The sequence below is a fragment of the Lepisma saccharinum genome, chromosome 12, assembly GCF_977018435.1.
Source record: "Lepisma saccharinum chromosome 12, izLepSacc3.1, whole genome shotgun sequence".
Classification (NCBI taxonomy): Eukaryota; Metazoa; Arthropoda; class Insecta; order Zygentoma; family Lepismatidae; genus Lepisma; species Lepisma saccharinum.
In genome coordinates, this window is record NC_139240.1 from 55,235,589 (window position 1) to 55,359,768 (window position 124,180).

The 124,180-nt window shown below is 38.0% G+C and overlaps 2 protein-coding genes and 1 pseudogene across 4 annotated transcripts; all 3 read right to left on the minus strand.

The window, feature by feature from the left end:
• Positions 1-18,165: 18,165 nt before the first annotated feature.
• On the minus strand, positions 18,166-36,494 carry LOC145996344 (ras-related protein Rab-18-like; annotated as a pseudogene).
• Positions 36,495-40,573: 4,079 nt separating this feature from the next.
• On the minus strand, positions 40,574-41,848 carry LOC145996345 (uncharacterized). Its single transcript, XM_083132776.1, has one exon. It carries the CDS (start codon positions 41,846-41,848, stop codon positions 40,574-40,576), a length of 1,275 nt encoding a protein of 424 aa, XP_082988902.1.
• Positions 41,849-49,535: 7,687 nt separating this feature from the next.
• Positions 49,536-95,100, minus strand: LOC145996115 (ras-related protein Rab-18-B-like). 3 transcript variants are annotated; one of them, XM_083132391.1, is made up of 5 exons: positions 94,957-95,098; positions 88,143-88,266; positions 84,852-85,034; positions 77,204-77,332; positions 49,536-51,458 (listed from the first exon to the last, which is right to left on the minus strand). In XM_083132391.1, the coding sequence occupies exons 1-5, from the start codon at positions 95,022-95,024 to the stop codon at positions 51,438-51,440; spliced, it is 525 nt and encodes a 174-aa protein (XP_082988517.1). In that variant the 5' UTR covers positions 95,025-95,098; the 3' UTR covers positions 49,536-51,437. The 3 variants fall into 3 exon arrangements, with proteins under 3 accessions (XP_082988517.1, XP_082988515.1, XP_082988516.1); XM_083132389.1 differs by lacking the exon at positions 49,536-51,458 and adding an exon at positions 52,876-53,886 and having other exon boundaries at positions 94,957-95,093; XM_083132390.1 differs by lacking the exon at positions 49,536-51,458 and adding an exon at positions 74,884-74,962 and having other exon boundaries at positions 94,957-95,100.
• Between the last annotated feature and the right edge of the window lie 29,080 nt (positions 95,101-124,180).

A 124,180-nucleotide genomic window follows, 5' to 3' on the forward strand; every position in this document is an offset into this window, starting at 1 on the left:
CCAACCTTCTTTTTTGTTATTCAATAAATATTCGATCCTTGATCTATTTGACATTCATTTCCCATTTCATTTCTTTGCGATATTAACTACACCTAAGCTAAATAAAGAATATGTGTTGTTATATCCCTGTTTACACCATCTTTTTGCCTATTCAAGTAATAATAATAATACATTATTAATTAATTTACATATTTAATTAATGTCATTAATCTAATGTGAATACTTTAATTTCATCATTTATATTATTATTATTTCTGATACTTGGTTCGGACTCCCCCCCCCCAAATATATTTCTTGATACGTGCCTGCTTTTGACTAATCTTGATTGTTTGATTGATTTGTTGTTTTAAGTCCATTTTATGCACAGGAAGTCTAATCGGGACTGGACCTACAGTTGAAAGTGGGATCCGAACCACTGTGCCATTTGCCTCCACCGGGTATCGGACAGACTAATCTTGAGTAATAGAGGTCCCGAGTTCAGCGGTTATGTACAGAATGGTATTTGAAATGGAAGGGGAAGTCCTCCATCTGCTTGATAATATTTGGTTATTGTGGGGAGACTATATATGTACAATTTATAATATATCGATGCTTCAAGAGTAGTTGCCGGAAATTTTGCAAATCCATTTTGGACACTTATCAATATCTCCAACTGTTAGAGCACAGCCAATTATGATTGTGAACTGATAGCAAAAAGTTTGTTTGTTAAACTTGTTTTAAGACCAATTTATGCACAGAAAGGCAAATCGGGACTGGACGTATAGTTTAAAGTGGGATCCGAGCCACTCAGTGGGGTAGCGCAGATCTTTGGCCCCCCTGCAAGTAAAATATTGAGGGGCCCCCTTAGTGTCAAAAAAAAAAATGATGCCAGAGTGGGACGGAGGTACAATAGTTAGCTAGTTATCTGCCCTCCCGCCTTCGTTGTACAAGAAATTACGAGACAAAATTTCGTAATTTCTTGTACAACGAAGGGGGGAGGGCAGATAAGTAGCTAACTATTGTACCTCCGTCCCACTCTGACATCATATTTTTTTCTTTTTTTGACACTAAGGGGGCCCCTCAATATTTTACTTGCAGGGGGGCCAAAGATCTGCGCTACCCCACTGAGTGGCTCGGATCCCACTTTATTCTCCTCCAGTGCAAAGAAACAGGGGAGGCAAGACAAAAATATATCAGGGAAATAAATGAAGATAACATTGAGAATATAATGACAAGCGTTATTAGGAGGGAGAGACCGAGAGGGGGGAGGCGCAAATAAAGAATCTGGGAACTTTCCTACACTACGCCTGGGTAAAGAGAGCAAAGAAGCTCAGTGGGGATAGCGAACATGTGTGAAAGGGGGGAGGGTTACTAAATAAGTAAATAAATTTGAGAAAATTTAGGAATCACTCAGGTGCAAGTATAGGGAAAGATTTGAAATGAAATAGTGTTTGTGAACTCCCAAGCAGTGTGAAGGTGGAAGCAGACTAAAAGGAGGAAAGGTGTAGGGAAAGTACACAGTATGTATAGCTGTAAAGGCTCATACTGGAAATAAATTCTAAAAGAAATTAACTTTTACCTCAAATATTATGCCTTCCCATTTTTTTGTTATCGACTTATATCACTGTAGTACCTTCTTGAAACTACATCAGGATGGTCTGAATCTCTGAAAAATAACTGGAAGAAGAATCTGGAAATATTTTCTCTACTTCAACGCAGGGACACAGCCAGGAATCACTTTTGGAGAAGGGGGAAGCTTCCCGCTGCCAAACATTTTGTTCCTGATGCTTTGTATTTTTGCTTGAAATATTTCTTTTAATGAAGTTACATATATTACACAAATATTAAAAAATACTGTTTTGGTGGAATTGTAAAAATGTAGTAAACACTCCTCTTTTGGACTTTGAGGTGGACGTGCCTTCAGCCCCTAAGCCACCCCCTGGTTCCTCCAGGCCAAGATTCAACGTAAGAGTCGCTCATATTAGCCTTCTAATACTGAGTGAGTAATATACTCAAGCAACAAACTTATCCTTCAGTAAAGGGGGTTGAACCGGATATCTAGATTGTCGGTAGTAACCTATCACAAGGTAAATTTTAATCTGCTACGAAGAAATAACTGCAGACTCTAGTCTTGAGTGATAGATAATAAAGCTGCGAAGGAACTCTATTCACTGAAAATTTGTCACTCCATGAAATGCAGCTTGGAAGGACTGAACCCTCCCCCCCCCCCAACAAAATAAAAGAAGGTTGCCACAGGTTAGTAGACCTCAACATCATTATTCATAATTTTAATGCTGCCATTCTTTTTTCGATAGACCAGTGATCATACTTTCTTAAATACTTTTTCATGAAACAAGAACCTTTTTATTAATAGACCATCAGTGCTCGAATTTGCATAATTATTCTCCTTCACCTACTGCATTATCTTCAAGTTGTTCCACACAAGGATCCTTCCTTCTATACCCAACGCGAACAAGGAAATTTGCAGCGAGGAATTTTCCCTTCGAACACTGCAGATCAAAAAATCGTAACACATTGGAAAATAAGAACTAGTTCGACAGAAATGTCCACAAAATGCCAAATTGTAAGAAAAATTAACTTACAAAATTACACAAAATAATGGTCACATTTAACTCATACGTTGTATACCCTGTGTGGCAGAGGATGGGATAATGGTCTTTACAGCAAAGGGATAATTTACTATGGGTCCCACCTTTAACTGAGGTTTTCGTCCCCTTTGAAGTAAAACGTAACAAGTGTAGACAATATGGGAAATTCATTTCAGCTCTTATTTCAATATGAAAAGAATTGGGACACCCCTTGAAAATATTAGGTGGGAAGTTACATTTTAAATATCACGTGTAAAACTAAAAGGTTACGAATTAACAATTTTGATGTTTATTGTAAAATAAGGATAGACTGGTTGAGCAACTGAATATTTCTACTGGATTCATAACTGTAGACAATTGACACGCTACACTACGTTTACGACAAACTGCGTAGATACAAAGGTATGAGATGAGGGATATTTTCCTATCGATGGACATCTGCGAGCAAGTAAGTTAATTCTGCATTTCGGAGGGGGACCCATATGACAAGTGACTGGGGCCCCTCTGGCTGAGATAATACATCACTGCTTGTTATCGCAGACGTCGTATATGATGTTACTGGGAACCAGATTTCTGTTTCGTAAATCGATTTTTTTATAAGCGACACTATATGTGGAATTTCTGGGATTATATACAAAATTCAAGAGCGCATTGTGGGGCTTCTACACCTCGCCCCCCCCCCCACCTTGCGGGGGTGGCTGATGCCACTGGAGCCACTACGCCTCCACCGAGTATTGAATCCGGGGTCCCTCGATTACAAGGCGACGACATCACCACTACGCCATCAGAGAGGCCCTGATAACACAAAGTGTGTAGCTTCTTGCACGAGAACAGTAACAACAGAATCTTGATTCCAAAGCGGATAATTTATATTTTAGGTATTTTACTACATAACCTATGTTAGTTGGCCATTTTACTGTAACGAAATGAATGTACCGACAGAAACAAAAAGAAACATGCAGCTTCACAGTGCATAGGCTGGTGATCTCAAAGGACGATGTGTAAGCTTTCTTTCAACTAAGGAAAGGAAAACAGTTATTCTTCAGGGTTTCGGCACATCTGTCAATGGCCAGTGGGAACGACCATTCCATTCTTCCCCTCTCCCTGCCAGATCGTAAAAGCAGCGAGGTCGGGTTGCTGAAACTGGGTAACGATGGTAAGAATATGGGAGTTTGTGACTGGGAAAAAAAGAATTTCTTGAAAGTGACGTCAGCGCCTCCCTCGTGTTCCCGTGGTACTGTTGTTAGAACGGAACTAACGACACCCTCGAAATTTGGATTTCTTTCAACATCCAGCCGAGGCTTAAATGCTCGTCTTTCATCTTGCCAGTGATGTTCCCACGAGTTCAATTCACGGCTTGGGCATGAATAATCTTTGTGAACAACCACAGGAGGCAAGGAGATATTGCACGCCCAACCCTGGATGGAAGTCAATTTGGAGGGTGGGGCAAACATTGAAGTAAAAAGAAAGAAAGACCAAAAGAATCTAAGAGTAGCAGGACCAGCGGCGGCTCGTGACTTTTCAAAGATGCGTGCTACAACTGATGCTTTTTTTCATGTACTTATAATGACCTCCCTCCCCCCCACACACACATACATGCTGGCTCTGTGCCGCGTACGTTAAGTGGTCGACTTTCGATCTCGCCATCAAAGTTCCGGGTTGGAATCTCGGCCCGGGTATGGGTATTCTTCGTGAATGCCCCTTCATTAATTTCATCATATCATCTCTCATCCTAATCGTCGCGATTAAACAAAATAGATAGAAAAGCGTCGCAAAAGAGTACACACATACGAAGTGCAGAATTGACAGTGAAAAATGTTTTGTTTTACTCATCAACAAAGAAAATAAAATAAGAAAGCTTCCATGCACTTACTCACCTATCGCCTGAAGGTTAATTCCATTCTTCTGTTCTTCCTTGAGCAAAATTTTTCTATCATCTCAGCGTTGAAGTCACTCATATTTGTCACCAGCCTCTTCTCAATTGATAGCATAGCAAGGGCAGTCAAGCGGTCCTGGGCCATTGTATTTCTTAGAAAAGTCTTGATTCTTTTCAGGGAAGAGAAGCATCGTTCAGGTTCAGCAGTTGTCATCGGCGTTGTGGCTACAATTCTTAGTAAAATGGTAATTTGGGAAAATGTATTTTCCAAATTATTCTTTAGAATCACGTTCAAAAGAGGGATGGCTCCTTCTACAGAACGGAAGTCATCTTGTTCGTACAGTACGGAGAGTTCAGTATGCAACTTCCTTTTGTTAAGGACTGGATACCTTCGGACTGCTATGTCCAATTCGCATTCTGGAAAGTCATTCGTGTATTCCGGGAATCTTGAAGAGTTAAGCAATTGCGCAGAATCCAAATGATTTGAGAATTCAAATCTGTGTGAAGCTTCGGTGGTGATGCGATCGCACACTTCTTTTGCATCTGATGTCAGATCTGATTCACGACGCCGTCGCTTATTTGCTTGGGTGGTTTCCGATTCTCTAGGTAAGGAGTCTACATTATCTCGTACCTTTTGGATGGCGCTCTTGAAAGCAGCAGTGGCATTTTTTACTTTTACTGTGTCGGTCTGCCTTGCTTGCAATTGATTGTACAGTATATCGACATGCGGCATAATTCTGTGAAAGAACGAAAGCCAGAATACAAATTCGCGATCCTCCAGACTGTGACGCAGGCCTTGCGCTTCTTGAATGGTTGTGCATGATGCTGAATTTTCAAGTCATGCAAACAGTTTGCAAGTTCTTCTTGATATTCGTACACAACATTTACCGTACGCGACTTAAAATTCCACCGTGTTCTTGAGCCAGAAGGAATACGACGTGCAACCTCTGTTTCCAATGACAAGAGTCGCTGGGGTGAGCGTGAAAAGAATGTTGGAAATGCTGACAAGCTGCAAAAAAAAACACCCTAGCTGATTGATTTTGGGAAGCAGCTCGCTCCATTATTAAATTCAATTGGTGCGCATAACAGTGAATGTAATGAGCAAGTGGAAAGTGTTCTTTGATGCGAGATTGAACTCCATTTTTCTCTCCTCTCATCACCGAAGCTCCATCAAATGTTTGGGCAATTATTTTATCCGGTTGCTCACCAAATAAACTATTCATTTCTTTCATGATGCAACGGGAAATTGCCTCTGCGTCCTGTCCGTCCGGATTAAGGAAGCTCCAGAATCTTTCGTGTACAACTCCCTTAAGTTCGTACCTGTATACGAGAACCAACTGCAACTGATCGGATATGTCTGTGGTTTCATTACACATCAATGCCACAAATTTTGCTTCCGACATTTCTTTTACAATTTTCTCCTGGCACACCTCAAGCATACAGTCTAATAATTCATTTTGGATGGTTTTCGAGGTGCCTTTAAATACAGTGCTGTTGTCGAGATGTTCTTTAACAGCATTGTCTAAACTGCTGACAAAATCAACGAGCCCCAAAAATACCCCAGGGTTTGCGGAGGAATCTGTTTTATCGTGGCCACACAGGGCCAACTCAAAAGCTCCACAGAACTTGATGCAGTCTATGATTTTTGACAAGACGTAGCGATTTTTTTCAACTCGTTCATTATGCTTTTGAAGCGATTCTAGATAAGCGCTGCTTAACTGCGTTGCTATGTTGACAGTTCCGAGAGAGACAAAATTTAACTCATTATTCATGTGCTTTTTGCTTTCACTGTGCTTTCTCATATATTCACTTAAATGTCCTAGATCTTTTACCCCTCCTTTAGACCACAAATCATTACTTCCAAAAAGTATGCAAGGAAAACAGAATAATGCTTTTCGAATTTGACACCCACAAAGCCATGGTTCACTATCGTACAGTTTTCTATTAAATCGCCTTTTATACGTAGCGTTCTTACCTCCCTTTGCATTTTGCGATAGATCCAAATCTGGCAACGGCCGTCCTAGCGCTTTTATTTCCAACTTTTCTTCAAGTGTTCTTCAAGAGAAAGGTCGCTGCAACAAAGAATCCACCGAATTCATGGTACACTAACACACACACACTCACTTTCACTTCTAACAACAACAAAAAGCTAATCCTTCACAACAATGACCAGCACTTCACGCGCCACGCGATTTTAACACAATGAACCGCATGGAAAATTTTTGGGTCTGGAAGCCGGTGAAAAAAACGGTACTCTGCAAGTATGTTTCTGGACGATTGAAGTGCTACATAAGCATAAGGAAATATATTTCTAGCATTTAAAAACAGGTAATTTAGATAAAATATAAAATTAAAATTTCCTAAACATAAATTACATAGCAGAATCCACTTTCGGAAGCAAAAAAGGCACGGACTATAGTTTCAGAGTTGCAATCTTTACAACAGGCGCGTATATTCTAGGCTACCTAGGCTATCGCCGAAGCCCATATTAAAATACAGGAAATAATAGACTAGCAAATTTAACCGATGCTTCACTCTCACGTAACGGCCACGGTGGAAAGCGCTAGTGTAAGGTCGTCTTTATTTATCGCCAGGCTTCTTCGTCTGAGGGAAAAGTCTTTGAACCAGCAGGCGGTCCTTTCAACCCATGACGTATTTGTGCTGGCAGGGACGACCTTGGTGGTCCCTGGTGCTGGCTTCCAACCCCAAGCGCTGGAGAGTGAAGACTTCGCTGCATCCTGGCGATGTTGTAGTGTTGCCAACAATGGAAATACGAAATTCGCTAAATCGCTGGGGAAAAAAATATAGGCGGGGGTGCCAATGCAAATTATTCAAGCTAGGGGGATGCCTCATGAAAATTACATCACCTCCCCCCCTCTCCATCCCTTCGAGCATTGCCCGTCTCTCTTACAGTTCCATGAATTTCGTCACATACAAGCATTATAAATCCGCCAAATTTAGTGATTTTCCCCTGAAGGTGGCACTCTGCTTCTCCATGAAATTCGACTGTGGTCGCAGCCGGTCGCTGATGACGTCAGCCATGTTGCCATCCTGTTTACTTCTGTTTCAAGCATACCCCCTCCCACATCCCCCCGCTGTCAAAATGTCAAAACCTTCGCCCTCACGGTGGGGGTTTTGGCCCGAGTCATCCTAATGAAATACGTTTGGCAACATAAACAATCCATGTTGTCTTAGCAACCATTCACGCACGTGTTTTCAACCACGCGGGTCGGTGGTGGTTTCCGCAAAAGGAAGGGATATATGGTCAAACTTGTGTCAGAGATCCGAGTTCTTTGTGTCGCCCGCGTATCGTGTTCATGGATGGGAATCCTTTTGTTGTGCTGTGTTTTTGTTCCGTGAGCGTGTGAAAATGGATTTAATCACCGAACTTGTCTCCAAGACGCGATTCTCACGGCTTCCTTACGAGGATAGGATGCAAATAATAGAGACAGGTAGGCCTCTTCCACCTCTTCCGGACCTTACAGTCGTGCAGAAAGACAAAAATAAGGTATATATTAGGCGTTTTCACGAGACCAGCTACCAAAAATATCTTTGGTTGACTGGGTCGAGTGCACTTAATAAGTCGTATTGCTGGGCATGTTTGCTTTTTTTCTACCGACAAAAGTCCTTAGAATACAACAGGATTTAGTAATTTAAACTATTTGGTAACTGCTTGCGATAAACACCAAATATCACTTAGTCATATACGTGCGTTCAGTAACTTACAGACATTCGGTTCTCAAAGAATTGATCATTCCTTGAATTTGCAAGAGAAGATTGCTGACAGTTTGCATAAAGAAAAAGTGAAGGAAAACAGAATTATTATAAGAAGATTAATTAATGCAATAGCATTTCTGGGGAAGCAAGAATGTGCATTTAGGGGCCACAATTAGCAACACAGGGACAAGCGCGGCTTAGCAATTTAGCTATAATGTCTATTGAGAAAGGGGTTCTAATGAACATCAGAAATTCATGTGAGGACACATTCTTCGATAAAGTGACAAAAAAAAATTCAAGGAAAAGGAGAGAAGAATGGAGTTTACCTTCAAGTAAGGTAAGAAGTTAATTATTATTTCATACTCGCATGAAAGTCCTACATATTGCATGTTATAGACCGCTCCTCTTTATAAATAAGCATGAAATACTTTAGTTTATGTCCATTGCCTACTATTGTTGTTTTTAATGGCAAGATATCGATGTAAACAAAAAAAATTGAAAATGAATGTGGAAGAGCCCCCCCCCCTCTTTTTTGCCGGACACATTTTCATTTAAAATTCAAACACTACTATATTTGGAGATAGCCCTGATCTTGGTCTCAGCATACGCCACTGCTTTACAACTTACCACCGAAATAGATAAAAGGCTAAGGGGTAGTGTCAATTCGCGTTCCAACTTTTTGCAGGTGCTGCTAATGTATATGACATGTTACAAACATTGCATAAGTCTACACTTACAACGAGAGAACGTTTGAAAGTGACATTAATAAACGTTGTTCTGACAGAGGCAATAGGTTGTCGTAGACTTTCTTCTTATCCTGAGATGGCACACTTACCGTGTTGACTCTGCCTGTAGCACGCTAGCAGACGATTTTACTCGAGACGAGGCCCTATCCCCCGTACGAATCGAGGAGTGGGGGTGTACAGTATTCATGCGCGGAGGGATGAAAAAGGGGCGAAAACGTGCTGTTGAGATTCTAGCACGGTGAGGTATTCCTTATAGCTCCAACAGCGCGAGGGAAATACGTGACGCCGCTGTTAAATATTGAGGCGTTTCATGAGAAGTTTCAATTCACTTTAGGGCTTCATTAAACTTCTTGCATCTGTGAGATTTACTTTTTTCTTCTTTTCATTTTAACAAATTTAGCAACGTGCTATAGCACGGTAGCACGTATTAAGCAGCCGCCGCTGAGCAGGACAAATGGATACTGTTGGAATTAGTGTTCACGAATATCTTGCATTTTTTCTTCTAGACAGCCAAGGCACCTATAAGGGGGGCACAGAGAAGTAATTGCCCCCCTCAATTTCAAATTTTATACAAATAAAAATATTACTTACGTGAAATTTACAAATTTCGTATTTCCACATTGCACAATTTAATAGTCAAATTAATTTCGAATATCCTCTGTCTTCATTCACTAAGGGTATGGTGTCTGGAGTGGAAATACAAAATTTCTAAATTTCACGTAAGTAATTTTAAACCGCGTTTACTGCATCCACCATGAAATAAAAATATGTTTAAAAAAAATTCTTGCCATAGCTAGGGGAGGGTGGGAGTCAGCCCTATGAAAAAATTGAGAAAGAGAATGCCATTGCATACCATGAAATTATTTAACACTAGAACCGCGGCTGGGTAATTTTTGACCCAACTGCTATTTCTTTAAAGTCAGTAACAAACACAAGTAATTTCACTTTTCTGGGGTCGACCCCCCCCCCCCCCCGAAAAAATATCCAAATTTACCTAGAACCCTGGTTGGGTCACTTAAGACCCACTACTCAAATTTTGTGATTATCAATTGAAATATGGAAATAGCGGCATATAAAAATAATCTCTTATGTATATTACATGTTTTATTTGAAACACATAGTACTTTCATATGAAATATGGACAACATAGAGTATTGTGTAGTTTTACAGGGTGACGTCACATAATGAACACACATAATAGTTTTTGGCTGTGCACTTTTTCTAAATGATTTTCTTACAAGAGTGACACGTCACAAACGATTTGTTTCCTGTGCAGTTTTTCTTTACTTGACACCCTGTTTTCTTTTCTTGTCTCTCTGGAATCTCATCTGGGATAGTGTTCCGGAAGTTTGTCATCCTCGTTGCTGCATATTTCTCAGCAAGCTCCTCACCTAATTCAATTTCTTTGCATTCAATACATTGTACACAACCCATGCATTTATTCCTGCCAAATCCGACAAGTTATAGAACGTGTGAACTGGCCAGCGTCTGGATGGTGCTTTCACGGAGTATTTGCGGGCCATCTGATCCACCACATCAACTCCATATTTGGAGTTATTATAAAATATTACTGTGTCCGGTTTTCTTTCTTTACCAGTGTCAATTTGAACGTAAGGATGCATAGTGCTGGGAATGAGAACATTCTTGTTGAGAATGAGATGTATCATTCTTCTTCAGCACCACTGTACTGTATATATTATATTTTACATTCTTTACACAAACTGGTATTTCCCTACGAGCTCTGTTCATGGTACCAATAAGACTTGTGGCATTTGCTTTCAGAGTTTCAGAGAGAGACAAGGAGGTGAAGAAGTTGTTTCAGGTTACAGTTCTTCCCTTCTTCAAATAAGGTTCCATCAACCTCTTTACAACAATATCACCAAGGTGCTCATTATTTGGCCTAGTATCATCTTTTCCTAGGTACTGGAAAGTGTTTACTATATACTTCAATTCTTTGTCTACGGCTATCCAATATTTTTGCCCATACTTATCTGGTTTGGATGCCAAGAACTGCGTAAATCTGCAGCGGCATTTAAAAGGAAAGAGCTGCTCATCAATGGTTACGAGGGTCACTATTTATATTTTGAGCCTAACAATGAAAAAACAGGAATTTGGCATTGAAAACTGCTTTATTGTTTTTCGAAGTATTCTCCTTTATGGTCAATACACTTTTGCATTCGTTTCTTACCATTTGTCAAAGCAGTTTTTCCAATCTTCTTGAGACACCTCCATAATATGGTTTTTGAACGCATCAACGGCGTCTTCCGCCGATGAAAATCGTTGTCCACGCAATTTATTCTTGACATTCGGGAACAAGAAGAAGTCATTGGGTTCCAAATCAGGACTGTACGGTGGATGACCCATCAATTCGATTTTTTGACTGTTCATAAAGTCTGTTGTTAGACGAGATGTGTGACAGCTGGCATTGTCTTGATGAAGAATGATCCGACGGCGTTTGTTTGTTTTCAGTATTTGACCGAAGACCTCTGGCAAACAAATTGTTGTGTACCATTCAGAGTTGACCATTCTACGTTCCTCTAAAGGCACAGTTGCCACATGACCAGTTTTCCCGAAAAAACAGGCGACCATTTGTTTCGATGTGCTTCGAGCGCGAACAACTTTTGTTGGATTGGGTTCATCTTGAAACACCCATACAGTCGACTGCTGTTTACGTTCCGGCTCATATGCATATATCCATGATTCGTCACCTGTTACAATCTTATATACGTCTTTTGAAGCACCACGATTGTATTTATTGAGCATTTGTTTGCACCAATTGACGCGAGCGTCTTTTTGAGTTTTTGTCAAATTGTGTGGGATCCAACGAGAACATACCTTTCTCACAGCTAAATGATCATGTAATATTTTATATATGCTGGTGAAACTAATGCCTATGGTTGCCTCAATCTCACAGTATGTCACATGACGATCTTGCAGTATTAGGTTTTGCACAGCATCAATGTTTTCTTGAACAACAACTGATTTTGGACGACCTTCGCGAATCTCGTCGGTGAGCGAATGGCGGCCACGATTAAATTCGTTATACCAGCGTTTCACAGTGGCAAAGGATGGGGCTTCATCGCCAAATGAGGAAGTAAGTTGATCGATGCACTCTTGTCTTGATAATCCACGTCGAAAATCGTAAAAAATCATCGCACGAAAATGTTCACGAGTTAATTCCATTTTATTGTTGTCGCGCAATCTCCAAGGCAACATAAACAACACAAATGAAGCTATTGACAAAACATTTGAAGTACGTTATGGTCAATAATGCCAAACGATTCCGTGCAAACGTCAAATCGCGCCTAACTTCAATCAGTGTTGCTAAGGCTCAAAATATAAATAGTGACGCTCGTATATACGCTACAGGTATATAGCTACATTGTGCATTTGCAATGAACTCATACCAGATTTCTGAAACCAACGCAAATTTGTCTTCTTTCAGTCTTTCCAACCTTGTGGATCTAATATCAAATCTCAAGAAATGCATTATTTCCTTGAATCTGACAAGACAAAATGCGAGCAGCATTCCGATAGCGTGATTATTCAGATATGACTAAGAGCTGTTGCAGAATTCGGCTCACCCACCTGCACTGCAGCCAAGAAGATGTTGCCAGATTGTGCACAAAATATATTTGATATATATGGAGAAACAACAGTAAACGAATCCAATTCTGCACCAAGAAAATACGTTAACACACTATATTCAATGGCGGGTCAAATGTGACCCATCTGCAGTTCTAGGGGGTAGCTGAATTGCTGCGGTTCTAGTGTTAAACCCTATTAAATCAATATTGTTTTGACTTAGAAAAAATTTGGATTTAAAAGTTTTCTTGCTCGCAATATGATTCTTTTCTATAATGCCCTGTAAATTAAAAGGAAGAGGTAAAACCAAATATGTATTCGAGACTGTTGCTTGCAACATGCCACCACTCATAACTCCAGGGTATGGAGATCCGAATTGGCAACACACCACTCCTTGTTCCGGCTGGTCAGTTGGAAGCACCAGTTCTCACCCAGGGATAGGGATTAAGACGATCCACCCTTCCTCCAGGAAGGAAACCACCGAATTGCGACACGTGACAGTAAATAAAATTTTACTTTATAATTAAAATGTCCAAAATCTTGAATCACGAATCGCGCGCATACATACTGATTCGCACAAGTTAAAATTATATTTTGTTGGGTCATGCATGCTCGTAGGCAGTGATAAGCAACTTATTTAACACGAGAGTCCGTGCACTGCCTTCACAGTTAATAGCAAGACCTCAACTGCCTACCTCAAGCGTGAGGCGCAGCATAACAGATTGCTCTATCTTACAATAATACAAACCCATAACAATATAACACAAGAAAAACTGATAATTTATATGACACATCAATGTTAATTAGCGATAGTAAGCTAAAGTTCAGGTTGGCAACAATTAAAAATGCCAACGTGGAAGTTTTTACATCGCCAAAAACATGTAGCGTGGTTTCCCCACTCCGAACATAAACAGCCAATAGGAAAACGATATTTTATTGAAAACGAGGGAGAAATACTTTGCTATAATACAATATTAAACTATATAGAAATAACTAAACTGATTTTATCAAATAATTCATATTTGCCCTTGCACATAAAGATGATTAAATAAAGATTTAGTTTATAACGAAGACAAATTACTTCAATCTTATACATTGTTGAAAAAAATCGATATTAAGAAGAAATGTATTCAACTTGTGCTTAAACAACAAAATTTGGGTGAAAGCCATTTTGGATTTGAAAAACATTGAAAACGTTGCATATATTATTTGGGTTAATTATTAGCCTATAAATTATGAATAAATGTTGCAAAAATATGCGAATAATATCATAACATAAGATAAAACGTAAATATATACATGAATTATGAAAACAATTAATTATAAATAATTTAATCAAAGTTCTTAACTTGAAAGTATACAAATAAGATAAATGCCAATGTACGACTGAAATCTGCCTAACATGGCAGTTTTCAAATCCAAAATGGCTAGGATTATTTCTATCTTTCACGCAAATGTTGTTGTTGTTTAAGCCCAAGTTAAATACATTTCTTCTTAATATCGATTTTTGTTCAACAATGTACAAGATTGCAGTAATTTGTCTTCCTTATAAACTAAATCTTTATTTAATCATTTTTATGTGCAAGGGCTAATATGAATTATTAAATAAAGATTTAGTTTATAACAAAGACAAATTACTTCAATCTTGTACATTGTTGAACAAAAATCGACATTAAGAAAAAATGTATTTAACACTAGAAGCACCTAGCTGGTCATATTGACCTTTTTTTAAATTGCAGTTTTTGCTTTGTACAGAAACCTTTTTGTTTGTGCTTTGAAATTTTGTGACTTCTCCTAAAATTTGCAGTACATTATTACTGGTATGCGTTATTTACAATAAAAATAATACTAATGGAAATATTTGTGTTTCTACCTAGAAGTGCCGTTGCCGGTCATTTTGACCGCTAATGTATTTCAATGGAAAACCACTTCTCGATTGGAACGTTGCACTTACAGTTTCCACCCCTATTCTTCCTTCCTCTTTTGGACTCGCCCATATATGTTGGCGTATTGTCGAAGCTGATAAGAAGGAGAAAGTGGAGACTCAGTTTCGTTTGAACACTGCAGTTTGGAAGCATGTTTTCTAGACAATGTGTCCTCAGTCCAGAGGAATATTTGAAAGTATTACAGGAGATTAGTGAAAATGAATCTGAAGTCGAGGACCCAGATCTTACTGATGATGATATGGACTACATTCCTACAACGGATGGTGATGATGTAACTGATTCTGTGGATTCCGAAGACGATGAAGTATTGGATGAATCTTCTAATAATGAAGCAGGTAGTTGTGCAATTACATCCTCTGTGTGTGTGTGTGTGTCTGTGTGAGTGTGCAAGCATACATGGATATAAGTGAATGTACTGTTCATGTTCGCGTGTATGATATTGTGTGCATATGTGTCTGTGCGAGTGTGTATGCACACAATGATTCGAACCCCTGGGACATCCCGAATGCCTGTACAATGGTCCGCTAGAGAGAGAGATTCTTGATTTATAGGTATTCAATTTTGATAAGTAACATGATGTCTTCTGATACTAATATTGTTGCAACAAACAAATAATAATAATACTTTCAATTGTAATACTAATATCGCTGCAACTCCGTTCTTTTTCAGGACCATCTCTTAGAAGAGGGAAACTGAAAAAATCGACAAACAAGACATCTGTGGGAGCTAGAGGTCGAGGAAGGAGCCCTAGAACAGGCCGAGGAGGACGACATTTCATTGGAAGCCACGAGGTAGGTTCAGTGTATGTTGGCAAAGATGGTAGAAATTCTTGGACTGTTGAATCTAGTGGAGCACATGCTGGAGGGCGACGTAGCGCTCAAAATGTATTGAGAGAGACAGCAGGTCCCACTCCATACGCAAAAATGCCATGTTGGTTCAAATGTTGCCAGTGCATGGTGACTTCTTGTAGACGATTCCATGCTTCGACACATACAGAAGTGTACGGAAGAAGAAGCAGATCGAAACCAGCAACCCAACTGGCGTTTGTCATTACAAGAACTTGACGCTTTCCTGGCTATTTTATATGCTAGAGGAGCGTATGGGTGCAGTTCTATAGACTACGATTTTTTATGGAAAACTACTTGGGGGCCACCTTTCTTTCAACAAACAATGTCAAGAAACAGATTCAGGGAAATAATGAAATATCTTAGATTCGATTCAAAATCATCCAGATCTGAACGATTACAAACTGATAAATTTGCACTGTGCTCTGAAATTTGGGACAAATTTATAGCTCATTGTAGGAGTTTCTACACTCCAGGGGAAAATCTGACAGTTGACGAACAATTGTTTCCTTCGAAAGCGAGGTGTAGATTTACACAGTACATGCCAAACAAACCAGACAAATTTGGTATAAAATTTTGGATGCTAGTGGACGTACATTCCAAATACATGTGCAATGTCTTTCCATACCTTGGGAAAGATGAATCAAGGAATGATAATGTTACTGTACCTGAAAATGTATTGAGAATTACTTCACCTTATCTAAATGCGGGTAGAAATGCAACTACTGACAATTATTTCACATCGCTAAAACTCGCTGAGAAGCTAAACGAGAAGAAGACAAGCCTAATTGGCACTATGAAGAAAAATAGAAAGGAGATTCCTAATGAAATTGTGAACATTAGAACACAAGTGTATGAAACATGTTTGCTAAAAAAGGGGGACATTACATTGTGTGCATACCAAGCCAAACCAAACAAAAATGTTCTACTCCTAAGCTCCGTGCATTCAGATGTAGAAGTAGATTTGCAGAGCCAGAAGAAACTCCCAGAAACAATCAAGTATTACAACAAAACTAAACGCGGTGTTGATGTTGTTGATCAAATGGCATGCAAATATTCAGTCCGTGCTTCATCACGTAGATGGCCAGTACATGTGTTTTACAATATCTTAGATCTGGCAGCAATAAATGCATGGGCAGTCACGGGGAGGAACGTTACGAGACATAACTTTTTGATAGAATTAGCTGAGGAACTGAGAGAAGGAGATTTGAATGCAAAGCCCAATAAAATATTGTCAACATCAATATCACATGCATGGAATGTAAGTGGCTCTGTTTCCAGAAAGAGGCGCCAATGCCAGGTGGCACTGTGCAATGAAAACAAAACAAGTGACATTTATTCAATGTGCAACAAATATGTTTGTGGAAAATGTGTTTCTGGTGTAGAAAAGGTACTGAAATGCAAAAAAATGTAATATGTGAAATTTCATGACGGAAACTTATTTCCTTGAAGAAAATGAATATTTATTGTTGTAATTAGTGCATGGAAAATAAAAATCACTGGGTTTCATGATATTTTGTATTTGTATTTTAAAAAATATTTTGTTTTATTAGTAATAAGATGATTATTGGCAATATCTATTTTGAGAAATGGTCAAATTTTAAATACTGGTCATTTTGACCGGAGGTGGCGCTTCTAGGTAGTAAAAAAATCCTGGCGCTTCTAGTGTTAAGTATCATCTAAAAAAAATCTATACTTGAGGTTTCACATGTACTGCTAAAAGCAGCAGGTCAGTCACTTCAGTACTTTTTTAATTTTCTCTGAAAATAATTTGTTGTTATTCCATATGTACAGGGTGACAATTAATGAACTATATGAAATAAAACTGAAATTAGTGACAAACCACGTAGTACACAAACTGTATTGCACATGTAAACGGCACTACAGACATTCGGATTTAGGTTATGACATGTTCGATATGTCTGCCATCTCTGGCGATGATGTGGGGTAGACGAACAGCAAAATTCTGCATGACCCGCTCAAGTGTCGATGCTGTCGATGACCTCCTGAATGGCAGTTTTCAGCTCGGCAATGGTTTTGGGGTTATTTCTGTACACCTTGTCCTTAACATAGCCCCACAAAAATGAGTCACGTGTGTTCAGATCCGGGGAATATGGCGGCCAAGCGAGTCCCCTTCCAGTGGCCTCTGGGTACCCAAGAGCCAGAATGCAGTCCCCAAAATACTCCCCTAGGACGTCAAACACTCTCATGGTCGGATGGGGTCGAGCAAATGGCCGACAACACGTTGCGTGCGCATACGCATACGAATTCCCATCATGCCCTGTGGCCAGCCACGCAGTTTGGACGTCATCATGCGAACCGTTCAGAAATTATGACGGTTTTATTTCATATAGTTCATTAATTGTCACACTGTATCTACATCCATGTTCTTCACACTGTAAATTTAAAGTGAAAAAGATACCACATTTGTGCATGTACAACATGTATCTTTTCCTCTGAAAAACTGTGGTGCATGTTCTACATGGAATAATTCGACAAGAGGGGGCAAAAAAAAGCAAAGAAAAATCAGCCACATTGAAAAAAAATTGACAATGAAAAAACTACTAACAAATGTACATTAAAGTTGTGGACAACAAAAAAAACGTATAAAAGCATTACATGTAGAAAAGAATAAGCTACCTAACTTCCACCCTATCAAAGTAAAATAAACCACAATATATTGCATTCATATTTCTACTTCCATGACAAATTCTCCTAATAAAAGGCCTCAGGTTTCACTTGCTGCACGTGATGAAACAATATTCACATGTAACAAGCTATCAGATCATTTCCTGCTTAAAGGATTTCTGTTGAAGTCATTGTAATCTGGATCCTCTGCATCGATCGACTGCAAACAATTTGCTACAATACACTGCATCCGTTACAACTTCCCTGAGGAGGCAGTGGCTCTTTGGGAACAACTATACTACCACGACAATTCTGTGCTTCCTATAAGCCTGGTGCTTGGAGTAACTGAAACAGAGAGTGTTGTTTAAGTGATACTGATAATAGTTTTGTAGGTTCATTGAGACTGGGACAGTTTATGAGTGCAAGTGGAACATTTTATTACCTTCTGTTACTACCTTACACTATATCACAAGCCGTCAATACTTCTTCATTAACAGCCATCATCATCACAATTCTCCTCTTGTCATTCTTTGCCTCGTGAGATCAAAACAAATACAATATATTCTGTGGGGCTAGCAAAGTTTAAGTTCTATCAATAAGCAAATGAGCAGTGCTCGCCAGGCACTCAGATACTTGACGTGCCCCTGAGGTGCAAATATCAAGAATGTTGATGTCTTATATGCAAATAAGTGATCTAGGGGCTGATAGCTTTCTGGTGAAGTACTGGTCACTTCCTCATTCTGCAGTTAAAGACCTAACAGAGAGCCGAAGGCATTCAATTCTCGCAACACCCAAAATGATAGGTTTATATCTCAAGCTCATGGGTGTTGGGAGGGGTTGAACAGGTCTATCACCCCTTTCTGGAAATTGGCATAATTCATTTCAAGTTATAAAAACAGAAAGTTTGTAAGTTTTATTGTTAATAACAGAAATAAAGTTCAGTTAGTTATTATTCGAACACAATAATGACGTAAAATATACATTAAATCAAAAAAATTGAGAGTAAAATGCTTCACCTTCTGTCATTTAAACCAAAGAATAAATGGTTTCACAGTTTACAAAATTCCACAAATTAGACACTATACCTAAAATTTTCTCCTAACTTTTAAACCTTTCTTTAATGAGACATGTACAAGTTAGTAACAAAATAGAATAACTAATCACTTCCGTACACTAATAATAAACAGTTGTGCTGGATATTCACTCATTTGGTGAATAAGACTACAAAATTCTCTCCAAGAATATAATAACAACAATTGGAATAAAATTTGTTTTATTAGTTTATAATAGTCATTATTTTTTAATAATAAACATATGCACAATAATAATTATTTCTGTTATATTTCTACAATCCATTGCTTGACCCTCGTACAAGAATTTCTGGCAACGCCCATGCTCAAGCTCGGTTCGGTCATGGTCTGGTGGGAATAGGCGTATGACGGTGCAAGCAAGTTTCATACCATGCTGGACCCAATTGTGAAGCCTTTGACCAACACAGTGTTCAATGATCAACAATGAAGCTTCCAGCAACATCAGAAGTACCAGCTCACAAGGAGTGACACCAAACTAATGCTGGATTTCACTTCTCTAACTGATTAGTGCTCCAAGAGTCAAGCTCTTGAATTACAAGTTGTGAGTTATGCTTGAGAACATGTTCTACAAGTAGGAGGAAACCCCAATATTGACAGCCTCAAATGCTCTCTGATGAAGGTGGAGCGATTACCAAATTGACGAGTGGTCGCTGATTGATTGATTTGGTTTCTTACTTCAATTTTCTGCCACTTATCGCTAATTGCAAAGATGAGGATGAGTAATGATTAGGGAACGGATTTTAAGATGCAGCACCTTTCGAAGATATTGCTGTTTTCATACCGATCATTTGAGATATGTAGGACATGAAATCAAGTAACATGAATACACTTTGTTGCACCTTTTCATGAGATTAGCACATGTATCCCCTTTTACCTCGTCTTTGATGCTTCAGCACCTCTTTCCTTTACTTATTTCATGTTTTGTTAAAAATTGGACAGAAAAATAAATGGTTTTCACTCTCTTGAACAGCTACATAAAATCATAGTCTCATTTTGTAGAGTAGAATGAGAGCTATGAAATGGAATAATGTAATCATTGCAGCCCCAACAGTTCACAAGATAATGTAGTTTCTCCACATGTAAGGATCTGCTGAGCTCAAAGCATCAAAAACAGAAATGTTGAGCGTAATCCAGTGTAACAAGTTGTTTGAAACCCAGTAAATGCCACGTTTATTCCTAAATACTGGTAACTTTATGTAATTATTACTAATTATGTTATTTACTACAGTATTGAATAAAGAATGTTAATGTTAGATCTGAATATAGGCATTTATCAGCACCTTCTTAAAACAGTTTCAGAACATTTTTTACATTTCCCGACCATAATTTTGCACCTTAAAATCCCTTCCCTAGTAATGATATGATGAAATTGATGAAGGGGCACTCAAAAATAACACCCACGTTCAGTGCTCAGGGTATTGAACAGGGTATTAACTGTTGAATATTCAATTTCCCAACTAATATCCTTGGTCAGTTTCTGAAGGGTTTTGGAAGCAACCTGAGGAAGTTTCTTCAGGTCGCAACTAGGGATGGCCAAATCTGGAATCCGGATAGTAAAAACGGAGAATCCAGATTTCGGAGGGAATCCGGATTTTTGGAATCAAGATTTTGAATTCGATCCATCCTGGTTCACGTTTATTTAAAATGTTATAATAGCACGTAACTAAGTCTACTGAATATGTTTCCAGCTAATCCCAAACTGAGAAAGAGGAATAGTCCGCTAACTGAAAAGCAGTTCTGATCAGTGTTGTTGCAGTAGTACTGTACAACAGTTCTTTGTTTCCGCCAAACGTGCCCACATTGCTCGATGGCTCCTTATCTGTCGTAGCAGTTGCACAAGAGTGATATTTTGATAGATTGGACAAGTTTGCGCTTCAGTTTAATGCACAAGCACTTTCTGACGTTGAAAGAATATAATCATTTGCATCTGCTTCCTGAGATTACATGGTTTGGAGCTCAAACAATGAAATAGTATACAACACAAAATGTCATATATATATTTCTTTCTGCTTTCGACCAAACTTTTCTTGCTCTCATGCACGGGTGGCGTGGGGAAGAAGGTGCGAAAAGGTTTTTAAGCACCCCTTAATTTTCGTCCACATCTGCCATGTTACCTTATGTATGACTTGCTAAAAACTTTGTCGTCACACTGGAGTAACACCGCTGTCATTGTAGACAACAGACATTGATCATAATCTGAGAGAGAACCCGCATTTGCTTTCCTCTATTAGGGGGGGGGGGATATCTACAATTTTTAGTGGCTGTAGTTTTTCTTCCACCATTATTATTTCTTTTGTTAAAAATTTATTTATCTTTTTTGAGACACAGTATTTGGTCATTGGCCTGCATAAACAAGCTTTGTTCGTTTCAAATTACAAACCATGCGCTTGTAGTGGCCAAAACGAACAAAACTGAAACAAGTCACTAGTAGTCTTCAGTTTCATTGGCATACTTTCATAGAAGTCTATTAAATGTTCATTGGTATTTGATGTAATGGCTAAAGAATGCATGTTTATTTTCAACATCACATCCCCAAAATTTCATTCCACGTTCCCTCAGCACACCTACATGATTAATACTGGCGCTGCCGCAGCTTTCGTATCATACACATATAAAAATATATTCAGATTACATCTGATTGTTGCGGAACTGATCTCATGTACCAACTTTTTGTTAACCTGTACCAATTATTTTATGGTCAAAAAAGAAAACATAAAGTAGTGTAATCATTTCATAGAAGAAGGGAAATCTACTATATTACTAAGTGCAGTCGGCTTCTTTCATGCGCGACACCAGAAAATTTTGACCAAATAAGCAGGAGCCAAATACTGATAAATTAGGGTTGACAGACATAAAGATTGAGTTTCACACACAGATATTCCCTCGCCCTCTCCTGAATTCCTTTGTATTTCTTTCACCATTTCTCATTGCTATTGTAAGTCTTATTTTATCCAAAATCTGGATTCCCTCCGAAATCGGGATGTTATCCGAAATCTGGATAGTATATTTTCTGAATCCGGATTTCAAATTTTCCGGAATCCGGATTCCAGATTTTCTAGTAATCTCTAGTGGCAACCATCACAGAATTTCTGTGTCTACAGTAATGTTTTTGTTCTTTGTTTATTACTAGAGGCACATATTTTAGGTAAATAAAAAAGCAAGATTTCGGTACAAAAACTGAGTCAATTTCAGGTTCAAAAGCGGTAAATAAAATAAAATATCGGTGTTATAGCGGTGAAAAATTGGATGAAAAGTGGTATATAAAAAGACATTTTGGTTTTAAAATTGTGAATATAATCCTAAATTTGATTTAAAAACTACACTTATTCCACTGAATTAACATTTCACTTCTAATAGCACATTTATGTAGTTATCAGACTATTAAGTTTATTTCTGTGTAAAGGAGTCCATTTTTGCTTCTCCAATATTAACAGCAGAATTAATCATTTTCCAGGAATTGCATAACTCTCAGGATAATTCAGACCTCAGAAGGTGTCGCGTTGGTGAATAAACCCTAAATTTCATGTTTAAGAGTTAATTTCGCTTCTTGCAGTTCATTTCGCATTATTTCGTGACAAAATGCATCTCACACCTTTCAAAAAGATGAAAAATTAACACTACAATGTGTTTTTTCAAATTTCGTTTTTTCGTCAAAAACGAAATATGCATGCCCCTATTTATTACACTATATTGGATCTTCCTGACGATGCAGTGGCAACGGCATCACCTCGTAATCAAACGTCTTCCAGTACCAGTCCTAGAACTTCTATGGCAAAGATTGAATGTTGTGGAACTTACTGATTTGTAATTTGCTTATGCAACAGCAATGCATTTAAAGCACACTATGTATAATAATTTTGATCATGGGAAAGGGATGAGGGAGGAACTGAAATTGACATACGGAACCAACAGCTTTTTTTTCCTTTCTCTTCAAATTACAGAAACTCAAGACATACCTTTTGTACAAGTCTTTCAAAAGCCAGGTGAACACCATCCTTTGATTTTATGGCACTAGTCTCATAGAAGAGGGCTCCATGTTTTTCTGCAAATCTCATTCCTTCTTCCTTGCTAACCTCTCTCTGACCCTGAAAAAATAAGAGGCAAGTATTAACACTTTATATTTTCAATCATCATTGCTAATGTGACATTTAATATATTTTACATAAACTTTTTATTCATCCATACACAAGGTGAGCACAAAGTCATGATTAATGGATTAATGGGATGGTGATATGTTGTTATCGTAAAAGGAAATGTCATAATCAACGCAGAAACTGTATTGATCTGAACAAGATACATTAAAGATTGAAACTAGACAAGAATACCAGTAAGTGATTTCTTCATACATTTCAACAGTTTGTCCCTCTTCATGCAATCAAATGATAACAACGAGATGTTTCTCAACATTGAATCCATCATTCTCTATAACACTGTGTCACTTTGGAAACACAAGAACTAAATACATGAGACTGTCTCCATGGCAGAGTGGTTAACACAGAATGTTACAATGCTAGGAATCTCAGGTTCGAATCCTGGCCTGGGCATGGGTGTCCTTTGTGAGTGTCCCTTCTTCAATTTCATCAAATCACCATTCATCCTCATCTTCGCGATTAGCCAAAAGTGGCAGAAAAGTGAATTAAAATAAACAAAATTCAATCAATCAACAACCACCCAAACTCATGATTAATGCACGCTGCCACAATGTGGCTTTTGACTGTAGCATTCGGATGGGTCTCAATCGAAAATCCACTCCTAACCACAGTATTGAGATTGACTGACCTCTATTGGAAAACAGATGAACTATTACCACACAATGTATGCATGTGAGGAGGATAAACATTCCTTTCAACCTACGATAACTTTTTGTCAATTTCACTTGTGAACAGTGGCGGTTGGTGGTCTCGCTCCATGGGTGTGCATTTCAGCCTCGTGTTTAGAAGAGGTGTTATCATCCCTCTCAATTCGTCACACCTGCTTTTGCGTACATAATAATGCTAAATATATTGGCAATCCAAGGTATGACCTCCTTCACTGATAATCAGACTATGACAGGGTTGAATTCTTTTTATAAATATGATTTTTTCTTTCAAATAGAAATACCTTGGTGATTTTTGCATTTATCATGAGAAGAAAGATATTGTTGAGCTGTAATGAGTTTGGTTTGAAGTCCAGTTTATGCACAGTAAGGCTAGTCGGGACTGCATCTACAGTTTAAAGTGGGATCCGAAGCACAATGTGCCTCCACCAGGGGGAATACAATAATTAAGCAATCGATAACCTGACAAAAACACACAAAACAAATAAATATCTATCTACAACATCAATAGTATTGTCGATTTGCAAAATATTTAGTAAAAACGTTCCATCCTTGCTCCGCTGATAACAGTGAACGAGGATGATAATAACATTGCCACACACCAAACAAAGAAGTCGATCAGACTACCATATTCATAAAATCAGTTGTAATCTATCTAGCAGTCGTTTATTTCGACCAACCGACTGAACCAAAGCAAAATCAAGAAAATTATATGTGTGTGTGTGTTTATAATATGTACCGGGCGTCTCACGTAAAACCTGTCTGCGCACGTTCCCCTGCAGAACAGGCAGGCCAGTTTTACGTGGGACACCCGGTACAGACACACACACACACAAAACAGTACTTAGTCCATGCTGGCCAGCTTCGTACTTTGTAGTATCGTCCACTAAGAATATAAATGTTCTATGTGTAATTTTTTCAGGAGAGCCCTTTAAAGTTTGACATGATATATTTATTGAACCTTTGTCACCATTGAACTGAAAGTTTGTATCATTGCAAAGGCTGATATATTAAAGCCTCTGTAAAAAGAAGTAGTTGTTTCGTTAGGTACTTATGCTGTAATTAATAATTGAAATTTCAGATAGAACAACTGCATGCAACATTATACCACCAGATATAACACTGCATTCTGGAAACGAGATGGAGATGAGACAATTTGATTATACATTTGTCATTCAATCACAAGTAGAAAAAATAATTCATATTTTGGGAAATCAACCAACTACTTTGATTCCACTATTATCCAAAATTTTTGTCTGTTTACAACAAAAGTAAGAACCGAAGACCACTACTATTGCTAAGCAGCTCCCACCAGTGACTGAGGTTAGAATGCAAGTGGTTTACCTCATACTCGAATGGTGCTTGTAGTTGGTTGATGAAATTGTCGTAAGGTTTCATTGGCTGTTGGAGTTTGCATTCTCGTCGCTGCTTCCAAATTCTGTACATGGACCAAAAAGACTCTCACTATATCAATATTGTTGTATGAAGGCATCAGACGATAACAGAGATGAAACTACATCCTAAATAGACCACATCCAAAATATCTCGATTTGTTTACAATTTGGAGATAGAACATTTGTATTATCAATGGATGACATGTCCTTCCCTTCTGCCGTATCCGTATTATTACTCCAGTTGTTGCTTGTACTTGTACTTGTTGCTCATAAAAGTGAGGATTTTCTTTTGCCCAGAAATAAACATTTCGGTTACGAGAGCTGCAATAAATAGCACACTAATCAGAGAACAAGACATTACATTTAGCTGTTTCAGTTCGAAAACGTTCGAGCAGCAATTGGCACGCTTGCACACGTTTTTCCAAATCACCATCACTTAACTCACTAACTGTCACCGGATGGTAACATTTCAGTCTTAAGTCCTTTCGCATATGATCTCTCATTGTCAATCTTGGAACGTTTAACTCTGCAGACTGTTTCCGCATTGATTTCATGGGCGATCGCTCAATGGACTCCTCCACAGCAGCACAAGTCTCGGCTCGCTCGAGTTGGCCTCCCGCTACGTGTTGCATCAAGAACACTTCCTGTTTCAAAAGTTTTGTCTGCCCACCTCAATAGAGTTTTCCGATTTGGTGACGGTCTTCCAAAACGCACAACACATTCATAATTCCATCCATTGTTTTCCCTCTTCTTGGATGTTCGTGAATCCAAACACAAGCCACCAGATGCTCCTCAACAGTAAACACACTTATATCCACCATCGTGTCGCTCTCCAGACTTACCGCGAAAAGTTAGTTTTATCACTGATCGTACGAAGGTGTTGCAGTCGAAGTGCAAGCTTGAAGACTGAACTGCGAGACCATTTTTTAAGTACGTTCGCTTATGCGACTTGCCTGGTCCAACTGTGTAGCAGCGCAGTGGGTAGGGACTTTTTGCACACTCTGTACAATTAGAATACATCTATAAAACTACAGGCATAATATAATATAAAATACAATAGATAGTATGAGATACAAGATATAATATAAATAAAATAGAATAAATGCATGGTCAATGTTATTTTCTTGAGACAAATTAGCTAAAAATTTGTTTTCTATATTCAATGTTCATATTTACTTTTACATATTATTTTTACACTAAAAAATTTCTTCACTTATTATTGTGCTCGCCTTAAATATTGTATGTAATTTCACTCTCATAGTGTATTCTTCCTTTATTTGGATTTTCTTCATGTAGAAGTTCTTCAAATCATTGCTGTAATTCCTGTCTATAATTGTATTAATATTTTATTAGTGTAATTGGATTTCCTTCATGTAGTAGTTCTTAAAATCATTACTGTAATCCTTGTCTAAAATTGTATTAATATTTTATTACTGTATGTATTGTTATATGACGATTTCCATACCTATGGACATGGGTCAACGGAAATAAAGAATATGAATATGAACATCTGCTATGACATTACGTATACACACACAAACACATATTGAGCATTAAATAGTCACCTATACTTACATAAATAAATCAAACAGCAAACAGTTACAAAGAAAAAAGAAAAACCTGATGATAGGGCATTTTATTTAGTTACATTATTGTTGTTTTTCCTGCCACTTACGGTGTCAATGTACTCTTGCACTGTGTAAAAACAATGTTCCCTTAGGAATCTTTTTAGATGTAACTTGTATACTAGTAATGAATTTATGTTTTTGAATGCATTTGGTAGCATGTTAAATAAGTGTATACCATTATATGTTACCCTTTTTTGGTAGAATGTGGTATTGTGTAATTCCATATGTAAGTCATTCTTTCCCCTGGTGTTGTAGGTGTGGTAGTCCTTATTTGCTGTGTGTGTATTTTGACAAATTTTCATGCCTGTTAGGATTTCATATAGGTATATGAATGGAACTGGAATTATCTGTAATTCTTGAAATAATGGTTTGCATGGTGCATCTGTTGGAGCATTTGCCAGAATTCTAACAGCTCTTTTTTGTAGTCTAAATATTGTAATGCTTTTGTTCATGTTCCCCCAGAAAATGATGCCGTACCATAGCAGAGTGAATGATGCCATAGTATAGTGTTTTTGCTGCTTCTAGATTTACTACATTTCTTACTGTTCTTATTGCATAACAAAACCCACTAACCTTGTTTGCTGTAGCTTTAAAATTTCAGATAGTTGAACGCCAAGAAATTTTATGTTAGATACATATTCTACGCGTATGCCCTGATTTTGCACTGTTACAGCTGTTGATTTGAAATCTGATTGCATTTGTTTTCTTAGTGTTTACCACAAGACCATTTTTTTCTATCCACTCTGAGATGTGTGTGATTGTATTCTTTATTTTGTGTTTTAACCGTTCCTTGTTTTTTCCTGCTATAAGAACGGTTGTATCATCAGCAACGAGAATTGCATTTGCATCTTTACAGTTTTGTGGAAGGTCATTGATGTAAATTAAAAAAAGTAAGGGTCCTAAAATGGATCCTTGGGATACACCATATGTAATACGTTGTTTATTTGACCGATAATTTTCCTTGTTATTAGCCTCATCGATGTGAGTTATTTCTACTATCTGATTCCTGTCCATTAGATATGATATAAACCATTCTTTTGCTACTCCCCTGATCCCATACTGGTGAATTTTTTTTACCAAGATTTTGTGGTTGACAGATGATTTGGGAGAAGAGAGATTGGTCTGTAATTACTCATTCAATTTTTTGACCCTTTTTTGTGCAGAGGTTTTCTTATGGCAGTCTTTAGCTGTTCTGGATATTTACCGGTAAGGAGACTTAGATTAACTACATGACATATTGGGCCAGATAGGTGTGCAGCACATTTTTGTATTACAATTTCGGGTATCTCATCTATGCCGGCAGAATACTTGTTTTTCAAGTGACTTATTCAGCTAAATATTTCCTTCTTTTCTGCAGGGAGTAAGTATATACTAGAATGTACTTTAGTTACATCACTAGTTTTATAATTTGTTTTTGAATGTTTTTGTTATTTTTTCTTCTATCCCAGTAAAGTATTTATTGAAGGTTGATGCTACATCTTTTGGATTGACAATGCTTTTGCCTTCGTTGTTTTAGTGATATGTTGTCTTTGTATTTTTCTTTCCCATATTATACCTAATTTGGATTTCGCAATACACCACAATGTTTTTTGTTTGTTATTTGAGTCTAGGATCATATTGCTATTATAGTATTTTTTTGCTACCTTGACTGAGTTTTCAATCTCCTTTCTTTTTACCTTTAGATATGAATTGAATGTTTCACTTTTGAATTGGTGTCTGCGTTTATAAGTTACGATGAAATCTTTCCAGTTTTCTTTGATGTCGGGTGTTATCCAATTTGATTTTGTTTCAATGTATATTTTTTTTGTGATTTTGGGAAATGCTAAGTTAAATGAGTATGAAATGGCAGACAGCAATGTCTCGTATGCTTCATTCACATCAATTTGGTGGTATAGGCCATCCCACGATTCTCTACTTATTAAGTAGTTAAAGTAACTAAAATTAGCTTCATTAAATTCTCTTTTTGTGGTATTTGTGGGTCTATATGGTGTGTGTGTTTGGTTTATGTTTTGTGCTGCAGTAATTTTTATGCATTGTGTGTCATGGTCTGAAAAGCCAGTACTAATTGTATTGACCCTGTATACAAATAAGTTGGTGTTTAAGAAAACCGGATCAATTACTGATTAGAATTCCAACGAAACTACTGTCAAACTACGAACCAGCGAAGTGTAGCAATTCCAAACACTTTCCTGGATCCTCCCTCATTTGCTGAAAGACCAGGCCCATCCTTTCAATGTAAGATCCACTAGTAGCCTTTGTATAATCCTAAAGTATTGTTTAGCATGCTGCCATAACTTGATCTCAGTCTTTCAAAATTTTGTCTGTGAATGCCACACAAGAGACCATCTTATTTCCAATAAAGATCAACATTATCCAGTGCTTTGTGTATATGGTGACAGCATCTTAGCGAACTAAACAACGAGCCAGGTGTATTAAAATGCAGGGTGTCCAGTCAGTATGGCACTTCAATTTTCAAATTCAGTTTTAAAGATATTTTATTAATGTTTCGAGTTTGCTTATAGAAATTTTCATTACTGTTTTTTTTAAATAACAAGCACAGTATATTTAACTGATTTGTTTTGCTTCACCTTTTCGCAACTTTTGACTAATCACAAAGATGACGATGAGTGATATGTTGAAATCGATGAAGGCTCCCTCACAAAGAACACCCATGTTCAGGCTGGGATGCCTGGCGGAGCAGAGTATATATTTTTGTTGTTTGTGCGTTTTCTGTACTTTAATGGAAAATCAAATACACACACATAATGCAATTTTGTAACGACGACTGGGTGCTGACTGATGGCTATTTCCGTAAGTGTCTCTTGTAAAATTAATTACTATTCATTTAATCTTGTGTAATTAATAAATTAGGTGTTTTAGGACTCAGTTCAAATACGTAGCTTTATATTAATATGATGCATGGTTTATCTGGTCCCTAATGCAAGAAAAAAAAACGGTTGATGCCAGATTTATTTTTAATATTCACTGCACCTGCACCCAACCATTCATGAACATATTCAGAAAGGTTAATTCTGGCCTTACCTTGTCAATTTTGTTTCCTACCACCATCTTTGCAATGGTTGTTGTTGAATACGTATCCAGTTCATACAGCAAGTTTTCAAGCTTTGCTAATGTTTCCTTGCTGCTCACATCGTAAACCAAAACAGCTCCCTGCGCACCATGGTAGTTGCTGGGATCCAAAGTACCAAATTGTTCCAGCCCAGCTCTGTTCTGAGACAAACAAGAAACATAAAATATACAAGTTATGATCTATATTTATAGGAACAGCAGACCATACATTTATTTTTACATTACCCAAAGGGCAATCTGTAAATTCCAAATAATGAAATTACACCTGTTATTGTGTATTCTAAAATTAGTAGGGTACACATGAGCAGATGTAGAAAAATACAGGGTGCCCAGTTACCATGGCACCTGCATTTTTATCAGTTCTATATTTTTTTAACATTTAGCATTCACTTAAGGAAATTTTCATTTTTTAAAAAGTAATGAGTACATTTTGCATTTTCTTGTGTTTGTGTATTTTCTGCATCAAGTGTATCATTAAATCAGAAAAAACATGCCATTATAAACTTTTGCACTTTTGCTAGCTGAATTTTAAAATCTACACTGATACGATAAGTGGCCATTAGAATGTATTAAGACAAAACATGATTTGGGTAAGGGAAAAATCATACAGGCCATCTTGAAAGCTGGTATCTTGGAGGTAATTCAAGTTATTAATGCTATTACCACTTGAGCCTTCTTCATTCAGAAGGTCCAACGCTCCGGTCCAAAAATTAATTATTTTAAATCCAATCTTGTATTAATGAATTAATTGTCTTAAGAATCATCTTTCAAATTGTGTACCTTTATCTTAATTTGATTCATGGTTTTTAGCTACCAAGAAAAAGGGACTCGTGCCTGAATTATTTTTAGTTCGGTCCACACCTGCACATGAAACACGTTGCACAAATGCATAACATTACCAAAAAAATATATTGACAGAAGTATATGCCTAATTAGTCTTCCTTTTTTTAAAATTTCAAAGCTTTGTAGGAAGTCAAATTGGGCAGTCTATTTAGTACAACCCTGTCATTGAGTACAATAGTTCAATTCCTAACAAAAAATTAAAAAATATTAAAAAAGCAGGAAAAATCTTGTTCTTAAAAATCTACGAAATCACTGTCAAATTATTGCAATGCAATTGTTGCAATGAAAGCATGACCTTCATTCTTCAAAAATGTGTGTTAACTAACTGCCCTTAAAGAATAAAATTCACATGAGGTGGAAACCACTGTATTATTTGTTAAGGCTTTTGTTTAATTGAATGCCACTATTACCCATATCCATGCAGTGGTATCCTGTGTACGTGGTCTGTTAAAAAAAATACCAGACTTTTGTCATACGAGGGTCACTATTTATATTTTGAGCCTAACAATGAAAAAACAGGAATTTGGCATTGAAAACTGCTTTATTGTTTTTCGAAGTATTCTCCTTTATGGTCAATACACTTTTGCATTCGTTTGAACCATTTGTCAAAGCAGTTTTTCCAATCTTCATGAGACACCTCCATAATATGGTTTTTGAATGCATTAACGGCATCTTCCGCCGATGAAAATCGTTGTCCACGCAATTTATTCTTGACATTCGGGAACAAGAAGAAGTCATTGGGTGCCAAATCAGGACTGTACGGCGGATGACCCATCAATTCGATTTTTTGACTGTTCATAAAGTCGATTGTTAGACGAGATGTGTGACAGCTGGTATCGTCTTGATGAAGAATGATCCGACGGCGTTTGTTTTCCGTATTTGACCGAAGACCTCTGGCAAACAAATTGTTGTGTACCATTCAGAGTTGACCGTTCTACGTTCCTCTAAAGGCACAGTTGCCACATGACCAGTTTTCCCGAGAAAACAGGCGACCATTTGTTTCGATGTGCTTCGAGCGCGAACAACTTTTGTTGGATTGGGTTCATCTTGAAACACCCATACAGTCGACTGCTGTTTACGTTCCGGCTCACATGCATATATCCATGATTCGTCACCTGTTACAATCTTATATACGTCTTTTGAAGCACCACGATTGTATTTATTGAGCATTTGTTTGCACCAATTGACGCGAGCGTCTTTTTGAGTTTTTGTCAAATTGTGTGGGATCCAACAAGCTCAATGCTCACAGCTAAATGATCATGTAATATTTTATATATGCTGGTGGAACTAATGCCTATGGTTGCCTCAATCTCACAGTATGTCACATGACGATCTTGCAGTATTAGGTTTTGCACAGCATCAATGTTTTCTTGAACAACAACTGATTTTGAACGACCTTCGCGAATCTCGTCGGTGAGCGAATGGCGGCCACGATTAAATTCGTTATTCCAGCGTTTCACAGTGGCAAAGGATGGGGCTTCATCGCCAAATGTGGAAGTAAGTTGATCGATGCACTCTTGTCTTGATAATCCACGTCGAAAATCGTAAAAAATCATCACACAAAAATGTTCACAAGTTAATTCCATTTTATTGTTGTCGCGCAATCTCCAAGGCAACATAAACAACACAAATGAAGCTATTGACAAAACATTTGAAGTACGTTATGGTCAATAATGCCAGACGATTCCGTGCAAACGTCAAATCGCGCCTAACTTCAATCAGTGTTGCCAAGGCTCAAAATATAAATAGTGACCCTCGTAGCATCCAAACCATTGTTTGTAACGAGTTCTGGCAGGTGGCTTGCTCCAGAGGCAACCTTCAGATAACAGACTGTAGCTTGCCACATATGCTACACTCACCAGTAGCCCAGTTAGAACCACCGAAGCAAACACGTGCAGTAACCTCTCGTCCCGTTCGCTTCACAGAAGTGAAGATGAAGGATCAGGCGGAGCAGCGTGTTTGTGAAATTTTGCTTTAAACTGGGGAAATCTTTAAGTGAAACTTGTCTCATGCTTCAGCAAGTCTTTGGGATGGACTGTGTGAGCTGATCGCAGTGCCATGAGTGATTTCAACATTTCAAAGAGGGTAGAACATCGGTTGATGAAGATTCAAGATCAGGATGAACTTCGACGTCAACAAACGATGAAGACATGGCTGTTGTTCGGTTGTTGTTGTTCGTCATTTCACTATCACACAGGTTGCTGAGGAAGTCGACATCAGGATCGGGTCATGTCATGCAATTTTGAGGGATGCTGTGTGCAGAAAAAGGCCTAGCTGTGGGAAAACAAGAGTTGGGTGTTGCACCATGACAATGCGCCAAGTCACACATCACTCCTTGTTGTCCACTTCTTGACTGTTCATATGATAACCGTCATGCCCAACCCACCTTACTCTTCAGACTTGGCCCCTGTGGACTCTACTGTTTTCCTAGTTGAAAAAACTTGGATGTCGATTTTGCAAGCGTAGATGACATTCAGCACAACGCAACAACACAGATGAGAGCTATTCCCAAAAATGCATTCCAGGAGCCATCCGAACAGTGGCAGAAACGATGGGAAGACACCATTGCAAGCATGAGGGAGTACTTTGAAAGGGACAAGCACGTGTAATGTTGTAATTACGGTAATAAAGTTTGCATTGCAAAAGTTGGGTCTCTTTTTGAACAACCCACGTAAGTGGGGGAAGGTTATGACACTATTTTTGTCTAAAATCCCATTAAAAACTATCTAATACAGGAGAAGAGAGCAAAATAGGACTGGCTACTAAAAAAAGGGAACCCTTACCCATCTGCAGGCACAATGGGCACTTTAGTTTAAGACTTATGATTTTAGAAAAATGTAAAAAAGATTTTTTATGCAGATTACACATCTTACTTACGGAAAACAAACGAAGAACAAGTCCATATATCTAACACCATATGACTATTAAACATGGATAGAATGCAACCTAGTCAAATCATATACCCTAAAAGAGGCATGTCGGTGTTAGGTCACTTCATTAAAAACAAAAAAAAATTACTCAACATTTTTTTAAGCCAGTGACAACACAATACACAATCTATGGTACTTACCCATATTGCTAATACGACAGTATTCCCATCTACTGTAATCATCTTTGAATTGAAATCCGCTCCGAGAGTTTCAACTTGACCTGGATCAAAGTTATCTTCAGTAAACCGCATGAGGAGGCTGAAGAAGTTGAAAACAATTCATATTTACAATCGTGTATTATTATTATTATTTATACAACACAGTAATATTCTATGATCAAAAAACACACACATGCCTAACCATCATAAAAGCATATGTGTTGAATTTAATCATGAAATCACTTACACACAGAGTAATAGTACCACAAATGAAAATATTTTTCATGTCAGCAGTAATACTTCATACTAAAAGTCAGTTCCGGCGATCCTCTGGACTTCCGTGGTTTATGAAGATTGAGTTTCATATGTCAGCCTGAAAGATGTGTTCCACATGTGGGGAATTATGTATTATGCATGATAATCTTGGAAAGCTGTTTACAAATTGCCAATGCCTTTATAGTTTACGACTTGTGCAAGAACACAAAATTTATTGGAAAGAAGGTTGTATGTGCTTCCCTTATATTTAAGTGTATATTACTAAAAGGAATAAGGTGATTATGTGTGGTGGCAGGTGGTAATCCTGTTCAGGCATCAGTGACGTAATGGTTTCTCTCTTTTTTAAACAAAAATCTGCCTCAGTTTACTACTGCTGCTAATGGCCAAATATTATAAAAATAAGGACTGGTAAAATATTCAAATCACTGGGGAAAATCGTGTGCGAGGATCTGTTTTTTGTTTCCAACTTTGGTGTGCTTGGCCTTACTGAATTATTTTTACCCGTATTATGCTCATCTGCACACCCATACTACTATTTATAACTTCACTTATATAAAGATATGTGATATGTGAACATACGAGGGCTGCTGGAAAAGTGTCTGCAATCAATATGAAAAAATACATGTAAAATTCTGGGAATGGCTTTATTGTTTTTCAAAGTATTCGCCCTTAAGATTGATACACTTTTGCATACCCTCAAACCAAATTTAAAAGCATTCCTTCCACTCTGTAGCTGATACCTCAGAAACTGCTGTTTGGAATGCATCAACAGCTGCTGCAGGCGACACAAATCGCTCACCACGCATCTTATTTTTCATGTGTGAGAACAAAAAGAAGTCATTAGCTGATAAATCAGGTGAGCATGGACAATGAGTCATTAATTTGACATTTTTACTGAACAAAAATCAACAGTTTGGTGTGCTGAATGGGAACTGGCGTTGTTGTGGTGAAGAATAATGCGACGACTTGGGTTTGTTTTACGCAATTCATTGATGACCTCTGGGAAACAAATTGTTGTATACCACTCAGCATTTACAGTCCTTCGATCTTCTAAAGCTATTGTTGCCACATGTTCGGTATAACCGAAGAAACAAGTAATCATTTGCTTGGCAGCACTCCTTGAACGAACAACTTGTTTCAGCTCACTTTGAAACACCAAACAATGGATTGCTGTTTAGTTTCGGGTTCGTATGAATAGATCCAAGTTTCGTCCCCTGTAACAATATAGTACACCAAATTTCACTTGGCTCGGTTGAGTTTTTTGAGCATTTCTTTACACCAATTTACATGAGCCTGTTTTTGAGCTTCAGTCAAGTTGTGTGGGATACAACGGCTTAAAAGTTTCCGTATGTTCAGATGACCATGCAAAATTGTATGTATTACTTTCATGTTAATGTTCAAGGATGCCTGAATCTCACGGTATGTCACATGCCAATCTCTCTCAATGATTTCACGCACAGCATCAACATTACTGGCAACAACAGACGTGGATGGATGACCTTCACGAAATTCATCACTGAGAAATGTGCGATCACGTCGGAATTCGGAAAGCCAATTGTACACAGTCCTATTGGAGGGTGCTTCATCCCCAAAAGCCAAATGAAGTCGCTCGATGCAATCTTTTGGTGTTAAACTACATTTGAAATCAAAAACACTAAGTTGCTGACCAATGCAGTTTATTAAGATTTTTTTCTATATCTTAATAAACTGCCTTGGTCAGCAACTTAGTGTTTTTAATATGGAAACAAGGCTTAATTATATTACAATTTGAAATCAAAAAAAATCATTGCCCGAAAGTGTTCACGAGCAATTTCCATTTCTCACACGAAACTGCTTTTTCAAACTGCTGTGAAAAATAAACAAATAGGCTTAAACAAACAATCGAAGATAATTTAAACATAAAAAAGGTCTATTCTTCAGATTTTTATAATAGCGGAACACTAGCACCTCTGTTAGTGGTAGTTTGCAGAAACTTTTCCAGCAACCCTCGTATATGTTGACCCATGAAGAATGTAAAGCAGTGTTTCTTACTTTGGTATTACTAGAGTATCAAACAAAAATATAATTAGGTTTATGCATAAAACATTTGTAGAAAACAAAAACTTTCACTATGATAATGGTTCAATAACAACTGTGGACTAATGATTTGGGCAATAATTCTCGAGGAAGGCATAGACTCTAGCGTATTATTTTTTGTGTTTTACATTACAAAAGTAAAGGCAACCAGTGACTCAAAACTCTTTGCAGTGACTCATCCACAAGAACTGACCTTGACTTCCCAACACCACTCTCTCCTATGATTACTATTTTTAAAACAGGCAAAATGTGCTCTCCCATTTTGTAAGTTTCTGCAACACGTTGAGACAAAACACTTTGCAAAATTTACTAGTATGGCTGTTCCCATGGCCGTATTTAGAGGGGGGGTTTCTAGGGTTCAAACCCCCCCCGAAACTTCTGACATGATGGATTAATGGAAGTTCAGAAACCAAAATCTGTAACAAATTTTCAATTTTTTTTTCGAAGCATCACAAAAATACATGGAGACAATGTTGAAACGATCGAGCTAGAATTTTCATACATTTGGAATTCTGAAACTTGAGTGAAACAGGATTTATTCTCAGAATCGTAGTCCACCCGCGACCCCACCATTATCACTTCTGCTGTCATCTTTCCAGTGTTGCTCCCGTGTCACAAGGAATATAGACTGAAGATTCCCTTATGATTGTCCCAAAATTCCCTTTCCAGCTTTTAAATTCCCTGTCTGATAAAGTCGAAAATCCCCCTTGATAGGAGTTCAAACCTAGGATCTCCAGTTTTTTAAGCACATTTAGTTCGCGATTGAGGTTACAATCCATGCACCAGGCTAAGTTTTTAAAAATAATATCTGGTTCCACACTTTTAAAAATTCCTAAAATTTAATTTTAAAGTCAAACAACAAAAGCTTTATGACTAAAATTTCCATCTTTTAAAGCTTTTCTCTTGAAGGTATCTAAAGTTTAATGATGAAGTATAATAATTGTGCATTTCAGTACACACTGTATGAAACGTAAAAAAAAACAAAAAGAAACTTGTGCTGGATATTCACTCATCTGCTGGATTGATTTTGATTTGATTTGATTTAGTTTATTTTACTTCGCGTTTTGTGCCTCTTGGCTAATTTGCGAAGATGGGGATGAGTGATGAAATTGATGAATGGACATTCACAAACAACCAAGCCCGACCGGGATTCGAACCCGGGACCCTTGGCGTTGCAGCGCGATGTGCTAACCACTCGGCCACAGGGTCGGGCATCTGCTGGATTGAGTAAGCCCCCTCAAGGATATAACAATAATATAATAATTATTATTAGTATTATTATTATGGAATAAAATAGTTTTATTATTATGAAATTTTAATTATTATTGTACAATTATTGTTATTATTTCTATTTTTCAAATTTCTGGTGACGCCCATGGGAACAATTATGAATGAACCCCCCCTGAAATTTTTTCCTGCCTACGGCCATGGCTGTTCCATGTGCATTATCTTATCCCTTGAACAAAAAAAGACATTGTTCACTATCAGCACAATCTACAAGAGGATGTTTACACATGCTGATATGATATGCTGAAGAATCCCTTAAATGCTCATTTTTCTATCTTCCAGTGATGTTCCCATGAGTTAAATTCATGGCTTGGGCATGGATGATCTTTGCAAACAGCAGCACAAACACAGGAAGCAAGAGGATATTGCACACTGCAATTGGATACTGCATGGAAATCAATTCCGGGAGGGGGAATTGACGTAAAAAAAAAGCAAGACCAACAGAATCTAAGAGTAGCAGGACAAATGGATACTGTTGGAATTAGTGTTCACGAATATCTTGCATTTTTTCTTCCAGACGGCCAAGGCACCTGCAAGGGTGCACAGAAGAGAAATTCCCCCCCCCCATTTCAAATTTTATACATTTGAAAATAATTTCTTGCCATAGCTAGGGGAAGGCGGGAGTTGGACCTATGAAAAAAAATTGAAAAAGAGAATGTCATTGCACCCCATGAAATTATTTGCACCCTATTAAATCAATATTGTTTTGACTTTGCAAAAATTTGGATTTCAAAGTTTTCTTGCTCGCAATATGATTCTTTTCTCTAATGCACTGTAAATTAAAAGGGAGAGGTAAAACCAAATATGTACTAGAGACTGTTGCTGCTAAACAGTTTTGTCTTGAATGCATGAACAATTGTTTTGAGGAAATGAGAATGCACATGACAAGAGACAATTCATATCATTTGAGCTGTTGGTCTGTTATGAGGTGGATGAATTTATTGTGTAATGTATTTAAATAATATGCTATATATTAAAGAAACTTTGAATATGTACACAATTTTTCTGTTAACATGTTGCATATGTATTTTAAGTCACTCCATGTTGCATATGTGTAACACGTATGTTGTACATGAAGTTACATATGTCATATGCACAAAAACAATTACATTCGTCATTTATCTTCTGTCTTTTAAAAATACAGTTTGTGTGCTTGCTTTTCAATATTAGCTAATGTATGGTGACCATATTTTCAGAAATGAAAAGCAGAACACTATACAAAAAAGACCTAAAGTTGGTGTCAGCGTAGGAACCGAGCACTTCGAGTTCCGTCGTGCATCCTGCTTCTTGGAGGGGAGTTGTGAACACGGTGCCAATCAGAGTTGCGACGTTGCCGTCATCGCCTACCGCTTTGCCGCAGCGCGGTCACTTCTACCGTCAATACCCCGAAAGAAGAAAAAAAGGAAGACACGTGTACTTTGTTTATATTTTTTCTTTATTTATAACTTTGATTAAGACAGTAATTTTAACCGCTAACTCAGCTCGTTCAGAGTTGGCTAAGTACAGATCAGTTATACTCAGTACATCTCTGTCTCTCTCTCGCGCGCGCGCACACACACATGCAAACAACACGAAAAAAGTTACTGAAGGTTACCGGTAAATATTTATAGTGTCAATTGATGTCTTTATTAGTTTTTGAAAGATTATATTCCGCCGTCAAGTACCGAGTCAAGTTGCTAACATTCAAAGTCTCGTCTTTATTTTGTTTAAATACCAATGCTAACGTATGGTAATCTTGTGTAACTCCCAATCTGTTGTTTATAAGAGTGTAATTAACACATTTTAAAATCAAGCGCTTTTACAATTTAAAATAATAATAAATAGAATGAGTCTAAGGATTATAATGCAGAGTTTCAATACCCCTTCATGTACCGTATGGTGCATTGTAAAGGTACATGATTAAGAGATACCCCTTGGGAGGGGCAACTCGGGCACTCACCCGAGGCTCCGCGCTTTATGGGGGCCCGCGCCAAGTAAAATATTTGTTTGCTCACTGTTTATTACGAGTTTATGGGACACTGGTGCTTGCAATTTAACAAATTAACCCGATTTCTCCTAACTTCACGTGCATGGTTTTGACATACTTAAAAATATCCAAAATTACTGAAATCACATTCTAAACTAAGTACTGTATGAAAATCATGTTCAAATATTTCAGCTAAAAGTAGTTAATATACAGAATTTGTTTAATTATACGTCGAATGAAATCATGGAGTGGAAATATTTTTATACACAAGACCCTAGAAGTAAACAAAGGAGAATCATGCTGGAGAATATTATTGAATATGATTAAAAATTGTCACTTGGATAGTTAAAATAATAGTTTGCTATTGAACACATCCAGTTTTGCGCCCCAGTGGCACCTTTGAAAGGAATACAAACAATAATTTAGAAACTTTAATTAGTCCACTATAATTTTTGGGTTAAACCTCCAACAAGTTCTGTTTATTGCAGCTTAGGTAATAATACGAAATACATATAAATTTTGTATTAATTATGATAATTTTTGTATTGCGATTATGTAGGACACCTGTACTTCATACTAGGGAGAAAAAAATGTTTGATTTTCTCAGACCTGGAAAATTTTGGTTATAGGCCCTGCGTATATTGCATGCCCTGGGTCTCGCACCCACCTCGGTCCTGCCCTGATATGTATGAATACAGAACAATGAATAGTACTTTCATGCTTTCCTATTGTCTATTTCATCATTATCACCATAGCGATATAATAACATCGACAAACAAAAATCTTTGTTAAAACATATATACGTATCGACGACGATAAATAGTTAAAGCAGACTCAACCTATTGCTTCGACTCATAACTTGTGCATCACCCTCCCTCGTTTTTTGTTATTACGTCTATTGATTTGAGCCAAAACTTTGCGATATTATCGATGTGGGAGAGTTTTGTAAATTTTTATAGCTTGCATTAATTTAGTGTCCGGCAGCACGTATTATTAGCGAGCGTATCGGTTGACATAATTATTTATATATTATGAAATGTGCAGAATAAAAATAAATAGCTACATTGTACTCAACAAAATGAAGTTCTTAATCGTCGTCTGCTAATGTTGACACTCCCAAGTCGTCACTGTCACTTCCTTCACTACTTTCGTTATCTGTATCCAAATTAATGATAACTGTATCATGCACACGCTCAATCAGCCCATCGGCTTCCCACATTCTTTCCTCGGTTTGCTTTACTTTCTCCACATCTCTTCGCCACTGTTCAATGCTCACTTTTTCTATTCCTTCTTCCATTAACTGCTCTACTTCGTCCAATTTGAATTTAGCATTTTCCATGGCGACGTGGTTCTTCACGGAACTCCAAACGTATTCTATGGGATTGAGCTCGCAGTGGTATGGGGGCAAGCGAAGAACTTCGTGACCAGCAGCTTTAGCTAATAAGTCCAATTTATAATTGTTCATGTATTTAATTTTCTCGTTGTCTAAAATTTCGCACAATTCAAATTTGTTCATGTGTGCTTCCCACGAAATCCCTTTCTCAGTAAACCAATTTTGAATGTCTTTTTTGGTGCTGCTCTTTGTGGGAATTTTCTCCGCCCTGACACTATGATACGGTGCATTATCCATCACTATTACAGAATTGGGGGGGATATTAGGTAACAGCCTTTCCGTGAAATAACGTTCGAACACATGCGAATCCATTTCGGAATGATAATCGCTGTTTTTGTTCCCCCTTTTCCCCCGGAAAATCAACTTTGCCCCCGGAACAAAACCATCTTCGGATCCAGCATGGACCAATATCACCCTCTCGCCCTTCCCCGTGGGCGCTTTTGCTCCTACCGAGAGACCTTCACTCCATGCTTGGGCCGCAGACGTAACTTTGGAGTCCACCCACCTCTTGGATTTGGTATGGCCTCTGTTTGCCCAAGTTTCATCGGTGTATATGATCTTTCGGCCTTCGTTTCTGAAACGCCTAATTGCACGAAGATATCTGTGCCTCCACGCTATAATATCTTCCCTGTCAATTAGCATTGACTCTCTTTTGTGCTTAACAAATTTGAAGCCAACGTCTTTTAAGAGACGATATAGTGTACTTCTCGATATCGACGGAAGTTGGTCGTCTTTTTTTAGGACATGGAGAATTTTATTCAGCGTTGGCAGTTTATTTTCTTTGAAAAAAGCGTGCACATGTCTTCTTATTGCTCCGCGAGCAAAACTGTCGTAATTGTCCAGCCGTGTTTTACGCTTGTCTCTTGGTCTTTTCTTGTTAGGGGTGTCTAACTTGCCTTCCTTATCGAGAAATTCCTTTTTTATTTGAAACACTGTGGAAGGGCTAACACCAGTTGCATCAGCTGTCATTTTTACTGCAGTTCTTACGGAAGTAGGTGAATTGTTTGTTATTTGTGAGCGAAAATAAGAATATACATTTAAGATTATGTTTCTTTCCCCGCCCTTTAACACACGTTTCCTCGTCCCCTGTTTATAGCACTCAGGTGATGTTGGCTCCATTGCCTATATTATATTACACGAGAACGCAAATTTCAGTCCAGGCCACAGTACACAAACACAAACATAAACAATCAAACAAACACTCGCACTCAAATAATAAAAATGTGCCGGTTCCTCTTATTGCATATCACCTTCACCAAACAATTCTGCAGAAAAATTACACAAGAATTAGCTATAACAAGCCGCACTTATTAATAGCCAATATTTTTACACAAAAACGCACTCTGACTACCGATGGGCGAAGCTACTTAGACAATTGGCAACTCTGTAGAGCTCTGCGGAAAGTTCCTTCCTTCCTGCAAGTATTGCCACCTCTGGAACGGAGTTTTGTCGCCATCCTCAAAGACTCGTCAACACATAGCAATGACACATTATACGGAGGACAATAACCATCGCAAATACGAAGAAACTTGCAGTATATCCAATATATTCACTGTAAAACATCCACAGATGTTTATTCGGAGTGTGACGCTCCATGATAAACATCACTATTCTCAAGTTTCTTCGACTGCACTGTGTAAAACATTAGAATACTCCAAAAGCTGAAACTGCTCTGCAACGAAGATAATACGCGTATGCCTCGCTAAATTAAGGAAAGTAATCAGTGTACTTTTGTTAAGTTTATAAGTTTAGTACGGCGCTAGTTTTTCAATAATTCTATTATAATATAATAATATTTTCTTCCTATTTTAAATGAATAAAATTAATGATACTTTAAACAGTGTCGTGTCCCGTATTTTCTTAAAGTGTGTGTGTGTGTGTGTTGGGGGGGGGGATATACTTTGTTTAGTATTCAGCCCTAATTTTGACGACTTTTCCCGCTTCCGACGTTCCTTTTAGGAATACTGGACTAATGGGGGAGGGAGTTATAACCCCCACCAACCCTACCTTCCTTGGACACGCCACTGACTTTAAATAACAACGACTCCATGCCATAAGAACATAATTATTCTTTAGAAGCTCGAATATATATTTGCAACCCCACACGCCTTTTCAGTGGCGTATTTCAGGGACGATGTATACAAACGTAGGAGCCAAAAATGGCAACAATAACAAAAACGTTATAAAAAACTGTATTTACATATGTTCAGAATTTAATTTTTTTATGGTTGGTCTTCACGAAATCGGATAAAATGACTCTGAACCTAAGAAATCATATCGGAAAATTTATGAAGATAATTACTATTAACATGTTGAGAGTTCTATAGTGGTACGTTCCTATTTTTATTTGGTTATTTGGTGCCGGTTCCCTTGCCGGAGTGGTTAGCACATCGCGCTACGACACCAGGGACCGGGTCCAAATCTCGGCATGGGTATGGGTGTTTGTGAGTGTCCATTCATCAATTTCATCATGTCATCACTCATCCCATCTTCGCAAATTAGCCAAAAATTGCATAAAAAGCGAATTCAAAATAAAGCCAATCAATCAATCAGTGGTTATTTGGTGCGAATACTACTACTTGCTCGGAGATATGATAATCTGCACATGCTTCCCCGCCATTATTATCCTCATTTGGCGGTGTGTTGCGCTCTGTCTGATTTGGTACTGTGGTAACTGTTTGTATGTGAGTGTTTACTGTTGTAAAAGTGTCGCTCTTTAATTTGGATACAAACTACTTGAGCTGGATATACTGCTTGCAACCAACGCGGCCGTCCCAATGACACCCGACCCTCATGCTGATGACTTACGAGCGGGGGAGAAGGCCACTCCTTAAAATTTCCGAGAAACATCGAAGTGCTCTGTTCCTACCCTGACACCCAGTTTAGTTTCCATTTTTGTTGGAGCTAAGATAGTTCATATAAAGTGGTGTTCCTTTTAAAGAAGAACTCAAAGTAAGGAAAAGTGTGGGAGACATCCCCTACTTACGTCATTGTCTCCCCATGGAATGAAACAAGCCTCCCACCAAGCAATTTCCACTTCGAGCACTATTTTAAAGTAGCAGGTGAAGTTTTCCACTTTCTCAAATGAAAACGAATCCTGTGATAATTCTCATGATAATATTAATGATACCATGGTTTTAAAACAGAGTTGATTTAAATCAGCCAGCCATACATAACTTAAATACATATGAAAAAAAATATGTTAATTTTGCAACTATCAACACAATAGTAACACTTATGAACAATGAACAGCTGTAAAGAAAAGAATAGCCTCATATTAACAAATCAAATGAGTCATGTTTATTTGCATTAGATACAAACTATGAACTCTCAATACATAAGTCTTATTATACGTACTACCAAACATTTTCAAACATACTTGTCATGAGAATGAATTACTTGCAAGCAAGTACACTTACAGTTTTATTTAGAAACATCTCATGAATGAAATTTGGAACATGTGCATTTTCAATTTTGTACTTAACTTCTTAACCGTCCCTCTCTGTCTGCAAGATACAAGCACTGTTCTGTTTCGAAGATGACATCTTGCCTTCTTTACTATAGATTGTCATCACAATCCACACTGTGCTTTTTGCAACCCTCACAAGATTGACTGGTTTCATCACTGACAGTGGGGGCAATTAGGGGTGGCAGTTGTTCCCCACTTTTGCTACCACACTATGCTAAACCTTACATACCAAGGGGAAGTAACCTGGCTTTGTCAGTTTTATACCCAATCGGCGCCACTGATTACTAGAAGTGGCGGGACAGAATATTTTGTTCAAGATGGGAAATTTTATAAATCCCGATGATTGGGATGAGAAAATTTCACAATTTCCTAACAAGGGAGGTTATCTAAGTGTCCCCCTCCAATTTCCATGAAACTTGGCAGATGTATAGAGGGGCCCAAATGAAGAAGTACATGTTTTTGTGTTTCAGCTAAAAAACTGTTTTGGGGGGCAACCCCACCCCCCACTCAAATGTCAAGATGAGAAATTGAAGTGGGGATCTGACCCCAAAACCACATAAATATGGCATAGGAAGAAACAGGGAGCATAGGGTTCCTCTATACACCTGCCAAATTTCATGGAAATCGGAGGGGGACACAGGGGTCAGATCCCTACGTCAATTTGTCATCATCTTGACATTTGAGGCAGGTTTTGCCCCCTAAAACAGTTTTAAGCCGAAGCAAAAAAACACGTATGTCTTCCTTTGGGCCCCTCTATACACCTGCCAAGTTTTATGAAAATCGAAGGGGGACACACGGGGGTCAGATCCCCACTTTAATTTGTCCTCATCTTAACACTTGAGACAGGGGTGACCCCTAGAACAGTTTTTTAGCCAAAACAAAAAAACATGTATTTCTTCCTTTGAGCCCCTCTATACACCTGTCAAGTTTCATGGAAATCGGAGGGGGACACTTAGATAACCTCCCTTGTAAGTAGGGAAATTTTCGGGGATAGAAAATGTTCAAAACTTGCTTAAGATCTGGAAATCTCAAATTCTACATGTCACTTTCACCTTAAGTGATTGTTTTTGCATTTATGCAATAAAAACTAACAATTTCCGATCCATTCCAGACACTTACAATGCAGAAAACGTCTAGAATTAACAACTTTTTCGAACGACCATTTGGTATTTCCCCGACTGCTTGGAATTCTGAAAAGTCCGAAGTCATTTGCTGGTCGGGATCCCACACACCCCTACTGATTACAGCTAGGCATGCTCCAATGATCATGCCATTTTGGAAGTCTGAGAGGTAAGACATAACGGCATTTGACTGATAGCAAAATGTTCAAATGCAGCTCATATGACTGCTGCTGATAAACTGATATCTCTACACTCCTAGTCACTAGGTGGTGTGGCTGTACTGCAAGAATAAATTGCATTCAATTTTCTTATGGGTCCACCACCTATACTTAATAAGCCTACTGAAATATGAACTAAACTAACATTGGTTAACTCTTGCTTATGTCTAGGTATGAATTCCTTGTCAAAAGTACAGTAAACCTTCTCAATAACGGACAGGCCTGTGGGAAAAATAAATGTCTGTTATTAAGAAGTGTCCACTATTCAGAAAAAAGTGAAGGATGTTACACAATAGGATGAGCATATTACAGTATGTACTTTACAAACATAATGTTTTTTTCTCCCCTACATTCAAGGAACAAAATACTGTACTACATATGGTGAATTTAAATTTACTAAAGTATACCTACATACATTACAAATTTCAAAAAAGAAAATACAGTACACGTAGTGTAATCCTTTGTTAAATTACTGCATTCAAAATGCTTTCATTTTAAATAGGCTCTAACTATTTATGGCCAGACCCAGATTGTCCAAAATAATCATCTACACTGGTCAAAAAAATTAGGGGAGCAAGCAAGAAATCCCAAAACCAAAGTTGGTAAGTCAAAAGTAGCAATGTATTTCGATTAGGTGAGTGTGTCCTCAACCAGTACAATACATGTCTATTGAGTCATTAGCACAACCGAGTTCTAGGGGTGATTTCTGCAAGGTACTGCACAAAATCAGGAGAACAGCACGGTGAAAAGACAACAGAAATGGACAGATACGCAACAGATCCATACTTCTAATAAGGCGTGTGGTCGCCATGAACTGCTATGACAGCTGCACATCTGTTTTGCATGGAACCAATAAGGTTATCAACGACAGCCTGCAGGATATTCACAATTTCCATTCACCTCCATTCCTCCAGAAGGGCCATTTCCAACTGTTGCAGAGTTGTAGGCGGCGCTGGCCAAGCAGCAATGCATCTTCCGAGTGTGTCCCACACATGTTCAATGGGATTCAAGTCTGGGGAGGACGCTGGCCATACCATTCCTTCGATACCCTCATCCCGTAGCATGGCGTCAACCAGACGTGCTTGGTGAGGTCGGGCATTATTGTCCACAAAAATGAAACGATCAGCGATATCTGCAGCCATTGGGACAACATGAGGCCTGAGGATATCATCCCGGTACCGTAAGGCTGTCAAAGTACCGTTCCGGATAATGTGCAGGGGGGTACGTCGACCAACACTGATCCCTGCCCATACCATTAAGCCACCGCCACCATACTGAGACACTTCGCGCACATGTGCGAGATAATTGACAGTCCCACGTTCCCTCCAGATGAGAATGCGTCGATTATCTGACTGGATACTGAAACGCGACTCATCCGAGACGAGAACTGAACTCCACTCTCCATGTCCCCACTCACGATGTTCCACAGCCCACTGTCTGCTGGCCCTACGGTGTTGGGCATTCAGAGGGACACACACCATTGGTCTTCTAGCATAAAGACCCCTTTCCCGCAGGCGATTTCGTACAGTTTGGCCCGAGACTCTTCGTCCTGTTGCCAAAACAAGGCCGTGTTGCAAGTCAGTTGCAGTTTGCTGCCTATTCCTGCGAGCCTACAATGCTAAGTACCGGTCTTCCCTAACTGTTGTTGACCGTGGGCGACCTTGCCCAGGCCTCCTTCGTACTGTACCTGTCTGTTGAAATCGTGTCCACAACCTGGAAATGACACTGCGTGACACACCAAGGGCTGCAGCCACCTCACGTTGTGTTTGCCCTGCTTCAATCCTCCCAATGGCTCTCCATGCACTAGATTCCCCTAAATCGTGTTGCTCTGCCATCGTTCCTATTCAACACTACTCAACTGAATCCCACCTGCACTTACGGTCCGCCAGCACCACACAACCGGTGTTCCCAAGTGACCTCGTGATTGCTCCTCATATCACAAATTCTGCCACGTGCCTTATGGTGTCACTAGAGAGCTCTTCATGCTGATGATTCATCACAGATGAATTGTACTGGTTGAGGACACACTCACTTCATCAACATACATTGCTACTTTTGACTTTCCAACTTTGGTTTTGGGATTTCTTGCTTGCTCCCCTAATTGTTTTGACCAGTGTATATTTTTCTGAATCTTAAAGTTCTAATTAGCTGAACTGACACACTTTTCTCTAGATAACCACAAAGAATCCTGTCTAATGTCTGCACTTTTAAAAAGAAATATGTTTGGTGTAACATGAAACAATGCACGCTAGTTCGAAATACTGGCCATTGTTATGTCAAATTACAGGAATTGCAACCGTTTTCTTTCAGGCTGTCCGTTATTAAGAAGTTTTATTTGTGTTGGGGAGGTAGTTTTCAGTGTCCGTGTCCGTTATTGAGAAGTAATATTGCCATTAAACCCCATGTATTTCTGCCGGGGAATTTTAAGATGTCCATAATTTAGAGGTGTCCGCTATTCAGAGGTGTTCGTTAGGAGAAGTTTTACAGTATTTCAAATTGAGATGTGCGTGTCATGAAAGCTGTGGAACAAGAAAAATGAAAACAGAGTAATGTATTTTCATTGATTTGAAACACTATGTGTAAAAAAATAAAAAAAGCCCCCCCCCAAAAAAAAAAAACTGTTACAAAACATTTCCAATTCAAATCAAGGCAAACAAGTTTACTGAGTAACGCTTTGCTCTCAAGAAATGGCATTTTCTATCTTATCTAGCATGCATCCAGAAATGCTACCTACCTACCTGTAGTGGTGCAACAGCCCTTGAAGGACCTACCAAATGTCAGCCCCAGCCGAGGTGGGCGATCATCCAACCAGTTATGGGGTTTTGTGTGGTCAGCACGAAGAACCCCCAGTCGTCATCGTAGATTTCCATGACTGCGTTATGTTATTCATTCATAGCTAGTCAATTTCCTCACAATGATGGGTGGCCATCAGTCCCATGCACAGGTCAACATCTCGGGAGAAAAGATGTTACGCTTCCCCCAGGAGATTTCAACCAGCACATGTCGCATAGCCCGATCCCAAGCCTTAAATCTTAGGCTGTACTGCCACGGTGCACAACAAGCAGAAATGCAGTGTAGTTTAATGGTTGGAATCAGCTAAAATTTAACTCAAAGCAATATGCTGAGATTTCAATTCTTTCTCCTTAAATGATGCATGCATGTGTCAGCACCATGCTGCAATTCTAGTTTAAGCTTTTGCATCAGATAAGGTTTGATTGAGTTGGTGTTTTAAGTCCACTTTATACACATTAAGGCTAATCGGGGCTGGACCTACAGTTTAAAGTGGGATCCGAACCACTATTTGCCTCCACTGGGTATCGAACCCGGGACCTCCACATTACAAGGCGACGACATTACCACTGTGCCATCCGGAAGGCACTGCTGCATAAGATAAGGCTTCATGTGTTTCATCCAGCAACCTTTACACTCCATAGGTTGGACACTTCCTTGATTGGTTTCACAGTGTCAGTACATTAGCAAAAATTTTGTCATTTTCCAACAGAAAAAAAATTAACTTTAATCTCTGTTGCATAATAGGGATGATCATATCAGGGGTAAAATTTTATCCGGATATTGGATAATTTTCTTTCTGGATTTCATATATCCGGATATGGAATATGCAGATTATCTGGATATCCAACATTTGGATTACAGAATGATCCAGATATCAGAATGTGTGCATTATCTTGACATTTTATCATCTATTCATTTTACGATATATCCACATATTATTTTATTCATCATTTTTGTATTTCAATGTGCGGATTTTCTACAAATCTTTCATCAAATCTGTTATCTCCAGATATCGGATCATCTGAATTCTCAAGACTGAAAACAAAGTTCTTCAATGTCAATATCAATCAATATCAATATGTTTATTCATCATTAAGCATTACAATAATGCAATAGATGTCGTCATTGGTACAAATATAAAACATAATACAAGAATAGTATAAACATACAAATATTAGACATACCTCATACAAGAATAGTATAAACATACAAATATAAGACATAATACAAGAATAGCATATATATATATCTAAATATAAAACTCAATACAAGAATAGCATAACAAGCTTATATATATAATAAATACATAGGGTGAGTATGGAGAGAATAGTATTGCACATATTAAAAGTTCTAGAAATTTAAATCTTCTTCAGAGTGCAGAATAAATTCATCTATTGAGTAGAAAACCTTTTCTCTTAGCAAGTCTTGCAGAACCTTTCTAAATTTTTCAAGAGGTGCATAGTCGGCTGTCCCTGGCAGCTGGTTGAAGAGTTTTATTCCCATGTGTTAGTAATTGTTTTGTACTTTGCTTAGCCTGGTTGGTAGTGTCCAACTTATAACTGAATCTTGTGTTGTGTTTCTGTACAGTGTGTCTTATGTTGAATCTATGAATATTTTCTTTGATAAACATTAGGCAGCTAAATATGTATAGGCATGGAACAGTCATTATTTTATATTGTTTGAAAAGAGGTTTGCATGAAACAGATTGGTTGAATATTCCAGCCATATTTCTTACTGCCTTTTTCTGCCAAATGAATACATTGCCAGCAGTTGACGAGTTACCCCATAACAAAACCCCGTATGTTAAATGGGTGTTAAACAAAGCATAATAAGATTGTACAAATAAATTTTCACTTACACAGGATCTAAGTTTATTTAATAAAAAGATGACTCTGGCCAGTTTGCAGCATAATTTGTTTGTTTGCACATCCCAGGATAATTTTGAATCTAGATGTAGACCAAGAAGCTTTACTGAGGTATATTCAATGTACTTATTTAGGGTGAAGATTATTTTCTCTGTTTGTTTTGATTAATACTCAATTGATTAGTTTCAAACCAGAGAGTGGACTTCTCTTCTACTTCTTCGTCCAGTTATTCAAGTATGTATTTATTATTGCCAATTGTGAGGAAAGTAGTATTGTCTGCATACAAAACTGTTTTATGGGGTATGAAGATGGGTAGATCATTTACATAAATGTTAAAAAGGAAAGGACCAAGAACAGAACCTTGACGCACTCCGCTTTCAATATTTAGATTCGGTTGTTTACTGTTTATACTGACCATCTGTTGTCTATTTGATAGATACGATTTTATGAGAGAGAGTTCAGCTTCTAGGATACCATAAGAGCGTACCTTTTTAATCAGCATTTGATGTGAAACTGAATCAAAAGCCTTACTTAAATCAATAAGTGTTGCACTCACAGAAAGTTTAGATTCAAAAGCATCCAGTACTGTTGCAACAATGCTTTCATTTGCTTTTGTGGTAGATGAATGAGCTCTAAAACCACACTGAGCATTTGTGAATAAATTATTATTTGAAAAATACTCATGTAGCTGAATATGTACGCAGTGTTCTATTATTTTTGATAGAATAGGCACAAGTGATATTGGACGGTAATTACTTGGATTGGACTTATCTCCCTTTTTATGTATTGGAACAACAACTGAAACATGTAGGGAAACACTCACTCGTAGCGTAGAGACAGGTTTAACGAGAAAAACATAATCACACAAAATAATTCATCTTGGTGTCCTTTACAGGCTGTGGAAGTCTGTTGGGGTTTTATGGTGAGAGACTGCATCTTATGGTAAAAAACAAAAACTTATAACTTTTTCATTTAATTTAATAAACTTAGAACATTCATGTATCGCAAGTATGTGATATCTTGATCCATCTCAGTGATGAAGAAATGACAGTCCCACTGACATTGTCCACATTCTCACACGCATGTTTACCATTAAAAATAGATGCAATTCCTCTGAAAAATCAGTAACAAATAACTATTACTAGTGTGAAAAACCACAAACCTGAAACTTTATTTGAGTTGTCAACAACCAGTACATATACGAGGTGCGGCAATTAAATAACGAGACTGCGCACCTCCTGTCGCGTAGGATAGTGGGGGGGAGGTAGCTATTGATGTGTTGTTGATATTGAACCTTCATGCGCACCCACTGTTTGTTTCATGATTCTGAAAGCTTTTCTTTTCTTTGCAGGCTTGCTTGAAGAGGACAGTGTTCTGTAGTAGTGCCGGAATCATGGTGGACAATAAAGTTGAGCAGCGCATTAACATCAAATTTCTGGTGAAATTTTAAAAAAACACCGACGGAATGTTGTGCAATGTTAAAAGAGGTGTATGGTGATAATGCTATGTCACGTGCGCAAGTGTTCGAATGGCACAAACGATTTTCAGAAGGGAGGGAGGAGGTTGAAGATGATGAACGTCCCGGCCGCCCTGTGAGTTCAAGAAAGGACGACAATGTTCAAAAAATTCATGAACTTGTGCGGAAAGACAGACGTCTGAGCATTCGGATGCTCGCAGACATGATGAACATTAACAAAGAGACAGTAAGACAAATTTTGCATGAGAATTTAAACATGACAAAAGTGTGTGCAAAAATTGTTCCGAAAAACCTCTCTCAGGACCAAAAAGACAATCGAAAGACCATTTGCTGTGACATCATGGAACGACTCAAAGCAGACCCAGAATTGCTAACACGTGTCATCACATGTGATGAAACATGGATTTTCCAATATGATCCCGAGACCAAGCGTCAATCCATGCACTGGAAGACTCCCACATCGCCAAGAATGAAAAAAGCACGAATGAGCAAGTCGAAACTGAAGGCAATGCTCATCGTTTTTTTCGATATCAGGGGTATCATCATGACTGAATGGGTGCCTCAGGGTCAAACGGTGAATCAGACCTACTACAAAGAAGTCCTAAGCAAACTGAGGGAAAGAATAAGGAAGAAGAGACTGGATTTGTGGAAGAACGATGCATGGATCCTCCACCAGGACAATTCGCCTGCCCATAATGCCCTTTCTGTGAAGCAGTTTTTAGCCGCCAAGCGCATTCCTGTGCTCGACCATCCTCCGTATTCCCCAGACCTGGCCCCCTGTGACTTTTATCTCTTCCCAAAAGTGAAAAGTGCATTGAAGGGAACACATTTTCACTCCGTGGAAGAGGTGAAACGAAAAACGGCAGAGTTGTTGAACAGTGTGACATCTGATGACCTACAGCATTGCTTTGAACAATGGAAGACACGTATGCAGCGGTGTATTGATAGGGGAGGGGAGTATATTGAAGGGGATACCAGTCAATTGTAACTTTCTTGCAATACATCACGGTTATGACACCAGTCTTGTTATTTAATTGCCACACCTCGTATACCACACAAGCCTACATATATAGGCTTACGATCACATTGTCTAGATTCTTGGAATTATTGTCTATTCATTCCAATTTTTAAAGATAAACAAATGCTGCACACAGTCATTCACTTCAGTATCAAGTATGTATTAGCAAAATGCAATCAATGCAGATCTCACAAAAATAGATGCAGAATTAAGATATATGGATGCACAGCATAAAGAATAAATACTACAGTGCTATAAGACTCACAAATACAGTGAAATCCTGATTTTACATTTTCATGTTTTACAGGTTCTTTGGGTATCAACTTGAGGTTTCAAATGTACTGCTAAAAGCAGCAGGTCAGTCACTTCAGTACTTTTTTAATGTTCTCTGAAATAATTTGTCATCATTCCATATGTATCTATATGCACCATTTACTTTTCTCAACCATATTATTCACATTATATAATAATTACACTGTAAATTTATAGTAAAAAAGATACCATGTTTATGCATGTATAACATGCATCTTTTCCCCTGAAAAACTGTGGAGTATGTTGTACTTGGAATAATTCCAACCCTTACATAGAACCAAATGAAATAGTTGTTTTTCACAATATTTTAGCTCCCATCGAAACATTTTGCATTCAAGCGAAATCATGCACTTCTGGCAGAAATGGAGCATGAGCTGTAACATCGGCAAGAGGGGGCAACATGTGGAAAAGAATAAGCTACTAACTCCCCCCTCTCTCTGTAAAATAAATCACAAGATATCACATTCATATTTCTACTTCCATGACATATTATCATAATAAAAGGCCTCAGGTTTCACTTGCTGCACGTGACGAAACAATATTCACATGCAACAAGCTATCAGATCATTTCCTGCTCAAAGGATTTCCGTTGACGTCATTGTAATCTGGATCCTCTGCGTCGATCGACTGCAAACAATTTGCTAAAGTATACTGCATCTGCCCCAACTTCCCTGAGGAGGCACTATACTACCGTGATGATTCTGTGCTTCCCATAATCCTGGTGTTTGGATTATCTGAAACAGAGTGTGCTGTTTAAGTGATACTGGTAACAGTTTTTGTTCATGATTCCCTCATATTAAGAATGGAAAGAGAACACTGTTGTTGGTAAATGCTTTCACATACGAAGAGTTTGTTATGCATCTTTTTTACAGTAATGTACCTAGTCTTACCATAAACACTATTACAATTTTTTTGGCATACCCTATACAACCAATTCTCAAGGCCACTAATAACCAATGTGAGCAAGCATTCTGCATGTCATTTCGACTTCTCCCACAGCAGAGGAGTGTGTTCTGTGAAGCTCTCGTCATGGAGTGGACTGTGCAAATGTCCCCAGTGTGGAGCAGTTTGTTGCAATAATTAAATTAAAATAACCTTTCAAATGTCACTTAACACATGAGTATATTAACCAATTTCTAGTCACCATAGTAACGAATAACAAAACAAAATAACATGAACATTGAATAAAGTATGTACAAAAATACAAAAATACATAAAGTATGTACAACAGAATTTTCTTTGTTCTTTTCAGATTAAAACAAAACCAAATAACAAAATAGAATTGCAAAAATGTCTTTGAATTAAAAAACTGTTGCAATAGCCTCCTCCTCCGGTTGAAAACCTTGACATCATACTTTGATTATAACACCATTAAGCCTTGTTTCCATGATTATGAAACAATAAATATGCTGACCAAGGCAGTAATTTATTTTATTAAAAACATAAACTAAACGTAACGTTTCAACCTTCTAGCAAGGTCTTCTTCAGACTCTGTATCAAGTATCAGGTGGTTATAATTAAAGTGACGGTGTTCAGAGTGGTACAGCACGGGCTGTAATGAGAGTAGCAGTCTGAAACTTCGTAGATATGCTAATGAAGCAATGCGCTCGCGAATTATGAAAAAAAAAAAAAAAAAAATAGTTCCAATTCTCGCCACCAGGGTAAAAAATGGCGCTGTAAGCAGTCAAAACTTGGTATAGTTACAGGAAAAACACTATAAATTGCAGAAAACAATACTCTTTGTAATAAAATATCGCTACAATTTCACTATTCGAATTACATGAACATTACTAAAGGAAAAAGCAACAAGCGTCACCAACAACAACCAGGGAGCTCACACAATGGTTAGGCAATTTCACCGACTTTGACGTCAGAGTTATGGAAAATTCCACGTTTTGACTGCTTACAGCGCCACTTTTTACCCTGGTGGCGAGAATTGGAACTATTTTTTTTTGGCATAATTCGCGAGCGCATTGCTTCATTAGCATATCTACGAAGTTTCAGACTGCTACTCTCATTACAGCCCGTGCTGTACCACTCTGAACACCGTCACTTTAATTATAACCACCTGGTACAAAAGTAACAAGATACAAAAACAGGGCATTATACAGTGCGTCCATTTCGATCTTCAGCCGAGAGATCGGGAGAAGAGTGGCGGGCAGCGCTGACGGAGATGCCGACATTTGCGGCCTGTAATGCCCGCTTATTTTTATCGACATATGCAGACATTTATATAAATATTGCAAAACGAGCACTAACCTGTGTTATAAGAGTACGGTTTTAATTTTAGTAGCTTAGTGGCTGTATGTGCCGATGATTTTGACACGCCCACCTCTTGTGAAACACGGCGTAGAGGTTTGTTTGGAGAACGTTCTAACGCTGCACCAATATCATCGAGTTTTGCTTCGGTTAGAATCCGTCGTTTTTCCTTAGGTGTTTTAAAATTTAACGATCCAGTTTCTCATAATTTAAGGACAAGATGTCTAACCGTATCTCTGTGTGGAGTTGAAACGCCTGGGAATTTCTCTACAAATTGCCTACACACATTTTGGCACAAGTCTGTTTTCACGTACGTGTCATACATAAAAAAATCTTTGTTCTAACGTGAACCTTGCGGCTGGCATTCCAATCGTCTCACTGACACAACACACAAACAAGTAACTGCAACTAACCAAGAATAACACTCTTGCGTACAGTACGAAATTAAGACGCTCTTGGTTTACATTGCTCGCCACTATATTCACAACTCTGTCTTCATCTAGTTGCGAAGGAACAAAAAAACTCTAGCTCGGATATTTCGGATTGCAAGGAAGCTCACGAAAACCATTGACTTTTAACAGTTTCGTCTGCAGCGTAATCTTGATACAGTGTTGCACATTAGAAACGATTCCCATGGTCACAAAACTCTTTCAAGGATATAAACTTAAGCAGGACGTTACTGGTCAAAACTATGATTAAAATGCTTTATTATCTGTGGCTCTTAACATCGTTTCTATAGCGTATTTATTTGTGTATATAAGAGCAGAACTTGGATGAATTACAGAACTTTTGCGTGTTATAACACAGGTTAGTGCACGTTTTGCAATATTTATATAAATGTCTGCATATGTCTATAAAAATAAGCGGGCATTACAGGCCGCAAATGTCGGCATCTCCGTCAGCGCTGCCCACCATGCTTCTCCCGATCTCTCGGCTGAAGATCGAAATGGACGCACGGTATATACACAAACATTACTCCCTCCAGACTATTAGAAAGTTGTTCTGGAACTTTCTAGCAGGTGGCTTTCTCTTGTCAACTGTACTTTCACCTAAAAGGCTAAACATATTTACTTGCATATAGAATGTGGTTGGGCTTTATATCTCATGCTCTTTTTCCTTCATTTTTCTTCCTTCTCCTCTCCTCTTTCTCTCTTGTCCTTTCCACTCTTTCTAACACCTTCTTCCATTCTTTGTTTAACTTCAGTCCCCCATTCCAGTTCATTGTGTCTTCTTCACCTTTCTTCTCTATTTCCTTGGCTTCCATCCATTTTCTCACTAGCATTCTCTTCTCCCTTCCTATCTGCTTAGCCTCATCCCACTCTATGTCATATCCTGTTTCTCTCGTGTGTTTAAATATCACATTTCTCTCTCTCTTAAGTCGTACATCATCCCTATGTTGTTTGAACCTGTCTTTCAGTCTGTTTTTCGTTTCTCCTATGTACACACTCTGACATTCTTTACATTTTACTTCATAGATAATCCCTTCCTCTTCCCTGTTTTCCTTTTTCTTGTTTGCATTCTTCGCTATTCCTAAGATGATTCTCCCTCCCTTCCTGTAAGTTTTAATGCCCGCTTTCCTAAGCACTTTGCATATCTTTTCTGTGGTCTTCCCCATACTCCTTATTCCAAACCTTCTCTCTTTTTCTTTCTCTTCCTCTTTTTTTTCTCCTCCAATTCTCCCCTTCCTCTTTTCTTCCTTCTTCTGTTTATGTCCGGTCTATCCTGCTTCTCATAGCCATTCTTTTCCAGCTGTTTCCATAGGCTATTTATTTTTCACATTCCTTTGTGCATATTTTCTTTATTCTGTCCTCCATATTCTTTATAAAATTTATTTTTGTCACCTCACATCACTTCTTTTGTGGCAGAACACCCCTGCTGCACACTTCTTCTGATGACAAGCGGTTTCAATTTCTTCTCCTCTCTTCCTTTTCATCAATATATCTAGGTATCTTGTCTTCTTCTTCTTCTATTTCAAGTTCCAATAATATCCCTCTTTCTTCACCTTGTATTTCTTTGGCAAAAATGTTGAGCTGCCTCTTCGTTCCCTTCCATATGCTTCGGCTCATAAACAAGATGAACGAATATAATAGCTGCTGTTCACGTTCTGTGGATTTATCTTTCATCAAGTTGTGAGTCAAACAATACATATATGCTGTCTACATTTTTACTATTCACCTCACACAAATTACAATACAAAATAGTTTACCTAATGACAAGGGGGCTGGCAGCAGTGCAAGGGGGTAGGGCTTTGCCCCCCTGGCTATGGGCAAGAAGAAGTGGCATGTAGCTGTAATCTGGTAGAGTTGCAATGCAGCCATTTTAGGACAGTTCTAGATTAAAAATTGCAGCTCTCATACAGTCTCCCACTGACTGCGATGTAGCCTACGTGTAGTAATCAGATTTTTGCATGCTCAGAATTTGGCACAGACCCACCAGCAATCGTGTGAGGTGTGCAGACCAGACGTCGTGAGTGATAGTATGGTCAGACGATGGTGCAGGCAATTCACGGAAGACCAATCGAATGTGCACAACCCCATACAGCTGAGTACACAGGGGCCCTTTGCATCACTTCAGGTTAAAGATCTTGGATCACTCCTTGTACAGCCCTGGCCTTGCATGTACCGATTTTCATCTCTCTTTGTTGAACTGAAGAGGTTTCTGGCAGGACAAGGATTTGACAGCTACACTGCGGTAGAGATAGTTGCAGTCTGCTGTCACACACATATGCCATGGGCATACAAAATTTAGTGCCATATTACGACAAATGCATGAACAACGGTGGCTATTATGACGAAAATTTGGTTAGGACTCGCTGTTACTAATGCAATAAATTACAACTGATATTATTTACTATTTATGCCTAATCGGCAGGGACCTTGATTTTTTGTTATTTTTTTAAAATTGGTGTATTTCTCAAGTTTTTTTTAAATTTTTACTATTCCGTGTTATTTTTTCCAAAATTCACATTTTCATTTTAGCACATTTTCTGGCAAATATCTGAAATTATACCTTCATGGTGTTTTTACACTACTGTTTCAAATAGTAAGTCACATGGCCTACGCCTCTTCGAGAGAGTTTGATATCTTGAATACAGATATATTCTGGCACCAAAAATTGGCATTATCTTTTTTTGACTTGTTAGTGTTACGTTTTTCAAAATTCGCGGTTTCGTTATAGAACTTTTTCTGCCAAATATACCTCAACTTAATACTCCATTGTGCCTTTTAAACTATTATTTTAAATTGTAAGTCACATGGTCTATGTATTTTCATGACAGTTTGATATGTTGGAACAGATTTTTGAGGAAATAAAAATAAAGTGTTCCCCTGTGCTTGGAACGAAGCCATACAGGCATCTAGGGGGTGTGGATTTAGGGACCCGCAGTTTCTTGACCACGCCTGAAGGTGGTGGTGATGTGATTAGCACCACGCTCCTGGCTACCTTTATCTCTCAAATTTTCCTCCAGGTACCCGCTTGATATGATGCTGGGTGGGCACCGGAGCAGTTTGAATAGCTGGAAAAGTTCCTGGTTCTCCCCCGCAGGAGATCGACCCCGGGTCTCTCGCATGGTAGTCAGTTGCCCTAATGACTGAGCTCCATTATTTCTCGCTCGTCAAATGCCGATGGTGCGCACTTAGCTTTGTAATTCAGAACACATCCCGCACGTCAAATACTGAAGATGTGGCTTCCGTGTGACGGTAGATACACACTCGATCTCCTGTTAGAACCCTGCCACTTTGCTCTGTGATGCAAATGGTTTTGACAGAAGTTGAAAAAATCGTGGGAAATACATGATTTAATGTAGCTGTCGGAATTATTGCATGTATTACAAGCATTATAGTTTACTCTTGATTAAAATGTTGGAAAACTTGCACGTTCTATGTACACAAACATGGCCTAGAAGAGACGAGAATGTTGATTTCATGGAATTTTTTGTTCTTTTAAAAAAAAAATCGCTAAAAATGCCAACAATTCACATTTTATGCCAAATTCGCATTATTTCGATATTTCAAATGGACGAAAAATGTGTCCAGACATCACTGCACATTCATAAACACAACGTCGCAGCAATTACCATTTTTCACGGTTTTCGCGTTTGTGAAAAATCAATGTACCTATAATAATTTGAAATTACTTTCTGGCCACCCCTCGTATAAATCAGTAGATGGCAAGTGAAAATTTAGCAGGGCTGGCAGAGAAGTCAATTCTTGAAGAAAGTGATGTGATTTTATGATTGAATGACCAAGTAAATACGAGTATGATATTAAAATATTTACGTATTTATTATTAGCATTTTATTTCATAATATTGGACATTAACTTCACTCAGTGATAGATTAATGACCATCTCTCACGAGTTTAAACAGACAGGACAGAGACTGGCGTTAATTTCATTGCAATACTAGTGTTGTAGTAAATTTGAGGTTGGGAGCATGCGTGCACTTGCCAATTTTTATAACGTTCACCAATGCAGGTTTATGTTTTACTTTTCGTGATAGTATTCAATATATATCCCGTTTTGTTGGATTCTTCTTGATATCCAAGAATAGTGCAACGTCATTGTAAACATATGTTAACTTGTGTGAAACCAGTAATATGTCACGATGATGAAAGGAAACCTTCGTAAGCACTGCTACATTAAATAAGGTGAAGTGAGCTAGAAGAGTAATAAAATTCCAGCAGCATATTTGCAGTCTATAGCTGCTCTTGTTTATGCGTGTACTTTTTGTTGTGTGTTGCAGTGCGAAGACATCCAACAAAAATCAATTCCATACGATTGCCATGCATGCAATTTCTGTTGCATGTTGTAGTTAGATACTTTGTCGAGTGGCGATATTCCACAAAAATCATATGCATCAATGGAGCCTATTTGTTTCCATGTTCCTTCAGTTTGTCCAACAAAATGCCTTACTAGGACATCCGACAACTATCGGATGACTCCACCTGCTCCCATCTCCTCCATCTGTTGACAGTTCTGTCCCCTTACTACTCCTAAACGGACGAGAAAAAATGATAATTCAATGCATTTTCCTAGTAATATTTAGAGGCTTATCACATTTTTCTGCCCCTCCGGAAATTTATCTCTCTCTCTTTCAGGAGATCCTGCCATCATTGGTTTCTGGCGCCGTGGTTGTGTTGTGCATAAAAGGGGCCTAAAAGTTGAGGCCGAAACTTAGCAACAAGATTTCGTGTTCCAGTGCAGTGTTCCATAACAATATCTTAAAAATATATATAAAAAAAAGTCAATCAGGACAAAATTCCTTGACATTTCCCTGACGTTTTTTGACACCTCAAATTCCCTGACTTTTCCTGGTTTTCCAGCTCTGTTGCCACCCTGTTCAAACTTAACATCTTCAATGTATCTTCTTCACTACTTTTACTACCTCATTGACAGCAACCTCATTCCTTTTGCATCTTCCTTACAGCCATCTTCAGTAGTTTTCTTCTTTACTGTAATCTCTTCATTATCATTGTTATTTCAAAACCGTCTTATATTAATTTAAAGGGTTATATTCTTCACGGGAACACTTCTTCCCTTTGAAGCTATAGGTGCAAATGAAGTCCTTCAATATAATGATATGTATACCATATTACATTCATCTTACATACATTACTTCTTATCATTCTTCCCGCGAGGCACTGCATGTTCTTCCTGGGGCTTTCTGCTTTCAAGCACTTACCTTTGATACATTGAAATGTCAGACAAATAAAATACATGGCTTGTGAGAGGAGAAGCCAGACATAAGTTCTTCCATAAAATACAATATCATGATTAACAGTAAATAAACAGAACAGATATAATAAATTCATGCTGTTTTACACATGATAATAAGATACATAATGCAAACACCTGCACTTGTCTTTACACAAAATTACAACAAATTCAAAGTTTATGTACAATTAAAAAGAGAAATCAGTATTTCTTAACAACTCCTTTCTTTTCTCCACCAAACAATTAAAAGGTTTAATGTTTTCTATGTTTTGTCTACTTCTTGTTCCCTTTCCATTTAGAGAAACTACAGTCGCACAATTTTTTCTTACTTCCATTTCCAAAAATGGACCAATAAACAATTCATACAAGATGAAATAACTGATCCAAACAATCAGGTGCAACAGTATTATTCATGTACACTGCATGCCGAATATCCTCCTCCGAAACGATTTCAGACCTTCATTCAATTTGTGAAGTGGTTGAAATTGTTAATTTGCACGACGGTACTATTCCCTTCATTGACGGAAGACTATCTTGAGATTGCACTAAAAACGAAGTAGTAATTTCCTGACCTGATGAATTCGAAAGCATGACGGTTGCGTTGCTGTAATTTATAATGGCCTTATATTGCCACAGAACCGGCGAACCCAAAATTAAATCAGCATGTAACTGTTTAACAACATACAGTCCCATGTGGAAAAATGCATTTGCTATTTGAACTGTTACATATTTGAAACCCATTACCTTTATACGTTGATCTCCTCCAAAGCATGCCAATTGAATTCCTTCTAATTGCTCCAATTTTCCTCCTTGTATAATGGAACTTAGGATTGTCCAGATTTTATAATCTAATAGATTACACTGACTTCCAGTATCAATTAAACAATTTAAAGACAGATCCGCAATTTTACGTTGTATTTCTGGATTCTCAATTTTTGTTATTTGAATTTGATTTTAAAATTGTGGGAGCGTCAGCACTTAGGCTATTTTGCTCCCGTCACATTATACGGGGGCCAGCCCCTTATAATTACAAAGAACAACTCTAACGTTGCATAATTAAAAATCTTAAAATGTTCTGACTTCTGTTAAAAGCTGAGGCTGTAAACGGGCACTCAGCGCACATAAGGACAACAGGACAATACAAACAAAATTATACTGGCCATGGGGCCAGTCGCCAGAGCCTCGTTAGTCTTCAGTCCAGGGTGCACTAATGTGGAAGTGAGGTTGACAATTGGGCGTACTATGTGGAAGGTCACCCCTTACACCCCTCAATTTTTGTTATTGGAGTATCGTTTTCTGACATAATCCACTCTGGCTCACAATCATACCATTCTAATAAAAATGCTACAGATAAAACTTTATCTCTGGTAATGCCTAAAGATTTATTTTATTATAATACTTCAGACATTCCTTAACATGTACTAAATAAGGGTCATTAATACTACTATTCAACTCCTTTGCATATATTTGTGGCAAGGTAAATCGGAGCATATCACCCTGCCTTAATTGTTTAAGGAGTTTGAAGAATGTGCACTTGTGGTAGTAGTAGCAGTTAGAGTTAGGTGTTCCATATTTGCAGAATTATGCTGCAAGTGGGTGCTGCTTACTGTAACACTATTATCCTGTGAACTATGAGATGCATTACTATACTCTAGTGGCTGTTGATTGTAATTTCCAGTTCTACTATATCTTCTGTTATCAAATCCTTGGGGTATTGCCAAGTCTGAAATTCGAATTATTTACATTGTTATTAGTTCTTTCAGACCTTTCAAACTGCCTTCTTAATGGATTGCGTTCAAATCTTCTGGGAGATGGGCGATGATTTACATTGATTCCTGCATTTTCAGTCTGTGTTGTAGAATCATAAGTATTTCGCTCAACATTTACTTGCCTGACAAAAGTATTTTGGTCTGTCGAAACTCCTCTTCTTATTAGCCCTGTCATCAGAATCTGTATTATCACCAGGCAAAGATAAACTTTTATTCTTATCGCTCGAATACAAAATCAATAGTCCTTAATTTCTGCGTCAGTTGCTTAAGATCTGTAATGTTTGGCAGCCCACGTTCTTTGGTAGCCATTTCAAAATCATTCGTATTACTTCAACTTTGTTTGGAGTTTCCACAAGATTGCAATAAGCAGAGTACACTTTTAAAGTGTATGCTTCCAACGATAAACCTGAAGCTGGGTTGTATTTTCTAGATCGTAACAATGTCAACTGACTTTCTAATAACTCATTAGAAGCAAATTGATCAAGAAATTTATGTACAAAGTCCTCATAAGGAGTGAAACTCTTCTTTTCACTGTTGAACAAGTAAGCGCCTACATTATAAAAACACTTACGAATTATACACATTTTATACTTGGAAGGAACACCAATTACTTTTAACATTGTAGTTAGTTGTTCGATAAACTCTCTAGCAGACTGTTTTGAAACATCTCCTCCAAAATGTGGCAGTTGACTGAGTTCACTGACTCGTGAAAACCTATTAGAGCATGTATCACGCTGATTATAAGAATTCCATGTACAATCATTATTCAGCCACATAGGATTATAAGTACAGTTTTCTCTAGCACAAGGACTATGATTTATATTATGTCATCAGGAAACTGATCATGGATCAAGGAATGACATGTACTTTTAGGTTGGCAACCACACACTGAAGGTTCAAGACCTGTGAAATTGTCTTTATTATCACAAGGAATGTGAATTCTAGAGGGAATGGAATTTCTACTAGCTGTAGAATAAATTTGCTTCGATGTGTCTGTAGTACATAAAAGACTAGGTACATTATTTTCAATGTCACAAGTATGTACATGCTTATCATCATACAGTAAAGAACTGCCCAACGAAGAAAGACATGAATGGTTATTTTTTTTTTTATTTATTTATTTGAGAAATCCTGAATACAGAAAGAATCCATTTTAAATCAGGATATCAACAGCGAGAAAAATAGAAATTAACAAATGAGAAGCACGCACACATATGTAACAAGAATAATACAATAAAAATAATAAAAATTAAACAATAATAATAAAACAATATCAAGGGTATAACAAATATTAATTTTTCTTCAGCTGCTTGATGCACGCATTTCTGAAAGCCTGCTTAGATAGATGGAAGCCTGGAGGATCAATTAGTGTATTGTACCTTGTTTGTAGCCTATAGAGAAATGACCTTTGTTCTAGGGATAGCCTTGAGGTTTTTGTATAAAAGAAGTTGTTGCATTTTCTGTTGGTACGTGGGATCCGGATGTGAAGATGTGGCAAGAGTTCGTTAGTGAAAAGTTGTCCATTCATGATTTTGAAAAGAAAAGTTAGATCTGAAACTTGACGGCGAAGGGACGGATCGTGAATTTGAAGAGTGGATAGAATTTCATGTTTGGAAAAGTTTGCAAGGGCTGGGCATCTATGTTTGACTATTCTGATAAAGAAATTTACCACTTTGTTCGTTCTCTTTATATTGCTATCACAGGCCATTGACCAAATACAGGAACCATATTCAAGAATAGGTACGACGCACGATGTAAAGTAGGTTTTGAGGGCAGAAACATGTGTGATATCTGTAAATCTGTAAATTAGCCCAAGCGTTTTCATGGCTCTCGAAGTTATGTAATCTATGTGGTGGCTGAAAGTGAGTTTGCTGTCGAAAATGACTCCAAGATCTTTGTGCTGTTGTACGAACGAGATGATTTTGTTGCAAAATCTATAGGATGGTGCTGTAAAATTGGATTTGAGGGTAAACCTCATAAAAACAGATTTCTCAGGATTTATTTTCAGATTCCAGTCTTGGCACCAGCGTTCAATGTACAATGGATGTTGTCAACAGTAGGATTGTTATAAATAAATTCAGTTTTATCTAAAACACAATGCCGTAATGCATATGTATTCTTGCCCTGCGAAGTGAAAGCATTACCAAATTTATTTCTACCTTTACTGTCAGCAGATTTGCCCTTGCATATTTTGGTTAGATTTTCCCTTGCACAATCCACTTCAGCATCAGATGTATCATAGCCAGAGGAACCTGTATGAAATTTTTCGCTTTTTCTGTATTCACTAAAAGCAACATGCTTTATTTTAGAATTTAATTTTGTATCAGTTTGGCATGCTATGTGTCTCTGTTCATAGTACGTCTCTAACCATAAGTACAAATAACATCACTTTGCTCTAAGGTAATGCATTTCTCATTTAAATCCTTAAGCATAGAATCAAATTCTTGCAACTTTACCTGCGTAGTATTCATATTTGTTTGTAGTGTACTTATAGAAGCTTCATGTTGGCACAACTGGTTTGATATGTGTTGCTTTAACTCATCATGGTGGTCTAGTTTTGTTTCAAGATCACTTACTTTCGAATTTAATAAAGTTACATCCTCATTTATATGTTCATTTAGTAACCTAGTAGCTGACTGACAAGAATCAGAAACTTGTTGCAACTTATTTTCTACATGTTGCAGCCCTTCAATCAGTTATTCAGTACTTTGCTGCAACCTAACCAATTTTGTGTCCCAAACTTTACAGTTTCATTGTAAACTTTCACGCAGCAATTCAGTGTTCTGAAGTAACCTATTCTCCAGGGTTTTGGTATTCTCGAGCAACTTTTATTGCAACCTATTCTCCAGGGTTTCAGTGTTCTGAAGTAACCTATTCTCCAGGGTTTCAGTGTTCTGGAGCAACTTTTCTTGCAACCTATTCTCCAAACCTTCAGTGTTCTGAAGTAACCTATTCTCCAGGGTTTTGGTATTCTCGAGCAACTTTTATTGCAACCTATTCTCCAGGGTTTCAGTGTTCTGAAGTAACCTATTCTCCAGGGTTTTGGTATTCTCGAGCAACTTTTCTTGCAACCTATTCTCCAAGGCTTCAGTGCTCTGAAGTAACCTATTCTCCAGGGTTTCGGTATTCTGGAGCAACTTTTCTTACAACCTATTCTTTAGGGTTTCAGTGTTCTGAAGTAACCTATTCTCCAGGGTTTCAGTATTGTGGAGCAACTTTTCTTGCAACCTATTCTCCAGGGTTTCAGTGTTCTGAAGTAACCTATTCTCCAGGGTTTCAGTATTGTGGAGCAACTTTTATTGCAACCTATTCTCCAGGGTTTCAGTGTTCTGAAGTAACCTATTCTCCAGGGTTTCAGTATTGTGGAGCAACTTTTCTTGCAACCTATTCTCCAAGGCTTCGGTGTTCTGAGGTAACCTATTCTCCAGGGTTTCGGTATTCTGGAGCAACTTTTCTTGCAACCTATTCTCCAGGGTTTCAGTGTTCTGAAGTAACCTATTCTCCAGGGTTTCAGTGTTCTGGAGCAACTTTTCTTGCAACCTATTCTCCAGGGTTTCAGTGTTCTGAAGTAACCTATTCTCCAGGGTTTCGGTATTCTGGAGCAACTTTTCTTGCAACCTATTCTCCAGGGTTTCAGTGTTCTGAAGTAACCTATTCTCCAGGGTTTCAGTGTTCTGGAGCAACTTTTCTTGCAACCTATTCTCCAAACCTTCAGTGTTCTGAAGTAACCTATTCTCCAGGGTTTTGGTATTCTCGAGCAACTTTTATTGCAACCTATTCTCCAGGGTTTCAGTGTTCTGAAGTAACCTATTCTCCAGGGTTTTGGTATTCTCGAGCAACTTTTCTTGCAACCTATTCTCCAAGGCTTCAGTGCTCTGAAGTAACCTATTCTCCAGGGTTTCGGTATTCTGGAGCAACTTTTCTTGCAACCTATTCTTTAGGGTTTCAGTGTTCTGAAGTAACCTACTCTCCAGGGTTTTGGTATTCTGGAGCAACTTTTCTTGCAACCTATTCTCCAAGGTTTCAGTGTTCTGAACTAACCTATTCTCCAGGGTTTCGGTATTGTGGAGCAACTTTTCTTGCAACCTATTCTCCAGGGTTTCAGTGTTCTGAAGTAACCTATTCTTCAGGGTTTCGGTATTCTGGAGCAACTTTTCTTGCAACCTATTCTCCAAACCTTCAGTGTTCTGAAGTAACCTATTCTCCAGGGTTTTGGTATTCTGGAGCAACTTTTCTTGCAACCTATTCTCCAGGGTTTCAGTGTTCTGAAGTAACCTATTCTCCAGGGTTTTGGTATTCTCGAGCAACTTTTCTTGCAACCTATTCTCCAAGGCTTCAGTGCTCTGAAGTAACCTATTCTCCAGGGTTTCGGTATTCTGGAGCAACTTTTCTTGCAACCTATTCTTTAGGGTTTCAGTGTTCTGAAGTAACCTATTCTCCAGGGTTTCAGTATTGTGGAGCAACTTTTCTTGCAACCTATTCTCCAGGGTTTCAGTGTTCTGAAGTAACCTATTCTCCAGGGTTTCAGTATTGTGGAGCAACTTTTATTGCAACCTATTCTCCAGGGTTTCAGTGTTCTGAAGTAACCTATTCTCCAGGGTTTCAGTATTGTGGAGCAACTTTTCTTGCAACCTATTCTCCAAGGCTTCAGTGTTCTGAGGTAACCTATTCTCCAGGGTTTCGGTATTCTGGAGCAACTTTTCTTGCAACCTATTCTCCAGGGTTTCAGTGTTCTGAAGTAACCTATTCTCCAGGGTTTCAGTGTTCTGGAGCAACTTTTCTTGCAACCTATTCTCCAAACCTTCAGTGTTCTGAAGTAACCTATTCTCCAGGGTTTTGGTATTCTCGAGCAACTTTTATTGCAACCTATTCTCCAGGGTTTCAGTGTTCTGAAGTAACCTATTCTCCAGGGTTTTGGTATTCTCGAGCAACTTTTCTTGCAACCTATTCTCCAAGGCTTCAGTGCTCTGAAGTAACCTATTCTCCAGGGTTTCGGTATTCTGGACCAACTTTTCTTGCAACCTATTCTTTAGGGTTTCAGTGTTCTGAAGTAACCTACTCTCCAGGGTTTTGGTATTCTGGAGCAACTTTTCTTGCAACCTATTCTCCAAGATTTCAGTGTTCTGAAGTAACCTATTCTCCAGGGTTTCGGTATTGTGGAGCAACTTTTCTTGCAACCTATTCTCCAGGGTTTCAGTGTTCTGAAGTAACCTATTCTCCAGGGTTTCGGTATTCTGGAGCAACTTTTCTTGCAACCTATTCTCCAGGGTTTCAGTGTTCTGAAGTAACCTATTCTCCAGGGTTTTGGTATTCTGGAGCAACTTTTCTTGCAACCTATTCTCCAGGGCTTCAGTGTTCTGAAGTAATCTATTCTCCAGAGTTTTGGTATTCTGAAGTAACCTGTTCTCATGCTGGGCCAAACTTAAGCGAAAAGCAGATAAAATTTGATCAATATTGGGATTTACTGTATCCAAGTATGCTTTTAGAGTAAATGGATTGAATTCTGGCTTGCATGTCTTACAGTAATAGTCTTCTTTCATAGAGCTGAAGATTACACAGTGAATAACTGTAAGACCCTTACAATTTACATGTTCCTATTTCTTGCATGACGTGCATTCAATCATGCGAGTGTTAGAAAATGTGTCCTTACAACAGAGTAAATCCTCCATTTGCTTACCAGAATTGTCCTCTTCGTTGCTTACATCAGCAACATTACTGAGATCCGGTTGAAAACATATGCTACTTTGCAGCACGTAAGGCACTTCTCTTTTTTCGAATCCTGGCTCTAGGTTGCCAATTTATTGCAACTGTCCCCAGTGTAGAGCAGTTTGTTGCAATAATTAAATTAAAATAACTTTTCAAATGTCACTTAACACATGAGTATATTAACCAATTTCTAGTCACCATAGTAACAAATAATAAAACAAAATAACATCAACATTGAATAAAGTATGTGCAAGGTAATCAAAAAGGTTCTTGCTGTTTTTGACGTCCCATTAATCATGAGCTCACAGAGAGGAAACGGAATGACGCACGTACCTGCCAATAGATCGGGAGTTAGTCTGACCATCGACTGTTGGTAATACAGGCACGTTGTGCACACACAGCAGTCATAGCTCGTCCAGTGTCGAAGAGAAATGGAGGTATCGAAGCAGCTTGTTTGCGTGTGTTTGTTGTATGACTTTAAAGTGGGCCTGTCAGATGCCGCATCAAGTCGCCGCATTTGCCAGGCATTTGGGGAGAATGCCGTGAACGAACGCACTGTGTTGGATGACGACCACATGTGTTGGATGACGAGGCCCTGAAAGAAGCCATCGAGGAGGACAGTGGTCTAACTAGTGATGAACTTGCACAAAGGTTTCATGTTTCCGCTGAAACAGTCAGACTGCACCTGCATGGGATAGGGAAGTCATACAAGTTATGCAAGTGGGTACCCCACACATTGTCAGTAGCCAACAAGGAACGAGTGACAGCCTGTTTGTCCTTGCTCACTCGGCACCTGAACACACCCATATTTGATCGCTTGCTCACTGGTGACAAAAAGTGGATCCTCTATGACACTCCCAAGCATACCAGACATTGGTTGTCACCATGTGACCCTGTTCCTCACACCTCAAGACCACCTCTGCACCCACGAAAGGTTATGCTCTCTGTATGGTGGAATTGTCGGCAAGTAGTGCATTACGAGCTCCTTCCATCTGGTCAGACCATCACTGCTGACCTCTACTCTCAGCAGTTGCACAGGGTGCACTGTGCATTGCGGCAGAAGGAGCTGGCATTGATGAATCGCAAGGGTGTGCTGTTGCTGCACGACAATGCCAAGCCACATGTGGCAAAGAGGACCCGGGAGACCCTTCAGCAACTTGGCTGGGAGACACTGTGCCATCCACCATATTCACCGGACCTTGCACCAACAGATTATCATCTGTTTCATTCCCTCGGCAACCACCTCCATGAGAGATCCTTCGCAAATGAGGGAGACCTGCGGAACGCACTCACGGACTTCTTTGCATCCAAGCCAGCAGAGTTTTATCACCAGGGTATTGTGCAGCTGCAGGAATGTTGGCAAAAGGTGTTGCTCTTTGTTTATCACTGCTCTAGAACGGCAACAACTTTTTTCGTTACCTTGTACAACAGAATTTTCCTTGTTCTTTTCAGAAAAAAACCAAACCAAATAACAAAATGACTTTGAATTAAAGAACTGTTGCAACTGGTTACGGAAATCATGTGGCAGGAGGTAGGTAAATCAGCATCTGAGATTTCCACAACTAAGAGACTGAAAATCATGAATGTATTTCTTTACTGGACCATCAATAGATTCATTGAGACTGGGACAGTTTATGAGTGCCCAAGTGTCTGAAAGCAACGTGGGGTATGTCGAGTATCTGAGCGATGCTGGCTGACCAAGTTTTTCATTTGTTGTGGAGACAGATCATTTACTTGACGGCGTGTGCTCATTGAGCAAAATACCTGTCTCTTTGATTAATTTGTGACTGCATCGAGTGGACAAGATTTTGGTGAGTGTGAAAAGGTGATAATTATGGAAATGGCTCATGTGTAACGAGGGTCACTATTTATATTTTGAGCCTAACAATGAAAAAACCGGAATTTGGCATTGAAAACTGCTTTATTGTTTTTCGAAGTATTCTTCTTTATGGTCAATACACTTTTGCATTCGTTCGAACCATTTGTCAAAGCAGTTTTTTTAATCTTCTTGAGACACCTCCATAATATGGTTTTTGAACGCATCAACGGCGTCTTCCACCGATGAAAATCGTTGTCCACACAATTTATTCTTGACATTCGGGAACAAGAAGAAGTAATTGGGTGACAAATCAGGACTGTACGGTGGATGACCCATCAATTCGATTTTTTGACTGTTCATAAAGTTGGTTGTTAGACGAGATGTGTGATAGCTGGCATTGTCTTGATGAAGAATGATCCGACGGCGTTTGTTTGTTTTCCGTATTTGACCGAAGACCTCTGGCAAACAAATTGTTGTGTACCATTCAGAGTTGACCGTTCTACGTTACTCTAAAGGCACAGTTGCCACATGACCAGTTTTCCCGAAAAAACAGGCGACCATTTGTTTCGATGTGCTTCGAGCGCGAACAACTTTTGTTGGATTGGGTTCATCTTGAAACACCCATACAGTCGACTGCTGTTTACGTTCCGGCTCATATGCATATATCCATGATTCGTCACTTGTTACAATCTTATATACGTCTTTTGAAGCACCACGATTGTATTTATTGAGCATTTGTTTGCACCAATTGACGCGAGCGTCTTTTTGAGTTTTTGTCAAATTATGTGGGATCCAACGAGAACATACCTTTCTCACAGCTAAATGATCATGTAATATTTTATATATGCTGGTGGAACTAATGCCTATGGTTGCCTCAATCTCACAGTATGTCACATGACGATCTTGCAGTATTAGGTTTTGCACAGCATCAATGTTTTCTTGAACAACAACTGATTTTGGACGACCTTCGCGAATCTCGTCGGTGAGCGAATGGCGGCAACGATTAAATTCGTTATACCAGTGTTTCATAGTGGCAAAGGATGGGCTTCATCGCCAAATGTGGAAGTAAGTTGATCGATGAACTCTTGTCTTGATAATCCAAGTCGAAAATCGTAAAAAATCATCGCACAAAAATGTTCACGAGTTAATTCCATTTTATTGTTGTCGCGCAATCTCCAAGGCAACATAAACAACACAAATGAAGCTATTGACAAAACATTTGAAGTACGTTATGGTCAATAATGCCAGACGATTCCGTACATACGTCAAATCGCGCCTAACTTCAATCAGTGTTGCCAAGGCTCAAAATATAAATAGTGACCCTCGTATTTGGAATAAACAACACTATCATTCTAATACAATTACAAAAAGTAGAACATTACCTTCTGTTACTACCTTACACTATATCACAAGCTGTCAATACTTCTTCATTCGCACCTATCATCATTACAATTTTCCTCATCACTCTTTGCCTCAGGAGATCAAAACAAATACAATGTATTCTGTGGGGGCTAGAAAGTTTAAGTTCGCTCAACGAGCAAGTGAGCAGTGCTCGCCGAGCACTCAGATACTTGACGTGTTTCTGAGGTGCAAATATCAAGAATATTGATGTCTTATATGCAAATAAGTGATCTAGGGGCTGATAGCTTTCTGGTGAAGTACTGGTCACTTCCTAATTTTGCAGTTAAAGACCTAAGAGAGAGCCAAAGGCATTCAAGGTTAATCTGGCAATGGACACAGATGAAAAAAAACAACAACTTAGTCGTCTTGAAACACCCAAAATGATAGGTTTATCTCTCAAACTCATGGGTGTTGGGAGGGGTTGAACAGGTGTATCATCCCTTCCTGGAAATTGGCATCATTCATTTCAAGTTATAAAAAACAGAAAGTTTGTTAGTTTTATTGTTGATAACAGAAATAAAGTTCAGTTAGTTCTTATTCGAACACAATAATGAAGTAAGAAATACATTTAAATCGAAAAAATTGAGAGTAAAATGCTGACAGCAGTATATTTTATTCACCATCTGTCATTTAAACCAATGAATAAATGGTTTCACAGTTTTCAAAATTTCACAAATTAGACTTTTATGTGATACAGCACACAACAAACACTGCACCTAAAATTTCCTCCTAACTTTGAAACCTTTTCTTAATGATCTCCAAGAATATAATAACAACAATCGGCTGTGTGATTGCCCAAGGTGTGTGGTGCTCAGTTCTTCTGTAGTTTGTGGACGAAGTGAACCGTACATTTGTGCTCCGTTGGAAAAGAAATTAAGTGTGAAAGTGGAACAGTGTATCAATCTGAAGTTTCTTATCAAACTTGGAAAATCCGCCACAGAAACTTATGGTTTGTTGAAGGAAGTATATGGATATGTGGGTTTGAGTGGTTTCAAAGGTTTGGAGAGGGACGAGAAGTGATTGTGAACGACAAGCATCCTGGACGTTCTTGCACGTCAAAAACGGAATCAAACATTGCAAATGTCGGTGAATTGATTCAAATTGTGTACCCGAGTGTCAAACTGTCAACCAACAATATTTCATTACGATGCTGACGACCCTTCGTGGGCGAGTAAGAAGACGACGACCTGATTTGCGGAAAAGCAAGTCATGGATTCTTCACCAGGACAATGTTTCTGCCCACACGGCATTGTCAGTCAAGCCTTTATTGGCCAAGTATGGGATCCCAGTGTTAGAACATCCACCCTATTTGCCGGATCTCACTCCGTGCGACTTTTTTTTATTCCCAAAGGTCAAATCAGCACTGAAAGGAACGAGATTTAAGACTGTAGAATGTCTGAAAACAAAAGCGACGGAGGTCATGAACATGATTTTGGAAAATGATTTCCAGCACCGTCTCCAGCAATGGAAGATTCGTATGGAGCAGTGTATCGATAGTGAAGAGGATAATGTTCATATTGTACAAAATAACTAATAAAAGATTTTGTAGCAAGAGTCCGGTTTTTTTCTAGCCACACCTCGTATGTATTTTAGGACATAAAATCAAGTAAAATGAACACACATTGTTGCACCTTTTCATGAGATTAGCACATTTATCTCGTCCTTCATGCTTCAACAACTTTTTCCTTTATTTACTTCATGTGTTAAAAATTGGACAGAAAAATAAATGATTTTCACTCTTGAACAGCTACATAAAATCATAGTCTCATCTTGTAGAGCAGAATGAGAGCTATGAAATGGCATAATGTAATCATTGCAGCCCGAACCGTTCACAAGATAATGTAGTTTCTCCACATGTAAGGATCTCCTGAGCTCAAAGCATCAATGACTTACATTTAAAAACAGAATGACACTTAATAACACTTAAGCCTTGCGTCCATGCTAATAAAACATTAAAATACTGACCAAGGTAGAATTTATTGTATAAAATGTATAATACGACAGGTTAAGGCAACATAAGGATGATGTAAGATTAAAGAGGGAGAAAAAAATGCTATATTCAAGCACGGGACACGACACAGAATAGGAAAAGGCTATGAGGATAGGGAGGGAAAAGAGAGGAAAAGTGACAAAGTGGAAAGAGGCCAAGGAAATAGAGAAAAAAGGAGAAGAAGAAATAATGAATTGGAATGGGGGGCTGAAAATTAACAAAGAATGAAAGGAGTGCTTGAAAGATTGAGAGAAAGGAAGGAGGAAAGAAGAACGAATAAAAACTAAGAAAGAAGAGAGGAGGGAAGGAGTCCAGAAGATAAGGAATCTGTCTAGGTCCATTAGTGGAGGAATTTATTAGGCCCAGACTCTCACCTGGTACCTGTCAATCACCTGTCAGGTAGTGTCACTTACCTGTCAGGAGATTCCACACTCAGGAATTCCTGACAGGAAATGTTATAAGATTAGGACTGGTGCCTTCCTGTTGTTTTGTGTACTGACCCTGTCTGGGAGTGTGTATATATAAGATGATGTTTCATCATTCTAGTGTGAATATTCATCTGAAGAAGAGTGTGGAAATATTATCTTTTTAGTGTGTATATATCTTTTATACAATAAATTCTGCCTTGGTCAGAATTTTAATATTTTATTAACAAAAACAGAAATGTTGAGCATAATACAGTTTAACAAGTCGTTTGAAACGCAGTAAATGCCATGTTTACTTCCTTAATACTAGTAACTTTATGTAATTATTACTAATTATACACTGGACAATAAATTTTAACTTTTTTCATGCTTGGGAAATGAAAAGTACATTTCCTTATGGAATTGAGGGTGCTGAATACGAAAATAATAATAAAAATGCTGAATTGGTTCGAGTTTAAGTGTAATCGAAATAAATATGTGTTGTGTGGTGTTAATAGGAAATTAACACGTGTACAAAATGGAAGTTATAAAAACATTACTTACATGGATATTACAAACAGCGCCTCTTTGCCTGTTGTTTGTATTGTGGTTCTGGAATATCTCTTACGATTGTCCTACAATAATCAGCAAGCATAGACTTGTTCCAGTGGGCCTGATATCGTTTCTCTATTGTAGATATAACTTGGTGGAAATGTTCCCCATGTTCATCGCTGACTGCTCCGCAATTTCCTGGGGAGAAGTTTATGTGGGAGTGTAACATATGTATTTTTAGTGACATATGACAACCGATTGCTTGGTAGGAAGATATTAGGTGCTCCACTAGTTCCTTATAATTCTGAGCCCACACGTTTCGGAAAGAGTCCCATGCAATCATCTCCTTATCTTCTAACAGTGCATCAAATTCAGGATCATTGAGGAGTTCTCGATAATAAATATTCCCTCCGTGATTGTAGTTTCACTAATTCGTGGAAATTTACGCAGAATATACTTAAAGGCATCACTGGCTTGGTTCATACCTTTAACGAAGTTCTTGATTATACCTAGTTTAATATATAAAAGAGGAATGTTCTTTGTTCCTGGCTCCAAAGATCTACGGAGTGGACAGTGTTTTCTTAAGTAGTGGGAAGTCTTACACAGCTATTCCACTCGCATAAAAAACAGCAGTTTTGTGTAGCCGAGCTGCAGGCCAAGAAGTATGGCTAGAACTTTGAAGTTGCCACAAATATTCCAATTTTATTCATTATAATTTATGGCTTTCAGCAGTTTTTTCCATGTTAGCATATGTCTCCTTCAAGTGCACTGCATAACCGATTGGATTGGATTGATTTGTTGTTTTAAGTCCACTTTATGCACAGTAAGGCTAATCAGGACTGGACCTACAGTTTAAAGTAGGATCCGAACCACTATGTGCCTCCACCGGGAATCGAACCCGGGACCCCTTGATTACAAGGCAACGACGCTACCACTGCACCATCGGGGAGGCCCATAACCGATTGGGATTGATGGTAACACATTTCCATTGTTCACTAACACAGCTTTCAGACTTAGTTTTGATGTGCCTATGAACAGCCGCCATTCATCGAGATTATGTTCTATGTTAAGTTTACTCATAAGACCAGTTACATTTTTACATCACACTATGTCACCTTCCACTGAAAAATGCTCTTCCAGGAGTTTCTGATGTGTCCGAAACACAGATACTTTAACATCTTCAGCAAGAGTTTCCCACTGCTTGAGTCTGGATGCCAGTAGTTCTGTGCCACTTTTTGACAACCCCAGGTCCCTCACAAGGTCATTTAACTCATGATGAGTGATCAGATGGCGATTAGATGATGATATGTTGGCTGCGAAGTCAGGAGCGATGGATTATGAGGAATCTGCAACAGGATTTGGCATTCCTGCGTCGAGTTTGGCTGCCTCTTGCTCTTCATCAGATGAATCACTGGAGTACGATGCGGGAGGTTGTGGAACAGGTACTTCTTCAGAATGTGGCACAGGACGAATAGCTGAAGGAATGTTGGGATAAGTGATAGTCCACTTTTACTTTTTGGATAGGCATTTAATTGGAGGAACCATGCAAAAATACCAGTTTGAAGTATGATCTGTCGGTTCTCTCCATATCATTGGAACTCCAACGGCATGCATGGTCGTTCACGAACCCTTATGCGTGCCGGAGCACATCTGGCGATAATGTATTGCTTCGAAACTCGAACCAATCTTCAAAAACTAATATCATATTCGTTATCAGCACCCTCAAATTAGTTGTATTGGTTACTTTTATCTCCGAAGCATTTTCATTGTTGACCAGTGTTATGTTATTTGCTACAGTATTGAATAAAGAATGTTAATGTTTGACTTGAATGAAGGTATTTTTTCAGCACCTTCTTAAAACAGTTTCAGAACATTTTTTTTTACCTTTTCCGACCGTAATTTTGCACCTTAAAATCCCTTCCCTAGTAATGATATGATGACATTGATGAAGGGGCACTCAAAAATAACACCCACGTTCAGTGCTCAGGGTATTGAACAGGGTATTAACTGTTGAATATTCAATTTCCCAACTTATATCCTTGGTCAGTTGATACAGTGGCCAAAATTTCTGAAGGGTTTTGGAAGCAACCTGAGGAAGTTTCTTCAGGTGGCAACCATCACAGAACTTGTGTGTCTACAGTAATGTTAGTGTTCTTTGTTTATTAAACTATATTGGATCTTCCTGACGGTGCAGTGGCAACGGCATCACCTTGTAATCAAACTTCTTGCAGTGTCAGCCCAAGAACTTCTATAACAAAATTGTATGTTGTTGAACTTGCTGATTTGTAATTTGCTTATGCAACAGCAATGCGTTTAAAGCACACTATGTAGAATAATTTTCATCATGGGAAAGGGATGAGGGAGGAACTACAATTGACATACGGAACCAACAGGTTCTTTTTCCACTCTCTCTTCAAATTACAGAAACTCAAGACATACCTTTTGTACAAGTCTTTCAAAAGCCAGGTGAACACCATCCTTTGATTTTATGGCATTAGTCTCATAGAAGAGGGCTCCATGTTTTTCTGCAAATCTCATTCCATCTTCCTGGCTAACCTCTCTCTGACGCTGAAAAAATAAGAGGCAAATATTAACACTTTTTATTTTCAATCATCATTGCTAATGTGACATTTAATATATTTTACATAAACTTTTTCATTGATCCATATACAAGGTGGGCACAAAGTCATGATTAATGGGATGCTGATATGTTGTTATCGTAAAAGGAAATGTCATAATCAACGCAGAAACTGTATTGATCTGAACAAGATACATTAAAGATTGAAACAGGACAAGAATACCTGTAAGTGATTTCTTCATACATTTCAACAATTTGTCCCTCTTAATGCAATCAAATGATAACAACGAGATGTTTCTCAATATTGAATCCATCATTCTTTATAACACCGTGTCACTTCGGAAACACAAGAACTAAATACATGAGACGGCCTCCATGGCAGAGTGGTTAACACAGCATGTTACAATGCTAGGAATCTCAGGTTTGAATCCTGGCCTAGGCATGGGTATCCTTCGTGAGTGTCCCTTCTTCAATTTCATCAAATCACCATTCATCCTCATCTTCGCGATTAGCCAAAAGTAAAAGAAAAGTGAATTAAAATAAACAAAATTAAATCAATCAACCAACCAAACTCATGATTAATGCACGCTGCCACAATGTGGCTTTTGACTGTAGCATTCGGATGGGTCTCAATCGAAAATCCAGACTCCTAACCACAGTATTGGGATTGACTGACCTCTATTGGAAAACAGATGAACTATTATAGTGGAACCACAAGGAAAGAAACCTGCGCAGAACCTCATCGTGCTGGCAGGTGGGGAAAAGGACAGGGGGAAAGAGCCTTCGGCACAGCCAATGTCAGTGTTGCCAAACCTATTGATTTCTCGGGAGAATTCTTTAATAAACTATTGCTATGGAACCTCCAACGGCCTGCTCAAAAACATGTTTCCTGCTCATCCTACTTGAACATGGAGGGAAGAGATACAGTGGAACTCCACCAAGCCATGAAAACTGCTGTTTGAACTGTGAAATTATGCCAAACGATACTCAATTGTGCGAGGACATTATTATTTTATTACTATTACTACATTCCTATTTTTAGAAGGTTGTATTTTATCCCACCCGAAAATGTATTTTGATTTCAGTTATTTTATGTCGCTGTTGTGCCTCTACGACAATATGGATGAATGAAAAACTGATGAAATGGATGAAGTGACACAGACACAATTAAACATCCTTGCCTTACTAGGTAGAAACACTGACTTCATAGTGTGGGCAAATTATTTTATACATGTATATATATGTATGTATGTATGTATATATCTGTGTGTGTGTGTGTGTGTGTGTGTGTTTGTGTTTGTGTGTGTGTGTGTGTGTGTGTGTGTGTGTGTGTGTGTGTGTGATATAATGTATATATATTGAACATAGCAACATAGAGGCAGCATAACTGACGAATAAAGCATGTGACTGTTAATAACAAGAAATTTGCTACAGAACGAAGCGGCATAGATCAATTACAAAGGAAATAATGCACCCCTCCCCCGTAGTTGCTTCCAACTTTCATCGCTTTGAAAATACTTATTTTTCTATCCTTAATATACTATTCTATACTTAAATACTTAATTTTCTACGAAATTATATAGTGGCATGGACGTCCAGAAGTAAGTGCAAGGATGGTCGCCACCCCTTCCCCTTCTGGAAAATGAATGTTGACATAAAACAACCTATTATTTCAGACGTACGAGTTCATTTCAGTCACAGTAATTTACATCCACTATTATAATAACATTATTACGGGGTAATATGCCTCGTTCACCAGTCTGATAAAAATGCATTGTTTCCCCCTCGCTGGAAAAAATCTGCGGACATCCTCTTCAATGTTTGGTGGTCCCAATCATGAAGGAATGGTTTCCGTCCAGTACTACACTTCGCTGATGATGTCTTGCCACGAGTTGTGTATGCCGTCATCACCTTGGACACTGTTGCTCTCGAAACACCTTAGAAACTGGCAGTCTTCATTTCACTTGTGCCAACTAACCGCGCTCCTACAATCTGCCCTCCTTGAAAGTCTGAGAGGTCCCCCATTTTACCTCACCTACGTCTTGCCGATTGAACGTACGAATACATACTATACTGTCTATCGCACTGCTGACTAACAACCACCACCGCAACACCAAATGACAGTCGCAGCACACAAATGTTCAATGTTGCCACCCCACACAGATGCCGTGTTACTGACCATAGGTGTTTCCGTTATATTGATCCCCATCTGTATGAGAGGATGATAAATATTCCTTTGGGTGTGTATTTCAGCCTCGTGTCTAGAAGGGGTGTTATCATCCCTCTCAATTACTCACACCCGCTTTTGCGTGCATAATAATGCTAAATGTATTGGCAACCCACGGTATGACGACCTTCACTGATAATGAGACGACAGGGTTGATTTTTTTTATATGATTTTTTTTTCCAAACACTGCATTCTGGAAACGAGATGGAAATGAGACAATTTGATTATAAATTGGTCGTTTGGTAGCAAGTAGAAAAAATAATTCATATTTTGGAAAATCAATAAACTACTTTGATTCGACTATTAAAAATTTTTGTGTTAACAACAAAAATAATTAGGTACTCACGTTTTCCACGAAGCTGTTTTACATTATTTTCTATTAATTTCGGTAGCCACTGCCACCATCCTTGTTGGAATTCGTTGTGTTGTTGCTTGATGTGTTTCTGTTGCTTTTATCTAAATCGCCGCTAGGTGTGCTGCTGTCGCCTGTATGTCTGTGTATATGTCATCTGCTGTTCACCGTTGTTAATTGCTGCAGTAACGGAAGTCAGGCATGGTGTGCATGACCACTATCTATGTTCAGTTCATGGTTGTAGTGCATGATGACATGTGTTTCTTTGATTTTTGTGTCTATGAGAATGTGTGCTTTGTATTTGACATGTACTTTCTCAATTTTATGGTTGTGGAATTTGATATGCTTGGCAAGTACGGTGGTGGGTTGGGCAGTTTTTGCATTTGATAGGTGCTGCTAGGTGAGCACCTTAATGATCTATTGCCACTTCTCTCTGAAGACCACTTTTATTGCTAAGCAGCTCCCACAAGTGACTGAGGATAGAATGCAAGTGGTTTATCTCACACTTGGATGGTGGTTGTAGTTGGTTCGGAAATTGTCGTAAAGTTTCATTGGCTGTTGGAGTTTGCATTCTCATGGCTGCTTCCAAATTATGTACATGGACCAAAAAGACACTAAATACATATCAATATTTCTATTACGAAGGCATCAGATGATAGCCGAATTGAAACAACTGCATCCTAAATAGACCACAGCCAAAATATCTCGTTTTGCTTACAAGTTGGAGATAAAACATTTGCATTTTCAATGGATGATATGTCCTTCCCTTCTGCCGTATCGGTATTATTACTGCAGTTGTTGCTTGTACGTTACGTAGCTAATTTCCCTCCCTTTCTTCACTGTCTACATTGTACACAGAGCATAAATGTACACTCATGGACAGTTCTAGGTTGTAATAATCTCATTGAAAGTTAACTTAAGGCAAGAAACCTAACCACACTAACTGAGCATTGCAAGTGTTACAGAAGCCTACATTCTGACTTGGGCACCACAGAAAAATCTTGAAACACTAAGGGTGCTGTGAAACGAAAAAGTTAGGGAACCTCTGCCCTCAAGCCAGAAAAGAGAACAGTTTTTCTCTATGCAGACAGCACCTTCTGAACACAAATCAAGTTGTGTTTGTGACAATGTAACCAGCTTAGGTCTGTTCAAGCGGCATGGGCACATTTTATGTTTTGAAGGAGAAGGTGCTCAATGAATAAATATAATAATAAAAAAAATTAATTGCATTACAGATTTATTTCCGTATGCATGTGTGAATAGGCAGAAACCACTACTGCTTGTAAATAATACATTTTTGCACTATAAATAGTATCTGATACTGACTTTTGTCCCACAGTTTAGTTATAATAGGATGCCTTATATTTTGCAATGTGTACTGGTAGCATTGTGAACAATCTGATGTGAGTTAATTGATGACTTTACTATAACTAAAAACTCAAAGCAACTGAGTATTATTCAACAGACAGTTAGTATTTCCAAAATGAAATTTTAAAAAATTGGGTGTCTAGCAACAGTAAATTAGAATTCCAATGAAACTACTGTCAAACTACGAACGAACAAAGTGTAGCAATTGCAAACACTTTCCTGGATCCTCCCTCATTTGCTGAAAGACCAGACCCATCCTTTCAACGTAAGATCCACCAGTAGCCTTTGTATTAAAGTATTGTTTAGCATACTGCCATAACTGGATCTTAGTCTAAAAATCTTGTCTGTGAATGCCATACAAGAGACCATCTTATTTCCCATAAAGATCAACATTATCCAGTGCTTGAAGTGTTTGTGTACATGGTGACAGCATCTTAGCAACCAGCTAGGTACATTAAAATGCAGGGTACCCAGTCAGCATCGCACTTGAATTTTCAAATTCAGTTTTAAAGATATTTTATTAATGTCCCGAGTTCGCTTATAAATATTTTCATTACTGTTTTTTTTAAAAAGAAACCAAGTACAGTATATTGATTTGATTTGTTTTGCTTCACTTTTTGGCCACTTTTGACTAATCCCAAAGATGATGATAAGATGATATGATGAAATTGATGAAGGGACAGTCACAAAGAACACCCATGCCCAGGATGGGATTTGAACCCGGTGGTAGCCCTGGTGGAGTAAAGTATATACAGGGTGACACAGAAAAATGGGAACTTTGGAAAAACCCACTAGATGCCAGAGAAATAGGATAAGAAACATATATTGACAGAATTTCAACTGTTACAACTTGCCATTTAAGATATCCACAGTATCACTTTTTGAAAATTACGTCCTTGAGATGAAGTCATTTGCTAGCTCTGCATTCTTGCAATCTGCCATTGAGGTCCCTCATTGATCGCTGCAACATGTCAGGTGGGATCGCACTAATTTAGTCTTTAATTCGTTGCTTCAATTCATCCCTTGTTCTTGCCCGAGTCATGAACACCTGACTCTTAAGGTGGCCCCACACGAAGAAATCACATACGGACAAATCCGGGGATCTTGGTGGCCAGGGAACGTCACCAAATCGAGATATAACATGATTATCAAACAATTCTCGTACAGTTGTCATGGACTGCCTTGCAGTGTGCGCTGTCGCACCATCCTGTTGAAATCAGGCTTTGTGAAGTTGTGGGAACCTGTTAAATGTAGATGCAGCAAAAGTTTTCAGCATCTCAACATACTGCTCCAAATTGACAGTCACTGTGCTCTGTTCTTCATTTTCGAAAAAGTAAGGTCCGATGACGAAACTGCACACCATACCGTCACCTTGCTGCTCTGTAAAGGGCATTCATGAAGTTCCTGAAGGTTGCTGGGTGCCCAATAACGATAGTTCTGCTTGTTCACATAACCTGTCAGATGAAAGTGGGCCTCATCTGACATCCACAGCTTCTCCAGAAAGTCACTGTCCTAGTTTTATGTTAGTCCACATTTGTTCACAGAATTTCAAACGCAACTGGTTTTTCGTTAGTTGCTGCATGATCTGCAGCTTGTATGGATGAAATTTCAAACCTTGGCGGAGAATTCGGCAAACACTCTCTCTAGACAACCTGACCTGAGCTGCTTGCTTCTGAACTGAATGCCGTGGTCTGTGTGAGACTGCATCACGCACAGCCTCGATATTCTGTGGAGTACGAGCATTTCCTTGCCATCCTGTTGGTTTCTTTTTCATAGCAGATCCAGTCTCTTCAAAGTTTTTTTATCCACGTTTTTATTGCGTGTTTCGAGGAAACACTACCATGACGCCCTACACTGAAAAAACGTCTAAACTCCCTCTGCGCAACTTGCAAACTATCATTGTTTTTTTAAAACATTTTTATGGCGAAAGCACGATGTTGACCGTTCCACTGATTACTAAAGGCAAGGTTGTCTGTTGCTCAAGATACTGTTATGCAGTGCTGCCAACTACACAGTGTTACAAAGTGTGGTAAGGGGGGGGGGGGCAAAGAGAGTTTTCTTTCCCTCGTAGATAACGCTTAGCATAGTGCAGGGGCAAAAGTTGCAAAATGTGGGGGGCATCTGCCCCACTTGCCCCCTAATCGCAGCCACTGCTGCCAACAAGTGCAGCTTAGTGAATCTTAAATTTATGAATTTTAATTTGAAATCACTACATATACTGGGTCATTTCCATGTTGTGTGTGTAATGAAAGTCTGAAGATATTGTTGAATTATGGTGTCTACTATTGTACACATTTGTACTCAGAGCTTAGCACTATTATTTTCCTGTAGTTTACGGTTATTACAAGCATAAGAAAACAGTTTTTTCTTTGTGACGTTTCAGGAGAACACACGCTCCTTTCATCAGACATTTATTTTCATTTTGACTAAAGATACAGTTATAACAATGGTTAGTAATTTTTAAACAAAAAGAATCTGTTATATAATGGATGTTGTCAATGTTACATTGTTGTAATATAGCAACTTAACTGTGAAAAAAGCAGTCTATTTTATTTTTATTTTAGATTTTTTTTTTTTTTTTTTTTTTTTAAATTATGAATCCCACTTAGCACTGTACTGCATTGCAGATCTCATGTATAAGTACTTGCCCCAAGAAGCTCGTTTTGTTTATTATAAACAACTTTGTTGTTTGTAATCACTTTTTGGTTATATTGTTGTAAATGTGTCACATTGTTGTTATAGTCCAATGAAAAATGCAGTAAGAAGAATATGTATGTGCAGTATATGAAAAAAAATTATGTAATTATGAGAAATATTTGTAATTATTTGTTGGAAACCTACATCATAATTACTGTGATTACATTTCTTGCGCTATTGCAATTTCAATAGCAATAGTAGATTTCAATTGCTAATTAGAAAAATAATAATGTAACTTATGCAGGTTACAATTGAGAAAACAATAGTGTAACATAGCAAGTAATTATTAGTATATTTTAGGATTTAGTGTGAAATTTAGATCCTAGAGAGCACCCATAGGTGAAAATATAATTTAGTATTTAAAAATTAAAACAAAATTTACAAATGATGATATTTTCATTAAAAAAAAACACTATATATTACATGTATTACATTATAAAAAACAACAATTGTATGAAAAATTAAAGTCTGTATTATCTTAACACCCTGGTCATTTTGTGTACATATCATCCCATTGCCATGGTAATCAAATAACATGATATTTCATATCCATATGTTGCATCTACACCATTTATACATAAAAATATTTTTTTTTACAATAACCTTAATTCGGGACTGAAAGGGGCTTTTAATTCAATCTTGTATTAATAAATTAGGTGTCTTAGGACTCATTTCAAATGCGTAGCTTTACATTAATTTGATTCATAATTTTTCTTAGCCTGTATGTTTAGTGAAAAAAAATTCTGTTTCCTTCAAAACATGGTGGCTGATTTATTTTTAATTTTTTCTACCCCTGCACTCAGCCATTCATGAACAACTACTTTTGTACACAGTGCATATTCAGAAAGGTTAACTCTAGACATACCTTGTCAAATTGATTTCCTATCACCATCTTTGCAATGTTGTCTTTTGTTGACCAGATATTCAGGTTGTCCAGACAGTTTTCAAGCTCTGCTAATGTATTTTTCTTGCTCACATCGTAAACCAACATGGCTCCCTGGGCATTACGGTGGAAGCAAGAACGAGATCGTTGCATCCCAGATGTGTCCTGAGACAAACAAGAAACATAAAATATACAAGTTATGATCTATATTTATAAGCACAGTAGACCATACATTTATTTTTACATTACCCAAAGGGCAATCTGTAAATTCCAAATAATGAAATTACATTTGTTATTGTGTATTCTAAAAATAGTAGCCTACACATGGGCAGAGGTAAAAAAATACAGAATAAACATGCCATTATAAACTTTTGCTAGCTGAATTTTAAAATCTATAGTGATATCATAAGTCGGCCATTAGAATGTATTAGACAAAACATGATTTGGGTAAAATCATACAAGCCATCTTGAAAGCTGGTATCTTGGAGACAACATAATTCAAGTTATTAATGATATTACCATTGAGCCTTTTTCATAAAGAAGGTCCAACACTATAGTCCAAGAATTAATAATTTTAAATCCAATCTTGTATTAATTAATTAATTGTTTTAGGATCACCTTTCAAATTGTGTATATCTTTATCTTAGTTTGATTCATGGTTTTTAGCCTGTATTTATAAAATAATAAAAAAATGCTCCCGAGAAAAAGGGACTCGTGCCTGAATTATTTTTTAGTTCTCTCCACCACCGCTGCACATGGAACACATTGCACAAATGCATAACATTACAATATATATATATTGACAGAAGTATATGCCTAATTAGTTTTACTTTTTTTTAAATTTCAAAGCATTGTAGAAAGTCAAATTGGGCAGTATATTTAGTACAACACTATCATTGAGTACAACAGTTGTACAGTTGTACAGCTCAATTCCTAACAAAAGAGTAAATAAAAAATAGAAAAGCACGAAAAATCTTGTTCTTAAAAATCTACAGAACCACTGTGAAATTATTATAATTTAATTGTTGCAAAAAACAACAACACAATCTTCATTCTTCAAAAATGTGTGTTAACTAATTGCCTTTACAGAATAACATTTTCATGAGGTGGAAACCACTGTATTATTTTTTAAGGCTATTATTTAAGGCCGTACTAAAGGCAATTTTGTGGTAATTTTTCGATAACAGATGGCAGCACTGTTTACCATGGCAACGGAAGACCATGTTGCCAGATCTCCGTGTAGTCAAGGTAGATACATACAGGTTGGTCGATTAGGGTACTCCTTGATGGGATATGACGTTACATTGGTTAGCAGATTTTATTGGAAAATCTAAGTAGATGTGGAGCAACGTAATTGTTTATCATGAGATTTTAGTTGTATGTTCTTATTGAAAATAAAAACAACAATTTATCAGCAATGGAAGATAGTAATAGTCGTAATAGTAATATAAAATCCCTGTATTGTATTATGTATTTCTTTTAATATTTTGAAAGCAGAAGAGAACATACAAAGATAACTGTAGTTATGGAAAACAAACTAAGAACAAGTCCATATATCTAACACCATATGACTATTAAACATGGATAGAATGCCCATAAACCTAGTCAATTTAGATAGCCTAAAAGAGGCACATGTATAAGGATATCTAACATATAGGTCACTTCGTTAAAAAATTGACTCAACATTTTTTGAGCCAGTGACAACACAATACACAATCTACTGGTACTTACCCCAGTGGCAGTTCGTGGTTCGGAATGTTTGTGGTTGCAGCGAATATATAGCATAATATTTATATATAATTTTAATTTTATATATTTATAATGTAATTATATATATTTATAATTTTATATGTATTTATATTCGGGCTGAGCCGATGTTGATGTATCGATATCAGAAAGTATTGGTTATATTTTGTTCACCGATACCGACCGATACTTTTCGTGTGTTTTGATCTTTCGCAGGATCCGCAAATGCCACATGACACTTTCAAGGAGTATAATTAATAATTTTCATGCAAAATTTTAAATTCCATATATTCGGCAACAATACTTATTTAACTGTTGAATATTTTGAAGGAAAACTGATAAATCGATGCTTCTAATTGGGCTGGAATACTCACCCAATAATATTATCCAGTATTTTGAACAATTTTTAATTGTTCCAATTTTCAAGTATTGGTATCTGTACCGGTTGGAACATGACTTAACAACAGTACTAGGGATGGGACCGATTAATCGGTACTCTATTGGTATCGGCCGATATAGGTGTATCGGCTTATCGGTAAAATTAGCGATTATTTTACCGACCCGATATATCGATAAATATCTGATAATTTAGTGCAAAATTCTGCCATTTTGTTGTAATTTTTATGGTTAATCTCCATGCCCTTATTTCTAAAAAAGTAAATGTCTAAATATGCAATTTCTTTTTCACTGCACTCACCTTGAAACACACATTTATTAACCTTTTAGGTTCTTCAACAACCATTTCTAATTTTATATCGGATCGGTAGAATATCGGTTATCGGTATCGGTAAATTTTATATCGTTACTTTATCGGTATCGGCCAAAATTTCATATTGGCCCATCCCTAACAGTACACAAAATATCACAACTATGAAAATAGACAATTAGTCCAGCGCCCATACCACAAGATCAGGGAAAATAACTAGTACTCCATTTATATACGATATAAGTTATATTTTAAACTGAATTTGGATTGGTGGTAAGGCTAGAAAATTAGGTTAAAATTCTCCCCAAATGGGACATTTGTTGCTCTACGTCACGGGACAGTAAGACCTTGCCTACTGTTCAATGCTGTTGCTCTCTAATGGCGTAAAAAAGAATTAGTATCCCAGTTTCCTGCCGGTCCGTCATGAAGTCTTCTTCCCTGCCTGCGCCTGGTGGGTGACCTTGGTTGCACAGTCTCTGCAACGAGGAATCGGCTTAGGCACGAGGATAGGAACAACGGCGTTGAACCTTGCTCCACAATGCTCCTCGCTGTAGAGATCAGGCTGTTGCTTCGGTGCTGCAACGTCGATCTGTACGTCTACTCATATACTGTGAAATCTCGCAGGTTGCTTTCTTCTTTTTAACGGATCATAATGGAATTAGCTTTTTTGAAGCAATCAAGGGTAAAATTATTTGTTTATATTCAATATATTTAATACGAAAACAATGAAAAAAATACTAACAAAAAGCATGAAATTTCATGGTAAAATATCCGGTTGTTGTGCAACATTGCAACAATATCAGTAACCGCTCCTTACTTACAAATATATATAATTTGACAGTATTCCCATCTACTGTGATTGTGCTACCTCCGAAGTGTGGTCCGAAATCTGCATCTAGGCTTAGTACTGGATCAAAGTTATCTCGAGTAAACTGCAGGAGGAGGCTGAAGAAGTTGAAAACAATTCAGTTACAATCATGTATTATTACTTATACAACACAGTAATATTCTATGATCAAAAAACACACACATGCCTAATCATCATAAAAGCATATGTTTTGAATTTAATCATGAAATCACTTACACACAGAGTAATAGTACCACAAATGAAAATATTTTTCAAATCATCAGTAGCACTTCATACTAGATCCTCTGAACTTACATGGTTTATGAAGATTTTGAGTTTCATATGTCAGCCTGAAAGATGTGTTCTACATGTGGGGAATTATGTATTGTGCATGGTAATCTTGGAAAGCTGTTTACAAGTTGCCAATGCCCTTATAGTTTACCACTTGTGCAAGAAAACAAAATTTATTGGAAAAAAATTTGCATGAGAGTCATTCCATGCCAAATCACCACAGATATGTGCAATTTCCAACCTGACCATCTCCGATTTTCATGAAATTTGGGGAGTTGAAACTATGCATGGAACTTAGTAACTATGAAAATTTTAAGTCTCGTGCATCTTGTAATTGTTAAATTATTCAAGGTCAAATTTAGCAGAAATTTCCCTTTTTCAGCCCGCTTAGCTATACTAAATGTGCTGTAACTCCGCCACTATTTCGCCTAGGAAGCTCAAATAAAGCTTATTGTACAGGGAATTGAACAAGCTTTCCAGCCTACCTTTCGATAAAAATATAATTTTGTCACGTGACCTTGACTTTTGACCTTGAATATCTCAAAACATGTCATCACCAAAAATCGTGAAAAAAATATATTTTCTCCCTCATGCCATACTATAAAACATATCAAAAAATCATTATGGGACTGCAATGGGATTTGCTTTTTTGTTGGGTGGGAACTGTTAACTTTATTGGTGTTAGAATTTCCATGTGCTATTTGGCTTTGTGGGTGTGCATATAATGATAGGCCTATTTTGTTTAAAAAAAGAGAAAGTGCTCTAGGATATGGGGGCATACAATGAATTCAATGACCACTGGTTACAATGACATGGACATGATCACAAATGTACTTCAGCCAATCAATGAAATATTCTTGCCTGTACGTAGCTCTTTGTAGTACTTTTAAGGTATGTAGGCCTATATATTTTTTAAGATTGTTTAGATTTTAGATTTCTTCAATTTTATTTGGTCATATGTATTAGACTGAATGGTGTTAGTAATTCTACATTTTAATGTTTCATGCCAGCAACATTTGCTTATTCTTCTTTATTTCTTTACGAATGTGATTACAATAGGTTTATGTGAATAAAACACAGTGAAAGATTTGGGGGCACAAGAGATTTCACTTAAGCAGATCACATTTCAGGAGTAAATATCTGTTACTTGTGGTTTCTGCATTTTGAAACAACATTTAAAAAATTAAAAACTTATTTTTCCATGTGGTATATACACTATATTATCAGCCCTCCATCATTCTAGAATGATGTCAAAACAGTGGTATGATACTATTCTTTGAAACCAAAATTATTTTGGAAAGATTTTGCTAACGAATAAAAAAATACAGAATTCTTGCATTCGTTACGTTCTCTCGATCAGGAGAAAACCCTTGCTCAATACATATAAAACATGTCGAGGTGACGTCTTCTGCATCAGTGTTCTACAATATATAAGGTATTAAAATTGCAAACACCTAGCTATCTCCACGAGAAACTGACATTTAGAAATTCCATACATCCATACAATACTAGAGGTTGGCGAAAAATTGACATTTCCCGCCACTCTGCTGTCAGTTTCGAAGGCTCCTTCTCCCTCTGGTCTGTAAAGGTTTGGAATGCTATTCCCGATTATGTTTCTCGAACAAGTCATATTATTTTTATTGCAAAGACAACAATTGAGCATTAACTCCCATGGCTAAGCAACAAGAATCAAGTAAAATAAAAAAATGTATTTTGCAAACACTTATCTGACACAACGAATATTTCAACCTATGTGCATGCTACTTTAGTATCTATTTGGAAATTGCATATGTACACGTGTGTATGTGTTAATGTATCTGTCATTGTATTCTCTTAAAATGTTATTATTTTTCATTTATGTCAAATTCATTCATGTTATGTTATATATTTGATTTCAGTATTATAAATATATGTATTGTAACTTAATCACCAGAGTTAATCGATAGTGCAGGACAAGGCTGAATCTCACTCTGTAGCAAATAAAAAAGACTTTTCAATTCAGTTCAATTCAATGGTTGATCAGTCAAAATGTATACATAACAGTATTTCTCCCCTGGTAAAGCCACTTATTACTCCTGTAAGAGTAACAGTCCTTTTTGGCATTTACAGCTATTCTAATACTTTCAGACTGCACTTATGATTCCATTTTTAACACATACTCATCGTTTTCTCCAGGTATGTAGCATCTCTTTTTTGAACAAAAATCTGCCTCAGTTTACTACTGCTAATGGCCTAATATTATAAACAAAAGGACTGGTAAAATATTCAAATCACTGGGGAAAATTGTGTGAGGATCTGTTTTTTGTTTCCAACTTTGCTGTGCTTGGCCTTACTGAATTATTGGTAATTATGCGATAAGGCCCGAACACCTCTCACTCGTTTATTTCGTTAATTTTAGCATTGATACTTACCTATTCTGCATTGCGGAAGATTCTTTAAGGTGAAGTTATGCCTTTTTCCATAAAATAGTGTCAACTTTTCATATTACGAGTCATTATTTGTCTTCCTTGTTCCGCTTGGGTAACAGACAATATGGCATGCACTCGTCATGGATCATCACGCCTCGTGCTTGTGTTTTGTCGATTTGGAGTGGGTATGCAGTGTTTCAACCTTCTTCACTGAAAAATACCTACTTTCGTGTTCATTATGTCATCACAAACCATTGACGGATAACCCCAAAAAACCATTCGCGATAGCCCCCATAAACCATTGACGGATAGCCCTATGAACTATTGACAGATAACCCAAAAAACCATTCACGATAGCCCCAAAAACAATTCACGATAGCCCCACGAACCATTGACGGATAGCCCCACGAACCATTGAGAGGTAGCCCCAAAAACCATTCACGATAGCCCCAAAAACCATTGACTGATAGCCCCAAAAACAATTCACCATAGCCCCACGGTCCATTTCCGGCAAGGTAAGGTTAGGTTAGGTTAGGTAAGTATAGTTAAAAAAAATTCTCGTAAAAAAAAGGCACGTTTGAAACACTGGCGAGACCGCGTGTTCGTGCCATCTGCATGTACATAATAGAAACAACGGCATAATGTTGTCGCTTTACAGAAAATGCAAGTTTCTTACATTAAAAGTGATTATCTCTTATTCTGCAGCATTCTATGGTGAAGTTTTCAGTTTCTGTGAAAGAAAATACCACGAAGAACTTCGACAATGCTACAGAAACTGATTTCAGTAAGTAGTTTCTCCTGTAAATTTGAAGAAATCCGTTCGGGCGATATCGCATATTTACCGAAGAAGGTTGCAACAGTGCTTATCAAATATGAATCATGGTGGTGTATCACTATATATCAGCGACAACCTAGATACCAGCTTTAAAATCTTAGATGTTAGTCAGTTTTGCATAGAATGGTGTTTTGAAGTGGCTGCTATGTCACTACCAAATTTAAGAACAATTGTTATCTCAGTGTACAGAGCACCTGAAAGTAATGTAGAATTTTTTATCGAGTGTGTGCAAAATATTATTTCGTACCTAGACAAAAACTTTAACAAACATAAAATAATTATTCTTGGAGACATCAATTTTGACATTCGAAACAGTACCCCTAAGCAAATACATCTTCTAAATATTTTAAAATCTTTCAACTATTATTGCGCAAACAATAGGCCAACAAGACTAGACTCTTGTCTAGATAACATTTTAACAAACCTAGATAAATACTGCTATGAGATAGGGATATTCAATACATTTTATTTAACGGACCACAAAGGCTTATGGTTAAAATTGAACAATAATATAGCTCTGAATACTATACATAAACAAATTAAATCTGTTAGACTAATTAATGATAACAGGCTGAATATACTAAGAAACAAATTAAAAGACGTTGATTGGATTCATTTAATTTTCTCAAGTGCAAATGTCGATGCATTATTTGAGAAATTTATGAGTACCATCTCTGATATATGTAACGACTGCTGTCCTAGAGTCCAAAAAAAAGGAGAAACCAATTAAAGCTAAACGCGAACAAAGACACTTAGGTCAATGGTATAATCCACACTTGAGTAAATTAAAAATCTTGCTTATGATGTATTATAATGGATTTAAAAATGGTAACGCAGATAAGAACAGATATATCAAATTAAGAAATATTTACAGATCAGAAATTAGAAAAGCTAAATGCACAGCAAATGATAAATTTATTAATAACTCCAATAATAAATGCAAAGCAGCTTGGAATGTCATTAAGGCAGAATTAGGCAGAGGGAAACCCAGAAGAAAAGAAAATGTTCCGATTACTCCAAGCGAATTTAATGATTTCTTTGTCAGGGTAGGTAACAAATTGGATACAAACCACAATTCTATGAACCAATTTGATTATGAATATAATAATCTCATGTCACAAGACATCTGTAACATTTTGACTGACTTCCGGTGGCATGAGACCCAACCTGCTGATATTTTAAAAGCAGCACAAAAACTAAATAATTCAAAATCGGAAGACTTTTATGGAATGTCGAACTTTATTTTAAAAAGAATCATTGATATTCTACAGTACCCACTTTGCATTCTCATAAACTGGATGATGTATTGTGGGCACTTTCCTTCCTGCCTCAAGCTCTCGGTCGTCATACCCGTGTATAAAAAGGGTGATAAATCGAGCCCCGACAATTACCGTCCTATATCACTTGTTCCCATTGTCTCCAAAATTATAGAACACTGTTTATATAATCAACTCGATAGCTATTTCACAAATAATAATTTATATACAAGTGCACAGTATGGTTTCAGAGCCCATCTCTCCACTGTGAAAGCGAATGAAACCATTGTTTCCACAGTGTTAGATGCATTTGAATCCAAACTTTCTGTAAGTGCAACACTTATCGATCTGAGTAAAGCCTTTGACTCGGTTTCCCATCAAATATTAATAAAAAAATTACACTTCTATGGCATCAAAGAAACTGAACTTGCTCTAATAAAATCCTACTTATCAAATAGACAACAAATGGTCACTGTAGACAACATAAAATCAGAATTCTTAAATATAAAAAATGGAGTTCCACAAGGTTCTGTCCTCGGCCCATTGTTGTTCAATATTTATATAAATGACTTACCTAATATTATTCCTCATAAGACTGTTTTATATGCAGATGATACCACATTCCTTACGGTGGGCAGTGACAAATTTACAGTTGAGAAGCTTGATAAGGAAATAGAGGAAAGGTCCACTTTTTGGTTTGAAACAAATCAACTTACAATTAATGAAAATAAAACAGAGAAAATATTTTTTACATTAGGAAATGGCCATGAATGGACTTCTGTAAAACTTCTTGGTTTACACTTAGACTCCAAATTATCTTGGGAGTCGCAAACAAATCACCTATGTTCCAAACTTGCCAGGGTGGTATTTCTACTTAAAAAGCTTAGAACATGCATTAGCAAGGATTTGTTGCTGCAATCATATTACGCATATTTTCATAGCCTTCTGACTTATGGAATTCTCTTGTGGGGAAACTCATCTGGTGCTGGGGATGTATTTATCTGGCAGAAAAAAGCTTTACGAAGCATGGCAGGAGTGTTCGATCAGTCTGTTTCCTGTAAAAATCTCTTTAAAGAACTAAAGATAATGACTGTGCCAAGCTCATATATATTTACCTGTCTACTGTATACAAAAGAAAATGTACATAATTATAATGCAAGACACACTGTGCACAGACACAATACAAGATTCTGTTACAAGCTCGACACACCATCAATCAGATTAAGTAAAACACAAAGTAGTTATAAGTATTTAGGAATTAAGTTATACAACATGTTACCAGAAGCTGCTCACAGTGTTTCTTTTAAAAAATTTAAAAGTGTACTTCAACCCTGGTTAAAAGAAAAAGTCTTCTACAATCTAGAAGAATTTGAAATCCATCCCAAAAATGATTTAATATTCTAGAATGTATTGTATTGTTTATTTCCTGTTTTATGAATTATTGTTATGTATATTGCCACTGCCATATTTATATTATTTCATCGTCACTAATATTATAATTGTCTTATGTCCATGTACTCTTACTTTATATATGCATATACTCTCATATTAATATCTATAACATATTGTAGTTCCATGTAATCCCTCTCTATATACATAATTATATATTTACATATATACAATAACAAATATGTAACCAATAACTGACGACATCTATTGCATTGTACAATGTCTAACGATGAATAAATATATTGTATTGTATTGTATTGTATTAACCACTGATCATGGACAACGCTAGTCAAGATTTCTCCGCCATATCATTTGTAAGGAAAGCGAACCAAAAAAAATACTCGATATGTCTAAAATTGAGATTATTTGTGTGGAAATAACGAAATGCCACCTTCAAGAATCCTTAGGAATGCAGAATGTATCAATGTGGAAAATAAGGAAATTAGAGACGTTTGGTGGTTACTGAAATTTTACGGACTCAAGCGTTATTTTTTTGTGTTTTACATTACAGAAGTAAAGGCAAGCAATGACTCATCCACAAGAACTGACCTTGACTTTCCAACAGCAATATCTCCCATGATTACTATGTTTAAAGTAGTGAAAATGTGTTCTCCCATTTTGTAAGTTTCTGCAACAGGTTGAGATAAAAACAAAACATCACGCCCCCCTGCTTCTTCTTCTTCTTCATCATGACCCTTACCGCCGGGTATATGCCAGTTTTGGTCAAAGATCTGGGATGTATAACACTGGTGAGTAGAGGTACAGTGGGATCCATGAGTATTACCGTGCAAATTGTCCATGACTATTTTCATTAACTTTTCTCTTGCACCCTATATGTTTTTTAAGCGATGGATTTTTATATATGCTGGTGCAGAAGTTGTCAACAGTTTTGTTTTGTTTTTTCTTTTAATTCTTGAAGCTCTTATTGGGTCAAATAAAGTGCACGAACATGGTGATGGACATTTATAAGTGCTCGTATTTGCAATTTGCCCGAGCTTCCCATTGGGAATTAAGTTTCATTTTAACTCGGGGTAGAAGATCAGTATAGGATAAACGAAGGGGAGTAGGAAAAAGAGTGTTCTTCGCCTTTTTTGCATATTGGTCCACTAAATCCTGATATATATATTAAGATTGCTATGAGCTTTTACGTACGTAAATTGTACTCGTTGATCATTGTGGCGGAGATTTAATGTAGTTTGTAAGATCAGGGACGGGAGAATGGGCATGCGGTATGCATCTTTCCCATAACGATCGAGTGTAAATAAAACACTCAATGCGTCAGTTAAAATTAGAGTTTTTTTAAATCCCGTTCCACGGGCATAGAGCAATGCCTGTCAGTGGCGCAGGAACGGGTGGTACAGGGGTACATTGTACCCCCCAAATTTTTGAAGGAGGGTACTGTACCCCCGTAAATCCGTAAATCGAGTTGTACCCCCTGTACCCCCTTTGGTAATTTGACAGCAGACGGAAGGTGCTACTGTTAAAGGAACCTATTTTCAATTCACCCAATAAAAAAAGTGTATATTGTTTATACCTTATGAGCATTATCTTTCTTACCACAGAAATTGAATCCATTGGAAACTTATTCTACTATGTTGTGCTTGCTACTACTCATTCACCTGTGTTCTTGGTAACCTTATTAAGGAGATGAAAATTGCTTTAAAATGTGTGTGGAACGATGGAACCATATTTGCTCTCTGAAAATCATGCTGCAGACCAGCGGCGGCTCGTGACTTTTCAAAGATGCGTGCTACAACTGATGCTGTTTTTCATGTACTTATAATGCCCCTACCCCCCCCCCCCCACACACACACATACGTGCCGGCTCTGTGGCCACGAACGTTAAGTGGTCGACTTTCGATCTCGCTATCGAAGTTCCGGGTTGGAGTCTCGGGTATGGGTATTGTTTGTGAATGCCCCTTCATTAATTTCATTATTACAAAGTATTACAAAGAATACCCATATCCGGGCCGAGACTCCAACCCGGAACTTCGGTGGCGAGATCGAGTGCCTTTAGATACAGTGCTGTTGTCTAGATGTTCTTTAACAGCATTGTCTAAACTGCTGACAAAATCAAGGAGCCCTAAAAATACCCCAGGTTTTGAGGAGGAATCTGTTTCATCGTGGCCGGCCACGCAGGGCCAACTCAAAAGCTCCACAGAACTTGATTCAGTCTATGATTTTTGACAAGACGTGGCGATTTTTTTCAACTTGCTCATTATGCGATTCTACATAAACGTGGCTTAACTGCGTTGCTATGTTGACAGTTACGAGAGAGACAAAATTTAACTCATTATTCATGTGCTTTTTGCTTTCACTATGCTTTCTCATATATTCACATAAATGTCCTAGATCTTTTACCCCTCCTTTAGACTACGAATCATTACTTCCAAAAAGTATGCAAGGAAAACAGAATAATGCATTTCGAATTTGACACCCACAATGCCATGGTTCGCTATATTACAGTTTTCTATTAAATCGTCTTTTATGCGTAGCGTTCTTGCCTCCCTTTGCATTTTGCGATAGATCCAAATCTGGCAACGGCCGTCCTAGCGCTTTTATTTCCAACTTTTCTTCAAGTGTTCTTGAAGAGAAAGGTCGCTGCAACAATTCATGGTACACACACACACTCACTTTCACTTCTAACAGCAACAAAAAGCTAATCCTTCACAACAATGACCAGCACTTCACGCGCCACGCGATTTTAACACAATGAACCGCGCGGAAAATTTTCGGGTCTGGAAGCCGGGGAAAAATGACGGTACTCTGTAAGTTTGTTTCTTGACTATTGAAGTGCTACATAAACAAGAAAATATCTAGCATTTAAAAACAGGTAATTTAGATAAAATATAAAATTAGAATTTCCTAAACATAAATTACGTAGCAGAATCCACTTTCGGAAGCAAAAAAGGCACGGATTATAGTTTCAGAGTTGCAATCTTTACAACTTACCACCGAAATAGATTCAAGGCTGAGGGGTTGTGTCAATTCGCGTTCCAACTTTTTTGCAGGTGCTGCAAATGTATACGACATGCTACAAACATTACATAACTCTACACTGATAACGTACAGAACGTTTGAAAATGACATTAAAAAACGTTGTTCTGACAGAGGCAATAGGTTGTCGTAGACTTTCTTCTTATCCTGAGATGGCACACTTACCGTGCTGAGTCGTCCTGTAGCACGCTAGCAGACGATTTTTCTCGAGCGGAGACCCTATCCCCCGTACGCACATTTCACATGTGCACATTGAAATAGATATTGGGGGCGTGGTTTGTGTATGAATGCTCCCTATTGGCTAGCAGACTGCCTCAATGATATAGGATAGGACACTGGCATTTATTTCATTGACTTGTGCGAACACTTTCTGTAAACCACAGACTACAAGCAGAACCATCTAGTGGGAAAAATGCAACGCAATCGGATAGTAATCAATACTCGAAAAGCGAATAGACTTTCTTATTGGAAATAAAAGCGGCAATAATTTTTAAAATGTTGGATGAAAATTCTTATACAATTATTTAATATATTGGGTCGTTTTCAGCTTTTCGTCAGATGCAAACAAGGAGCATTTTTAATTCTTACTTTAAAAATCTGTCAAATCCTTGAGTTGCGCCAAAACCTTAAGCGCGCGGCTGTTTGTTTTGTAAAAAGTTGTTACAAACCAGATATTACATACTGGAAACAACACACGATAAAAAGAGATGAGTTTCAAAAAAGAAAACTAGATGGCAGCACAAGGTGAAAGAATATAAATAAGTCGCTGGAGGATAAGTATCGATTTAGTGAAAGTGAACTATAACAGAGAGATGTAGAAAAGATCAAAGCAATGTATAAAAAGTAGCTAATAGATGGGAAAGGAAAATATAAGTGGTTTAAATCTTTCAACAAGTTCAAGCCTGTAATCAATTGTAAGGCACGCCATAGAAGTACTCAATAAAGAAAAAAAATAGACCAGCCAACCAGAAACTTCTCCATTACAAACCACGCCCCCAATCTCTATTTCAATGTGCATATGTGAAATACGCCCCCCGTACAAATCGAGGAGTGGGGGTGTACAGTATTCATGCGCGGAGGGATGAAAAAGGGGCGAAAACGTGCTGTTGAGATTTTAGCACGGTACGCTACTCTTTGGTACGCTATTCCTTATAGCCAGCGTGAGGGAAATACGTGGCGCCGCTGGTAAATGTTGAGGCTCTTAACATGAGAAGTTTCATTTCACTTTGGGGCTTCATTAAACTTCTTGCATCTGTGAGATTTGCTTTTTTCTTCTTTTCATTTTAACAAATTTAGCAACGTGCTATAGCACGGTAGCACGTATTAAGCAGCCGCCACTGCTGCAGACGAATGCTCCTTAGCGTAAGGGGGGTATACTTTGCTAAAGAAGTGGTCGCATCGATTCGAAGATAAGATACAAATCTTCATCAGAAAAGTATATGACTGACTCTATTTTCTTTTGAATGTTTAAAATGTCATTTTCCGAATCGAAATATTTACACGAACGAGACGAGACACGACAGACCAACTTGGGGGGGGGGGGGGTACAATGTACTCCTGTACCTCACCCATATTTTTCATAACTTTGTAAGATGGTGTACGGAAAACTATACTTAAACCTATATCTTAAGATATTTTTTTCGAAAATAGAGTCCCGATTAGCCTATTTGAGCATGAAGTGAATCTAGAATAAGTTTTAATAACTTCAGAGTGGAAACCGAAATAAAAATAAGCACAAACAAGAACGAAAATGACCTCACCACACAGGAGACGAGATGAGGCTGTGACATCGCGATATCATTCCTAGGTGAAATTAAATTGTTCCTAGACATTTAAACAGGATGCAATTTGCGACTTTATCAGGGGGGGGGGGCATATTTTTACCTAGGTATTAGGGTATACTTATAATTGGACATTAATCTAATTGTGATATCGAATGCAACACAAACACAACGTCATTTTAGGTTAAACCCTAACGTCAAACTTTAAGAAAATTACATTAGTCAGATGAATGAACGACATAAATGAGATTCGCTACAGGTTCCATTGGTTTGGATTGGATGGATTCACAAGGTCTTTGAGTGATGTTTGATTGATTTATTTGGTTTATTTTACTTCGCGTTTCTGCCACTTTTGGCTAATCGCCAGTGGCGTGGCGTTAGATTTTTAAAAATGTTACCGGTTATTAGTAGGACATTTAAGGGAGGAGCCGTAAGACTTGGGCGCCTCCCCACCTCATGCCCCTCCCCCCCAATGTCTTCCAAGTAGTTCATATAATATTAATCTGGTACGTTTGCAATTCAATACTAGATTTTGGTAAAGTTATTAATCAGGAAAAAAATGTTCTCATAAGGACTGAAGTGAAATCGCAAACATTGGTTGTTGACACAATAATACGTAATTTGATACTTACAGAAACATCGAAGGCTATTTATACGGAGATCAATCCGACGACTCTTCTTTGAAAATAGTTATATGATGCTGTGGTCCCGGGTTCGAATCCTGGCTTGGGCATGGACGTTTGTGATGTCTATTCATCAATTTCATCATATCATCACTCATCCCCATCTTCGCAAATTAACCAAAAGTGGCTAATCTAATCGCGAAGATGAGGATGAGTGATGATATGATGAAATTGATGTACACTCACAAATAACACCCATGCCCAGGCCGGGATTCGAACCTGGGACCTCTGACGTCATGGCGCGTTATGCTAGCCCCTCCGCCACGGAGGCCGGCGACGTGGGAATGTGTTTTGGATTTTCTTTGTAGATGCGAAAATCTTTAACTGTGACGCGCACATGCTTTGCTTACATTAAAGTTTACCTTTTCACATAAACGAGAAATTGACATGTCACCCAAAACCACATGTGTGCACCTGCATTTAATACCATCACATACGAAAAGAAACTTTGGCCGGCTATTCATATTGTCTACCATCAATTGAAAAAAAAGTCTTGAGTGTATGACTTTCCTCTGAGATCTGAAGGATTTCGGTTTTGTATATGTAATGATAAAGTGCTTGAAGAGTGTCATTAGGTACAGCTAATTATATAACAAATAAATGCTTTGTCAAATGTTTCACAAATATTTCAAAGTTAGACTTCTTACGATCTGATCGGGAACCATCTCAACTCGAGTTTTTATTTTCTTTTTTAATACAACGCCCTACAGATGTCTGAGAAAATACCAAATACATGGCTTCTAAAAGGCATTGGATGTGGTACATATCTGCCATAAATTGTTTTAAGATATTTTTATGCGTGGCTATGCTACTTTAAAATTAGAATGAAAAGAACTGAAGTGGAACTCCATAAGTATTTTACAGGGTGTCATTTTAATGTCGCCCACGGACCACAGATTCGTATAGAGGACATCAAAACAAACTTTTCTCAGCAACATTTTTCTCGTTTGTGCGTCGTTTCGGCGCTACAGCCGTTCAAAAAAGACCGTTTTGCCGCCTGGATGCTGGCAACCCAACACAACATTTGATCGTATCCGTGACGTAATTTCCTGCGGCGAAACGGCGCACGGCATGGTTGCAAGGAACACACAAATTTTGTGAACAATTATAAACTACCAACCACATTATTAACTGTAAAACGAAGTGACAAACGCGTCCAGTAGACCGAACATCATAGCCTACCAGCCAGAAGATCAGCAATCATCTCAGGGGAAGGGGAAAGTGAATCAACGATATGAGAAATGGTAAAAAAGTATTCAAAATGATGTGTTAATATCGGATTTTGTCCAAGCCTATATGTCAAATATCAACAGCAATAAATTGTATTGGACTTACAGCTTATATGTGGCTGTTTACGCCCAGCTACATTTCAAATATTTGCAAATCTCGTTGCAAGGTTGATATCTACAGGTTTGCGTCCAGATGCCTTGTGGTACATTTATGCTGATAACGGAAGTATCCGAGGTTCACGTTGTTAAATTACGGCTAAAACACGTACAACGACAGTAATAATGTAATGATGAATCAGTAAGGAATATACTACCCTGTTTACAGTTGCAAATTATTACATGTGTATCCTGTGCATAGATAAACACAGTCGTCGGAGAGCTTGTATTACTACTACTTATATCTTTGTATTATCAACCATTTTTACCACTTGCCTCATAATGCCCTGAATGTACATTATATTATGTGTTACTTACCTTTGGAATTTTGAGTTCTTTCATTTCTATTTTGTCATCTGTTCCGATCTGTTCAGTGTGTCACAGACAACTAGTATAAGAAGGACGAAGTGGATAGAGTAAATTATAGATGCCAACTTAGTAACTAGATTTGCAATATTTGACATATAAGCTGAGACAAAATTTGAAATGACCACTTCCACTCGAATTCTATTTTCTTTCTACCATTTTTCGTATCGTTTGTTTACTTCCTGCTAGGTTACAGAACGTGTTTTCTCGTTTTGTTTTACGGTACATAATGTGGCTATGTATACATTTTACATAGAATGTATGTTCCTGGCAACCCTGGAACGCATTGCTTCACGATAAGATATGACGTCACAAATGCAATCAAATGTTGTGTGTGGTTGTCAGCATTCAGGCGGCAAAACGGGCTTTTTTGAACGACTCTAGAGCCGAAATGATGCACCAACGAGAGAAATGTTACTGAGAAAAGTTGTTTATTTTGATGTCCTCTATACGTTTCTGTGGTGCGTGGGCGCCATTAAAATGAAACCCTGTATATTTAATAATGTCGTTTCTATATGCATTGGTTGGGAGATGATTATTTCTGGTTGGGGTGGCTCAAGATCCTCCTGACCTCCTTTAATCTCAACCTGCATTAAAATGAATAGATGTATCTTTGTTCGCAATTTTCACATTTCAAACTCCTGATTTTCCGTTCCGTTAAATTCAAATAAACCCAGACCGAGGTCCAGAGCTTTATATGTTTCAGAATTTCTATCTGGTTTTAAAATCTGTTTTTTTTTTTTAATTCTAAGAAAAACAAAGAAAAAATATTTATGCAAAATATGCATTAAGGCTCCTCCTTCATACATTTGACGAAAGTCGAATCTGAGAAAGAAGAAGAAAAAAGGAGGGTCATGTGGGTTGGTTTTTGCGTGGCTTACTCTGTAACGTATCTCGGACGTAACCGAGTACGTCACGAGATTGGCAGTCTTCACAGTTTGCTTGGGTCTCAGCTTCTACTTCCTCGTAGAGCTCCGACACAGTAAATAGTCCCTAACGAACCTACACAAGTTATGTTAAAGAAACAGCGAAATGATTTTAAAAAAGTATAAAAGATTACCTACACATGGAAACAGATCTTCATATGAGATCGTTGAATGTAGGCATTCGCTGTTTACTGTTCACGGCTGACGGGAGAGCAGTTGGGGTAGGGTGGGGTACCTGAGGGGAAACAAACACAATCGCTTGCAAGGGAGGAAGGACGAAAATGTGTTTGTTGTGAAGCAGTTGAACATCTGGCGCGCAGGCGAGCGAAGAAAACAAACATGAATTATCGTTCTTTTAACACGTAACGAATTTTTCATGGATAGTAAATCCGTAATTTGATGACAAAAGATTCTCAAACATTCATGAAATGGAATAGTAAACACAGCCGCGCTTTCATGTCTTGAATCTTGGATATATCATTATGTGGGAGAGGCAGGGAGGGGAAAGTGCACTTTCTCTCGCTCTCTCTCTCTCTTTCTCTTTTTAATCTTCCATAAAGAGCAATGAAGGGAAAACCGAAAACTGTTCCTATTTTGAACCTACAGTTCCTAAATAGAAATTACAATTTTTGTAACTATAATTGGCTTACGCAGAATTTTGTCTCGAGGTCTTTCAAGTTTGTTTAGATTTTACTATTTATAGTAATAATAATACATTGTTTTTATTATAACATTTATTAACAATAGTAATCTAATAATATGAACTGTTTATTTTTTCGCTGGATGTGACACTAATTAGTGTAAAACGGAGCCCGAATTAAACATTTCTTGAGTTTGCCCACTCAGTGATCGCAACAGGTTCATTGAATGAACAGTGTTCCATAAGTTATACACATATCATTCTGGTCATGCACAATTAACTACACGCATGCTAAAATTGTAATTTTACAACTTTGCTTTTACAGCGAACAACGCTCACACTGGAAGAGTAAAGTTGTGCGTTACTGAATTAGTAGTCTCCCTGTGTATTATTTTCTGCAGATAAATTTTATTTCATGGTGAAGAGTAATGCGTGGGATGATGAGAACATAGTCATCTACACCGCAGAGAACGAGGTAGACTGGTTTTTCTCAAGGTACATTTATTTTTCTTGCATAAGTAAGAGTTTCGTATGTAGACATACCGGGTGGGCCAGACTTAATTAGGCAGTTTTTGATTAGATGTTATTTTTATTTTTTTATTTATTTTATTTGTATTGACAAATGTTAACAATTCCAATAGCTACGCACACACATAAGTCATTGATTTTCAAGATAGTGGTCGACCTTGGCACCATGTAAGTCTACACAGGCTTGTAGACGCAAAGCAACATTTTCATACGCCTTCCTACACATGTTAACCGGAACATTCTTGAACTCTTGAACAATCACCTCACGCATATGTTGCTCACTGTCAATGGGATTAGCGTACACGTTGTGTTTGAGCTTTGAGGTAATCCCAAAGGAAAAAGTCTGGTGGGTTGATGTCGGGTGATCGGGCTGGCCACTCCACAGGTCCTCGATGACCAATCCAGCGATCAACCTCGTTCACAGCATACCGTATGATGCAGCAATCTGTAGCGACAGCCACTGTGGTGTAGCGAAAGCCGCTGACTTTTGCTGCCACCTAACGGGGGGAGAAGGAACTCCTTCCGCCTTACCAGACGCGAGGTGAGTGACCCCTGGAAGCAGGGGTGAAAGACAGGGGACAAAAAGACCACAGAGAGACTCGAGGCATCGTGGAGACAACGACGGGAGCGGTCTCCTTCGGTATTACTCAGTGTTTGTAGTGTAGCTGTAGTGTTCATCTAGAATAAACAATAAGGTAAGACAACATCCTTTGATTTGGTGATTCTACCCCAAAAATCTATCGACAACAAAATGTACTTTCCAATTTTTCCGTGTGCTGTTGGATTGATTGGTTACTAATGTTCGAAAACTGCCTAATTAAGTCTGGCCCACCCTGTATACTATTCCAAATCTTGCTTATTTGAAGTACAAATAACAATAAAAGAAAAAATTCTGACAAACAGGTAACAAATTACTGGGCTACAAAATAATCATACACGGACACAAACAATGAGCTTCTTAAAAATTCATGAACAGCAGCGCACGTAGATACACTATGTAATACAATAAGAACAAATACATGACAACGAAACTCCCACAATAATTGGAAAGCGCCCTGTGTTTCTGTACATTACGTTACATAAGCTAAAAATACTTTACCAACAATTTATATGACAAAATCAATCTCAAAGGTACATATTCTCTGTTGCTATACAAAACGCTTCCTGTGCATTGCAATACATAAACAAGATCAAATTCATGAAGAAATTAGCCTCTAAACACTTACAAAAGTGAAATCTGTTGATGTACGTTATGTGTAGGCCTCCCAGAAATAACCACTTTCAACTATGCCACAAACAGTGCATACGTTACATACAAAGGTTACCTCGTTTAGAAAGATTCTCCTTCTTGATCAGTTTGCCGGTGATTTTTTTCCCCTTCCCATCTGACGCCTTCGCCTTCCTTCTGTTTTGGGCTTGGATTATTCTTGTGGGATTTCGAATCTGCATTGAGCGTGTGTGCCGTGGATCGACAAGTTCTGGTAGTAGACACTCAACATAGAATTGTTGTAGCTGCGTTTCCGTATTATTCTTCCAGAATTGATCATCTCTCTGGATGTATTCTATTTTAACACCTTTCTGTGTCCACAAACCAAAGATACAGTACCTTCTCCGTGTGACATGGAGTTGCCCCTGCACTTGGTAATAATAATTATGTGCGGTGTTCACGATATTGGCGTTAAGCTCTTCGTCAAATTTCCAGAAAGTTACTTTCTTCGTCTTGATGGCATGTGCAGGTGTTATATGTTTGACAGAAAAGGGACATTTAATTTCGATAATGCCATCATCACCTACCAGGCAGTCTGGGGACGCTCCTAAAAAGGGAATGGTGGAGTCAACAAACAGACCGCACGGTGTTACCGTCACGTTTACCTCCTTTTCCACATGTTCAATGGCAGTGAGTTCTTTTTCCCTACGGTACCGCATTGCTTCACAGTCCCAGTCACTGTAGAGTAGGGTTTTGACTAGTTTCTCGCAGCCAGTGTAAGGCTTTCTCTTGCACACTACCCCGAAATGGGATGCTGTGAGTAACTTACGCCTCTCTTGCTTCCAAAGCCCGCAGTTCCTCTGCATTACAGTGCTCCTTTCGAGCTCGTGGCGTTCCTGTTCTGTGCGTGATAACGACTGCAGGAACTCTTGACATCTTTGCTGTAGCATATCAGGCGAAAGCAGGGGCGGCGCGTGCCTTTTCAGTCAGGCAGGGCACATTTTTCTTTTGGGTGGGGAGGGTGGCAGTTAGCCTCTATATTCCTCTTTAAGGTTTTTGAGGGGAGTTCCTTGATATGGAGTAAGTAAATTGTTCGAACAATTTGGAATAAAATTAACATTCTGATCAAGATATCTCTCCAAAGAGCATTAAATACTCACTACGTAGGAATACGAAAAATCAGCAACATATGGAACAAAAATACATGAATAAAAAAAAACCTCGAATACTGACGTCGCTTGCAGTAACTAAACTTTGGGTAGATACTGGAATGATTAGGAAAATGTTACACTGCAGTTTCTCTTCCATTGTCAATGAATTGAAAGGCGTAGATATTAAAGTTTCTACATGATTCAATGTCATATTCACCAAGTATCCACTAATATCAATGACTTAGTAGGAAGATGATGCAGCGTTAAGTTCAGTTACAACACTTTACATTGGCCATGTACCCCCAAAAAGTTCGTTTACACTTACGAAGATATTCTGCATGTCAAGTTGCTGGAACACAGACACAATTACACAAATAAATAAACACGTACAGTAACTATAAAATCTCGAAAAACTAATTATTTCATAAGCGACCAATACGCACAGACGGAACGCAACGCAAACTAACACACTAACTCAAATCCAAATCCGTATTACAATGGGAAGAAAAGAGGAAAGGAGGATCTTTTTGAAAATACGAGGGACTAGTTTGTGCAATAAAAAGTGTTGTCAACTTTTCAGGTCGCCGGAACAAGCGCGAAGAAAAGCATTCGAGGGATTTTTTTCTATCTTATTGCTGCAGGCTGGAAGAACGAATGAACTGCCTACCAAGCGTTGGAAACACTGAACGGTGAATGAGGCAAACATGAATGGGCAGGGCACCTCGTTTACTGCCCAGAGACGGCTACGAATTTTGCGCTTTTCCATTGTGAGGGGACCGTCTCTTGCCTATGCTGTAAATGTTTGGATCAGTCAGTGACGTCACGTCTCCGGGGCAGAGCCGAAATTGGACTCTCTCCAACAGGACGGAGAAATATATTAACCTCGCACAGGGTGCATGCCCTGTAAGTCTGGTTGCAGCAACGTAGGGGTTGAGGGAAAAAACAAAAAAAATATTTACGCGTATATACCGATCGTCTCTTCAGATGAACTTTTTATGTTAAAATTGTTGTGGGGCAGTGCCCTAGTTGCCCTTTATGTAGCATCGCCACTGGGCGAAAGGTCTGATTTTTGGGCATTTGGACCGTAATCCTTGTTATGCGTATTACCAACAGACGTAGGCTCAAGTCGCAACCTCTTTCTGGTTCTGGGATGCTGCCGGTTCTTGGAGAGGCTTAGTCGACGCTTTCGCCTTGACTCTAGCAACTTCGTGAAAAATCCTGGGCTGTTCTCGGCGCACATTTCTTTGTGTAGGCTGTATAATGGAGTGTGTGTGTTATGAGAAACCAGAGCAGCGGAGCATCTAGCCCCGTAAGACCTCTTCAACCCATAGTTCACTCGTTTTCCACCAAGAAACTTTGCTATTATGGAGTTGAACTGTTCCGCAGGGTTGTTGTCTAAGTTCTTGAGGAGACTTCTGCAGTGAATTGAGAGTTGACCCACTGCTTCCATGATGAGCGGGTACAGACCGGCTCCCTTTAGTTCGGGAACAATATTAATTTCTTCTGCAGATTTTCCAGAGCAGAAGTAGCCACGCTCAACGCAATGCAAATGTTCACCGAACACATGGCTTGGCCCGTTGATAATATCTTTATACAACTCTGTATGTCGACAAGCAGGTGTCAAACCGTCCTGACTAATACGATGTTTCACGGCCTTTGTCACTGCTCCTCGTAATCTCAGAATGCTGGATCCGATTCGTTTTCTCAGGTGAACATACTTCAGTTTACTATTAGTACTTATAGGTCTCAGTTTCTTACAATAGTTCCGGAGTAAGTGATTAGTACACTCTATTTTTTCCACTGTGACATCGGTGTAAGGTCTGGCATCTAGAATTTTTGCATACACGCTGGAATCCCCATCAGCCACAAGAGTAGCAAACTTCACACCGTACAACTCCAAACTTCGTTTAAAGCCCTCCACAATTATATCCGACTCCATGCTCGTGGATGTTTCCGTCCAGTTCTTGAAACAGCGATGCTGCCGGACTACCTCATTCCTTGACGCTGCCCTGGCGCACATTGTGCAGTACTTGTTTCTCACCCCGATATAAAGCACCTTCTTAGTGTGGAAGCCGACGATGGCGGCCTGTGGAACACAGAGTAATGTAATTATTCACATGACGATTCGTACACTTACTAACAGTAAATACATTACGAATTTCGTAGATATCTCAAAATAGCAATTTCAAGTGTTTAAAAAAGTAAAATAACACTTCCATCTTTTGGTGCCATTTTCTCAAACAAGCCATTTTTTTAACATGTTAAATTATGTCAGATTGTTCTTACGTACATGAATATTAACCATGCCAAATTTTGTAATGACTACATGTCTCCATAGCTGAACGGTTGACCATTTGTCTTCTTTACTTCAAATCATAAATTGTTAACGTTAGTTTTTAATTTTCCATAAATTTTTAGAGAAAATGTACATAATTTCCATACTAAAAGTTTCAAACAAATCTGAGACTAAAATGTGAGACATAACTAATATGAAAAAAAACTTATCTAATTACATTATACCAATGTCTATCCCAGTGACACAAACTTTAAATTTATCAACACAGAAAATTAGACTGATATTTCATATCTAACTGACCAGAAGATTCAGCCCTATAATTAACACTTAATCCAGCAACACTCGATCTTCTAATTAAATAAAACACCTTTTATAAACTGAAAAACTTTCTTGCAGTTGCGTGCTTATACACGCAAGTAGTTGTATTTGTGGTGGGGACAGCGCCCGAAAGTATGAACCCCCCTCGAGCAGATTTGCTTACACTTAAAACAGGCTCAACATGGCCATATGAGCTTTTTGCTCTAGTGTGGAAACCCCGTCTAATCCAAGATTTTTGTAAAAAAAGCCCTCAGGAATTTCTCGGAAAGTATGAACCCCCTCAGATTGATGAGGCTACACTTATAAAAGGCACTTCTGTGAGATTGTTGTCCATAAACCTGTCAAAAATATGCCCCTCTTGTGGCCATACTTAAAACTAAGCCACACACACACACACACACTGGTTTAAGTTCAATTGGATACCAGGCTCAATTTGTTTATCTAATATTAAAACAATGTAATTCTTCTAGAATTGCTCCGTGACTCTCTCATTTCTTACATCATAAACATATGATTTTTCACCTATGAGAATAACACTACATATGGTGTCATCGGGTAATGCCTCGTGGAATTCACAGATAATTTTAATGTTTGTCCTGTCATTCACCACAACTTGTTTCCTTTTTGAAGTGTTGATGACAAACATGGGTCTCCGTGCCTTGAATTCATCTGGTGTGTAATACATGTCAGTATTGCCAGTAGTGACCCTTTTGAAAGCCGAAAAAGCCTCATATAATTTGAGGAAATCATCCTTGGACATGTCTAAATTATAATTTTCTCTAGGAAAAACCTCATTTCTGCCATTTTTAAGATATATGTTCTTGATGTTGCAGTTATCAAATTTACTTGAATTTTTTTCCTGATTGTTGTGTCTTCCAGTCTGAAACAATACCACCACAAAATCCGGCATGTCACATTGTATGCTGGAGAATGAATTTGTAGCATCAAACTCATAATAGATACCAGAAGCGGGCCTCTGTACACATTGATATGTATAAAATTGCAGAGGAATGTGTGGATTTTTTAGGATATCAGCTTTGTATTTAAGAGCATAGCTGGCCTCATATTCAACAACAGGGATTCTTAGCTCCATAGTCTGAATAATGCACTTGCCTGCATCTGGTAAGGTATTAGGCAGAGCTTCCCCGGTAGAGTTTATTGTACTGTACCTCATCAAAGCATTATTATCATTGGCAGCTCTTCTAAATGTAATTCTTAACCCACCCTTCCACATGATATCTTTGTAATCTGAGAAGAATCCTGGCAACAGGCGCATCGGGAACAGCACAGTGTGGTTCTTAGATAATATCTTCTCACCAGCCTCAAATCCGCCTATTCTGTAGTATGAAGCCTCGGTTTTGGATAATTTTAGTGTGGCCAAAGCTGTGGAGGTAATGCCGGGATAATCCACTCTGTTTATAACAACACCATGCTTTCTGATCTCAATTTCAGAGAACAGATGCGGCACAAAATTGTCTACCAATCTTATATTTGAATTTGCCGGATAATCTGTTAAATCGAGCTTTACAACATCAAATTTGATGTATAGATCTGCTCTGTGAGGGTGTATAAAGCCGTCCCCTACATCGAGATCAACCTCGATTTCTGTGTTGGGTTGATTTAAATTTGCAAATGTCCTCCTGTTTGGGGGGAATGATTGTAGCTCATAACTCTCAATATTTTCCATTGTATGTATTTTTATTTAAATATTAATCTCTATGATTGCAGTTGTTGTGGCTCCAGCAAAATCAACTAATTCTTCTTTTTCATTAGTGACCATCAATTCAATGTAATCTATTCTATTATGGCACACAGGAAAATATAATGTTGGGGATGGATTGTAGATGATGGGCTCCATAAATTCAGAATTAGGTTTGAATGTTGCAATGATGCCGGTTTGTTTGTGAGTGCCTATGCCATTTGATTTGGTGATCATACCCTCGGCCACATTACAGTGAATATTCAGAGTCTCTATGGCTAAGAATTTAGGTATATTAATAGCAGTGTGTTTGATGGCCGCTTCAAGTTTTGTGTTGTTCTCAAATCCTAACAGCTCTCCTATAGTACCCAGATCCACTGTTTCTGTAGCAGATACAATCTCTACCCTGTGAGTGACAGAATTTTGACTTAACACTACACCTCTGGGTAATTGAGCATTTAGAGTGGACAGATTATATTGCCCTGGAGTGATGACAATTTTTTGATCCCCTACTGCAATTGTGTTGTTGTGGTGTGTAATATTGGGGATCAGGTACATGCCGTAAAATGCCCTGAGAGCTATTGTTTTGGGATACACTATGTCATCATGCAATTTGAGTTTCAATATTGAATTTTGGCTGGTGAGATGGAATACCCCCATGATGTTTCAGATACCACAAGGCTTTTTGAAAATCTTCAATTGATGGTTTATTTATTTGAGACATATATCTAAGAACAGATAAACACAAATGTCCGCAATTAACATCTTTGAAGTTTTGAACACGGGTATTATTGTAATAAAGATTAGCTGATTTTAAATATTTTACTAAATTTTCAGGTGGAACACCTTCAAATGAATCAAACACAAATGCCTCATTGTTTAAATATTTAAGATAACAGATCCAGTGAGTGCCCTGATTTTTGTACTTATCCAAATTAACAATGCCACACTCTTTGTTGAGTGGTTGTTCTGGTAAAGAATCAGACATGTACACACCCCTAAAATTTTTGATGCCCAGTGGCTTGATTAAAGCTTCAATATCTTGGTTTGTAAGCGGCTCTTGTTTTTTTTAAACTTATTCATGGCTCTCTTAACACCTTTGCCTTTTTTCTCCATTGCCAGGTTATGGCGCCTCTGTTCATCTAATTCTGCCCTATTCTTCTTGGCATCTATTACTGTTTTTGCTATGGCAGCTGATCCCCCAGCCAAGCTCCCAACAGCCCCGAGAGCTGCTAAGATGGCAGGGATAGTAAATATGAATCCCCCCACATGTGATTTTTTTCTAGATTGCTGTAATTTTTTTAATTGGGGGGTGCTAAGCAACAATTTCATACCATGCCCCTTTGCAAGACAAGAGCTTTTTTTCTTCCGCTGCTTTTTGGTTAAAAGACTGTCAATAGTTTTAAGAGATTTGAGACCTGCATAAGGTATTTGATACATAACACCCTTGGCCTTCATTGTAGGTTTATTATATACATATTCACAACCCCCACCCCAGTTTTTGTTTGGTGCTCATAGCTATGGTGGTTCCCAATGCTGCTATTTTTTCACTTAAAGAAGCATCTTTGCTTACAAATCTGCCAAATGCAGCCTCTTCTAATTTCTTGTCTGCAACATGTCTCTTGTCAAGATCAGAATGTGTGTTGTATGCTATGTCATGGTCTCTACAAGCAGCATCTAGGGGATTAACACCAGGGTCACCTCTGTTTAATCTATGGTCCAATTTTGTGCCGGGACCACAATACTGATAGCCTGGAATGTGTAGTTCAAATGGCAGCTTGTTTATAATGTCATTAACCAACCCCCGACCCTCAGAAATATTCCAAAATTTAGGTGGTAGAGTATTAATAATTTTTATAAGATATCCAATCCCCTTAGGGTCATTTACTATAAAATTAGACAATTTTGTGCTTATCATGTCCATAATTCCAACCTTTTCATTGTAAAAATTGTGGTTCCCAGCATTTTCCTCCCCAGCTATCACCAATAACCTGTCTACAAGTTTCCTGACATCATCAACCCACACAAATTCTTTAGGCAGGGTGTTGTATTGTTTGATTCCACTGCCAGTCTTGATCTGTGACCATATGGGCTTGATCAAATTGTTGTATTTTGCCCCACTGCTAGACTTGACTCTTTTTTGTGTGGGATCATTGTTCTGGTATAGAGCATCTGATTTTATTAATATTTCTTTGTAATGTTCATAATCTTGATCTGTATAGCTGCCAGGCCTTTTCCTAGTCATCAATTCCCACAACCCAGGTGTGCCGGGGTACTTAACAAAAGCACCTTTTTCTCCGAGACGAGATTCTGAATAAACAATCAGATCATCCCCCATAAAAGTTACTCTGAAATTACCAATTCTATGTATGATACTGCCATCAAGCTCTGTGTCAGCATATAAGCCAAAGACCTCATCTTTATTGTCTTTAGGTGTGGTTAAATATTTTTGAGCAAGAAGACCCAATTCAATAGGATCCTGAGTAGCTTCAATTCTTCTAGGAGCAATAGGACTAGGTGTATGAATACTGGAAAGTGGGGTGATTGGATAATCTAATATGTTCCTGGCAGCTACAGGTACGAGCTCTGTGATCAAATTTTGATTCTGCTCTGTAACAGTTTTGATATTCTTACCTAAATTATTAATAGCATCAATTACAGGCTGTTCTGTTTGTTTGTGTTTTTCATAAATTCCACGGTTCTCTGATTTCCATCCCTTAAATCTTTTTACAAGATAATCTCTTAATTTAAGATCATCAATGATTGGCCTTTTCATGGTTATTTATTTATGTCTCAACGTCTAGAAAATCGTTGATTTTATTTCTGTATTTGCCACTATTGGGTGTTCTTGTCATATCAATTGTGACAAACCCATAACTGTCCTGGTTCCAGCACCTGCTGCAAAACTTGGAAAAATCATTGTAGCTCAAGTCCCCACCTACATATTCATCATGTATGTGTTTGAGGTTGGTATGATCTTGATGAAACACACATATAAAATTGCTGTTGTCTCGGATCAGTTGCTTCGGTATTTTTGAAAAAGTCTGTGCCAGGTAGAAGCAATCAATGTTTTTGTGTCGGCCCTGTGTAAAAAAATTTCTAACCTTGTTTTGATTATCCAGTATAATGTCATCAAACACAACAACAGAATTATCGAGACATTCATGAAGTGGCTTAACATCTGGTTCAAAAGTGGCTATATCCAATCCATCATATAGCTTCATCAGCTGCTGATATTTTAATTGTTCCAAGCTCTTAGAGAAGATATACAAGTGCCTGTTTTTCCAGTCTAACCAGTTGGGTGCCAATAAAAAATTATCAACCATTAGTGTAGTTTTACCACAAGCAGATGGCCCAACAATAAGACATCTAATATTTTCAGGCAGCAACTTGCCATTTCTCTTATTCTGCTGTTCAGGTTCTGGCAGCCTTTTTATAACATCCCAGGTGCTCATATTATTATTTTGTTTGCATCGATCCAGCTGTTTTCCGGATGACCTAGCCATTTGACAAGTAACTTGTTGCCTTTTCTGCGGATGATTTTTTCTATGAGATATGTGTCAGGCTGTTTAGTTTTGCTGAGCTCTTGTTCATAGAATCTGCCTTTGAGAATTTCTCCTCGATGATCCTTTATTATATATGTGTTAAGGGTCCCAGGTTTAACTTGAACCACTGTAAATAATTCGGTGCTCCAGTTTCTTGTAAAGCCTCTTTTGAATAAGTGCTTATATTTGCTGATTCTCACTTGATCGCCAATCTTGTATTTGGCCCTTCTTGTTGTTGGCTGGTATCTAGGATAATAAACAGTCCTGATCAATTTTTGCTCATCAGATGAAGTTACTTCAGAGGGTTTCATGTTGATTGTGGAATGGACCGAGTTGTTATATTTATGTAGAAGTTCTGGAAGAATATTAATCCATTTATAATTACCTTGGAGGGTAAATTGTTTATACATAAGATTTTTTAGGGTTTTGTTGAATCTCTCTACAATTGAGGCTTTGAGATCACTGTAACTCGAGTAATGTTTTATTGCCTGGCTTTTAATAAATTGTTGGAACACTGAATTATAAAATTCTTTGCCATTATCTGTTTGCAAATAGCGCGGTGATCTTCCACTCTGATTGATGATTGTCCTGAGGGCTTCTGTAACACATTTTCCAGTCTTGGATTTGAGTGGCAGAGCCCAGGCAAATTTTGAAAATGTGTCTATTACAGTGAGTAGATACTTGTAGCCCTTGTTGATTTTGTCTAAGTTTTTCAACTGCCCACTTGCTAATTCAATCAAGTCGCTCTGCCATAAATCATCTATGCCTTTTGTGACTACTGGCAGTCTCTTAAAATTATGTCGGGCCTGTCTGTGTAATTCATCAACAATAATTTGTCTAGACATAATATGTAAACAAGAATATTGCAACTATAGGGTGTTCAGCAGCTGATACTGCAGGATTTTCTAAATATAATTTGTCCCCTATTTGTATTTTAAATTCCAAAGTGCCATCATCTTCAGTATAGGCTGTTTCTAATGTATTGGGGTCTGTAAAATCCTCTAACTCTACACTGGTGATTTTTGGTTTGTTGTCAGCATTTGTTATTGATAAGGTGGGGTAGTGGTGTGCCTGTGGTTGAAGCCAATATTTGATCTTGATTGGTCTCAATGTGCCCCCAACAAAAAACTGGTAATAAAATTGTGCAGGGGACAGCATATATATTTTGCCACCTGGTGTAAATGGAGAATCATATTCTTTGTTGGGGATGCTGTACAATTCAAGAATTACTGTATGTTTTGGATTCTCGATTATGCCTGTTATTTCCTTTTCTGCTGTGAGCAATCTGCTTGTTACAGATTCAAGGTGCTCATTGATGGTCCTAACAACATCATCATGGCCTGGCTTGATCTTTATGTCCACAACAAGTTTCTTGTATTGTTGCACAATGTCTTGTAGCTGGGTGGCAAAAACAGACAGAGCATTTGCTTGATTGGATTCCATGGTCCCTAGCTGTTGCTTGATATTAGCTACAATTTGTTGCAAATTTTCAACAACTGCCAATTTTGAATTTTGAGCAGTAAGATCATGGACCTGTCTTCTGATATCCTCAAACAGGGCATGCAGTTCATTAATATGTTGATTGGTTGGTAGAGTGGCCACTGTCTGAGTGAGTTGTTTGATCTCTGTCTGGATATTCTTGATATCTTCTGATTTCAATATGCGATTCACTGCCCTCTTAATATTTTTAAGTTCCTGTGATGTGGGCAGATTTGATACAGTATTTTGCAAAGATTCAAGTGCCAATTTTACATTGTTTAATTCAGAAGCATCAGCCACATTTTGCATAGCATTTTGGAGCAGGGCTATATCTGCTTGAGAGGGTGTTGATTGTTGTAAAATTTCAAGCTTTGTTTGGATATCATCGATCAAGTGATGAAAATGAGATAGTTCAGATTCAGTGTTGAGGTTTTCAAGCTTTGTGATCTGTTGCTGGACACTGACAAGGGTATCTACAATCCCAGGCAATCGGGATTCTAATACATTTGCCAAATCATTTTGCACTGCTGCTATTGTACCTTCAAGATGGGTTATGGTACTTTGAATTTTTCCAAAATCTTCATATGTTTCAAGTTGCAGCTTGATATTGGCAACACTCCGAGTTATTGCATTCAAAGCATCAGAAGATGGCAAGTTGTTCATAAAATTTTCAAGTGTCTCAATTTTTCCTTTAACCTCGGCTATGGCATTGTTCAGAGGGTCCAGATTAGGTATTTGGAGTGACTGAATCTGTTCTTTTAGAGTGGAAATCACTAGATCAAAATCTTCTTGTGATTTTATGCTTTTGACAATTGTTTGGAGCTGTGTCTGGACATTATTTATTTGCTCTTCCAATTGCTGTTTCAATTGCTCAGAGTTGGTGGCCTGGGTCTTAAATTTGGCTTGAAGAGCTGCTACAGTTTCTTCTAAACTTTGAAAATTATCCAATGTTGCCAGATCAGTATATTTCTGAAGCAGCACTTTGAGTTCTGAGTCAATTTTAAGAAGAGGGTCCATGCATTGTGATTGTAAATTTGTAATTTCTAATTGAAGACTGGCATTGAGTGTGGTTTGTAAAGCTTGTAAATCACTTCTTAATTTCTTGACTCTGACATCAAGCATCAGAATCTCATCACTGTGATCTTCATGCCTTGTATGGCCAAATATATCATTAGGCATTTTTGTTTTAGTGGTTATTTATTATAGAGTATCTGATTCTTAATTCTATAAAAAAGGGTATAAGCTTGTCATAGGATCCAGGGACCTCAATATATAAGCAGTCACCAGCAGAAACAGTATATACAGTGCCAGAAATCATGTTTGAGTGCTTAATTCTATAAATATTTCTCCCTACTGAAATCTTGACATCACCCTCAGGGGTTGTAATAAATTGCAATTGACCACCTACAGGTAATTGGTAATGATTTAAATTATTGTTAAATATGTACAATGTTTTACCTGTTTCATCATCAACATCTGTAAGTATGCTGTTCAGATGAATAATTAACAAGCCACTCAGTTTAGACAGTATATCAGGAGAGGGTTGTGGTGTTGGCAGGTCCATAATACCTTGTTTTTTAAACCCAAATAAGTTCATAGGCATGTTTATTTATTTCAAATCATGCTCTGTGATTGGGCATTGTTTGCCATTTTTCAAATCACAATGCCCCCAAGGTAAAGTATGTATGCCACATGATAAAATGCATCTCTTATCATCATGTGGGTCCAGAGCCACTTTTCTTACAATATTTGAAGTCAATAAGTGATCCTCACTCTGAATTCTATTTTCTGATGTTTTGATTGAACTCTGGGATTTGAGGCAATTTTCATAATCTTCAAATTGAAGATCTTTTTCAACAGTTACTTTACCAATACCCTTGGCCTTTTTGGCAACAGCGCCACTACATGTTTCAAAAGTGTACATCTTGGCACTTAACCCAGCAAATTTCACAATAACATCACCAAGTGTCTCATCTTTTAACTTGCCGGGCACCTTTTTGTTGTGGGGTTGAATTCTTGTATGTTCACTGGTATCAAAATATTGAAACAATTCAGGCTGTGACATATCTTGATAAACATCTTCTGTTTTAATATCAAGAATAAAACTATCCGTGTCCATGTACAATAATTTTACACGATCACCATAAAAAGGTTTCAACACCTCATAATACAATATTAACATATGTAATTTGGCCAATTCCAATATTGCAGCCCCTACATAAATAGGTTTATCAAACTTAATCTTTGTTTTCTTCATGTTGAAAAGTGCCATGTGCTCATCATAAATTCTTCTATAATTGAAATTAGGCTTTGCAACCAATTTTTTGCTCCGGCTGGGGTCAGTAATTATTTTAACATCGGTATGTTTTCTGACATTTTCAATAGTTTTGCCATACACTGAATTCACCATCAATTTAAACAAGCCCTTATCAAATTGGCTCTTTGCAGATGTTCGAAGCTCTGTATTTGTATCAATGTATGGTTTCAACCATCTTGAGTGCCTGAACCTTAAGACTTTTCCAACTTTGGTCACTTGAACACCATGTTTCATCAGGAACTGGAGGTTTTTGTAATATATGACATAGCCTTGTTTCGGCTCTAGAGTCATCATGAGCTTCTTCTGTTTAGAGCCAGGTGAGCACTGAACCTCGGGAATTGGGGGCAGATCAGAAAATTTATTGTGCAAATGATCTGGAATTATCAGATCAACCTCTAAGAAGAGGCCATACTCACTGTCATCAAAGTCCTGAAGATCCTCAATATTGAAATCTTCAACCCACTCAAGCCCTGCATATGGCAGTTTTTGCATCATGGCATGACCATAGAGGCTGTTGGCATCTACATACAGTATATAATTTGATGGCCGTGCTGGATCATAATCAGGCAGCATAATATGCTTGTTATTTGCTCTGGCATATCTCTGGGAACATTGCACCATCCCTCCTCTTATGCATTTCTCCATAAACAGATACGTATCTTGATCGTGGATCAGATCCAATTGCATTTTGGTGTTCAAAAACGTTGCGGCCCATGCTAGGCCCGGGGCACTGTAAAAATATATTGGGTCCAGTTTATAATTTTGCATGGAAGATTTTCTGAATGCCTGCAGTATATCAGCTAAGAGGGTCACATCAAGTTTTACATATGCCATGTGATAATCACCAAATGTCTTGCATTTTAAATTGTTCCACATCAATTGGGCATGGTGATAATCTTCATCAGTGATTCCAGATCCTCTGATTCTGCTGTAAAACTCTTCTTGTGGTGGCAGGGAACACTCATCAAATTTAGAAAAATCTGTGACATAGTCATATGGATATACACCCTTCCGCCTAATTAATTTCAGGTCCAGATTTGGAAACATAGCACGTGTGATTTTGAATTGATCATCAGATAATTGATTTGCCAGTGTAGGCAGGCTAGCCGATAAAAATCTGTAAGAATCAAGAAATCTTATGTGAATAGGAACACCATCAACTTTAATTATCTTGCTAATAGATATATATTTCTCATCATTTTCATCTAAAATATTTAAATTCTGCTTGTCAAACCCCTCGTACCTGATCAGATGATGGAAATCATAATTGGATGCTCCATGGCAAAATATGGGGATAAATTTTGGTCTCTTGATCTTAATATTACAGCTATTACACAGGGCCATTAAGAATTTACCATCTGTATGAGAATGGTGATGAACCTTGATATTTGTATCTGAAAATTCACAATCACATACCGGGCATTTTTCTGCTTTGTTGAAATCTTCAATCTGTTTCTCTGTTAAAGGCAACATGGGTTTTGATTTTAATAAGATGTTAGATGCTATGTCACGGCACTCATTTTCTATTCTATGTGCAAATATTTTGATGGCATCTGGTCCCATGTATAAGCACGGCTCACTAGCTACACCATCCCGTATAACTGTATAACAAAAACTGGAAGGTTCATGTAGCTGGTATGATGTACTTGAAGATTCTTCGGGATCTGGATTGCAGAATGCAAAAGGATTGAGGTTCGATTCAAAATCACAGACAATATATACTGGGTGTTCCAAGAAGGCTTCAAACTTTTTGAATTTGCAATTTTCACTTGGATTGGGCATCACCATATGAACAGGTTTATGGTTGCCACAGTATTTCAGATGCTCAATTAACTTGTTTTTTGCAATTTCTACACTCTCTTCACAAACACCATTCACCATTTTTCTACCATCAAATACAGTTAAGCATCTTCTGCACAACTTAAATATTTTTTTATATTTGTCTAGTTGTGTACTCACTAAAGCTTCAAGATTATGTATCAGAGTATAATGATATGTGCTATCTCCTTCAATTAAGAGCAGATCAATCGGAACAGCAGATTCATCATCAAGTGTACTGATTCTGAGAGGTGCTATCGGGCAATTGCCAGTAGAACAAATAAATACATTAATAGATAATTGTTTGCCATTGATGTGCCGGGCCCTTTTTTCAAATTTATCAATATTCTGAACAGACATTGGATATTCTAAACCCTCCATTGCCTCGTCAAAATCATGTTCATGTTGCTTGTAATAAGTTATTCTCTGAGGATCCCTTGAAACTGGATACAAAGCAGCTAATATACACCACAAAAAGCATTTCGCGTCATTATTTTTTATATTGACCACGGCTCTTTTGTTTTTGATATTAGCAGGTAATGGCAGATATGTAGATCCTTGTAATGGGCTGAATTCAGAAATATTAACATATAACTTGTGCGGAGAGCCGCATAGGCTCCATCCGGACTCTTTTGCAGCAAATTCAGAGTGTTTAATATTCAATTGTTCTATCAACCTGCTTATTATTGTGTCTGAATTTGTATTTGAATATACAGGTACAGCTTCTGTTAAGTGGGGATGTATAAATTTTGTGCCGTTTGGTTTCTTATATTGTGTAAACAATTTAAGGGAGAGCTTATAAGAGCCATTTTGTGCATTTAGAATTGCCTGCAGATCAGAATTTATACTGTTCAAAAAATTCTCAATGCTACATCTTGGCTCTGATACAAACCGGTAATCCCTAAGTTGGGCATTAAAACTGTTATGGATAGGTTCATAGCGTGGCTGCTTTGCTGCTCTGGCATTAAGAGGTGCTTCGTGCCTTCTTTTCAGACCAGATGTGGATGGTTGTATTGATGACTGTACAGAGCAAGTATCTTTATGTATATATCTGAAGTATTGCATGCTGTATTTTCTATTGCATTTGGGGCAAATTTTTGTGGGAGTTCTGTATTTGTCCGGGTTACAAATTTTTTGGTGCTTGGCCCAATTGGGGCTAGATATATTCTTATTGCATTGATTACAATATTTTTGACTTGGCATTTTTGTTGTTGTTTATTATATACAATTTCCTGGGATTCAAATCAAAATTCTATGCTGGATCAGTTGGGTTGAGCTGTGTGCTTTGTGTGTGTGTGTATGTGTTTATGTGTGTATACACTTAATATTTTTGGCTTTGGTATTTATATACAATTTCTTGGGATTCAAATCAAAATTCTATGCTGGATCAGTTGGGTTCAGTGCAGACAAAAAAAACTGCATAGCTCTATGTCAATTAGTTCTTGAGATTTTGTATTTAGGAACCACTTTGGCCCCCCTGCCAAAAATTGGCTTTTATTGCATCAGTGTATATTGTCTCTATGATCTTACTTGGGTTATTCCAGTACAGACAAAAAAAACTGCATAGCTCTATGTCAATTAGTTCTTGAGATATTAATTATTTTGTATTTAGGAACCACTTTGGCCCCCCTGCCAAAAATTGGCTTTTATTGTATTAGTATATATTGTCTCTATGACCTTACTTGAGTTATTCCGCCAAATTATATGCTTCAAGTCTCCTATACTTTGGTGGAGCCTGTTCAGGTTCTGCCCCCCACTTGTGGGTTCCACTGCCGATCCAGCAATGGTGAAGAATCTGCACTGTGCCCTGGCTTATATAGATTTACAGAGCCAATCAGAAAACACCACATCATCACATTATGTCATAACCATTTAATCAATTAATATTGCACAACATGATGCAATAGAAGTGTGCCGGGAAGTAAATATGTATGGATGTGGGTGGGGGTGTGTTGGGGGTGGGTGGGGGTGTGTTGGGGGTGGGTGGGGGTGTGTTGGGGGTGGGTAGGGGGTGGGTATGTGTGGGTTGGGGTGTATTCAGAAACATGAGCTCTTCTCTAATATTTTTGCTGAAGTATTTTCTTCTGAGCGTACATCCCGTTTTCTGCTGAGCGTACACGCAATCCAATACCGCAGCGCCATACCCCCAGCGGGGCGGTGGAATTGTCTGGAACTAATCAATTTTGTAAAGGATCGCTGCGCCGCTCCAAGTATTGATCTTGTACCTCGGGGCTGCCATGCGCACACATCGTTCAAGAATTGATCCCATACCCCTTGGTGCTGCCCCATCCTACAGCGCCGCGCCATGCTCTGCGGGAATCTGAGGAACTTGCTCAAATATTAATCCCACCTCGGTGCTGCCAGCGCCGCAAAAATCTGAAGAACTAATAAAAATTGTTGAAAATAATAAAACTATTTGTTTTCCCCCAGCAAGGTAGGAATTGAAAATCAATATATTGATTTCCTAGCACGGGAGCTATTGAGGTCTGGGACATCATATAACGAACCTACCGCGGGTCCCCTGAACAACATACTGAAAATTTGGGATAATTTTATTTCTCTGATATCTTGAGAACCATAAATCCTAGAGACATGGGGTTTGTTGCTTTGGACTCAGCATGGCAAGATGCAATTTTTTGGTCTCTATAAATTTTTCAAAATATCTTGTTGTTTTTTAGATCTTGAATAACTCACCTATTTTTCAAGATAGAGGCATGGGGGTTGCATATTTGAATTCTGGATGAGATTTAGAATTTTTTTGAAAATTTTAAATTTTTTAAATTTGAGATTTTTCAAAAACTATTATTACTAGAGACTTGAAATTTTGTATACACATTCTACTCGAGATTCTCTATATTTTATGTCTCTATAATTTTTCTGATATATGCAATAGTTAAGCTGTAAATACCTAATTTTTATAAATAGAATTTTCTGAAAAATACAATATTAACAAAATTTTGAAATCTATACATGCTAGGGCACTATAACAGTTATTATACTTAAGATATCATACAATATCAAGAGGGGCATATTTTTGACAGGTTTATGGACAACAATCTCACAGAAGTGCCTTTTATAAGTGTAGCCTCATCAATCTGAGGGGGTTCATACTTTCCGAGAAATTCCTGAGGGCTTTTTTTACAAAAATCTTGGATTAGACGGGGTTTCCACACTAGAGCAAAAAGCTCATATGGCCATGTTGAGCCTGTTTTAAGTGTAAGCAAATCTGCTCGAGGGGGGTTCATACTTTCGGGCGCTGTCCCCACCACAAATACAACTACTCACGCAATACATTATTTCACATAATACTTTATATATATTCGTTTTCAAAATCAACAAGAATCTCATAGAAATAGAAAAGGAACAAAATGTGCATAATGACGAATTCGCAGTTTGGCAGTTTGGTATATGTCCTGCCTGAATTGAAATGGAAGGCACCTTTAGTATTTTTTAACACATCATTACCTGTTCTTATATATAGCTGATTCTTTGGCTTGTAGTGTGCCAAAATACAATCTGTGAGCCTACTACGATTACTGCTACAACTTTTCAAGAAAACGTTTAAACCTACTGAACTTTGTTACTTTCTAATTGTACTTACTGCGCGAGACATGGAGTTGTAGTTACATCCATATGAACGCTTGGCCCAACTACCGTCAGCCACCACAGTGAGCAGAGCCACTCCATCGCTGTCAACATCTCCCCTCTCCACAGCCAAAGCGATTTCCTCATCCACAGCTGCCTGCATCTCTCTCATCGCTGCTGCTTCCCACCCGTCGCTTATCTTCTCATGGTACCTGTCGTAAGTCACATTAGACATGCACGGAACGTCCAGAGCTGCACTGAATTCCTGAAGCTGGGATAATCCAGTACCAATTGCCATCGCCCCACAAACTGCTGCTGTATTCACATCCATTCTCATTGTATTTGGGTTGTCCGTGGACACTTTGAGCACTGAGTTGCACATACGACATCTAAATTTTATATCACATTTGTATCCCTTTCTGGTTTCTCCAATGATGTCCATATCACTGAGGGTGCACCCATATGGTCCATGATTACTTAATCTTTGCATTTGGCCTATGAAATAGCCGATGTCTACCAACCTACGACCTGTGAGTGTGAACGAGTCATTACAGTTGGGCGTGGTGTCCTCGGTACACAGGGTATTTTCAATATTTTCTTCGTGATCGTGAGCGACTGTTCCGTTCGTGTTCACCCCACACGGCTTGCTGATCGGGAGGGTATCTGACACCCTTGATTGGAGTTCAGTCTGAAGTGTATCAGCTGACACATGTCCAGTCACCTCCATTATTATTTGGGAAGCAGCTTCATCTTCTTCACTCATTTCATTGATATCGCTTTGTTGAGCAGTAGTCTTCTCCTTCATAACCCTACGAAGAGATGGAAAGATGTGATTTTGCATACAATTGTAAAATTTTCTTCCTGAAATAATTTATTCGTTTCCAACAAAAATCTATCGAAATTAATGTCTCTTGAAATTTGAACGGACTGGTACCATCCAAAGAAGACAGAGCTTTTATAGGGTATGCAGGTATCCACACTTTCTTGACTCATCCATAGGCGGAGGTGGGTAGTCGGCACCACGCTCCGGCCGCCTTCACACTCTGATGCCC

What these genes read in the sequence shown, in the direction of transcription:
- LOC145996345 (XM_083132776.1), bottom strand. Translation starts at nt 41,848, where the DNA reads ATGACAGCTGATGCAACTGGTGTTAGCCCTTCCACAGTGTTTCAAATA.
- LOC145996115 (XM_083132389.1), bottom strand. Translation starts at nt 95,024, where the DNA reads ATGGGAGAACACATTTTCACTACTTTAAACATAGTAATCATGGGAGAT. An exon ending in CTGTCAAATTATATATATTT is followed by an intron (nt 85,035 to 88,142) that starts GTAAGTAAGGAG and finishes TGTTTGTCTCAG; the next exon opens with GACACATCTGGGATGCAACG. An exon ending in TTGAAAGACTTGTACAAAAG is followed by an intron (nt 53,887 to 77,203) that starts GTATGTCTTGAG and finishes ACTCTGTTTCAG; the next exon opens with ATAATCCAAACACCAGGATT.